At 40.8% G+C, this 101,983-nt stretch overlaps 19 protein-coding genes across 19 annotated transcripts; 5 read left to right on the top strand and 14 right to left on the bottom strand.

Annotated features, from left to right (window-relative positions):
* Window positions 1-20,079: 20,079 nt before the first annotated feature.
* LOC310927500 (histone H2B-like) lies at window positions 20,080-20,454 on the top strand (the record flags this gene model as incomplete). The annotated part of the gene is made up of 1 exon (XM_083889801.1): window positions 20,080-20,454. The coding sequence occupies one exon, from the start codon at window positions 20,080-20,082 to the stop codon at window positions 20,452-20,454; it is 375 nt and encodes a 124-aa protein (XP_083745927.1).
* A 6,840-nt stretch (window positions 20,455-27,294) lies between these two features.
* Window positions 27,295-27,669, bottom strand: LOC310927502 (histone H2B-like; the record flags this gene model as incomplete). The annotated part of the gene is made up of 1 exon (XM_083889803.1): window positions 27,295-27,669. The coding sequence occupies one exon, from the start codon at window positions 27,667-27,669 to the stop codon at window positions 27,295-27,297; it is 375 nt and encodes a 124-aa protein (XP_083745929.1).
* Window positions 27,670-29,219: 1,550 nt separating this feature from the next.
* Window positions 29,220-29,531, bottom strand: LOC310927507 (histone H4; the record flags this gene model as incomplete). The annotated part of the gene is made up of 1 exon (XM_083889808.1): window positions 29,220-29,531. The coding sequence occupies one exon, from the start codon at window positions 29,529-29,531 to the stop codon at window positions 29,220-29,222; it is 312 nt and encodes a 103-aa protein (XP_083745934.1).
* A 2,309-nt stretch (window positions 29,532-31,840) lies between these two features.
* On the bottom strand, window positions 31,841-32,251 carry LOC310927496 (histone H3.2; the record flags this gene model as incomplete). Its single annotated transcript, XM_083889797.1, has 1 exon — window positions 31,841-32,251. The coding sequence occupies one exon, from the start codon at window positions 32,249-32,251 to the stop codon at window positions 31,841-31,843; it is 411 nt and encodes a 136-aa protein (XP_083745923.1).
* A 383-nt stretch (window positions 32,252-32,634) lies between these two features.
* On the top strand, window positions 32,635-33,021 carry LOC310927498 (histone H2A; the record flags this gene model as incomplete). The annotated part of the gene is made up of 1 exon (XM_083889799.1): window positions 32,635-33,021. The coding sequence occupies one exon, from the start codon at window positions 32,635-32,637 to the stop codon at window positions 33,019-33,021; it is 387 nt and encodes a 128-aa protein (XP_083745925.1).
* A 1,898-nt stretch (window positions 33,022-34,919) lies between these two features.
* On the bottom strand, window positions 34,920-35,685 carry LOC310927493 (histone H1-like). The gene has a single exon (XM_083889794.1). It carries the CDS (start codon window positions 35,662-35,664, stop codon window positions 35,047-35,049), a length of 618 nt encoding a protein of 205 aa, XP_083745920.1. The 5' UTR covers window positions 35,665-35,685; the 3' UTR covers window positions 34,920-35,046.
* A 9,119-nt stretch (window positions 35,686-44,804) lies between these two features.
* On the bottom strand, window positions 44,805-45,179 carry LOC310927501 (histone H2B-like; the record flags this gene model as incomplete). Its single annotated transcript, XM_083889802.1, has 1 exon — window positions 44,805-45,179. One exon carries the CDS (start codon window positions 45,177-45,179, stop codon window positions 44,805-44,807), a length of 375 nt encoding a protein of 124 aa, XP_083745928.1.
* A 1,485-nt stretch (window positions 45,180-46,664) lies between these two features.
* Window positions 46,665-47,051, bottom strand: LOC310927499 (histone H2A; the record flags this gene model as incomplete). The annotated part of the gene is made up of 1 exon (XM_083889800.1): window positions 46,665-47,051. The coding sequence occupies one exon, from the start codon at window positions 47,049-47,051 to the stop codon at window positions 46,665-46,667; it is 387 nt and encodes a 128-aa protein (XP_083745926.1).
* Window positions 47,052-47,433: 382 nt separating this feature from the next.
* Window positions 47,434-47,844, top strand: LOC310927497 (histone H3.2; the record flags this gene model as incomplete). The annotated part of the gene is made up of 1 exon (XM_083889798.1): window positions 47,434-47,844. One exon carries the CDS (start codon window positions 47,434-47,436, stop codon window positions 47,842-47,844), a length of 411 nt encoding a protein of 136 aa, XP_083745924.1.
* Window positions 47,845-49,641: 1,797 nt separating this feature from the next.
* LOC310927503 (histone H2B) lies at window positions 49,642-50,016 on the bottom strand (the record flags this gene model as incomplete). Its single annotated transcript, XM_083889804.1, has 1 exon — window positions 49,642-50,016. One exon carries the CDS (start codon window positions 50,014-50,016, stop codon window positions 49,642-49,644), a length of 375 nt encoding a protein of 124 aa, XP_083745930.1.
* Window positions 50,017-53,772: 3,756 nt separating this feature from the next.
* LOC310927505 (histone H4) lies at window positions 53,773-54,084 on the bottom strand (the record flags this gene model as incomplete). The annotated part of the gene is made up of 1 exon (XM_083889806.1): window positions 53,773-54,084. One exon carries the CDS (start codon window positions 54,082-54,084, stop codon window positions 53,773-53,775), a length of 312 nt encoding a protein of 103 aa, XP_083745932.1.
* Window positions 54,085-55,364: 1,280 nt separating this feature from the next.
* On the bottom strand, window positions 55,365-55,739 carry LOC310927112 (histone H2B-like; the record flags this gene model as incomplete). The annotated part of the gene is made up of 1 exon (XM_083889378.1): window positions 55,365-55,739. One exon carries the CDS (start codon window positions 55,737-55,739, stop codon window positions 55,365-55,367), a length of 375 nt encoding a protein of 124 aa, XP_083745504.1.
* Window positions 55,740-59,396: 3,657 nt separating this feature from the next.
* Window positions 59,397-63,195, bottom strand: LOC310927956 (histone H4-like; the record flags this gene model as incomplete). Its single annotated transcript, XM_083890410.1, has 2 exons — window positions 59,397-59,513; window positions 63,001-63,195. The coding sequence occupies 2 exons, from the start codon at window positions 63,193-63,195 to the stop codon at window positions 59,397-59,399; spliced, it is 312 nt and encodes a 103-aa protein (XP_083746536.1).
* A 1,991-nt stretch (window positions 63,196-65,186) lies between these two features.
* Window positions 65,187-65,561, bottom strand: LOC310927955 (histone H2B; the record flags this gene model as incomplete). The annotated part of the gene is made up of 1 exon (XM_083890409.1): window positions 65,187-65,561. One exon carries the CDS (start codon window positions 65,559-65,561, stop codon window positions 65,187-65,189), a length of 375 nt encoding a protein of 124 aa, XP_083746535.1.
* Window positions 65,562-71,655: 6,094 nt separating this feature from the next.
* On the bottom strand, window positions 71,656-71,967 carry LOC310927638 (histone H4; the record flags this gene model as incomplete). The annotated part of the gene is made up of 1 exon (XM_083889990.1): window positions 71,656-71,967. One exon carries the CDS (start codon window positions 71,965-71,967, stop codon window positions 71,656-71,658), a length of 312 nt encoding a protein of 103 aa, XP_083746116.1.
* Window positions 71,968-72,741: 774 nt separating this feature from the next.
* Window positions 72,742-81,510, bottom strand: bpnt2 (3'(2'), 5'-bisphosphate nucleotidase 2). Its single transcript, XM_083890286.1, has 8 exons — window positions 80,991-81,510; window positions 79,426-79,498; window positions 79,130-79,276; window positions 78,365-78,524; window positions 75,971-76,066; window positions 75,710-75,871; window positions 74,800-74,934; window positions 72,742-74,668 (listed from the first exon to the last, which is right to left on the bottom strand). The coding sequence occupies exons 1-8, from the start codon at window positions 81,107-81,109 to the stop codon at window positions 74,526-74,528; spliced, it is 1,035 nt and encodes a 344-aa protein (XP_083746412.1). The 5' UTR covers window positions 81,110-81,510; the 3' UTR covers window positions 72,742-74,525.
* Window positions 81,511-82,097: 587 nt separating this feature from the next.
* dars2 (aspartyl-tRNA synthetase 2, mitochondrial) lies at window positions 82,098-89,113 on the bottom strand (the record flags this gene model as incomplete). Its single annotated transcript, XM_083888903.1, has 17 exons — window positions 82,098-82,910; window positions 83,078-83,153; window positions 83,241-83,351; window positions 83,449-83,667; window positions 83,913-84,065; window positions 84,678-84,740; window positions 84,826-84,933; window positions 85,079-85,258; window positions 85,667-85,736; window positions 85,924-86,030; window positions 86,242-86,288; window positions 86,434-86,557; window positions 86,652-86,747; window positions 87,901-88,002; window positions 88,305-88,371; window positions 88,555-88,654; window positions 88,939-89,113. 17 exons carry the CDS (start codon window positions 89,111-89,113, stop codon window positions 82,720-82,722), a joined length of 1,989 nt encoding a protein of 662 aa, XP_083745029.1. The 3' UTR covers window positions 82,098-82,719.
* Window positions 89,114-89,788: 675 nt separating this feature from the next.
* On the top strand, window positions 89,789-93,001 carry cryz (crystallin, zeta (quinone reductase)). Its single transcript, XM_083889473.1, has 8 exons — window positions 89,789-89,980; window positions 90,131-90,283; window positions 90,365-90,528; window positions 91,438-91,489; window positions 91,586-91,735; window positions 92,201-92,302; window positions 92,383-92,478; window positions 92,577-93,001. The coding sequence occupies exons 1-8, from the start codon at window positions 89,867-89,869 to the stop codon at window positions 92,736-92,738; spliced, it is 993 nt and encodes a 330-aa protein (XP_083745599.1). The 5' UTR covers window positions 89,789-89,866; the 3' UTR covers window positions 92,739-93,001.
* A 783-nt stretch (window positions 93,002-93,784) lies between these two features.
* On the top strand, window positions 93,785-98,214 carry lrrc53 (leucine rich repeat containing 53; the record flags this gene model as incomplete). The annotated part of the gene is made up of 4 exons (XM_083888904.1): window positions 93,785-93,825; window positions 94,833-94,929; window positions 95,137-95,290; window positions 96,029-98,214. 4 exons carry the CDS (start codon window positions 93,785-93,787, stop codon window positions 98,212-98,214), a joined length of 2,478 nt encoding a protein of 825 aa, XP_083745030.1.
* Between the last annotated feature and the right edge of the window lie 3,769 nt (window positions 98,215-101,983).

Here is a 101,983-nt window from a genome sequence, read left to right on the forward strand (position 1 = left end):
TCGTTTTCTGATGTAACTGGCAACCCGTGGTTGCTCGGCAGCTGAGACTCTACTGACTGCAACGATTAGTAGACGCGGTAGGTGGCGCCACATGACGCCAAAACATGATTTCAATACATAAACATGATTTGCAGTCTGCAAAATATTTTTTTTATGTAAATATTTGTCTGTACTGTTGTTGTATATTAGGAGCCTTTTATGGCCAGTTGCTTTAGATTTATTACATAATGCACCTTTAAGAATATGAATGAAAACCTTCAACCTTTCAAAATTGCAGGCAGAGAAAAAAAAAAAGAGACTAAATTTACAAAAAAGCTGATTTTCCACTACAATTTTAGTTAGTTTTAGAAACACACAATTCGGCTATTTTTTATTTCAGTTCTTTTTAGTTTTCTTCATTTCATTTACTATAATAACCTTGTTTGCATTAAGGCTCTTGTTGATATGGCCTGTATACTTCTGCACTATTATATTGTCTCCTTCTAACTTTTGTATTCTGTTGTGGCTTTTTCATCTGAAATTGTCTCGTCTATGTAACCATTTATGACCAGGACTCCCTGAAAGAAGAGATCACTTTCTGGCAAAAAAAAAAAAAAAAAGGATATAAATATAATTTTTACACAACGTAATATGTTTTCTATCCCGTTCCTAGTGTGTTTCCAGGATTCCTCTCACCCTGGACATGTTGTTCTTTTGAACGTCTGTGCCTGAGGACACTGAGAGCAAGAACAACCGGACCTAATTACACACTAAACAAAGAATAGAACCCCAAGTGTTCATGACTCGTGTGTTTGTTTGCTTAGTTTTTTACTCACAGGGTTGCTGGTGCAAAATCCTAGCTGACATATGGCCCATTTAGAACGTCCGATTTGTCTAAAAAACCCAAATCTGTTTTTTTTCTGGGGATTAGGGTTTTTTGTGTCCATTGATTTCATTGTGTAGAGCATTGATGAGGTCAGGCGATATGTTGCGAAAGTTCATTATGTCTTCTGATTGAACTTAGGTCTGGTTTTTTTAGACAATAGTACGTTTTCCTTCTTGCTGTATCTGGAAATGCACCTGGAAAATCTGACATCAGCCATTTCAGATCAACAAGTTCCACACCAAACTCAAAGTGAAACCATGTCTTTATAGTCCTTGCTTTGTGCACTGGGACGCAGTCCTGTTGGAATAGAAAACGATCTTCTTCAAACTGTTGACACAAAGTTGGAAGCATAGCATTGTCCAAATTGTCATGAAGCATTCATTGAAGATAATGGGGCCTCGAAACGCCTGAATTCCATTATACAGATCTAGATCCAGTCGACTTGGTTTGGTATCAGTCGTGTTTGATTTCCATTACTTTACAGTACGTCCTTAATGTCGCAACGTCGTTTTATCTGGATCCTCTCATCGGCCACTAGTCTGCACCATCGCCGACGATGGACCACGGTGTATTTTTGTGCACCGCAGCCGTGTACACTCGCCGCCACGGTCGTTTGACGTCACATTTAAGTATCGGCTCAGCTCGACTGGAACCTCGCCAGAGCCGGTACCAAAAAAAAGCACCAGGAACTATCAAAAAAAAAGTCAAGTGATCAGAATCAGCTCCAATTTTGACGTCTTCATGGATTCTTTATATTATGCCCAACCTTTTGATGACTTTTTGAGGAAAAAAGAAAACAACACAGACCTTTTCCTGACCTGCTGAAAAAGTTCACGGGTTCAAGGACAAATAAAACCAGTAGATTTTTACATAATCCTTTTGACAAACAGACAAAAAAACCAACGAAAAACAAGCTGCAACGTAACCTGCTCAGAGAAGGTGAAAAACAAACTTCTCTTTTTGTCTCCTCATCCACTCTTGTGGTGTTTTTTTTTGGCCAGTGAGGCTACACTGAGCAGGAAAATGGCACGTTTTTCCCAGCAGCAGCCAAAAAAATGGACCCAGATGGACGCAGTTTGGGCTTTTTAGACAGAGATGTGAGCAGTAACAGAGAAAGTTAACTTACATGTACCTGAAACCTGTCTCTTTGGGACAAATTTGTCTGTCAAAATCCACAAACGCATACAGACGTCGGCTAAACCAGTGATTCTCAAGCCCTGGGTCGGGCCATTTTTGGGTCCCCAAACACATTTTTTCAACCTTTGACTTAGGATTTATAACTATGTTTAATTAGCTTACCAAACATCACTTGGAAACGATTTGTTTACCGAGTGTAAATATAACATGTTTCTTCCCTAAGTTTTCTTCATTTTTTTTAAAGTGGGTCAACAACTTAACAGTGTACAAATACTTTGTTACTGAGCTTAAGTACAACATTCATGTACCTGTACTTTACTTTGTTGTTTATATTTCTGGAAACTTGTACTTTTACTTTTGCACATTTCCTCTAACTATCATTGTTACTCACTACCATACAATCAGAAGAACAAGAGTTTGTAAATGGTCTGTATTTATTTAGCGCTTTTCTAGTCTTGATGAGGTCAAGTGCCTTTGCTCAAGAGCACATAGGAATTGAACCCACAACCCTTCCAGTTGACATTTCGCCATACCACTGGGCCGCCATGGCTCAATCCATGGCTTTTTTTTTTTTAAGTTGACATGGAGGCATCACATTGATGTTCAACTGGGTCCGGGTACTAAAGTATAATCCGTTTTTTTCACAATACCAACAAACGAGAGAACGGAAATTTCCTTGTTTCGTATTGAACCAAAATACGAAAAAACGGAAACAGCGCCCCTATTTCCTTGTTTCGTATTCAACCCAAATATGAACAAACGGAAACAATGCTCCTTTTTCCTTTTTTCGTATTCAACCAAAATACGGAAAAACGAAAGACACAAAACAAAATAACGGCCCAAATTTGTTTTTTGCAAATTCCTTTTTTTGTTTTTCGTTTCTTAATTCTCGAGACGGCGGCTGACAGACCGGAAGCGGAAGTGAAGTGTAAAAACTTCAAAATAAAAGCGTGCTGATTTATTTTCATACAGATTATATACCATTCTCTTTATACACTGTAATGTAGTACATGTATTTTCGTGAAAAGTGAAACTATAACAGCTGGTTGTTTGGGAGAAGGACATGTAGGCTATAATTATTATTTTAGCTGAGTGTGTGAATGGATATTGTAGAAAACGTTTACCCTGCCGAAATAAGCTAGCATCTAATATCACCAGCAGAGGTCGCCATCACCCGCAGTCAAGACAGACACGGCCAATAATAGTGTTAATAATTATTTGAAAATCAAAACTTGTGATTAAGTTATGATGACTTCAGCGTCGATGTTTAGCCACAAGGTGGCGCCCGCATCCACCCAGGGATTTATTATGTTTTGTCTTATAGCCTATAACCCTGTATGATTTGGAATACAAATATGCTGCGATGGAGCTATAGTATGTAAACTGGCTCATGACAGGTCATCTGGAATACAAAGCAAACGTACCTGTCTCAAATGGATCAACATCTTTGGAAGTCTTGTATTGTCGTCCTAGGGCAAAATACAGTAATGTAATAATATATATCTTTAGATGCATAGTAATTATTGAATGTTTTTATTATTTAATTAAGGGTTTTCTTATTCACGCTCTAGTTCAGTTTTGTTCCCTCTGTTATAAACTCTTCCAATTGGTAATATTGTGTTGTGATCAGTTCAGTAATTAAGTAAGTAAGTCATTTTCATTTGACAAATACACTTTTAGACAGAAGAATGGTTTTGAGGCTATTATTGTAATTATCATACAAATCATCACCATTATTATTATTACTATTCTATAATTAAAAGTTGATATCTGTATAATTTTTATCAACAATTTATGCTCCTGCTTGTACAAATGACTGTAGTTCTATGAACATGTCATCACTGACTCTGACTGTCTTGTATACACTTATAACTATATACTATATTATATTCCTGCAGTTGTTGCATATTTGCTCCTGGTCTCTTTCTTCTGTCTCTACCTCATCTCCCTCTTGTCCTTTCTCTTTTCATCCCAACCAGTCGAGGCAGATGCTGCACATCTTTGAGTCTGGTTCTGTCAGAGATTTTTTCTTCTGTTAAAAGGGAGTGTTTTCTCTCCACTGATGCCTCTAGTGTTTGCTCATTGTGTGAATTGTTGGGTTTCTCTGCTGTCCATGATGTTGTCTGTGTACAGTGCCTTGAGATAATGTATGCTATGATTTGGCAAATTGAATAAAATGTAACTGCAGGCTATTCATGTCTGTGTGGTACGTGATTAGGTAGTAGAACTAGCACTTTAACCCAAACACACAACTCAGGAACTCAAGTACTCAGGGAACAAAACAAATTGTCATTTATTTAAAACACAATCTCAACTGAACTATATAACACACACACACTGTTAACAATATAAACTTTCCCTTTTAGAACTTTGACTAACTAACAAAAGTAACCAGTAAAGCAAACCATTAACAATCATGAACAAATACATGAAGATGTTCAAGTTAACACTAACTTACTCTCCCGCTATACTTGGTATCGCCGCGAAACAGAGATCAGCTCCATCACAGCTTCTTGGAAGGGGCGAGGCTGATGATTCACAGCACTGTCAAACAGACTCCCTAAGTCTGGGTATGCTGTGTTGAACTGTTGTTCTGCATTTTGCTGCTCCTCCAGAGACGGAAAGGGATTGGTGCCGAATGCTGACTCCCTGGTCAAGTTTGCCCCCCTCTCTTGCAGGTAAAGATCAGCAGCCTCTGCTGAACCTGGCAGAAGTTCTTCTGCCAACTTCACTTGACATCCGTCCCCGGCCAGGACATTTGGAATCCCTCTTCCTTATGAAAGACAAAGGGAATGTTGAATGAGTTAATTTTTCTCTTGGTGTTGAGACACATGCTGTTGTACTGTAACTAACTGTCAATATCACAGTAGTGTTATTGTTAAAGCCTACTTACAGTGACATAAGCTGTCTGTGTTCATGTATTTCTGATTTGGCCACCAGGCAACTGTAATTCCACAGTAGTGTGTTGTCAGCTGCCTAAGTTATGTAATATCATGATCTGATTCGTGTGAACGTGTCACAGAGAAGTAAATCATGACATCTAAAGGATATAAAGCAAAAAACAATATATCAGCTTTCTTATCAGATGTTATGTGAGTGTAATGATTACGTCTTACGTCTTACAATTATCAAATTCTCAACAAAAAAACATTTTTTTATTTCTGAGAAAAAATATTTATGCTATGCTATTTATTGAAATCAAGTCTATAACACAACAAAATGTGGAATAAATGAAGGTCTCTGAATACTTTTCAGATGCGCTGTGTTTACACATTATTTGCTGTAAATATTTTGAATTTGAAAATGCTCAGTGGGACCTGAGAAAGCAGCAGGACAAGCTGCCAGGTGTTGCCTAGGGGAAATTACTCCTCATAGCAAGCTCCCTGCTAAGTGAAATGTAGTTTTGTGTTGGGGATACAACTACTAAAACAGTTCAAATACCTGAAACTGTGTGAGAATTCCAAGCATCAACAAATCGCTGGATTCCAATGCTGGCTACCTGTCCACAAGGTGAACCAAGGCTGCCTTCAGTGGATAGCTGACCCTGTTGTTTACTTCAGGCCACACACGTTCGATCCTGTGGTTCTGTTAAAATGCAGAGCAGAAGGGAATTTAAAAAATGACAAGGTTTTTGTTGTTTTTAGGTCTACATTCAAGCCCAGTCAATAGCACACATTTAGGAAATAATAGTATTATTCCAAGATTATAATTTTAATTGTTTTTTTTACATGCTATTTAACTCTTACTAACTTAAAAGTGTGCGGAAAAAAAAGCAAATAATTTCATGACCACTGTCTGATATAATCTAGTAACATGTATAGATGTAAACACACAGGAGTTATATACAGTCAGACACTACACTGTCCAAAAAAATAAATAAAAAAATACATAACCACACACACATAATATATCGTGTAGAGAGACATAATGTTTAGAAAAACTTTTAAATACCCTTGTTGATGCTGTCTGCTGATACGGTGCCCTGTCTTGCTGAAACCTGTACCCTGACAGTTTTTCCTGCATGTATAGTGACAGATAAAATTCTCCTCCATGGTCCACCCTCAGTTGGTCCCAAAGGCCAAAGGTCACAACAGCATTCCTGCTTAATCAATGAAAAGGGAAAAGATAAAAAGAACTTCAGCAGCTCATTCTGTCATGAGGCCGTGCCTCAAATCCCACATCCTATCACAAGTTAATAAGACATATTTCATATTTTAATGGATTCATAAACTCCTTTATTTTATAAGACCAACCAAATACATTCTTTATTTAATCATTTAACCTGTGTTATACTTTGATAGAAAATGTATAAGGATTTACCACCAAAACATCTAATAAAAAGACAACAGGTAAGATACTTTCAAGTGACACTGGCTTTATTTTTTCTTACTGTATAAGAAAACTGTATCTGTATATTGTTTAAATCAGGCAGTCCATTCCAAGTTGGTTCCCATTATTTCCTACACAACTATATAAGGCCAAAGTCATACTTTCTTTAACTTTAACTTCATGCTACAATGTTGTTGTATGGTTACCATGAAGACGACTGTCATACTCCAAAGATAATTTTGAATGAAATTAGTAAAAAAAACTTTCATCAATTCAAGACAATTTCTTTCAAAAAGTACACCGCTTCGTGTGAAGGTTAACACATCAACTCACCTGTACACTTCATCATATATCACCAGATTATTTTTGACTGGCATGATGGACTTGGCCACAATCTTGCTGCTATAGCCATCTATGGCCATAACATAAGTAACTCCATACATGGCCATCTTTTCGTTTTGGTCCATGTGCAGTTTTTGACCAAAATATGCTGCTTGGTACGGCATAGGATTTAGGTTCCTTAAGCCCTAGAGATAAAACAGAGTAATACTTGGTAAATTGTTTCACTGCAATTGAAAGGTCTATTTGACTTACAAGACAGAAATGGGGTAATGGACATTGTTTTTAAGCAAGCTGTAATTGGAAGACTTTTGGATCTCTTTCAAATTGCTCTGCTTTATTTCACAGCACTAACATAAACTGGAAAAAAACACTTTCCACTGGCTGTCACACATTGTGAAATGCTGTGTGAAATGCTAATCATGTCTGATCACAGTCCGACATTTGTCATTGCTTTCTCTCTAAAAAAAATTAATTTTCAGGTGATGACATCCACCATCTCCATCACAGGCCTCACTACAACAAATCTGAACACGTTTTTTGCTTTTTCGACTTGCTTTTTCGGGGCTATACATTTGTACATTAAAGTGCATAGTTGAACAAAGTTTTAGTCTGGATTACAGGCTGGACTACACCCCAGTATGTTACTTTTGAATTCAAAGTACTAGACAAATGAGGAGTTTATGGGTATACTCACTTGGCGACGGGTGTCATGATAAGGTCGCTGAACAGTCTGTAGTGTAGCTGCAACTCTCCCTTCTGAGGCATGGATGCCTTTGCTGTGGAGGTATCCCTTCATCATCCTCCGACCATAAGTTGGTCCTGTCTAAAAGAAGTCAGAATGTAAGGTATTAGTAGTTAAAAACACTCAAATACAAAAGTAGAGGTTTGGACACATAACATGTTATAGTATCATAAAGACACATTGGCTGTGGCTAGACTGGTATCAATCAATCATCCAATGACGATTGGGATTAGGGATGTTCAACCAATAATTTCAACTTTAATTTTCAATGTAAACTTGATTAAAAAAAACTAACAAAAAGAGCTATGTGCCATAACAATGTCACTTTTTTAATTTTCAGTTTGACAAAACTGCACAATCCTTTTTTAAATTATTATTATTTTTATCATCCTGCACCATGGACATTTCATTCCATGAGTTATAGAATACAGAGTTGCAGTGAATGTATCCAGATTCAAGGTAGATGATTGTGGCAGTGGGGCTTGGTTAGAGCGACGGCTGCTGGAGAGAAGGGAGGAGTGGCTCAGCCGGTGATCAGACAGCTGGACAGAATCAGGTAATCAGTCAGCTATATAAGCACGTTTGTAACCTGGTTCTGGTCTTGCAGTAGGCTGGGTCCACACACGGACAGAGAGAGAGAGAGAGAGAGAGAGAGAGAGAGAGAGAGAGAGAGAGAGAGAGAGAGAGAGAGAGAGAGAGAGGAACAGAGGAACAGAGGAACAGAGGAACAGTGGAACAGTGAACATTTGCGGAGAAAGCGCAGCAGAGCGCGGACGCACGGCTCTGTCTACCTTTGTTTGTTTGGTTATTTCTGTTGCAATAAACTGGTCAATATACTCACTCTCAGCCATCTCGTCGTTCTTCCGGAACCCCAGTGAGTGGGAAGCTCACATTGGCACCTGAGCAGGGACTATGGAAGGACAATCTCCGCTGTCGCTGGCCCTTCAGCACCTCGCTGCGATGCAGGAGAGCACTACAACGCTGCAGCAGCAGCAGTCCCAGCCCCTCGCGGACATTGCGGCATCACAGCGGGACGATCGTGCTCTCCTGCGGGAGCTGCTGCAACGCCCGGCTACCCACAGCGCCGATCCGGAGCCCGGTCGGGGCCGATCTCCGCCCGTCGCCCTACATCGGATGACCGCGGAAGATGATCCGGAGGCATATTTGGACATTTTTGAGGGCACGGCGGAGGCGTGTGGGTGGCCGGAGGAGGAGAGAGCGGTCCGGCTTCTTCCACTGCTCACCGGCGTGGCGCAGTTGGCCGCGCACAGCCTGCCGGCGGCCGCGCACCACAACTACACACAGCTGAGGAGAGCCATCCTGGACCGGCTGGGCAGTACGTCGTGGGACACCGGCGGCGGTTCAGGGGGCTCTCGTTTGAAGAAGCCGGGCGCCCCTTTGCATATGCGCAGCAGCTCCTGGACGCAGCGAGGCGCTGGCTCCAGCCGGGGACCCACTCCGCCGAGGACGTCGTTGGACAGGTGGCACTGGAGCAGTTCATCGCGGGATTACCATCATCTACGGCCAATTGGGTCCAGTGCCACCGCCCCGCCAACATCGAGGCAGCGATCGTCCTCGCGGAGGACCATCTCTCTCTTCCCCGGCGGAGCATGAGGGAGGAAACCAGGCCAGCGACGACCCCTGCAGGCCGTCCTACCCCAGCCCCGAGGAGGAGGTTCCCAGCGGCAGCGGCAGTGGCTCCTGCACCACACCCACACCCACACACACCCACACTCACACACACACAGCCTTAGCGCATGCTCCGGGCCACTAATTACTCTCTGCCGTCTTTTCCACAGGGCCCAGCCTATGTGTCTGATCACCTGGCACCCCGGGGGGCTCCTCAGACGCCAGGGCAGGTGTGCTGGCGGTTTGGACAGCCCGTCAACATCAGAGCTGAATGCCCACTCATGGAAGTGGGGCAAGTGGTTCGGGTTGCTGGGCCGCCGGCCGCCTCCCCCGGTTCGGAAGGGACGTACCGTATACCGGTATGTATACAAGGGGGTACAAACCAAGCTCTGCTGGATTCTGGTTGTGAATAGACCTTGATCCATCAGCGCTTGGTTCGACCCAGGGCATTGTTGGAGGCATCGTGAGTTAGGGTGAGGTGTGTGCATGGGGATATTCACGATTATCCGGTGGTGGCTCTGGAAATTTATTTTAAGGGAAAAAAACATAGAGTAAAGGCTGGAGTTAGTACTCACCTCACGCACCCTCTAATTTTGGGAACAAATTGGCTGGGGTTTACGAGCTTAGCGGGGGAAACCATGAGGGTGCGGTCACGTAAGTCAGGGAAATGTGAGTTATGTGCTGTCCTTAGTGGTGAGGCGGAGGTGCCGTGTCCCGACGCTGCTGGGGGGGGGGGGGGGGGCACAGATGGCTCCCATGGAAGATTTTCCACTCGCACAGTCTCGGGATGAGACCCTCCGCCACGCCTTTGACCAAGTGATGGAAATTGATGGTTGTCCGGTTCACCCTAACGCAGCACTCACTCACCCCTACTTTGTGGTCGTTAAAGACCGATTATACAGAGTGAGTCGTGACACTCAAACAGGGGAAGAGCTCTCCCAGTTGTTAGTCCCAAAAAGCCTCCGAGAAACTATCTTCCAGGCGGCTCACCACAACCCCATGGCGGGTCACCTCGGATATGATAAGACACTGAACCGGATCATGGCCCGATTTTATTGGCCCGGGCATTCGGGCGGATGTAAGTCGGTGGTGTGCATCCTGCCGCGAATGTCAATTAGTCAACCCTCCGGCCACCCCAAAAGCGCCCTTGCGCCCATTACCGTTAATGGAGGTTCCTTTTGATAGACTTGCCATGGACCTCATCGGGCCATTAGACCTGAGCGCACGGGGATATCGCTTTGTATTAGTTCTAGTGGACTATGCAACGCGCTATCCCGAGGCAGTGCGCCTGTGCAACATCTTGGCGAAGAGTGTTGCACAGGCACTGTTTCAGGTCATCTCCCGAGTTGGGATCCCGAAAGAGATCCTGACTGACCAGGGCACATCGTTTATGTCACGTACACTACGCGAACTATACGAATTACTGGGCGTCCGCTCAATTCGGACTAGTGTGTACCATCCCCAGACTGACGGCCTGGTGGAGCGGTTTAACAAAACACTAAAGAACATGATTCGTAAGTTCGTGCACGAGGATAGTCGTAATTGGGATAAATGGTTGGACCCTCTGTTGTTTGCAGTGAGGGAGGTGCCCCAGGCCTCCACGGGTTTGGCAGAAAACCTCGGGGTGTCTTGGACCTGGTTAAGGAAAACTGGGAGGCAGGTCCAAGCACCAGTAAAAACGAGGTACAGCACGTCCTGGACCTGCGAGCAAAGCTCCATTCACTGGGTCAATTATCACGGGAGAATTTGCTCCAGGCCCAGGGACGTCAACAGCGGCTGTACAACAGAGGGGCTAAACTTAGACAGTTTTCACCGGGAGATAAAGTGCTTCTATTGCTACCATCGTCTAGCTCCAAATTACTCGCCAAGTGGCAAGGGCCCTTTGTGGTCACACGGCGAGTGGGGGATGTCGACTATGAGGTTGTGCGTTCTGACAGGGGCGGAGCAACACAGATTTACCACCTTAACCTCCTCAAAGCCTGGAGGGAGGTGGCGTCTGTTTCTCTGGCCACCACGGTGATTGAGAGAGATGAACTGGGACCGGAGGTGACTAAATCAAACAGGTCGGCACCGGTCCCCGTTGACGATCATCTCTCGCCGGGCCAGAGAGCAGACGTGGCCTCGTTGCAGCGGCAGTTTGCCGATGTGTTCTCTCCCCTACCAGGGCGCACTAACCTCATACACCACCACATAGAAACTTCCCCGGGTGTGACAGTGCGTTCACGACCCTATCGGCTGCCAGAACACAAGAGGAAAACTGTTCAGGCAGAACTTCAGGCCATGTTAGTGATGGGGGTAATAGAAGAGTCCAACAGTGACTGGTGTTGCCCCATTGTACTGGTTCGCAAGTCCGATGGGTCAATACGGTTCTGTGTGGACTACCGTAGAGTCAACGTGGTGTCCAAATTCGATGCCTATCCAATGCCCCGGGTCGACGAACTCCTGGATCGGCTGGGCACGGCTCGCTTTTTCACGACACTGGATTTGACAAAGGGCTACTGGCAGATTCCCTTGTCGCCAGAGTCCAGGGAGAAAACGGCCTTCTCCACTCCGTATGGTTTGTACCAATTTGTCACGCTTCCGTTTGGTTTGTTCGGGGCCCCAGCTACGTTCCAGCGCCTCATGGACCGGGTACTGCGGCCTCACTCTGCATATGCTGCGGCCTACTTGGATGATGTCATCATCCATAGTGAGACCTGGGAGCAGCATATGCAGCAGGTGGGAGCAGTGCTGGAGTCCCTGAGGAAGGCGGGGCTCACGGCCAATCCAAAGAAGTGTGCAGTTGGACGGAGGGAGGTACGGTATTTGGGGTACCACTTGGGGGGAGGGCAGGTGCGGCCACAGATACAAAAGACCGCAGCGGTGGCAGCCTGCCCAAGACCCAAGTCCAAAAAAGAGGTTAGGAGGTTTCTGGGGCTGGCCGGTTACTATAGGAGGTTCATCCCGGCCTTCTCGGAGCTGGTCAGCCCCCTAACCGACCTGACCCGAAAAGGTGCCTCCGATCCGGTCCAGTGGACGGAGCCGTGTCAGCTGGCGTTTGAGAGGGTAAAGCAAGCCCTCTGTGGGGAGCCACTTTTATATACACCTAACTTTTCTCTCCCTTTCATCCTGCAGACCGACGCCTCGAACAGCGGGCTGGGGGCTGTTTTGTCCCAGGAGGTGGAGGGGGTCGACCGCCCCGTACTGTACATCAGCCGAAAGCTAGCTCAGCAGGAGGTGAGCTACAGTACGGTGGAGAAAGAGTGCCTCGCCATACGGTGGGCGGTCGGTGCCCTCCGCTACTATCTCCTGGGACGCCCATTCACCCTATGGTCGGACCATGCCCCGCTCCAATGGCTCCACCGCATGAAAGATGCCAACGCGCGGATGTTACAGGCGTTACAGCCTTTCCGGTTCAAGGTGATCCATAGGCCGGGGAACCGCATGGCCGTGGCCGACTTTCTCTCCCGCTCTGCGGAGGGGGGGGGGGAGTGGGCTTGCGGCCGGCAGGGTGCCGGCCTAAGTCGGGCGGTGGGGGTATGTGGCAGTGGGGCTTGGTGAGAGCGACGGCTGCTGGAGAGAAGGGAGGAGTCGGAGAGAGGAACAGAGGAACAGTGAACATTTGCGGAGAAAGCGCAGCAGAGCGCGGACGCACGGCTCTGTCTACCTTTGTTTGTTTGGTTATTTCTGTTGCAATAAACTGGTCAATTTACTCACTCTCAGCCATCTCGTCGTTCTTCCGGAACCCCAGTGAGTGGGAAGCTCACAATGATAAACACATCATGAGTAGTCTATCATAACACTGTTCGCTCTAGTACTCTAGTATTTCTAACTAAAATTTATGAGGAATAAGTCAAATCTGGATGATATCTGACTCTGGCCATTAAAAAGGCAAAGGAGTTGTTACTTCATATTATCCTACCTCTTGAATAGCGTCCACAACTGCGCCCTCCAACTGCGACTCTGACACCAGTCCATTTGTCTTCAGGTTCCACTTTGCACAGAATTTCTTGAGATTAGGGACTGACACACCTTTCTCCAAACCCATCGAAATCAACGTATTTGACATTTCACTGAACGTTTTACCATTTGACATCATAGATGTAATTAAGTCTAGGTGTGCATCAAGAGCCATCTCTGTGTGACTGTATAGGAGTGACTTTGAATTTGCGGTTGAAGTTGACGTGATACGTATTCTGGCGGTTAGTAAGCAGCGAGCGTTGACGTTGACTTGACTCGACATCCAATACCCTCTGGAAACGTCACGACTTTGAGCGCGCAGTGGTTTCTACAAAACGGGCACTTGAAAAATTTTAGTGGTAGAAACTCATAATGGACCCTGAAAGAGTGACCCTGTGGCGCTGGACCCGAAGCGTCAATGTTCGGCACATGGACCTGAACACTGCCAACATTTCACAGATTTTTAAGGTAATTTTTTTTATGTATTATTCTCATTACAGTTGCTGTAGTTATATGACAGTGTTTTGCACGACAATGTTCTGAGTGTGCTATATGCGAATACTTTTTTTCAGTAACAGGTAATCAAACTAGTTGCTATCACCATAGTTAGCCGTTACTGACAATTACATGGTGCGCATAACGCATTATTAACTCTTACTTTTCGGGGGAAGCAGGGGTGTAGTGGTCGGGGACGCGGGGAACCGTCGTTCCTCCAGTGTTTTTGGTGAGATTTTTTTTTTATTTGTCTAATAAATATATATTAAAACATTGTTTCTGTTATCATTTTCGCAAAAGTAGAGCTTGTAATAAAGGAATAATACAAACTGCAATTCACAAATATTATGAATAAAATGTATTTATTATTGTGTCATGGCGGGCGCAATCACAGCGGCCGCGTACCAATGTAAGCGATATGCAGAAAGTTGTTGTTTACTGCAGTTGCTAGGCAGCGGATGTTTACCGGCAGTACAAGTTGAATATTTTGGTTGTACGCCCTCTGCCTTTGCGGCGAATACTGCAACGAACAACGCGCTGAACGCGCTGAGCATAAACGCCTCCGTACATAGTTGTATGGTGTCACGCCGTCTGCGGAGCCCCGGAGCCAGTACGCAGATCGAGGAGTGGATCAACATGGGTGGAGCTAAACGTTTGACTCCGCCCACGTTGAGCCACTTGCCCAATACCAGGCGGAAGAGGGAGAACGTATGTTTGAGTTCAAAATATTGCGCGCGTTTCTGCTAAGAGGGAAGTTGCCGTTCGTTGTTCGTGTAAATTATGAACTAATTTATGGTTAAACACTGCGGTCAAGCTAGCCGCAACTTCGAGTCCGCGCTACGGCACGGAGTATAAAGAAGGCTTCAGTGCGCAGGCGCGCCGATAGCTATTACCGGGAGCCACAGCATAACCTGTATTAAACCATGTCAGAGAAAACCAAATCTGAAACACATTGAACTGTACAACTAATAGCAGGACAGAACATTGAATGACGCTGAGTGTTACAGACAAATGCAATGTATAGCAGCCACCTTTCACTCCAACATGACAGTCAAAAATACCATGAGGATCTGGTGGGACAGTGATGTATTTTCTTTTTTAAAAAGTGAAGGAGAAGAAAACAAATGTGGAGGTGGGACAGTGTGCATGACAGTGTATCAAACTTTTAAAAATCATTGTCTTCCTTCCCCCTTCAGCTGATCCCATCCACAATCTACCTGGTGCAGGACAGTGGAGATGTCCTGCTGCCCAGCCCCACAGGCTACATTGATGACAATAACATGCATCGATGTGAGGTCTGTGGGGATGATGAACGGCCTGAAGGAAGACCTGGTAGGGCCAAAGCTAATGATTATTATCATTGATTAATCTGTCTGTTGTTATCTTTAATTGATTAGTTATAGGTTCTGTATTGCGTAAAATGGTGAGAAATGTTACTAAGACTTTCTCTAGAAATCAAGATAACAGTCTCACTTGTTTTGTCCACACCTACATGATATATCTAATTCTGTCTTAGTGGAACAAATACACGATATTCACTGATCAGAAGCTGGAAGAAGAGCATTTTATTGTACTTTGAAAAACCAGCTTGATCATCAAAACAGTTGTAATCTCATAAAAAAACACTGATTAATGTTTCAGTTCCTCCTGCAAGACAGCCAGCCTTCACTTTCGCCACAAGGCCGTCCACATCCACCGGACTTCCCGGGCCCCCCACCCCACGTCCTGTAAAAATGTTCAACAGGTATGAAACAAACAATCTTTTGGGTTATTGTTTACTTACAGGACATAAACATGAAATGCTTATAAAAAAGTATTTTATGAATAACATGCAAAGAAGTGCAAATCATTGCCTTTTGTCTCTCTCCCCTCTTTGTGTTTGCATTGAAAGAAACATATTACTTGGAAGGGTGGAGAGAGGCTGTCTTGTGACGGATGGTGCGTCCCTCATTGAATTTAATCAGGCTGACACCACAATAACATTGATGTCAGAGAAAGTGAGAAGGGAGCTCAAAAGCGATGCAGAAATTGTCCTCTGTGATGGACATGGGAACCAGCTGCTCGAGTCCAGTGGGACAACTGGTATGTTGTGTGACGATTTACCCTTGGCAGAATGCCTTGTACCTTAGATCCTTTGATAGAATTGAATTTTTATTCAGGCTTCAACTCTTTTTCAAGCAGGTAGTGATGTAACCTCACCTGTTGTAAGATGAGGAATCATCTATTAGACATAGCAAATATGTTATTCTTATAACAGTCATCTTGTTTAATGCTGTGTCGTATCTTTAAAGATGTTCATGTAATCAAATAAGTATGTGTAATGTTCAGACAACGCAAAATAACTCATTTAAAAATCTGGGTACGGCACTGCTTGTAGTCCAGAAATGTGTTGTTTCAAAGTTATGCATTTCAGGTAAGACATAGCTCCTGTATGTGACACATTTGTGAACCAATTGTCAGATTTTCATGTTTATTTCACAATGTGTAAATATTTGAATAGTTTAAACTTAATATACGTTTGTGGATGACCTAAACAGCTTTAAACATGCAACACTGCATTGAAAGGTAGCTGAACTCAAACTCAACTAACTAAACACAAACTAAACAAAAGATTTGCACTATGATTACAACATAATTTGTGTTGCTTGCAACATCTTTAGTAAACTGGAGATGACTGACTTACTCTCACTGATAAATCAAAGACAAATAAAAGATAAAATTAAAGATTTCCATGGTTTAGGCTCTCCTTTGCATTATTTTTTGTAGTGACTGACATTTGTAAATAGCCATATTATTAGTCACACTCATGCTGTATAAAACTAAGGGTACAGCTCTATGATGGACAAGGTGGCGTAAGAAAAACAAGTTGATGAGCCAGTTACATGTACAAATCCACCAAAATGAATAGAAATATAAATACCTCTCATAGTAACTAAACAGTAAGTGGTAACCTAGACTAAAAACGGTGTATTTTCTATTACTTAGGTTTTTTTTGAATCAACAAACACTGTAATTCATTAATGTTATTGTAATTGTTACCCTTTCTTATTGAAGTCATAAGTTAAGAGCCTCATGCTAATTAGTACTTGGAAAGTCTTATTCATAATAAACTAAAACAGTCTACTCTCGAGGCGAAAAGGGAGGTTGAAACATGCAACAAGCTTATTATTGTGGTAAAGAAAAAAATTACTGATTCGCTTCCTTCAAACAAGTAATCAACTTTGTATCTTCTCTGTAGGTCTGGCATTCTGGAAACACAATGCCAGGAAAATTGTTGCTGTCCCCAAAAATCAATTTGAGGAGCTCCAGAGGAGAAAGAAGAGGAGGAGTGGGTAAGAAGTGTTTCATTTATCCAAAACAAATAAATACCTTATGTATTTAAATACAGCAGTAACTATTTGCCTGATCGAGTGGGGAAGTTCTCACCATGTTGTAATGTAATGTGTCCACCTATGCGTGATTTTAAAGTTGACTTTTCACAAATGTAATGTAAGGTATATGGATGGCAGTGTTACAATGTTTTTTTTTCTTTACTAAAAGTAAAAGATGTTAACCTTTTAACGAGCTCACAACTAGACTACCTTTAATTAAATTGTAAGTCCAAGCAAGTAATCCTAATACAGTAGCTGCTTGCTTATCTATCCATGTCTAACTGCAGTTTCGGCAAGTTAAGATTTGAGTATCATAGGTATCTTGTCTCATTAGCTAATTTGTTTTATCACACCTTATTCCACCAGTGTCACAGATGAGCAAACCATGGCAAACATGGAAGAGCTGGTCCTGGCAGCAGAAGAGCTGCCAGCCATCACCAAAGCCCTCCAGGACCTGGGACAGTTTGCCAGGGCCAATAAAGTTAACACAATAGCCTTGACAGATGAGGAGGTGGCATCTGTCAAGGCTACGTTCAAGTGTGTCATCTGCAGAGGTGTGTAAGATAAAACATAAAAGGGATAGTTCAACATTTTGGCTAATTACTCAATTACAATGACCTCTATAGTCATATGAGTAGGTTAATTGCTTTTAATTATCAGTGTCAGTATTCACTGAGCAGCTCACATCTCTGGCCCACATATTTTAAAACAACAGACACTGATAATAAGGTAATGTACCTACTCGTATAACTATAGAGATTATGTGATGGGTGAATTTCCGATATATTTTGCGCCATCCCAGAATACATTTGTGTATTTTTTATTTGAAATATGTAATCAGGTCTGTTATGCAATAAAAAAAAAAAACATTTAAGTGAATATTGACATGAAGATATTGGTGAACAAATACTTGTTCTGATTTACGATTTTCATGAACCTTGCAGATCCAATGAAGCACACTGTGGCCAGCTCATGCTGCCGCAGCCTGGTAGGTTGCCAGGTCTGCATCCAGCAATGGGTTGCCCACGAGCCCAGCTGCCCAAAGTGCCGTGATGGGGACTTTGAGGAAAATTTTTTCATGATAACAGGGATTGAGGAGACCATTGGAATCCTCAAAGACACGATTCGTGATTAATTCACAGAAAAATATTAATTTAATTTGTTTATAATTGTTTGTTTCATTTTCTTTTATGGGTTATTTTTGTTTGTTGCAGTTCAAGAGAGGAAAGTTAATGTGCTTGTTATATAGTTCAGTTGAGATTGTGTTTTAAATAAATGACAATTTGTTTTGTTCCCTGAGTACTTGAGTTCCTGAGTTGTGTGTTTGGGTTCAAGTGCTAGTTCTACTACCTAATCACGTACCACACAGACATGAATAGCCTGCAGTTACATTTTATTCAATTTGCCAAATCATAGCATACATTATCTCAATGCACTGTACATAGACAACATCATGGACAGCAGAGAAACCCAACAATTCACACAATGAGCAAACACTAGAGGCATCAGTGGAGAGAAAACACTCCCTTTTAACAGAAGAAAAAATCTCTGACAGAACCAGACTCAAAGATGTGCAGCATCTGCCTCGACTGGTTGGGATGAAAAGAGAAAGGACAAGAGGGAGATGAGGTAGAGACAGAAGAAAGAGACCAGGAGCAAATATGCAACAACTGCAGGAATATAATATAGTATATAGTTATAAGTGTATACAAGACAGTCAGAGTCAGTGATGACATGTTCATAGAACTACAGTCATTTGTACAAGCAGGAGCATAAATTGTTGATAAAAATTATACAGATATCAACTTTTAATTATAGAATAGTAATAATAATAATGGTGATGATTTGTATGATAATTACAATAATAGCCTCAAAACCATTCTTCTGTCTAAAAGTGTATTTGTCAAATGAAAATGACTTACTTACTTAATTACTGAACTGATCACAACACAATATTACCAATTGGAAGAGTTTATAACAGAGGGAACAAAACTGAACTTGAGCGTGAATAAGAAAACCCTTAATTAAATAATAAAAACATTCAATAATTACTATGCATCTAAAGATATATATTATTACATTACTGTATTTTGCCCTAGGACGACAATACAAGACTTCCAAAGATGTTGATCCATTTGAGACAGGTACGTTTGCTTTGTATTCCAGATGATCTGTCATGAGCCAGTTTACATACTATAGCTCCATCTCAGCATATTTGTATTCCAAATCATACAGGGTTATAGGCTATAAGACAAAACATAATAAATCCCTGGGTGGATGCGGGCGCCACCTTGTGGCTAAACATCGACGCTGAAGTCATCATAACTTAATCACAAGTTTTGATTTTCAAATAATTATTAACACTATTATTGGCCGTGTCTGTCTTGACTGCGGGTGATGGCGACCTCTGCTGGTGATATTAGATGCTAGCTTATTTCGGCAGGGTAAACGTTTTCTACAATATCCATTCACACACTCAGCTAAAATAATAATTACAGCCTACCTGTCCTTCTCCCAAACAACCAGCTGTTATAGTTTCACTTTTCACGAAAATACATGTACTACATTACAGTGTATAAAGAGAATGGTATATAATCTGTATGAAAATAAATCAGCACGCTTTTATTTTGAAGTTTTTACACTTCACTTCCGCTTCCGGTCTGTCAGCCGCCGTCTCGAGAATCAAGAAACGAAAAACAAAAAAAGGAATTTGCAAAAAACAAATTTGGGCCGTTATTTTGTTTTGTGTTTTTCATTTTTCCGTATTTTGGTTGAATACGAAAAAAGGAAAAAGGAGCATTGTTTCCGTTTTTTCGTATTTTGGTTCAATACGAAACAAGGAAATTTCCGTTCTCTCGTTTGTTGGTATTGTGAAAAAAACGGATTATACTTTAGTACCCGGACCATTCAGCTTCTCAAATGTCCCAATAAATCAATTGAAAAACAAATGTTTGTCCTTCCATAAAGAGAAGATACTAAGGCAGAAACATGTTGAATGGTTTCTATCTGAAGAAATAACTAAAAGATAAAAACGATTTGTATGTTTTCTAAAATGTCTCCAGTCAGTTTCAAACAAAGACAACACAATCTCCTCCACATCAACCGCAGTGAGAGATTCAACCAATCACAGGAGGGGGATCACACAGTAGTATTTGCATGGAGCCTTTATAAGTAGAGTCTCCTCCGCTTGCAGTCACTAATTCATTTCTGTGTAGTAGTGAACTCTCAGAATGCCTGAAACCGCCAAGCCAGCGCCCAAGAAGGGCTCCAAGAAAGCCGTGACTAAGACCGCCGCTAAGGGCGGAAAGAAGAGGAGAAAGAGCAGGAAGGAGAGCTACGCCATCTACGTGTACAAGGTGTTGAAGCAGGTCCACCCCGACACTGGCATCTCGTCCAAAGCCATGGGCATCATGAACTCGTTCGTCAACGACATCTTTGAGCGCATCGCCGGTGAGGCGTCTCGTCTGGCTCACTACAACAAGCGCTCCACCATCACCTCCAGGGAGATCCAGACCGCCGTGCGCCTCCTGCTGCCCGGTGAGCTGGCCAAGCACGCCGTGTCCGAGGGAACCAAGGCCGTCACCAAGTACACCAGCTCCAAGTAAACACGGGACTCAACAACCACATCAACACAACGGCTCTTTTAAGAGCCACACACTTTGTCTAAGAGAGTCAATATGATCTTTATACTGTGTAATCTGTTTGTAAACTGCAGAGAGTAAAAACGTCACTCAGTCTGCCTCCAGTTTTAAACACAAATTTTGAGAGAAAATGAGTGAGGAATAGAGGGAAAAAAAAATTATATATATGAAGTGTCCATTCACACATTTTCCCTGCTGCAAAAGATCTTGCTTGTGTGCACATACTTTGACAATAAAGTTTCTGATTCTCATGTGCACTACCATATAGAAGATGGATTACATTTTTCCTTATAGAAAGACCTATTTCTGAAAGACAGTTTTTACTCTAGGTGACATATTGGATGAACAATCTAAATCAGATAAATAAATTAAAAAAAATAATATTTGTTATTTACACATTTTATTCACATCTCGTGCGTCCTTTATTCAGACCTCGGATGAATCAGTGTGTTAAACTAAAGAGACAAAAGTAATATTTGTTTATGACAAACAAGCTCTTGGTTTTAGGAGCAGCCTTCATGTGTTCATAATCACATCAGATTTTGAAGGATCACATGATTTATGATTAAAATAAAAAGTGTTCATGTTTACATTTGAACTAAACTACAGTAATATAGTAGAACGGATCACAGTCATCACTAAAGAAACATAAGTTATAACAGAGTTATTAATCACGTATTGAGAATGTCAATATGTTTATCATTATTAATAAACATAATTACACCTTCAGATCAACCCTATAAATATAGAAATAGGGTTACACTCATCCTCATGGAAACATTATTACTACATCATGTGTTCATAAGAACAACGAAAATAATACATATTATTTGTATGACACTTTACATTCAGCAATCTCAAAGTGCTGAAAAAAAAGTGCAGAATAGGATAAAAAGTAAAAAGAAAGATAAGTAATTAGCTAAAAGTTGAAAGGAGATCATATTGTGGACATTTAACAACAAGCCTTGGAGAACAGGTAGATTTTTAGGTCTTTTTAAAAAACATAACTTTCACCGCTAGAGCAAGAAAAAAAAGAGTAAATGTTAGAATTTAGTATTTGTTGTTCTTTTGACAGTGTTCACAAAACACTTTCTCTCTTTTTTATATAAACACTGACTTTTTAATTAATATTTTATTTTTGACAGACTTCTCAGACATGCTGTCCCTGACTCTCTTCTCCTCTTGGGGGCGCTGATGCGCCATGAAAACCCAAAGAGTTAGAATATGGTGCCTCTGTCTTCAAACAGGTCCTCAAAGAGACTTTGAATAGCCGTGAATCTCAGCATAATGCGTCACATCTTTGAGTGAACTCTATCAATAATAAGCCAAAATGAGTGGACGAGGAAAAGGCGGAAAAGGTCTCGGTAAAGGCGGCGCTAAGCGTCACCGCAAAGTTCTCCGTGATAACAGCCGTGTCCGAGGGAACCAAGGCCGTTACCAAGTACACCAGCTCCAAGTAAACACGGGACTCCACGACAACAAGAACAACACAACGGCTCTTTTAAGAGCCACACACTTCATCTAAGAGAGTGAAATAATCCTTTATACTGTGTGAAAATCATCTGTTTGTAAACTGTAGCAACTAAAAATCTCACTAAATCAACATGAGTGCAAGTCTTTACCAAGAAAAGAACATGCACCAGGAAACGTGAAACTGGTTAGATTCATAAACCACATTATATCACACTGCAGCTACAAACATACAGATAAACACTTGCGTGATGTCAACCAAATATTGCCACACAAAAATATATCCAAAGATGTTCAGGGAATATTTATTTTTTATTGCATCTGTCATTTGACCTACAAGAATCAACGACATCTGATTCCAGGTGAGTCTTGTTGTCGAACAGACGAATTAGCCCCAGTTATGACAACATCTGGTATTAAAAAACAAAACAAAACCCATTCTTATAATCACACTATACAAACAAAATAAATGTAGACAATATTGGAATGCTGCATCTCAACTTACACTTTGCGAGATGGACAATAGGAAAATCTTGTTGACTTTGTTTCATAAACGCCACACCTGGATCTACATATTCCAGGTCTTCTGCAAGCCTCAGTCTCTGCAACTGTCATAAAAAAATTATAAAAAATTGGATTTGTGTGCACAAAAAAATCCTTTAATTTATACAATTTGTTCTCTGTTAATCTCACCGTAAAGCAGCAGGAGAGCGATGAGAACCACGAAGGCCACACGATAAAAAGACATTCTTGCTTCTGGAAAGTGTGTTGATCCAGAGTGATGATGAGACATAAGAGTTCATCTTATTTAACAGCTCGACTCAGGACGAGAGGAGGAGTTAAACAGGGAGGAACTTTGTGTCCAATGTAGTCATAGTCATGGCCTCCAACTATTTTTTTTTTTATAATTACTTTGAACATCTGTCAATTATTTGCAATTTACTGCATGTATCAACAATTTCAAATGAAGAGAAGTAAAACATTAAAACTGATTATAGAGGAGACGACGCTGATTCGACGGCTTCCTGAAATTACCGTAATAACCACACGTTTGGCTTTCACATGCAACTTCTCAGCATTCAGAAACTGTTGGATTTTTTTATTTTTTTTCTGAGAGCACAAACCGTCGCATATTACAGAAATGCAAAGTGTGCTTATGCAAACACTCGGTGTATTGCCAATGACAAATAAAGGTTAAAAAAAAGTAAACATACTTTTGTCGGTAATAACTAAAGAGAGACAAAGACACAATCAATCAATATACTAGAGCTGAATCGATTATTAATCGATTACTAAATTAATCGCCAACTATTTTGATAATCAATAATCAGTTTGAAGCTTTTTTCATGATTAAAACAAGATGTCTGATTGTTTTAACTTGTTAAATGTGAATATTTTCTTTGTTTCTTTGCTCCACATGACATAGAAATCATTAAAACTGAATCATTTTGGTTTGTGGACAAAACAAGACATTCGAGAACATCGTCATTTCCAGCTTTTACAAACACTGATCAACGTTTTTTAACATTTACTGACATTTTATGGACCAAACGATTCATCGATTAATCAAGAAAATAATAGACAGATCAATCTATTACGAAAATAATCATTAGTTGCAGCTCTACAATATATTGTTCATTATCACTAGTGCAACAAGCTATAAGAAGTTATAACACAATATATATCATAACGAACCTGAGAATCATAACAATGTTAAAAAAAAACTGCAAATCTAATAATTTGTCAAATAAATACAATAAATACATAATATGTAGTGAAAGACTGAAAATACAGATTATTTACAGTAAACTATAAAAGTCAAACAGTCCTCACTGACTGAGGTTTGTTATCATTTCAGTTAGCATTTTCCATCTGATTTGCTGAACTTTTTTTCCCTGAGTTGAGAGAGCATTTCAAACAATAAAGGCAATCATTCCTTTAAAGCTCGATTTAATCAAAACAAGATGGTTTAATTTAATTTAATTTAATCACGTTTTACTTGTTTAAGACACTGGGAGATAATCCAGTCTTTCATTACTAATGTTTATTAAATGACTCAACACTTTAGCTAAAGCTGTTAACAACTAAATAGAGTTTAGCCAAATTAAACTTGTCGTGTCAATACTGCACTTTACGCCAGCAGCCATGGTCACCGTCCTCATCAGATACGATTATTTACCAGATAAACAAATTAATTACGGCTGGTTTTATTAGCTTACAAGGCTCCCACGCTGTGCTACTACAGTTAGCATGCTAGCGCAACGCTACTACAGCTAGCATGCTAGCGCGGCATGTTGGCACACAGCCACAACTCATCGGGATATCATTCAGAATTGTGAGTGGTGAATGGGTTTCACGGTTTATTTTTATCACATATTTTTTAAGTATTTTGTCCTGTTCTGTCAAGCTCAAGTCTGACCGATTTTACTGTTCACGTAACACAGCAGCGAGTGAGAGGTAAACAAAGATCCATTCTAAAGGTGAGATGACCACTCCGCACACCTCTTTTGGACACTGAAGAATAAAAGCCTGATAGATATTGTTATTACAATCAACATCTCTAAAATAAAGACTTGGGAGCAGGTTTATTGTTTTGCTGTGTGAATGAGGGGGAGATTGTTTTTGTTGTTTTTATTGACTTTCTAACTGCTTTCTGACTGCTAAATTCCAAATCCCCCCCCCCACACACACTGTGCAATATTTTAACTGTTTTTCCTCCATTTTCATATTGTTTACATTTGTTTTTCATTTTCATATGCACCTTAAGCCAATGTTTTTTATCTTTTGCACTACTTATACAAACTGCACTACTTTTATATATATTTATATATTTATATTTACAAAAAACTTATGTATGTATATACTGTTGTTTACAAACACAATGCTGCCTCTTATTTTATTTTCCTTAACAGTTGCCAAGCAACGACATTTCGTTGCCAGTTTTTCACTGTTGTGTTCTCTGTTTAATAACAATATAAAGGAAGTCTAAGTCTCCTTTAGTAAACAAATGTCTTGTATTGAAACAGTGACATAAATAAAGTGTGTGTTTGTAACTGTGTCCAATAATAACCTCTGCATAAAAGGAAGTGTGTGTGAGCTTCACCATCATAAAGTGTGTGTTTGCTGCTGCACAAAAAGTGCACTTTATTACACAGTGATCATCAGCAGCTGCTTGTTTGGACTCGGACTCTGTGAACAAACGAGTGCAGCAGCAGAGAAACAGGTTTGTGTGAAGTTCTGGTGAAACTTTAGACTTTACCTGCTCATCTCCTCCAACTCATCAGGCGCAAAAAGGAAGCTGCGACGAGATTTCATCAGGTTCGGATCACCCCAAATCGAAACGGAATCAAACAGACTGCAGAGCACTATTAAAACACAACTCACCCTCCAGAAAACATGAAACGTATTCTGCAGAAAACTCGACCAATACACAAAATAAGCCTTCTCGGCTACATAGGGAAACTATTTGAAAGAATACTCACTTCACGTCTCAGGAGGAGTTACTTTGTTTCTGATCTGAATGATGAATATATCTGGACGTATTTAAAGTCACCTTTAACTAAAACACATTGACATTTATGCGTGTATGTCTCTTTATCATGTGGCCGTCGCGGCTCTCTTTGCTTCTAAGTTTAACAGGTTTGCACGTATTCCTGGTAAATAATAGCTAGTGCTGCTAACGGTGCAGATAGCTAACAGGAGCAGCGACACATGTTATATCATCATAACATCCTGGTAACATTCACTGTATTTGCTTTTCTCTAATGTTTTAAACATCGTCTTAGACCTGGAAGGCAGAGTGTGTTTGTGTATCGGGGTGTGAAAGTTAAACAGTGGCATAGAATATGAGATATTTTGAATTTTAACCAAATGTTTAAAATACATATTTATTTTGGCTAAGACTCTTAGTCACGCAAGTCGTGCTCAGATCTAATCAAATTCAGCGTCGGGCCCCATGAATGCGTGGGTAGAAATTCGCCTAAATTGCAATGGTTGCCTTGGCCATTATTAAATGTACCATACACAACATTCAATTACATATATAAATACACTTGTTAGGGCCCCGAGCCAAGAATGGCAGTGGCCGAAACGGCTCCTGGTACAAATGTTCATTACAGTTGTCCACACTGTTTATTTATGTAATTTAAAATAAAGCTCTGTTTTTGATATTAATATATTAATTTTGCATCATCAATAGTATTGTTAAGTATACGTGTGCTATCTAGGCCGCCCCCCTATTGACCACAATAGATGCGCATTGGCCTCCAGGTCATTTGAGTTTGAGACCCCTGATTTAGAGCGACCAATTCACCTAATCCCCATATTGCATGTGGGAGAATATGCAAACTCCTTGCAGAAAGGCCCTTGTTCCAACTGGGGCTCGAACCCCGGAACCTGGGTCTTCTTGCTGCAAAGGCCGTTTTCTACCATGTTCCCACCAACGTGCAGAAGACTTCCAGATTCTACAAAAGTAAACAATCATGACTTCATTGAATAATAACCAATTCTGCTTCCAGTGACAATACCTGGCAGTGACACAAGTTGACTTTGGCGCCTAAACGATTATACAACAGCCTGAGGATCATCAAAAATAATATTATTCTGCCCACGCCCTTCACTTCTATTTGTTGTTCTCTTTTAAACTTCATCATTGTACAAGAATGAAGACATAAAACCAACCAACCATGAAATTGAGAATAATGCTGTATAAATGATCATTCCCTCTCATATCGTTCAGCCATAGTGAGAAACCAAAACTGGATTTTCAGCTTAAAAAATGTAACGAGCAAAAACGCTGATAAATAAAGTCTGTGAGTTTTTACCACTATTTTTCATGAATAAAAAGGGACTTTTTGTTCTTGACGTTTTTGAATAAAGGGAAAAGACTTTATTCGATTACGAACTCAGTCAAAGAACAGAAGTTGAGTTGGGACTCATTTAAAAAGTACATGCAAGTATAAAAAAAAAAACGACTGGAAAGATCTGCGTTCCTGGTCAAGCACCCTGTATTAGCACGTGTAGCCCAGCAAGGGGCGTCGAAGTATTTGTATAATTATTAAACGTTTCGATATTGAAAACAATGAAGGTCCTTCTTCTCTAATGTGCACCATGACATTAGATTTACAGATTAATTGAGCAAATGAAACCAAATTCTAAACATGTTCTTATGACATTCAGCTTAATTTATACTTAATCCTAATCACCGAAATTCTGAGAGACAACATGAAGGACATTACATTAGAGTTCCACAGTACAAAGGATTATATTGACTCTCTTAGATAAAGTGCGTGGCTCTTAAAAGAGCCGTTGTGTTGATGTTGTTGAGTCCCGTGTTTACTTGGAGCTGGTGTACTTGGTGACGGCCTTGGTTCCCTCGGACACGGCGTGCTTGGCCAGCTCACCGGGCAGCAGGAGGCGCACGGCGGTCTGGATCTCCCTGGAGGTGATGGTGGAGCGCTTGTTGTAGTGAGCCAGACGAGACGCCTCACCGGCGATGCGCTCAAAGATGTCGTTGACGAACGAGTTCATGATGCCCATGGCTTTGGACGAGATGCCAGTGTCGGGGTGGACCTGCTTCAACACCTTGTACACGTAGATGGCGTAGCTCTCCTTCCTGCTCTTTCTCCTCTTCTTTCCGCCCTTAGCGGCGGTCTTAGTCACGGCTTTCTTGGAGCCCTTCTTGGGCGCTGGCTTGGCGGTTTCAGGCATTCTGAGAGTTCACTACTACACAGAAATGAATTAGTGACTGCAGGCGGAGGAGACTCTACTTATAAAGGCTCCATGCAAATACTACTGTGTGATCCCCCTCCTGTGATTGGTTGACTCTCTCACTGTGATTGGACGAGGAGGAGACAGCGTTGTCTTTGTTTAACATTACTCTGCTTCCGTATCTTGTAACTAACATTAGGTCAAACAAAAGAGAAATACATTCGGAATAAACAACAAAGAAAACAATTTATGCAAAATTAATGTATACTTTTCAAAAGCCAGCAAAGTTCAGTATTCAGCTCTAGAGTAAGAGATAATGTGGACATTTTAAAAAGAGACCAAAACAAACAAACATAAATTAGATAAATGGTAAATTCTCACTTTAAAGGTGCATTATGTAATAAATCTAAAGCAACTGGCCATAAATTCCTCCTAATATGTCACAGAGACTCAGGAATAATGTTCATATAACAAACTGAACTCACCAACAACAACAGTACAGACAAAATATTTGCATTCAAAAAAATATTTTGCAGACTGCAAATCATGTTTATGTTTTGAAATCATGTTTTGGCATGTGGCGCCACCTACCGCCGTCTACCAATCATTGCAGTTAATAGAGTCTCTGCTGCCAAGCAACCACGGGTTGCTAGTTTCATCTCGGTATTTGGAATTTGAATGTAGTAAGCGTTTTTGGCCACATTCTTACATATAACACCTTTAAGAACCATGGGTCCAGACAGACTATGACGTGAGAGCAAAACAACTCAGCAGACGTTAACCTTATTGTCCTCCAGATTAAGACATTTAAAAAAGTCTCCCAACTGCTCACGAACTACAACAGGGGAAAAAAATCAATTGCATAAATAGAAGGATAAAGAATGGCAGGAACCAGGGACCATGCTACTCCACGTCTACAGACAGCATGAGGCTCAAAGTATTTGGTTAAGAAGCAGGGGTTTTCCCACAATCAGAGCAACCCGTGAGAACGGGGGTCAAGATGGAAGAAACCTAATAAATAACCAAGAATACAAAACTAAACATAAGCATTAACGAAAGGAATAAGGAATTCACATCAAACCCTACAGCTTAAACGTATTTGATCACCAAATACGATGAAACATAGATTTACTCGGTCTCCATAAGATTCATGTCCGAAACATTTCATATATTTGTTTTGTTTTTTCATATTAAGTGATGCTTAAACATTCCTACTTACGGCTAAAGGAGCTTCAAAAAGTTAATCTTCCTTTGTTCTCTTAACTTTATATCGCTCGTTCGACGTCTTTTCTTCTCCAGCTAGTTTATGTAGCGCTACATTTTGACGAGTGCGTTCACCGATTTGGTCCAGTCGGGGTAATTAGTTCCGCATCTATAGTTTAGGAGCCTAAGATAAACGCTTAAAATGCTGAGAAAAAATGTGGGTCAGTTACAAGTGCATTGATATTGTGAATTGGGTGATGTATATTTAGGACTGTAATCTCTCAGAGACAAAGTGGTTGGCTCTTAAAAGAGCCGTTGTTGTTGTTTTGTTTGAGGCCAAAGTGAGTTTAACCGCCGAAGCCGTACAGAGTTCTTCCCTGTCTCTTCAGAGCATAAACCACGTCCATGGCGGTCACAGTCTTCCTCTTGGCGTGCTCGGTGTAGGTGACGGCGTCACGGATCACGTTCTCCAGGAAAACCTTGAGCACACCGCGAGTCTCCTCGTAGATCAGGCCAGAGATTCGCTTCACTCCGCCGCGGCGAGCCAGACGGCGGATGGCGGGCTTGGTGATTCCCTGGATGTTATCACGGAGAACTTTCCGGTGACGCTTAGCGCCGCCTTTACCGAGACCTTTTCCGCCCTTTCCTCGACCACTCATTTTTGCTTATTATTGATAGAGTTCACAAAGAGATGTGATCCATTATGCTGAGATTCACGGCTATTCAAAGGCTGATTGAGGACCTGTTTGAAGACAGAGGCGCCATATTCTTCCTCTGTGGGTTTACATGGCAGATAAAGTAGTTTGTGGTGCATCAGCGCCCCCAACAGGAGAAGACAGTCAGTGACAGCATGTCTGAAAAGTCTGCCAAAATTAAAAAAAAAAAAAAAAAAAAAAATGCATATATTATTATATATTAATACTTTTTTTAATTCAGTTGTTCAAACTATGTGTCAGGCAACAGAAAGTATATGAATACCACATTTGCCACAATTGAAGAAAAATAAATTAGTGAACAGTAAATATATACATTTAATAATCAATAAGGAAAGTGAGGATTAGATCATGTGTATGAATAATTATGCACATTTATTAAAAACCATTCACACTTTTCAAACACCAGTTTTTTTCTGATTGATTCATTTTCAGATTTATGTATTTTTTTTGCATTTAGAATGGTGTTTCAGTACAATACTACAGTTTTTGTGTGTGTACATATACTATACATATGTGTGTTTGTGTGTATATGTATATATGTGTGTGGACTGGAGCTGAGACTTTTGAGTGCATTGAAAATGAAACAAAAAAATCTCAATGTATTCAATAATAATAATAATCAGATTCACCTTATCTCTCGCTCCATCTTTAACGAATATCACTATACCAGTGTGTGAAGCATATGTGAGAAAGAGGAGGATGATGAGAGAGGAAAATTATATCTTATTGGCAAAAAATCGGCCTCCTGTGAAAAGTCCAAAATTATTTTAGATAATAAAATAAAATAAAAAAATCAGGCAACAGGCAGGAAGTATTCTGTTTTAACGCATACATGCAAAGTCATTTATTGTCAGTGTACGGAAGACACATTAACAAAAACGTGTTAAACAATAAAAACATGTATTTATATATAATGTTTTAAATAAATATGCAAGTACCTTTTTTCTGTTAGGTTTTTATTTCAAACCTAGAGAAGTTAGCCGTAGCTTGTAAAACTATGCTATGCTAACTCTCTCTCACAAATAAACACTTATAACAGTGTTTCTGCAGGATTAGTCTAGCATTTCACAACCATCTGTCATCATTTAAGACGCATTATTAGTTTGACTTACTAAAAACACAAAGCGGGCCCACGGTTGGTGTAGTGGTTAGCACTTTTGCCTTTGCAGCAAGAACCAGGTTCCTGGGTTCGAGCCCTGTTTGGAACATCTTCGGAACAAGGGCCTTTCTGCAAAGAGTTTGCATGTTCCCCCCGAGTGTGAGTGGGTTTCCTCTGGGTTCTCCTGCTTCCTCCCACAGTCCAAAAACATGCAAATTGGGAATTAGGTGAATTGGTCACTCTAAATTGAGTGAGTGAATGGTTGTTTGTATCTGTATGTGGCCCTGTGATGGACTGGCAAAATGTCCAGGGTGTACCCCACCTATCGCTCAATGTTAGCTGAGATAGGCACAGCACCCCCCCGCGACCCTCTGGTGGAGGTTAAAGCGGTAGATAATGGATGGATGGATGGAAAAGAACACAAAGCTTGTCTCAATGAAACCCAGTGAGTTTCTGTAAAACACAAAAAATAATAATAAAAACCACAGAACCAAAAGAAAGAGACAGAACCACAGCAGCAGATAGCAGATAGCTGTGACCTCGTTGTTGAGATTTAACAAACGTAGATGATTCATGGTCATTAACAAATGCTTCGCTGTTGACTTCCACAAAAGAACCAGATGAATTTCTCATTTAAAATCTCAATGATGATGATACACTGTATCAATCACAATTCTCAGCTAGAAATAGAAGGTTTTTTGTATACTTTTTATGTATGTTTTAAATGAGTCCCAGCTCAACTTCTGTTCTTTTTGACTGAGTTTGTAATGGAACAAAGTCTTTTCTCTACATTCAAAAACTTCAAGAACAAAATGTCCCTTTTCTTCTTCATGAAAAATAGTAGATGTGGTTAAACTAAAAAAGTTGTATTACTTCTGTAATGACTAATGATGAATGATAATGAATTATTACATTATACATATGGCGTTATCACCATATAACATTATATTAAATGATCGCCATTTTATTGATGATTTTCTTGAAAGTATGAATGATGAAAGTAATAACCACTTTTTTATTTATTCATAAGGGAAAATGTAATTGTAAAGTAACTTGTATTTAACAGTTTAAATGAAGAATCAGCAGGTTTGTTGTCTATAGTTCAGAGTGAGGTGGCTCTTAAAAGAGCCTTTTGTTTAGTTTGTTTTTGACTTTAAGCTCTCTCTCCACGGATGCGTCGGGCTAGCTGGATGTCCTTGGGCATTATGGTGACCCTCTTGGCGTGGATGGCGCACAGGTTGGTGTCCTCGAACAGGCCGACCAGGTAAGCCTCGCTGGACTCCTGCAGAGCCATGACAGCGGAGCTCTGGAAGCGCAGGTCGGTCTTGAAGTCCTGAGCGATCTCTCTGACCAGGCGCTGGAAGGGCAGCTTTCGGATCAGCAGCTCCGTGGATTTCTGGTAGCGACGGATCTCTCTCAGAGCCACGGTACCGGGCCTGTAACGGTGAGGCTTCTTCACGCCGCCGGTGGCAGGCGCGCTTTTACGCGCAGCCTTGGTGGCCAACTGCTTCCTGGGAGCTTTACCCCCGGTAGATTTACGAGCGGTTTGCTTGGTTCTTGCCATGATTTTCTGCTTCTAATTTCTTGCAACAGAAGAAAAAGTGAAGCAGACACGAGCGACTCTCTGCTCTTAAACTGTGGGAGCAGCTGTGAGACGGTGACGCTGCTTCAGTCCTCCGGCTCCTGATTGGTGGTGAGCGGCTCTTCCTGGAGCGCAGCGCCGCCCAGAGGAGCCTGAAGCCCCGCTGCTTATTGGACAAAAGTCCCTGTGAAAAGCACAGGGTGAACCCCCCCTCTGCTGCTCTGCTCTGGTTGGTCTGGCAGGAGTCTCCCCCTCTTTCTTGGACATATAAAGGAGGCTTTGAGCTGTTTGAGACACAGACAAGCGCAGACTTTAATTTAGTCACAGTTTCTCTGATTCTTCCGAAAAATCCCGTTAAAGTCACGATGTCCGGAAGAGGGAAAACCGGCGGAAAGGCCCGCGCTAAGGCAAAGACCCGCTCCTCTCGTGCTGGACTCCAGTTCCCGGTCGGTCGTGTTCACAGACTGCTGCGCAAAGGCAACTACGCTCAGCGTGTGGGAGCCGGCGCCCCCGTCTACCTGGCGGCTGTGCTCGAGTACCTGACCGCTGAGATCCTGGAGCTGGCTGGAAACGCCGCCCGCGACAACAAGAAGACCCGCATCATCCCCCGCCACCTGCAGCTGGCCGTCCGCAACGACGAGGAGCTCAACAAACTCCTGGGCGGAGTGACCATCGCTCAGGGCGGCGTGCTGCCCAACATCCAGGCTGTTCTTCTGCCCAAGAAGACCGAGAAGGCCGCCAAGTCCAAGTAAACGACAACACGTCAATAAACAAACAAAAGGCTCTTTTAAGAGCCACACACTCACTCTGAGAAACTGCTCATCCTCATGTGTTTATGAACTTGAATGAATATCACTAACATATTATTAGCATTAACCATTTTAAGAAATTGCTCATCCTTCTCTTTAAAATACAACTGTCTTCAGAATTTGAGCTTAACATAAACATCATATATTTTCCTTATATGCAACAAAAATAAATACAAAATATCCTGTTCCAGTAATTGAAAACGGTAAATGATGACACCCTAACAATGTATGAAGTTATAACAATTGTAATTAAACACAATCACCACGACATTTTGTAGTTCAGATTTTCTGTATATTTGTTTTTTTACACTTTTATTCCACGTTGGAAATCATACTGTACATGCAGCAAATGACAAATGTCTGACATTATGAACAAATAAATCATTATGTTATTTTCACTGTTCATTTGCAGGTTTATTTGTGTGGGTGTTTGTTAGTAATGATATGTAGTACATAAAACAACATATTCTGTTTCTTTAGTTATGACCATTATTTAAGTGATTGACGTCATACAACATTTTATATACATCAAATACTTTTTCCACTGTATTACTGTAGTTTAGTGAAAATGTAAACACATACATATAAACCCTGTAATAAGCGAATATATTACATGAGTATCTCTTTTTGGTTATCGTTTATTAATATTGATGAGGAGCATCTTTATTTTAATAAGCAATAATTACTTTGTAGTCTAAAACGTGTAATTAATATTAAGATTGTCTATATATACATATATATATACATATACATATATATATATATACATATATATATACATATATATATATATATATACATATATATATACATATATATATACATATATATATACATATATATATACATATATATATATATATATATATATATATATATATGTATATATATATATACATATATATATATACATATATATATACATATATATATATATATATGTATATATATATATATATATATATATATACATATATATATACATATATATATATACATATATATATACATATATATATACATATGTGTGTAACAGCTTTAGTCTGGTTGCTTTCGAAATGAAGAACACCACTCAGAACTGGGATCAGGATCTGCACATTTATTCATGCAACACACCTATAAAAGAAGCGAAGGAATATTGAATAGAAGCTAACAAAACATTACACACTCATCAAGTGACTAATACAGGAATAATCTCTTTATAAAATAAAATAAAAAATCAACTACACATCTAATATCTGACTTATCTTAACTATGCAGTCTTTCATAAAAACGCACCAAAATTCAGATTAATAGTTTCATACGGTAACATACCTATAAAAGTCTCGAGGACCGTCAGTACACACATAGGTCTTAAAAAACGCAAATGAGGGCAAAATCGCCGTCAAAACAATCGTAAATATATTCAGCAGTGTATTAGCAATGATGTTTATGTTTAAATTCAGTATAAGACGTTAGCATAAGTTAGCATAGTTTATTCTAAACTATGCTAACTTAGCTAACAGACAGAGAGCATCATAATACTTCTTACCAGTTATGTCGCTATCACTGTGTTGTGTGTTGAGTTATCTAGTTTCCTTTAACATATCACAACATTGTGTACCGTTCATTTAAATCCCCCACTACCACAGGTTTTTTTACAGAAACCTAAAGAACATTATAACACTATAACACACAGGTTTTGAGAATGTTCAAAAAAATTAGATTAGAATTAAAAATTAATTATAATATATGCAACATGTCACTACATACGTATATATACATATATACACACACACACACATGAATATAAACTAACAGCTAGTATATTGACAAATAGCACTAGTTGTTGTAATTAATCATTACATTATGATATATTATTAACTATTACTAAAATAATAGAGAAGATGGTTGAGCTCTTTGAGGACAAGTGTGTGGCTCTTAAAAGAGCCTTTGAACAGGATGGACATGTCTCACAGTGAGGACAGCTCACTTCTTCTTGGCTGCTGTCTTCTTCACTTTGGGTTTGACGACCTTCTTAGCGGGAGATTTCTTGGCTGCTGGAGCCTTCTTCACCACCTTCTTGGCCGCCACCTTCTTGGGACTCTTTGCTACTTTCTTGGGGCTCTTGGCTACTTTCTTGGCCGCTACAGGTTTCTTCACCTTCTTAGGAGACTTTTTAGCAACTACTGGCTTCTTAGCTACCGCTACCTTGGTCTTTTTAGCCGCTGCGGGTTTCTTAGCTGCGGGCTTCTTGGCTTTAGGAGCGACCTTCGCTGCTGGCTTCTTGGCTTCCACCTTCTTGCTCATCTTGAAAGAGCCGGAGGCTCCGGTTCCCTTGGTCTGGACCAAAGTTCCGCTGACCAACAGGCTCTTGATGGCGGTCTTGACGCGGGCCTTGTTATTGTCCACATCGTAGCCTCCGGCAGCCAGAGCCTTCTTGACAGCGGCCGCTGACACGCCGCCCCGCTCGTTGGACGCGGCCACGGCTTGAACGATGAGTTCCTTGACGCTGGGGCCGACCTTCTTCGGCTTGGAAGCCGCCTTCTTCTTGGCTGCTTTAGCCGGAGCGGCGGCTGGAGCTGGAGCTGGAGCTACTTCTGCCATGTTTGGTGGTTTCTAAGTTGAGCTCAGACTGAGAGAGAGCGGATTATAGGAGATATCAGAGAGAGGAGGCGGTACTTGAAGGCACCATGAGAACCGTGGAGACTCAGTGCAGCCGCGGCTCCTGTGTGCAGCGTGAACACCGGGACATTTGTGTTTTCTCTTCACTCTCAAAAGAGTCCAGATGAGCGTGTGAGAGGAGCTGGAGGCTCACAGTGAACGGAGTCTATAGAGGACTCGTCTGTCTTCATATTCAAGTCATGAAGAGTTCTGATGTTCTCTGTGTTTTCTCTGTGGAGCGAACAAACCTCAGCTGTTCACCGCGGTGAGCAGCGCTGCTCGGCGGCTTTTCTCACTCGTTTGTCTCCTAAAAGCAGGTGAAAAACAGCACAACTTGACACAAACGTTTTTCTCTGCTGCTGCACTCGTTTGTTCACAGAGTCCGAGTCCAAACAAGCAGCTGCTGATGATCACTGTGTAATAAAGTGCACTTATTGTGCAGCAGCAAACACACACTGATGATGGTGAAGCTCACACACACTTCTGTCACAGTTGAACACTGAAATCACAACAAACCTCAGTCAGTGATGACCCTCCCAACACTTTTATATTGTTTATAGTTTACTTTAAATAATATTTAGTCTTTTTACTTAATATACATGTGTATTACTATTTTATGAAATACTTCTACAGCAGGACTATTCAATTACAAACTCAGTTAGGCCACATTTTAAATTTGTCACAGGTGGTGACACATTTAACGAATCATAAAGTTAAAAAATCATTTGTAATTAGTAATATAATTATTCTGGATTTAACACACCTCAAAGTGCGTTAAATAGTGCCCGATATTAGCTGTAACTATTTAAAAAATAAACATGGTCTCAGGTGCAACTCAAAGTGCATAAAATCAAAGAAGTTGCACGATAGTAGCATTTGTTTCTCTTTGAAATAAGATAAACATGTCAAACAACTGTTTATGGTGTTTGAATACTCTGCTTTTTAAACATCGAAAAATAATAATAATAATCATGTGCTGCTCTGTGGTCTTTTGGGTGTTTAAATAATGTAATGATTTAAAGAATTCCTCCAAGATTTATTCATATTTTCAGCTCCAGTGTGGTATTTATTTCATAATCAGTGAGTGATTAGTGAAGTCAGATAATTCAGGCAAACCCTCATTCACATGTAGAAAATCAAGTGTTTGGTGCACATTCATTTCAAAATATTGTCCTTCCATTATAAATGCAACATAAGAGCATTTTCACAAATACTAAGTAATGATTGGGTTTTCTTTGTGTTGTACGGAAGCGTATTGCATTCACTTGAAAAAAAAAAAAATCCAGTTTTTCTCACTAATTAATTTTCGGTTTGATTTTTTGAATAATCTTTTTTTCTGTTTTTCTGAGTAATATTTTTTTCCCCTTTTTTTCTGTCTAATTATTTTCCTGTTTTTCGGAGTAATTTTTTTTCTGTTTTTCGGAGTATTTTTTTTCTGTTTTTCGGAGTAATTTTTTTTTCTGTTTTTCGTGCAAATCTTTTTTCCCTGTTTTTCAGAGTCATTTTTTTCTGAATTATCGAGAACTCTCGCGAGAACCTCCAACCTGCAAGTGACTCCCATACACCCATGGATATACATCCATGCATACACATATGGTGACTCCTTCCCGCACATACATGCCTCATAAATGATCTACCATAGCGGGTCAATTAAGGTAAGGCGTGTTATTAGTTACACACAGGCTATGATACTCTAGTTAGTTATGTTTTGGACTGTTTCCTTCTATCGTAAGCCTATCGCTCAATGTAGCAGGTAAGGTGTTTATGACGAACGTGTTTATGACGAACGTGTTTATGGGCATGATTTCAGTTGTCAGGTAAGCTAACAGTTTCCATCATGCTGGCCGTTGTTTCTCATCAAAAGGATAGCTTTTCTTTATATTGGCTTGGCACAAGTAGAACGAGCCATTTGTTATATGCTAAGTATACACTAACACTATAGAGACATAATGTGACAATTATAACGTAGAAGTTGTTTAACATGGGGCACGTTAGCATGTAAACAAACAGAACTTTGTCAATAGACGACTCGCTATATATTGACACCATTGACGCACCATGACGAGTGTTTTGAGTTGCTGAGGTTGTTGTGGTTTGCTTACGGGCTCCCTTTCCATTGCTATTTCCTATGTAGGCTATGTATTACATACATGCATGCATGCATACCTGATACACAGTGAGGAAGGATCCTACATGAAACGTCCATACACATCATTATTTTTTATAGGCCCATATGTTGAATAAAATAATTTAAACCATAAAACCTTATGTTGCAAAGCCCAATTTAGATTTTATTGACTGAATAGTAATAGTAATAATAACAACAACAACAATACTACTAGTAAAAGACCACTCTGGGCTGCTCAGTTTCGTCTTCTGTTCTATAAGAGTAATTTTGTTGTTTATGAATAACCAGGGAAGGCTTTCATCACAAAAGGACACAGCTCAAATCAGTTTTGGTGTGTGAGTGAGAACATTAAAATGTTTAATGACAGGTTGACTTTCAAATGATTATACATATAGATAGAGTATTTATAAGTCAACAGTCAAGACAGGAAACAAAATAATTGTATTCTTCCATATAAGTCGACAATATCACGACACAATTGGTCTTGACAGTTTTAAATGTGTTAATTGTTGGTGCAACAAATATTTATCTAGACTTTGCCTTTTTCCTACATTTTTTGCAGTGCCAGCAATGGCTACATCCTCAGCCCCCAGCCTCCCACAAGATAATGGTCTGTGGATATTTCTTCGCAACCGAGGTGTTCCTGAGGAGAGTATTAAGAAAATGCAGCAGGATCATGTAAGTCACAGGAAAGTTGTCCCTGCAGGGCTATATTCGTTTTAAAAATGGTTTACATTGTAACATTGTAACATTGAATTATTTGTGTCATAATATGATATCGAGAATATGGAGTAGAAATGATAAGTAATCCCATATGACTGCATTTGAAAGCAACTGCATGACTAAAGTAATAGTTGCACATGATTAAGTACCCTTTCAAGTTACTGTTGATGTATTATAAACTTAGCAGAAGGAATAAATGTCTGATGTTTATATCGGTGCACTACATTATTACCAGCTTCAAAAGCTGTTTGTCATGGAATTTAGCACAGCAGTAAATAGTCTTAGAGATAATATAGTTTAAGCTGTGTCATGTCTAATGTATACTTTTTGTTTTATTGCAGATTGACAGCTCAATAATTGGAGAAATAGATGATGCCACCATGGCCTCTTACATTCCAGCCTATGGTGACAGGATTGCCACAAGGCGTTTCTGTATGGAAAAACAGAGAAGAGGTGGAGATGATACAAAAAGACTGTCCTTATTCAAAAAACTTCAAAAAAAAATGGGCACAGTGAGTAACAAAGACAGTAATCGAGGTTTTGAGGAGGAGAATACAGGGCAACCAACAAAAATGCGTCTTAATAATAGGAGAGCCTTGAAGACAACCAGAAAAATAGAAATAGGGTGGATACATGACAATAGACAAGTCAGAAAACGCAGCGGTGGAGGAATGAGAGTTCTTGATATTAACAAGAATGCCACGAAAACTGAGATTCTGTCACAAGCTAAAAAACTGTTTTTCCCTCATGAAAAGTCAGTGATGGGAAAGTCGGAAGAGTTCAGTCAAGATATAGTTGACTTTCAGGAAGCACAAATTGATGAGGATGTTAGTGTGGGAGACTACTATGAGACACACAAATTGGGGTTGTTAAGATTTTATTTGTTCACAAAGACCCTGACCAGTGGAGATGACCCAGAGGAAGGAGCTGATATAGGGACAGATAAGCAACATGAAAAAAATCAAACACACACAGCCGAAGATGATGAGCTTAGCCCTGACACAATGTCAGCTCTTGAAATTGGCCATTTAGGGTCTAAACATGTGCTGTGTGTGTTAAGATGTGACGTATTTATAGTTCGGCAGCGGCGTTATCGGCGGGGATCAGCTCCGCCTCTGTCAGGACACCCAGAGCGCACTGAGAGCCGGCACAGAGCAGCTTCGCTCAGCATGTCCTGAGGACCAATCGCAGCTCTTGCCGTCTCCGTAGTCCCTTGACGGAGTTACGGACACTTAAAAAATATTTTGTGTACCCGCAGACGACGCAGAGGCTCTTCGACAGTCTCTGCGTCGACGCAGAGTCTCTACGTAGCCTACGCAGAGCACTTTACGCAGAAGTATAAATTGGGCTTTATGCAGCTGTTCAGATTATTGATCTTACAACTTTGTATAATATATCAGAGGTCATCTTTGGTCCCTTGACAGGTGGGCCGTTTTTAGGTGAACTTGATGATACACTCATACATGAACCAATCCTTGCAATAGAAGCAGAACAAATAAACACCCCCACCTACACCTCAACTCTTATTGATGCTGAGACAGCTTCTGCTAGACCACCAAGTCCTGCCAATGAACTTTTGCATGTGACTGTGAAACTTCAAAGAGTGACTCTCTTAGATGAACTGATTGCCCAATTCAAGGATGAAGCAATGATGACCTACTCTGTGAAATACAGCTTCATTGATGAAATGGGGGCAGATGCTGATGGTGTGTCCAGGGAGGTATATGCTGCCTTCTGGACAGAATTCCTAGACTGTGCAGCAGAAGGTGCAGATGTGAGGGTGCCATCACTCTCCCCAAAATGGCAAGAGGAGGAATGGAAGTCTGTTGGCAGGATATTGGCCAAAGGACTGAAGGACCATGGGTATTTTCCATTTCGGCTGGCACAAGCCTTCACAGCAGCAGTCATATTTGGTGAACACTCCGTTTCACCGTATTTACTGTTTGACTCCCTGATGTTGTATCTTGGTCAGTCTGAGCGTGATCTCTTGTCCACTGCTTTGCAAGAGGCTGTTGTCGGCGACGATGAGGAAGAGCTTCTTGATCTAATGGATCGCATGGGAGTAAGAACAGTACCAACACAAGATAACTTGAGAGCCATGCTCGTCCAGGTCGCCCACAAGCAAATGATCCAGCACCCAAAATATGCATTGGATAATATTGCAGAGGTTGCAGGACCAATACTCAGGAAGTTTTTCCCCAATGTACAGGATATGACAAAGCTGTATGAGGACATTAAACCAACAACACGAAAGGTAAATAAGATGATAACAGCTTTTCCAGCTACTTCAGCAGAGAACCAAAGTTTGCGATTTTTACATCAGTACATAAGGGGATTGGATGAAATAGGTCTCCGGAAGCTGATGAGATTTCTGACTGGGTCTGATGTCATATGTGTAAAAGAAATTCAGGTCACATTCACCTCTTTGGAAGGGCTAGCACGGCGGCCAATTGCCCATACTTGTGGCCCAACTGTGGAGCTGCCATCAACTTACAACAGCTATCCTGAGCTTCGAGTTGAAATGGAGGCTATACTGTCCAGCAACACTTATGCAATGGACATTGCTTAAGTGTGGACAAGTGAGTGTGAGATGGAGCATGTAAGGAGAAATGTGATTAGCCCAGGGGCTGTGTGATAAGCACAGATGGATATTTTTATTTTATTTTAGATATTTTATTTCTATCACATCAAGAAAATGTTAACAATTACTTTGAGTTAAGACACTTTTGTTACTAGTCTAGGATGAGAATGGGCAGTAGAAATACGTTTGTCATATTTTCTCTGTTAAATAATAATAGAATTTGAACCTCTACCTCATGTTAGATGTAAATACTGACAGTGTTTGTGAATCTGCTTGTTACGTTAAAAGGTACTTTGAGGTGGGTGTTTTTTGTTTGTTTTTTTACAAATAGAATCACAGGTTGCTGTTGCTATTTTTTTACAAATGTCTTCAAACAGATTGTGTCTTTACTGTTGAATCATGTAGTTCAGGAGTCCTGCACTGTGAGACATGTGTTTCCACCCACAATTTTTAAAATTGGATACGGTCCTTTTGTTATGGGGTGCTTGCATTTTGAAATGTTAAAGTTAACAAATGTTTGTAAACACAAGGAAAGATGCATCTCCAAATAAAAGATCATTATCTGAAAGTTTAATGACAACTGCATTTCAACATAAATGTATAGAGTGACATTTCTTTCAAATACATAAGAATAGTTGATCTGATCTGTTTATATGTTTGAGAGATGACAATCACCAACTGATTGTAGATACATATATATTCACCACATTTTGTTACATGTTTGTTTGGCTGCAAATGACAGACAGTAAATTCCTGAGCGAAACAAAAACAGGAAGGTGTATTTCCTAAATGCTACAATAAACAATAACTTAATATCCAAAGAGAAAAAGGTTTCACTGCTCAGTATTAACATGTATTTATAATTTATAATGACCATCCTTTTTGTAGGCTGCTATTTTTTACAATGCACCAAAGATTTTTAATTTTTTCACAGCATGGGTGATACGATATTTCATATGCAGCTTAGACTGCCAGCACTTATTTTGATGTCTAATTTACAAAGCACAAAGGGGAGATTTTTACTGTTAGAACACAATACCCTTTACACAGTTAAAATCATGGTCCACAACATTTTCTACCCTTATGTGGAGGCTTACATACAGTAATTTGGTCCAGTAGATCAGGTTGTGATAATTAAATTTGAGCTCGTATGTTAGCACGTAAGAACATGTAAAGCTAAATGGCTTCCTCTGGAGAGGTGGGTGGATGAAGACTGTTTTCTGCCATGGCATGGCAGCAAATGTCAAACACTGTAGCATCACAGGGATACGGTCCTCTCTGAAGGCATTCCTTTCTGCAGGCTTCTATCTTTTGTTGGGATACCTCTTTCAGGTACTCTATGGCACCAAAAAGTTGGGGTAGTGTGTACATCATCACTGGGCGCCCACCTGGAGACACAGCATTTCTGCATGGGCGAATTCTGTGAGTGTTCGAGAGGTGAACAACGTCTTGCAGTTCTCTCTAAATATAAATAAAAATAGAAAGTGAGAAAATCGGTTCACACATTTGCTATACAAACTGTAGTAGATATTACGATGCATTAAACTAGCCAGTAATATAGTTCAGCTCCTAATCAGCTCCAACTTAAACATCTGCAATCGTTAACTGTATCATGCAATTAAAAACATCAAAACACTGACAGGAAACATTTTATTGCATTTTATACTTTTCATACTTTGAATATATACTGCTGATAGTACTGTCATTTTTATTTTACTTTAGCATTTGAATATAGCCTACATGGAGTGAGCTCTTTTCACTAATATCAGTAGATCTATGATATTAGTACCACACAAAAACTAACCCACTACACAGGGTGGTAATGCTTTTGGTGATATAAAATATTTGAATACTTCAACCACAAAGCAGGTGTCACAGTATTATTCTGACATAATATAGCACTATGGGAAAAAAACAACAAACATATTGCAGTTCTTACCTCTATTATTTCAAGACATGTGAACTGAATGAGACTTTTGTCCAGGAAGTCACCAGAAAAGGAGTCAGAGTCTTTTAAATCTTGGAACAGGTTCATCCAGAACTGTGCGTGTTGCCTCCTCAAAAAGCCCCACCAGTTCTCTATTCTTTGGTTGTGATTGCTTGATCCATACAGATAACATCTGTGCGAAAAAGTGTCCAGATGATCGTGCCTCAAGAACATCTGCATCTGTTCAACGTAACAGTTCTCAGTTCTGAGGTCTGAACGAATTCGGGCAGCAGTTCCATTCCTTGATGACACCTCATCAATGAAGTATTGAGCGATTATCTTGGGATCACTGTTTGTAAAGTAAGCATGTAGCCATATTATATGAAATATATATATGAAAACCCATCTATTGCACCATTGATGCAGATCCCGTACGGTTTGAGTTTATCATACGAATCTAAGTGCCATAAAAAGTTTGGGCCTGGATTATGGTACATACGCCGCCGAAGGCGATTCCGGCGCCTCAGCTGCACACCGTGTGGGTCCAATATTTTCAGCAGTCTCCTGATCGTCTCTTGAGTCACCACGTAGCCAGCCTGAATGCATTTCAAATGCATCATCTTGTATCCATGGAGCATGCCATATCTGTCCAACTGATCCTGGAGAAAGATTGCCATGTATAGCAGATCTGAATGGGCTTTCCTTCTGAACAACCGCAAAGTCCTCAGGTGCCTGCGTAAAGTCGACAAACTAATGATAATACCATCTATCTGACTTAAAGACAGGACTATCTCCCAGTGTCTTAAACCCAGATCTAAGTAAAACTTGATTAAACTAAACAAGCCATCCATGTTGTTATAAATCGGACTCTCAATAAAGGAGTGAATGTGTTTATTATTTCAAAAGCTCTCTAAACTCAGAAAAAAATTACTCCGTAAAACAGAAAAAAAATTACTCCGGAAAACAGAAAAAAAATTACTCCGAAAAACAGGAAAATAATTAGACAGAAAAACAGGGGAAAAAAATATTACTCAGAAAAACAGAAAAAAGATTATTCAAAAAATCAAACCAAAAATTAATTAGTGAGAAAAACAGGATTTTTTATTTTTTTTTTCAAGTGAATGCAATACGCTTCCGTAGTGTTGTAATAATAACATTTTGTTATCATTTGTGTAGAAATCGTCACATATCTATTGCGCGCCCCACTCTCAGTCTGGCAGCAGATGGTGATGCGCACACATGCTAGTGAACTCAAAAAGACCGACATAAAATGCGTGATGTGTTCATTTAGGTGAACCATAAATTAACCAGAAGTGACGTTTTTACTCGTTAATGTTAAAGATACACACAGTCAAAGGAGTTCGTCAGTGAAACATGTAGAGAATAGAGCCTTGTGCTTTTAGTCTCCATTTTCTCCTTGGGCAACTTATGAAATCACTTCACTTTTACATGCAACTCATATAAAAAGTGACTGATGTACCATTTGTGTACGTTTTTACTTGATTGCAACAAGTGACATGAAGCGTGCAGAACTGCAGTCATGTAATTAATTAAATGTCACCTTAATACCAATATACGAGTTCTCATTCAATCACCTGAAATTGAAATTTACACACGTATATGCATTTCAATATATAAATAAAGATCATATTGACTCTCTTAGATGAAGTGTGTGGCTCTTAAAAGAGCCGTTGTGTTGATGTGGTTGTTGTGGAATCAAGTGTTTACTTGGAGCTGGTGTACTTGGTGACGGCCTTGGTTCCCTCGGACACGGCGTGCTTGGCCAGCTCACCGGGCAGCAGGAGGCGCACGGCGGTCTGGATCTCCCTGGAGGTGATGGTGGAGCGCTTGTTGTAGTGAGCCAGACGAGACGCCTCACCGGCGATGCGCTCAAAGATGTCGTTGACGAACGAGTTCATGATGCCCATGGCTTTGGACGAGATGCCAGTGTCGGGGTGGACCTGCTTCAACACCTTGTACACGTAGATGGCGTAGCTCTCCTTCCTGCTCTTTCTCCTCTTCTTTCCGCCCTTAGCGGCGGTCTTAGTCACGGCTTTCTTGGAGCCCTTCTTGGGCGCTGGCTTTGCGGCTTCAGGCATTATGAGAGTTCACTAATACACATAAATGAATGAGTGACTACCGTCGGAGGAGACTCTTCTTATTCAGGCTCCATGCAAATACTACTGTGTGATCCCCCTACTGTGATTGGCTGAATCTCTTACTGGGGGCTGGATGAGGAGTAGACTGTTGTCTTTGTTTGAAACAGACTGGAGACATTTTAGAAAACATACATGATACTAGAGCTACGATTATTTTCTTAATGATTACTCCGTCGATTATTTCTCTCGATTAATCGTAGAAAACTACTGCAACCACATCAACCCACACACTTTATCCAAGAGAGCCAATATGCTCTTTATACTGTGTGAAAATGACAAGTGATATTTGTTATATTTTGAGTCTGGATCATATATATGTGTATATTTACGATCCTTATGAATTTAATATATATGATCCAAGTACTGCAGATATGATGACTGTCCTGTTTTAATAGAGCAAATGCTGGCTCAGAGGTCTATTAATGATAATAATAACGCCATCAGTCTCAGTCACTAACAACATAGTATAACGTGTTAATATATAGTCTATTTATATTGATTGAATATGTTGCAAAAAGTATTTTGATATATCATGTTTTGATTCATACAAAGTTGCTTTATTGTACATTATCAATCGCAAGAAGCTCACTACATTATATACAATAATAATAACTACAATAATAATAATAATAATAACTGTAACAACATTGTAATTACGGGTTAAGGGTTAAATAGACACTTCTGTGTTATACCTGAGGAACCCCCTTTCACATCTTTTGTCTATTGTCGACCCCCCAGTTGGTGTGTTTTACATGTGAAGTATCCTGCAGGATCTTGTATTTAGGTGCAAATTCGAGTCTGGACATCACACTTTAAATACACAAAAGGACCTGGTATCTTGGTGTTAGGTTGGGAGATGTTGGGCTTTTCTAGTGGCTGAAACAAAAACATTACATTTACCAGTACAATGAACTAAAGAGAGACAGAGTTACAAATAATCCATGTATATTTCCTGTGTCATTATGAATACACATCAAACAGCATTATATCAACAGGGAATGAACAAACATGGTACAGACAAACCACAGATGTGAAACACTGGTAACACTATTACATTGTGTTTATGGTTTTATAATTTTTTATTTTGATGCTGTCAATTAGGAGGGCTAAAAAACATAATTAATCTGTATATTCAGATTAATTATGTTGTGTTCGTTAGCAAAAAAACTTTCAAATGTCAGTATTTGCCTTCAATTAGTCTCAGGATCTATCTGTATTTTACATATTAGAACTTATATTAGAAATGAGTGTTATATTAGTACTAAAAACAGACGTTTAGTTTCTACCTCCATAAGAATTTATGTTATTAATATGTTAGTCATATTCATTCGGGTTGATGAACACATGAGGAGGATGAGCAGTTTCTCAGAGTGAGTGTGTGGCTCTTAAAAGAGCCTTTTGTTTTGTTTGTTGACGTGTTGTTGTTTACTTGGACTTGGCGGCCTTCTCGGTCTTCTTGGGCAGAAGAACAGCCTGGATGTTGGGCAGCACGCCGCCCTGAGCGATGGTCACTCCGCCCAGGAGTTTGTTGAGCTCCTCGTCGTTGCGGACGGCCAGCTGCAGGTGGCGGGGGATGATGCGGGTCTTCTTGTTGTCGCGGGCGGCGTTTCCAGCCAGCTCCAGGATCTCAGCGGTCAGGTACTCGAGCACAGCCGCCAGGTAGACGGGGGCGCCGGCTCCCACACGCTGAGCGTAGTTGCCTTTGCGCAGCAGTCTGTGAACACGACCGACCGGGAACTGGAGTCCAGCACGAGAGGAGCGGGTCTTTGCCTTAGCGCGGGCCTTTCCGCCGGTTTTCCCTCTTCCGGACATCGTGACTTTAACGGGATTTTTCGGAAGTATCAGAGAAACTGTGACTAAATCAAAGTCTGCGCTTGTCTGTGACTCAAACAGCTCAAAGCCTCCTTTATATGTCCAAGAAAGAGGGGGAGACTCCTGCCAGACCAACCAGAGCAGAGCAGAAGAGGGGGGTTCACCCTGTGCTTTTCACAGGGACTTTTGTCCAATAAGCAGCGGGGCTTCAGGCTCCTCTGGGCGGCGCTGCGCTCCAGGAAGAGCCGCTCACCACCAATCAGGAGCCGGAGGACTGAAGCAGCGTCACCGTCTCACAGCTGCTCCCACAGTTTAAGAGCAGAGAGTCGCTCGTGTCTGCTTCACTTTTTCTTCTGTTGCAAGAAATTAGAAGCAGAAAATCATGGCAAGAACCAAGCAAACCGCTCGTAAATCTACCGGGGGTAAAGCTCCCAGGAAGCAGTTGGCCACCAAGGCTGCGCGTAAAAGCGCGCCTGCCACCGGCGGCGTGAAGAAGCCTCACCGTTACAGGCCCGGTACCGTGGCTCTGAGAGAGATCCGTCGCTACCAGAAATCCACGGAGCTGCTGATCCGAAAGCTGCCCTTCCAGCGCCTGGTCAGAGAGATCGCTCAGGACTTCAAGACCGACCTGCGCTTCCAGAGCTCCGCTGTCATGGCTCTGCAGGAGTCCAGCGAGGCTTACCTGGTCGGCCTGTTCGAGGACACCAACCTGTGCGCCATCCACGCCAAGAGGGTCACCATAATGCCCAAGGACATCCAGCTGGCCCGACGCATCCGTGGAGAGAGAGCTTAAAGTCAAAAACAAACAAACTAAACAAAAGGTTCTTTTAAGAGCCACCTCACTCTGAACTATAGACAACAGACCTCTGCTGATTCAAACAATATTGAATACATTAAACGTTTATTTACTATTATATTGTTCATTATGAATAATCAAGCATAATCTCGTAAGAACCCACACTAACTGACCAATCAGACCACAATTATCACAATTTTGTTGTTGTGTGAGCATGTGTGCAAGGTAAACCGCACATTTGATTTGGAAATATCATCCTGAATATCTACATTATATCATTTGTTTCATCTTGACACTCCCATGTCATTTGAATTTAATTTCCCTGATTTAAACATAGGATGTGATGATAATATTACTGATGTATTTTTAGAATGTCACATTTTATCAATCGACATCAATTCTCACAATCTCAAATCACAAAGTAATATATGGTCATGTACTGCAGTCAGAACAGTCACAGACGTGTATGGCCGATGTAAAAGACATTGTGTCAGAAACCAAATATAGTTTCTGACAAATAATCCAGAATAATATGGGAATAAAATAAAATACAAAGAAGAATGAATAGACATTAGAACAATAGACTACTATATTTACACAGGTTATACTATGCTGCTATATATATTATATTGAATAAGATTAATGGTATTATTATTAAAAATAATAATAATAGTGTTTGGCTATAGTGTGGAGTTTAAATCATTATCAGAGAGTGATGTAGAGAATTCTTCCTGTAACTAAGATGAGGGAAAACTGTCATTTCAAAAAATATTCTCTTTCCACAAGGGAACTTCTATTCATTTCATTTTCCCAAATGCTTAAGTGTAATCTAGTTTGATCAAGGGATTAGACAAACGAAATAAATATATACACATTAGTTATATACATATATATATATATACACATTTGAAATTATCAGAAATACAACAAGGTATTTCACAGTAGAGAAATATGTGATATTCAAATATTTTCCAAACGTAGTAATGTTTTTAAGGTTGGCAGTGATGATTTGATTTAGGTTAACTATAAATGATAAAAGGGATCTTTTTACTTGTTCATGTTTACATTCAAATTAATGAGAATGGTTTTGGAGAATATCTATAGATAGATGGATAGATTTATGAAGAGGGAACAGATCAGAGTATATGTGATTCACACTCTCTTTCTTAGTGAGCAGCGATCGTGGCTGCCCAGAGTGGAACTGCCGCGTTCTGTGATTCACTCTTGAAGTCGTTCGCCGACGCCGTCACTCACTCGTGAATCTTCGGCAAACGACGCCAGCCAACGTGTGCTGAGCGTGGAGGGAGCGACTAGTATGAAGAACTGTTGTGTCTGCTGTGATTCGTTCGCGCTGTCAGTACACTGACTCATTCATCATTCGCGAACAAACTGCGACACAGAGAACTGAACTGTGGACGTGACTCTCACGAACTTACTGACACACAGATAACTGGAGAACTGTGGCTGAGGATATGAATCTCGTTCGCGCTGTCACTCACTCAATGACTTGCGGTGCCTACTGCACACAGGGAGGACGCGAGTCCCATAGAACAGCACTGGGCTCCTGCTGAGCACTGAACAATTCGGTGAACGCTTATTTTTCAGGAATCATTTTAATGAATAGATTGTAGTAATTCCGTATACTCAAATGAACTGCCGATCCCATCACTAATGTGTATAAAATATATTACTTTTGTTTTCACACAGTATAAAGGATCATATTGGTTCTCTTAGATGAAGTGTGTGGCTCTTAAAAGAGCCGTTGTGTTGATGTGGTTGTTGAGGAGTCACCGTTTACTTGGAGCTGGTGTACTTGGTAACGGCCTTGGTTCCCTCGGACACGGCGTGCTTGGCCAGCTCACCGGGCAGCAGGAGGCGCACGGCGGTCTGGATCTCCCTGGAGGTGATGGTGGAGCGCTTGTTGTAGTGAGCCAGACGAGACGCCTCACCGGCGATGCGCTCAAAGATGTCGTTGACGAACGAGTTCATGATGCCCATGGCTTTGGACGAGATGCCAGTGTCGGGGTGGACCTGCTTCAACACCTTGTACACGTAGATGGCGTAGCTCTCCTTCCTGCTCTTTCTCCTCTTCTTTCCACCCTTAGCGGCGGTCTTAGTCACGGCTTTCTTGGAGCCCTTCTTGGGCGCTGACTTTGCGGGTTCAGGCATTCTGAGAGTTCACTACTACTCCGAAATGTATGAATAAGTGCAGGCGGGGGAGACTCTTCTTATAAAGGCTCCATGCAAATAGTACTGTGTGATCCCCCTCCTGTGATTGGCTGAATCTCTGACTGGGGGTTGGATGAGGAGGAGACTGTTTAGACATTTTAGAAAACACACATGATAGGAGAGCTACAATTATTTTCTTAATGATTAATCTGTCTATTATTTTTCCCGATTAATCGAGAAATAGTTTGGTCCAATAAAATGTCAGAAAATGTTGATCAGTGATCTAAAATCCAACCCCCAGCGAGAGATTCTCCCCATGCACTTTATCTAAGAGAGCCATAATTTATGCTTTATTTATGGTTTAAATCAACACATCAAGCAGTTTTTGTGTCTTTTGAGTTACCATTGTTTTATTACACATTAGGCAATTTGCCAAACTTAAACATTGGAAACAAATGTTTCCTCAATCATCATCAAATATTCTATTAATGATAATAATAATGCCATCTGTCTCATTCATGTGATTGTAATATATACATATAATAGCATTTTAACAACATAGTATAACGTGTAAATATATAGCCTATTAATATTGGTTGAATATGTTGCAAACAGTATTTTAATATGTTTTTATTAATCCAAAGTTGCTTTATTGTACTTCACCAATCACAGGACGCTCACTACATTATTATTATTGTTATTGTTATTAGTGTCTTTATTAATAACAATAATAATTATATATATGTATATTTACTGTATCTATTATTACACATCAAACACGATTATACCTGCAGATCAACAGTGAAAGAACAAACATAGTACAGACAAATCACAGCTATGAAACACTAGCATCATAATCGTTTTCAGTTACAAAATAAACAAGTAAATTCAATAAAACAATGAAGATACAAAATATTTACAGTAAACTGGAAAAATATTGATTAAATAATAATTATTATTATTCAACATTAGCATTAGAACATCAAAATACACTAAGCAAAGGAATTAGTGCAATTACTTTGTTTCTACTTCTATAAGACTTAATGTTAATATGTTAAGGCATATTCAACGTTTTCCCCACTTGTGCTTATTTTATGAGACAATGAATATGTTGAGGGACATTTTTTCTTATCTGTGGAATGAAGAGAAATCCTCACCATCTAATACACATTTTCTAAATTACAAGTACATATGAAAAACACTTTCCAAATGTTTCACAAGGACATGATTTCTCATGTATGAACTTCATAAAACTGTTTGACTGTAAATCAATTTCGTTTCACGTGTGTGAATCCTCATGTGCTTCGCCACAGCCGGAACATACCCAAAAGTCTTTCCACATATTTTACAGGAATAGGGCTTCTCACCTGTGTGAGTTCTTTGGTGGTCTGTCAAAGTACATTTTTTTCTAAAGCTCTTTCCACACGTTTTACACGAATATGGCCTCTCACCTGTGTGAATTTTTTCATGGCTCGTCAAAGTCGATCTATTTTTAAAACTATATCCACACGTTTTACAGGGGTACGGCCTCTCACCTGTGTGAACTCTCATATGTGCAACGAGAAATGATTTACGAAGAAACTTTTTTCCACAAGTGTCACATTTTGAAGTATTTTTAACGGTTTTACCCATCTTTGAGGTGTCACAGTTGTCTATTTTGTTCCCGTCACTTCTTTTCTGTGGATTTGCCTCTGCATTTCTATTAGACACAGAGTCAACGTGGTTACTTCCTTTGTGACCTCGACTCTCAGCTATAGGAGAACTGTGACAGAGGAGGTCACTGTCCGGTTCTGGTTCTGGTTCTGGTTCCGGTTCCATGTGGTCACTTTCTTCATTATCAGCATTAAGCATTAAAGTATCAGCCTCCTGATTCACTTCCAGCTGTTCTCCCTCATGACTGGTGCAGATTTCCTCCTGCTCCTCTTTAATCTGTCCTGACTCTGGTTCCTCTTGGTCCAGACTGGAGTTCCCCTCTTGGTCCAGACCAGAGTTCCTCTCCCGGTTCCAGAGCTGCTGCTCAGTGAGATCCCCCTCCTCTTTACAGACATGCTGCTGTGGATGCTCTATTCGCTGTAACTTTACTTGAGGTTTGCAAAAGATCTCCAACAGTTTGCGCTGACTATTCACCTCCTCCTCGAACTCGATTATGTTTTTTTCAAAGACTGAGAATATTTCTTCAGCAACAGCAGTTAGTCGCTCTGTGATTATTTGTTTCAAATACTGACGTGAAGACATCACTGCTTCTTTAAACATACCCCTGTAACCCAAAAAGCAAGGGGGTGGGGGAGAGACGCTTCTTATAAAGGCTCCATGCAAACACCACTCTGTGATCCCCCTCCTGTGATAGGTTAAATATCTCACTGCCGCTGGATGAGGAGGAGACTGTTGTCTTTGATTGAAACTGACTGGAGCAGTTTTAGAAAACATACATGATACGTTTTATTAAAGAAAGAAAACCACTAATGCCAATTAGTGCAAAAAAAAAAAAAAAAGAATAAGAAAGAAATAATATTTTAAATAACATTTTTCTGCTTTTGTATCAAGTCTAAATTCAGAGAATCATGACCATCAAATGTCTTACAGTCATTTTATCCTTCGTACAAAAGATACATTGTAGATTTATGTCATTTTACATTACATACGTACATTTTATTAAAGAAATGCATCAATATTGTCCTTCAGTAATTTCCTCAGACAGAAACCATTTAACATTAACCTGCCTCATCTCTATCTTCATGACGATTAGTTCTCTTTATCAAAGGAAGAAAAGGTGTTTTTCAATCTATTTAATGGAACATTTGAGAAGCTGAAACAAGAGACACTAAAATGTATTACTTCCCAGCACTAATTTTGTTATTACATTAAAAAATATCATGCCTATTTTTAAGTCATCCCGTTAATGTAGAGAAGAAAATAGTCTGTATTTATTTATACAATGTCAACTATTCAGTCGTTCGCACATTGATTCATTCATTCATACAGCACTGTATAGGAAGTGTTTATATTAATATTAGGCTGATCATTTTATCTTTGTATTTACCAAACCTACCTTTTATGAAATTGTTACCATACAATAACTAAAGTATTATGTAAAAAAAAAATGAGGGGATTTACCTCAATCTACAAATACCTAAACTTGTATTCAAAGTATTAAACCTTACATTACCTATAGCCGACGGTTCCCACTTAACTTAAACCCCATTTATAAAGTTGTGTATCGTTTTAATTACTATGGTCTGTGTTAAAAAAAAATGTTTCATCTATGTCTTTTTGTTTAGAGATTCATTATGCATCATAATCATTAAATACATTTCATTTCTAACCAATAAACGGCAAATCTTTCCCGAGCTATTAGGACTTTTTACACTGAACAGTAAATCATTATAGGAACTTTTCGCTCATTAAATTATGCTTAAACATAACTCTCTCGTTCAACGACTTTTCCTCGCCAGCTAGCTCGTCTGGCGCTACGTTTTACCGAGTGCGTCGACTAATTTGGTCCGGGCCACAATAAACATTTCCGCATGTATAAAAATAAATCAGTCCTGGCAACTAGGAACCTAAAACATTATAGAAAAACCAACCGACAATGTAGGGAAATTATAAATGCATCGGCATAATTTATAATAACAATGAATTAGGTTATGTAAAAACATATATTTATATACATTAGGATTGCGAGCTCTCAGAGACAAAGTGGTTGGCTCTTAAAAGAGCCGTTGTTGTCGTTTTGTTTGAGGCCAAAGTGAAGGGAGTTTAACCGCCGAAGCCGTACAGAGTTCTTCCCTGTCTCTTCAGAGCATAAACCACGTCCATGGCGGTCACAGTCTTCCTCTTGGCGTGCTCGGTGTAGGTGACGGCGTCACGGATCACGTTCTCCAGGAAAACCTTGAGCACACCGCGAGTCTCCTCGTAGATCAGACCAGAGATTCGCTTCACTCCGCCGCGGCGAGCCAGACGGCGGATGGCGGGCTTGGTGATTCCCTGGATGTTATCACGGAGAACTTTGCGGTGACGCTTAGCGCCGCCTTTGCCGAGACCTTTTCCACCTTTTCCTCGTCCACTCATTTTTGCTTGTTGTTGATAGAGTTCACAAAGAGATGTGATGCATTATGCTGAGATTCACGGCTATTCAAAGGCTGATTGAGGACCTGTTTGAAGACAGAGGCGCCATATTCTTCCTCTGTGGGTTTTCATGGTGGAAAAAGGAATCTATGTTGCATCAGCGCCCCCAACAGGAGAAGACAGTCAGTGACGCCACCGTTTGAGCTCCAAATGACCTAATTACTGTCCACACTTCTCATGAATTATGTATTTACAGGATGAGTTTTTCAAAGCAACAAATAAAAAAATGCTGTATTGTATGTGTTCTTTTTTTAAGTAGTTCTGTCTGGTTTCAAGTCTGCTCAGTGTTAATGTTTATCATAATCCAGAGAAACAGCCAGAGACAAATGGTTTCATCTGCACAAAAGTCCCTCATTCATCAGATGGGGAAAAAAGTGTGTTTCCTACAGGATGTTTTTCCTAATAGGAACTCAGACTTTATCCGGGACCAAAGCCTGTTGTTAAAAAAAGTTGGGCAATAGTGTGGAGTTTTTATCATTATCAGAGAGTGATTTAGATCATTGTTCCTATAACTAAGATGAGGGAAAACTGTCCTCATTTAAAAAAAATATATATATATTTCCACGAGGACCTTCTTAATTTTCCCAAATGCTAAAGTGTCATCAAGTTTGATCAAGTTTGTGCACACAAACAAGGAATTAGACAAATGAAATAAATATATACATAGAGGATATATATACACGTTTGAAGTTATTGAAAATACAACATGGTCCTCATCAGTAGAGAAATATGTGATATTTAAATGCTTCCAAACGTCATAATGTTGGTAACAATGGCAGTGATTTGTTGTTTTAGGTAAACTATAAATTACAAAAGGGATTCGTTTACTCATTTTAATACTTACTTGCAATGAGAATGGGAATGGGTTCGGAGAACATCCATCTATGGATTTATCCAGAGGGAACAGATCAGATGATATGTGATTCACACTCTCTGCTCAAAGCAGTTTGTCAATGGTCAAATCGTCAAAACTACTCATTATACAAGCAACTTGTGTAATCACTTATGATGAGAGATATGATGCGATGCAGTTTTTGTACAATTTGTAAGACGTACATAGTATCTACAGTATTTCCTAGAATTCACTTCGAGGATTGAAATGTACACGTGCATAAATACTACTTTTGATTTTCACACAGTATAAAGATCATATTGACTCTCTTAGACAAAGTGTGTGGCTCTTAAAAGAGCCGTTGTGTTGATGTGGTTGTTGAGTCCCGTGTTTACTTGGAGCTGGTGTACTTGGTGACGGCCTTGGTTCCCTCGGACACGGCGTGCTTGGCCAGCTCACCGGGCAGCAGGAGGCGCACGGCGGTCTGGATCTCCCTGGAGGTGATGGTGGAGCGCTTGTTGTAGTGAGCCAGACGAGACGCCTCACCGGCGATGCGCTCAAAGATGTCGTTGACGAACGAGTTCATGATGCCCATGGCTTTGGACGAGATGCCAGTGTCGGGGTGGACCTGCTTCAACACCTTGTACACGTAGATGGCGTAGCTCTCCTTCCTGCTCTTTCTCCTCTTCTTTCCGCCCTTAGCGGCGGTCTTAGTCACGGCTTTCTTGGAGCCCTTCTTGGGCGCTGGTTTGGCGGCTTCAGGCATCCTGAGAGTTCACTACTACACAGAAATGAATGAGTGACTGCCGTCGGAGGAGACTCTTCTTATTCAGGCTCCATGCAAATACTACTGTGTGATCCCCCTCCTGTGATTGGCTGAATCTCTGACTGGGGGCTGGATGAGGAGGAGACTGTTGTTTTTGTTTGAAACAGACTGGAGACGTTTTAGAAAACACACACGATACTAGAGCTACGATTATTTTCTTAATGATTAATCCGTCGATTATTTTTCTCGAGTAATCGCTCGGTCCAATAAAATACCAGAAAATGTCGATCAGTGTTCTGAAATCCAACCCCCAGTGAGAGATTCACCACTCCATCGTCACCTCCAAGTACACAAGCTCCAAGTAAGCACACACGAGAACTACAACAACCACATGCACTTCATCTAAGAGAGCCATCATTTATGCTTTACTTATGGTTTAAATCAACACATCAAGCAGTTTTTGTGTCTTTTGAGTTACCATTGTTTTATTACACATTAGGACGTTTGGCAGGATTTAAACATCATCATCAAATATTCTATCAATGATAATATTGCCATCGGTCTTTGGAAGCACATTTGTGCCATTATCCAAATTAAAATGCAAAAGAAGTGCTTTTTCATTTTCAAAAAGGAGCTGCATTTTGTGACTCCTAAATAAAATTAACAATCAATACTTCAATATGCATTTACATTTTCAAATTTAAGACTGCTCATTCTGTGACTTTATTTAGATGATAAAGAAAATGTCATTTAAGATTTCATTTTCAAAACATCCTCCAGCAAAAGGGTAACAAAATCCAATTTGAAATGTCAAATTTGAAAATGAAAATGCATTAACAGAAATGCTTTTTCATTTTCAAAAAGCAGCTCCATTTTAATCACAGAAAAGCAGAAATGCTGCCGTTTTATTATGATTATAGTTGTTATTGTGCTTTTTAAAATTAAATCTCCCGTCCTTCATCTTTTCTGAATATACACTCATGGTAATGGTAACATTACTACATTGTGTTTATGAACTTTATTCATTCTTTATTATTTTCACACTGTTAATTAGACAGGATAAACACTGAAGTAATCTGCTACTTAGAAAAATTCTATGGAATATTCTAATGTTTGTGTCCGTTAGCAAAAAGCTTGGTATATTTATAGTACGTGTTCAATTAATCTCTAGATATCTGTTGTTTTGATATTAGAAATTAGCATTAGAACATCAAAATACACTAAAACAAAGGAATTAGTGTAATTACTGTTTCTACTTCTATAAGACTTAATGTTAATATGTTAAGGCATATACGTTTTTTCCCCACTTGTGTTTACTTTATTAGACAATGAATATGTTGAGAGACATTTTTACTCATCTAAGTGAAGAGAAATCCTCACCATCTTATACACATTTTCTAAATCTAGGTACAAATGAAAAACATTTTGCAAATGTTTCACAAGGACATGGGTTCTCGTGTATGAACTTCATAAAACTGTTTTACTGTAAAACACTTTACACATGTTTCTAAGAGGTCTTTTATTGACTATCAAAGGCAAACTATAACACTTTCATTTCACATGTGAATACATCAAACCCGAATAATGAGCAAAACTCTTTCCCCTTTTTTTTTTTACAGGAATACAGCTACTCACCTGTGTGAGTTCTTTCGTGGTCTGTCAAAGTTCTTTTTCTTTGGAAACTCTTTCCACAAGTTTTACAGGAATATGGCCTCTCACCTGTATGAACTCTTTCATGGGTGGTCAAATTCGATCTTTGTATAAAACTCTTTCCACATGTTTTACATGAATATGGCTTCTCATTTGTGTGGGTCATTTCATGGATGGCCATAGACGATCTGGCTACAAAACTCTTTCCACATGTCTTACAGGAATATGGCATCTCACCTGTATGAACTCTTTCATGGCGAGTCAAATACGATCTTTGTTTAAAACTCTTTCCACATGTTTTACATGAATATGGCTTCTCATCTGTGTGGGTCATTTCATGGGTGGTCAAATTCGATCTTTGTCTAAAACTCTTTCCACATGTTTTACATGAATATGGCTTCTCATCTGTGTGGGTCATTTCATGGGTGGTCAATCGCGATCTGTGTTCAAAACACTTTCCACATGTCTTACAGGAATATGGCCTCACACCTGCGTGAACTCTTTCATGGCAAGCCAAATTCGATCTATGTTTAAATCTCTTTCCACACGGTTTACAGGAATACGGCATCTCATCTGTGTGAACTCTTATATGTGCAATAAGCCATGACTTACAAGAAAACTCTTTTCCACAAGTGTCACATTTGAAAGTATTTTTAACAGTTTTACCCGCCTTTGAGGTGTCACAGTTGTCTATTTTGTTCCCATCACTTATCTTCTGTGGATTTGCCTCTGCATTTCTATCAGTCACAGAGTCAACGTTGTTACTTCCTGTGTGACCTCGACTCTCAGCTACAGGAGAGTTGTGACAGAGAAGCTGATGATCACTGCCTGGTTCTGGTTCCATGTGGTCACTTTCCTCATTATCAGGAGTCAACATTAAAGTATCAGCCTCCTGATTCACTTCAAGCTGTTCTCCCTCATGACTGGTGCAGATTTCTTCCTGCTCCTCTTTAATCTGTCCTGACTCTGGTTCCTCTTGGTCCAGACCAGAGTTCCTATCCTGGTTCCAGAGCTGCTGCTCAGTGAGATCCTCCTCCTCTTTACAGACATGCTGCTGTGGAAGCTCTATTCGCTGTAACTTCACTTGAGGTTTGCAAAAGATCTCCAACAGTTTGCGCTGACGATTCACCTCCTCCTCGAACTCGATGATGTTTTGTTCAAAGACTGAGAATATTTCTTCAGCAACAGCAGTTAGTCGCTCTGTGATTATCTGTTTCAAAGACTGACGTGAAGCCATCACTGCTTCGTCAAACATGCCTCTGTAACCCAAACCGCAGGCGGGGGAGACACACCTATAAAGGCTCCATGCAAACACCACTGTGTGATCCCCCTCCTGTGATTGGTTAAATCTCTCACTGCCGCTGGATGAGGAGGAGATTGTTGTCTTCGTTTGAACCAGACTGGAGACATTTTAGAAAGCTACTACTTTTTATTAAAGAAACAAATCACTAATGCAAAATAAAAGAAGAAATAAATGTTGTGTAGCGTTTTGTCTACTATCGTCTGTGTTCTATGTTTCTATTTATGTCCGTTTTTGTTGTTTAGAGATTCATTATGCATCATAAACATTAAATACATTTCATTTCTAACCACGAAGCAGCAAGTATTTCCCGAGCCGTTAGGACTTTTTACACTTAACACAGTAAATATTTATAAGAAATGTTTGCACATCAAATGATGCTTGAACATATCCCTCTTTCGACGTCTTCTCTTCTCCAGCTAGCTCGTCTGGCGCTAAGTTTGTTGATTAATTTGGCCCGGGCCGCGATAAACAGTTCCGCATTTATAGAAAAAAAAAATCAGTCGGTGCAACTCGGAACCTAAAACATTAGAGAAAAAAAACCAACCGACAATTTGGGGCAATTATAAATGCATTGATATTATGAATTAAGTTATGTATAAACATATTTTTTAGATGCATTAGGATTGCGAGCTCTTAGAGACAACGTGGTTGGCTCTTAAAAGAGCCGTTGTTGTGGTTTTGTTTGAGGCCAAAGTGAAGTGAGTTTAACCACCGAAGCCGTACAGAGTTCTTCCCTGTCTCTTCAGAGCATAAACCACGTCCATGGCGGTCACAGTCTTCCTCTTGGCGTGCTCGGTGTAGGTGACGGCGTCAAGCACAGTCTGTAGGTGACAGACAAGCACAGACTTCTATTTAGTCACAGTTTCTCTGATTTTGTCCGAAAAATCCTATAAAAGTCACGATGTCCGGTAGAGGGAAAACCGGCGGACATCGTCGGTTTTGAGATAAAAGAGAGGCTTTGGTGAGCGAGAGTCACAGTTTGTCTGAATTTGTCCCAAAAATCCAGTCAAAGTTACGATGTCCGGAAGAGGCAAAACCGGCGGAAAGGCCGTATAAATATATATATATTGAAAAAAAACCAACAAACAAAATCGACTTTGAGAGTAAACTCTCTGAACTGTGGGTTTTTCCCTAACCACGTTGCGCCCGGCTGGGCAGCAGCAGCCATCATGACTGCACCAACTTACTCATCAAAGTTTGGACAATTCTGGGTGAGATTAAAATACACGGGAGAAGGCGAACCTCCTGATCGAGATCACATCGGTGAGGTTCTCCTGTTCGATTCATCCTGGATCAGCCCGGTAGATGTATACTCCTTTATAGCCCTTCCAAACAAAAAGGACTATGAGTTGTGCTTCTACAGTGAAGCTTCTCTTAGGAGATTCATGGAGGTACAGGCAAGGGATTCTGCGGATCCTAAATGGAGTGGATGGACGGTGGAGTCGTCCATTCAAACAGACGTACTAAATGTGGTGGTAAAATTCTGGACGGGCAGAATCCCTGACCAGGACATTGAATTATATATCCGCAGATATGGGGATATAATTGCCCCGATTTACAAACCTACGGATAAGTTCGGGATCTGGTACGGTGTGCGGAAGTACAAAGTGCGTTTGAAGAGAGACGCGGACGGCAACCTAATCCAGATCCCGAATTCTATCTCCCTCGGTCCATATAATGGACGAATAATATACCCCGGACAGACAAACTCCTGCTTCATCTGTGGTTCTCTCGACCATCAGGTCAAGCAGTGCTCCACCACAAAATGCTGGAGATGCGGTTGCCTCGGCCACAAATCCAAGGACTGTTCCGCAGAGGGTAACTGTAGCCTTTGTGGAGAAAAAGGCCACATTTTTTTCACCTGCCCGGTATCATACGTCAATAAAACCAAGACCACCACCCAGAGGGGAAATCCTGCTGAGCCGACACAACAGCAACGGCAGCAGCAGGAAACTCTGTCAGATGTGCAGCTACAGCGAGACCAGCAGCAGCAGAAGCAGCAGCAGCAGCGAGACCAGCAGACGCAGCAGCAGCGAGACCAGCAGAAGCAGCAGCAGCAACGAGACCAGCAGCAGAAGTGGCAGCGAGACCAGCAGACGCAGCAGCAGCAAAGAGACCAGCAGACGCAGCAGCAGCAGCAGCGAGACCAGCAGACGCATCGGCAGCGAGACCAGCAGCAGCGAGACCAGCAGACGCAGCAGCAGCAGCAGCAGCATGATCAGCAGCAGCAGCAGCATCAGAAGCAAGACCTGCAGGCGCAACAGCAGCAGCAGAAGCAGCAACAGCAGAGAGACCACCAGCAGCGGCAGCGACAGCAGCAGCAGCAATCTTCTGGTGTCCCACCACAACAAGAAGATCAGCAGCAGCATGGTCCATATGGAGACCCCCAGCAGGCCCACGTCTCTACTGACCGTCAACCTGAAGACATCCCTCTGGAGGGATCCAGCTTCTCAGGTGAAGGTAGTTTTAACAATCTCAGCGGATCTGAAAGTGAATTTTCAAACAGTGACAGTTATGAAAGTGCAAGTGAGAGATCCAGTGAGGACATCAGTCCCTCCGGTCTGACTCCTGGTCAGCGAGCCAGCAGATCCCCACTGCGCCCTCAGACTGACGCTGAGAACATCCCTTATAATAACAACCCCCCTGAGTCTGATGAGGATGATGAAACACCTCTTGAAGAGGCTAAGAAAAACAAAAGAAAAGCGCACATAAAATATAAGTTTAACAAAAAACGTTTAGAAGATGGTCCCACACCATAGCCTTCCCCCTAAAATTACATGACCTTTCTAAAAATTGCATCTTGGAATGCCTGCGGCATCCAATCAAATGCATTTAGAGCCCAAAAAATGGCATATTTATTGAAAACGGACTTTGACATAGTGTGTTGTCAAGAACTGAGGCTGAAAACGAGTAAAGATGTAGCAGAGGTGTCCAACATGTGGACGAAAGGTCTATCAATAATATCTATAGGGGAAAATAGTGCGGATGGTGTGGGTATCTTTTTTAAATCCATGGACGTTACTGTTATTAGGAGACGTGACTTTATCCCGGGCAGATTGATAATGGTTGATTGTTTTTATAAAGGAGAAAAATGTAGGATTATTAACGTGTATACTGCCCCTGAAAGAACCAAAAAGGTTCAACTTTTTAAGAGACTCAGGGAAGTATATGGGGGTTGGTTATAAAATAATATTGTGTGGCGATTTTAATACAGTAACAGAGCCAAACGATAAAGTAAGCTCAAGAGCTTTTAAACTCGGCACAGAGGGCAGATTGTTAATGGATATTTGTAAAGAAGCCGAGCTGACGGATGTCTGCAGACGCATAGATCCTGTCGGTATTCAGTTCACACGTTTTGACTCTCAAACAAAAACACGTATCGACAGGATTTATGTGTCCAAACATTTTAAAGTGGTTCAGTACAACACCATTTTAAACAGTCTCTCTGATCACCTGTTGGTTAAAACCTCTTTATCTTCAGGATCCTCTGAAACCAGAGGATTTTGGAAACTCAACACTCATTGTCTCACAGATAAGAATTTATTAGTAGAGTTAGAAGAAGAAATTCATAAAATAACACAACTAAAATTATTAACTAAATCTAATATCATATTATGGGAACTGTTAAAACATAGAATTAAAGATTTTTTCAAATTTAAATGTAGAAAAATAAATAAATTAAAAAACATTAAATATAACAGATTAATGGAACGATATATAGATTTCAAACAAATGAAAAAAAGATCAAACTCTGAGGACGAAATCATGTCAAAAATAAAAACAGAAATAGATCAATTAAATCATGAAATATTATATAACATGTATAAACAAACCAATATTGATAATAGAGGAAATCTGATCCATACCCTTAAGGCGAAACAGAAACAAACTCAGAGTAAATTCATCAAATCAATTAAAAACCGTGACGGCGATGAAGTTTACGAAGAGAAAGAGAAAAGACAAGTGATCAGAGAACTCTGTGCTGAAGATTATAAGAAAATTGAAATAGACACTGAATGTACAGATATTTTACTAGAAGAGATTCCATCCTACAATTCTCTGGACTTCTCACAACTCGTGGGAAAAATAAAAAATGACGAAGTAAAACTAGCGATTCAACAACTGAACGTGGGTAAAAGTCCCGGCCCTGACGGTCTGCCCACTGAATTCTACCAATTATACATGGATGACGTCATTGACCTGCTCACGTCCATGTATAATGAAGGTTTGACCAGAGGCTGTATGGGGGAACTTTTTATATGGGAATAATGAATTTAATGTATAAAAAAGGTGGGCGTCACGGATCACGTTCTCCAGGAAAACCTTGAGCACACCGCGAGTCTCCTCGTAGATCAGACCAGAGATTCGCTTCACTCCGCCGCGGCGAGCCAGACGGCGGATGGCGGGCTTGGTGATTCCCTGGATGTTATCACGGAGAACTTTGCGGTGACGTTTAGCGCCGCCTTTACCGAGACCTTTTCCACCCTTTCCTCGTCCACTCATTTTTGCCAATTTTTGATAGAGTTCACAAAGAGATGTGATGCATTATGCTGAGATTCACGGCTATTCAAAGGCTGATTGAGGACCTGTTTGAAGACAGAGGCGCCATATTCTTCCTCTGTGGGTTTACATGGTGGAAAAAGGAGTTTATGGTGCAGCAGCGCACCCAACAGGAGAAGACAGTCAGTGACGCCAATGTTTGAGCTCCAAATGACCTAATTACTGTCCACACTTAACATGAATTATGTATTTACAGGATGAGTTTTTCAAAGCAACAAATAAAAAAAGCTGTGTTTTATGTGGTTTTTTTTTTTGTAGTTCTGTCTGGTTTCAAGTCTTTATCATAATCCAGAGAAACAGCCAGAGTCAAATGATTTAATCTGAACAAAAGTCCCTCATTCATCAGATGGGGAAAATAGTATGTTTTATACAGGATGTTTTTCCTAATATGAACTCAGACCTTATCCGGGACCAAAGCCTGGTCCTAAAGATTTCCGACAGCTGTGACCAGAATTTCGTCAGTTTGGTGGGAATAACTGGATGACAAAAAACACAAACGTTACCAGTTAATTAATTAATTTAAGTAAATGCCCTCTTTATTACGACTACCATAATAAACGGTGATTTCCTGTTGTCAGAGGCGACAAAGTCAAAGTTTAGTGCTTAGTGCTTCAGCAGAAACAGACAAAGCACTCGCCCGATTATTACAAATATACAAAGGAATGAATGATGGTATGATGGTAAAATGAAGACCTCACTTTAGATGAAGACAAGAAATATTACTTGCACTTTTCCTTCACATCTTTAAGCTTTTAATTGTACCGTGAATATTCCCTTCATTTTTTTGAAAAAACAATTTTTTTTAATGCTAGAAGAGAGAGCTTTAACTCTACAACAAACAAACAAAAGGCTCTTTTAAGAGCCACCTCACTCTGAACTCTAGACAACAAACCTCTGCTGATTCAAAATTGTTCAAACAATATTAAATAAATTAAAAGTTCCTTTACTATTATATCGTACATTATAAATAATAAAATATTATTTGTTACAGTATTCTGAAGATCAAAGCTGTCAACTTCATTAGAAAGTCGTGTTACCTTTATTAACTAAAAGCCAACTGTTTATGTAGGGTGTTTTACTCCTAAGTAAATGAGTGTCATCTCGTAAGAACACACGCTCATTTGTCCTTGAATTCTATTCAATTAATAGACACAGGCTACTATATTTACACAGGTTATACTTTGTTGTTAAAATAAAATTGGGCTATAGTGTGGAGTTTATATCATTATCAGAGAGTGATTTAGATCATTGTTCCTATAACTAAGATGTCTTCATTTCAAAGATATTGAGCTATTTTCCCAAATGCTAAAGTGTCATCAAGTTTGAGCACACAAACAAGGAATTAGACAAATGAAATAAATATATACATAGAAGATATATATACACGTTTGAAGTTATTGAAAATACAACATGGTCCTCATCAGTAGAGAAATATGTGATATTTAAATGCTTCCAAACGTCATAATGTTGGTAACGATGGCAGTGATTTGTTGTTTTAGGTAAACTATAAATCTAAAAAGGGATCTGTTTACTGGTTAATTTTAATACTTACTAGCAATGAGAATGGGAATGGGTTCGGAGAACATCCATCTATGGATTTATCCAGAGGGAACAGATCAGATGATATGTGATTCACACTCTCTGCTCAAAGCAGTTTGTCAATGGTCAAATCGTCTAAACTACTCATTATATAAGCAACTTGTGTAATCACTTATGATGAGAGATATGATGCGATGCAGTTTTTGTACAATTTGTAAGACGTACATAGTATCTACAGTATTTCCTAGAATTCACTTCGAGGATTGAAATGTACACGTGCATAAATACTACTTTTGATTTTCACACAGTATAAAGATCATATTGACTCTCTTAAACAAAGTGTGTGGCTCTTAAAAGAGCCGTTGTGTTGATGTGGTTGTTGTGGAGTCCCGTGTTTACTTGGAGCTGGTGTACTTGGTGACGGCCTTGGTTCCCTCGGACACGGCGTGCTTGGCCAGCTCACCGGGCAGCAGGAGGCGCACGGCGGTCTGGATCTCCCTGGAGGTGATGGTGGAGCGCTTGTTGTAGTGAGCCAGACGAGACGCCTCACCGGCGATGCGCTCAAAGATGTCGTTGACGAACGAGTTCATGATGCCCATGGCCTTGGACGAGATGCCAGTGTCGGGGTGGACCTGCTTCAACACCTTGTACACGTAGATGGCGTAGCTCTCCTTCCTGCTCTTTCTCCTCTTCTTTCCGCCCTTTGCGGCGGTCTTAGTCACGGCTTTCTTGGAGCCCTTCTTGGGCGCTGACTTTGCGGGTTCAGGCATCCTGAGAGTTCACTACTACACAGAAATGAATGAGTGCCTGCCGTCGGAGGAGACTCTTCTTATTCAGGCTCCATGCAAATACTACTGTGTGATCCCCCTCCTGTGATTGGCTGAATCTCTGACTGGGGGCTGGATGAGGAGGAGATTGTTGTCTTGGTTTGAAACAGATTGGAGACGTTTTAGAAAACACACACGATACTAGAGCTACGATTATTTTCTTAATGATTAATCCGTCAATTATTTTTCTCGAGTAATAGTTTGGTCCAATAAAATGCCAGAAAATGTCGATCAGTGTTCTAAAATCCAACCCCCAGTGAGAGATTCACCACTCCACCGTCACCTCCAAGTACACAAGCTCCAAGTAAGCACACGAGAACTACAACAACCACATGCACTTCATCTAAGAGAGCCATCATTTATGCTTTACTTATGGTTTAAATCAACACATCAAGCAGTTTTTGTGTCTTTTGAGTTACCATTGTTTTATTACACATTAGGACGTTTGGCAGGATTTAAACATCATCATCAAATATTCTATCAATGATAATATTGCCATCGGTCTTTGGAAGCACATTTGTGCCATTATCCAAATTAAAATGCAAAAGAAATGCTTTTTCATTTTCAAAAGGAGCTGCATTTTGTGACTCATAAATAAAATTAACAATCAATACTTCAATATGCATTTTCATTTTCAAATTCAAGACTGCTCATTCTGTGACTTTATTAAGATGATAAAGAAAATGTCATTTAAGATTTCATTTTCAAAACATCCTCCAGCAAAAGGGTAACAAAATCCAATTTGAAATGTCAAATTTGAAAATGAAAATGCATTAACAGAAATGCTTTTTCATTTTCAAAAAGCAGCTCCATTTTAATCACAGAAAAGCAGAAATGCTGCTGTTTTATTATTATTATTATAGTTGTTATTGTGCTTTTTAAAATTAAATCTCCCGTCCTTCATCTTTTCCGAGTTTTAAACTCATGGTAATGGTAACATTACTACATTGTGTTTATGAACTTTATTCATTCTTAATTATTTTCACACTGTTAATTAGACAGGATAAACACTGAAGTAATCTGCTACTTAGAAAAATTCTATGGAATATTCTAATGTTTGTGTCCGTTAGCAAAAAGCTTGGTATATTTGTGTGTTCAATTAATCTCTAGATATCTGTTGTTTTGATATTCGAAATTAGCATTAGAACATCAAAATACACTAAAACAAAGGAATTAGTGTAATTACTGTTTCTACTTCTATAAGACTTAATGTTAATATGTTAAGGCATATACGTTTTTTCCCCACTTGTGTTTACTTTATTAGACAATGAATATGTTGAGGGACATTTTTACTCATCTAAGTGAAGAGAAATCCTCACCATCTTATACACATTTTCTAAATTACAGGTACAAATGAAAAACACTTTGCAAATGTTTCACAAGGACATGGGTTCTCGTGTATGAACTTCATAAAACTGTTTTACTGTAAGAGGTCTTTTATTGACTATCAAAGGCAAACTATAACACTTTAATTTCACATGTGAATACACCAAACCCAAATAATGAGCAAAAATCTTTCCCTTTTTTTACAGAAATACAGCTACTCACCTGTATGAGTTCTTTCGTGGTCCGTCAAAATTCCTTTTCTTTGAAAACTCTTTCCACACGTTTTACAGGAATATGGCCTCTCACCTGTATGAACTCTTTCATGGCGAGTCAAATTCGATCTTTGTTTAAAACTCTTTTCACATGTTTTACATGAATATGGCTTCTCACCTGTGTGAACTCTTTCATGGCAAGCCAAATTCGATCTTTGTCTAAAACTCTTTCCACATGTTTTACATGAATATGGCCTCACACCTGCGTGAACTCTTTCATGGCGAGCCAAATTCGATCCTCGTCTAAAACTCTTTCCACATGTTTTACATGAATATGGCCTCACACCTGCGTGAACTCTTTCATGGCAAGCCAAATTCGATCTATGTTTAAATCTCTTTCCACACGGTTTACAGGAATACGGCATCTCATCTGTGTGAACTCTTATATGTGCAATAAGCCATGACTTACAAGAAAACCCTTTTCCACAAGTGTCACATTCGAAAGTATTTTTAACAGTTTTACCCGCCTTTGAGGTGTCACAGTTGTCTATTTTGTTCCCATCACTTATCTTCTGTGGATTTGCCTCTGCATTTCTATCAGTCACAGAGTCAACGTGGTTACTTCCTGTGTGACCTCGACTCTCAGCTACAGGAGAGTTGTGACAGAGAAGCTGATGATCACTGCCTGGTTCTGGTTCCATGTGGTCACTTTCCTCATTATCAGGAGTCAATATTAAAGTATCAGCCTCCTGATTCACTTCAAGCTGTTCTCCCTCATGACTGGTACAGATTTCTTCCTGCTCCTCTTTAATCTGTCCTGACTCTGGTTCCTCTTGGTCCAGACCAGAGTTCCTCTCCTGGTTCCAGAGCTGCTGCTCAGTGAGATCCTCCTCCTCTTTACAGACATGCTGCTGTGGAAGCTCTATTCGCTGTAACTTTACTTGAGGTTTGCAAAAGATCTCCAACAGTTTGCGCTGACGATTCACCTCCTCCTCAAACTTGATGATGTTTTGTTCATAGACTGAGAATATTTCTTCAGCAACAGCAGTTAGTCGCTCTGTGATAAACTGTTTCAAAGACTGACGTGAAGCCATCACTGCTTCGTTAAACATGCCTCTGTAACCCAAAAAGGGGGCGGGGGAGACACACCTATAAAGGCTCCATGCAAACACTACTGTGTGATCCCACTCCTGTGATTGGTTGAATCTCTCACTGCCGCTGGATGAGGAGGAGACTGTTGTCTTTGACTGAAACAGATTGGAGACTTTATTTATTTATTAAAGAAACAAATCACTAATGTCAATTAATGCAAAATAAAAGAAGAAATAAATATTGTGTAGTGTTTTAATTACTATTGTCTATGTGTTCTATTTTTTCCAGCTAGCTTGTCTGGCGCTACCATGGATGTATAATATGAACTGGATAGAGCTCTGCCTTGAAGACAATTTTTGCATGGTGGCCACTGTGGGTACTGCAACAAAAAATCCCATGGAGCCCAAAAAGCAATTTTCCCATTGATCACAATAGTAAAAGAGACGCGTGTAAAAGTGTCCACAGGACACCTCGAGACATGGACACGGGCTTTTATAAATCTTTACATTATATTTTTTTAATTTATGGAGTTTCATGTTTGAAAAATATTCCTAAAGGTCATAAAAAGTCCAGACAAATCTTATTTCTCAGTGACGTCACAGCTGTGTACGAGCACAGCCAAGCGCGGTCATGTGGCGTCTCGGGAACAGCGCTGCTGTCAGTGAACCGTACGATATGAAAACTTCATGAGAAATGTGAATAAATGAAGACAATGCGGGGTTTTCCGTTTACATTTTTAAAATATTATGACAAAGCAAGTTTTAGTTGTTTATTCGGCGCTCATTAACATTTATTTTAAAACGTATTATCGATGTATTAACGAGCTGCTGTGTGGATTCATTGAGGAGAGGAGACTGACATGCTGCACTTTATCACTGTGTTCAGTCCCGGACATCGTGACACTGATGATGGTGTGAACTGTGGAGCTGTGACCGTGTGATGCACTGAGACCTGCGGTCACTTCACCACTGATTCCCGGGGAGGATGTTTGTCTTATCGTCACTATCGGTTCATAAAGGTACTGGGGAGTTATAAAACTACTTTAACACGTTGTTATTGTTCATAATAATAATTATACAATTATATAAGGGAAATCAGACAAAGACAACATGATTCCTGTAACACATATAAAGTAATAGTCACGGTCCTAACCCAAATAAACCAATTTTATTGATCGTTTAATCTTTAACTCCGTCATTGTACTTTTCAGCTTCACTATATTCACTTCGATATCGTTGGTTTTGCATTTATTTACAAATCCATGGTTAAAAGCCGAAGTTAACGTGACGGCGATATTCATTAAATCCGCTAGCTCACGTTATTAGCATACTCCCATCATGCCTTTCGCTGTTCATGTACGCGCCGAGCAAGTCGATAACGCGGACGGCTCGTTCACATAGCCGAGAGGAATTATGGTAGGGACACTACTGCGCATGCTCTATGGGCCCCATAACCCGGAAATAAACGCGGAAGTCAAAAACTTTTTTGGCATATGCGCTGGGTGAGCAGCTTCATAGGAATGAAGGGAAGCGAAGGGGCGGAGCTCTATCCAGTTCATATTATTAGGGCCCTATGATTTCTGTGTTAACGGAATCGCGGACGGAATCGCGGAATTGGCCAATAAAAACGGAATCTAATGTTAAATGCGGAATATTGCGGAAATTGACATAATGTGACTGAAATGCTGTCATCGTGAGGAGAAGGAACGTTTGTCTGGAGAAATGTTCCGGGGCAGGATCATTCGTGGCACCACCCGTGCATCTCCTCACAAACACTTACCCGGTCAGGGTTTCCCCCAGTGCGTGTTGCTTGTTTATTTACTTTATATACACTTTTTTTTCTAAACCGCGAAACAAGTGCGCTGCGCCCGCATGTAACCGGCGAGCGTCCCCTTGTCCAGGTGCCGATTGAAACTCAAGTCACACCATCAAATACGCGATTATTATGTTATATTTTTATTGTCAATAAAGATGTTATATTTAGGAATGCACCGATAATTCGGCGGCCGAACCACGGCGAGTAAACTGTGGAACATCACCTGTTAAATGCTGGAAAGTCTCTGCGCAAAAGTGAAACTTATGAACTCCCCGCAACTTTCACTTCACAGCAGAGAACATTCTCTCTCTTTGAACAGTTAACTAAAGACATCGGCTCATCTGATGCATCTGTTATTCCCTTAATTGCAGAGTTATAGGGATAATAATGCGTGTAGAGAAATGATCCAGACGGATACGGAGAAGCGGACGGCGCAGGAGAGGGAGAAGAGTACAGCGCAGGGGCGGTGCGCAGAAATCCGTCTGCACCAGATGAGGGGGCACTACCACTTTTTTATTTATGTTAATTATTTTAATTTTAAATGTGACCAGCATTGCATGGCTTGTTTTAAGATTCACTGGCATTTACTTTAGTGAAAACAATTGAACAATTGAGAAGTCAGTGGACATTTTATACACCGACACAAAAAGCACACATTATATGGTGGTAAAGTAAGTATAAAAGGTAATAAAAAAAAACAGAATAAAAAAAAATTTCAACGGAAAAAACAGAATAAAAAAAAATTAAAGCGGAAAAAACGGAATTTGGAAAAAAATAAAACGGATTTCATAGGGCCCTATATTATACATCCATGGCATGGAAATAAATGTTAATGAGCGCCGAATAAACAACTAAAACCTGCTTTGTCATAATATTTTAAAAATGTAAACAAAACCCCCTCATTGTCTTCATTTATTCACATTTCTCATGAAGTTTTCATATCGTACGGTTCACTGACAGCAGCGCTGTTCCCGAGACGCCACATGACCGCGCTTGGCTGTGCTCGTGCAAAGCTGTGACGTCACTGAGAAATAAGATTTGTCTGGACTTTTTATGGCCTTTAGGAATGTTTTTCAAACATGAAACTCCATAATTAAAAATATAGAATATAAAGATGTATAAAAGCTCGTGTCCATGTCTCGAGGTGTCCTGTGGACACTTTTACACGCGTCTCTTTTACTATTGCGGTCAATGGGAAAATTGCTTTCTGGCCTCCATGGGATTTTTTGTTGCAGTACCCACAGTGGCCACCATGCACAAATTGTCTTCAAGGCAAAGGGGGCGGAGCTCTATCCAGTTCATACTATACATCCTTGGGCGCTACGTTTAAACGAGTGCGCCGATTAATTGGGTCCGGGCCACGATAAACAGTTCCGCATTTATAAAACTAAATTAGTCCGTGCATCTAGGAACCTAGATGCATTAAAGAAAAAACCAACCGTCAATGTGGAACAATTTATAAATGCATTGTTGTTATGAATCTGGTCATGTATAAACATATTTATAAACATTAGGATTGCGAATTCTAAGAGACAAAGTGGTTGGCTCTTAAAAGAGCCGTTGTTGTTGTTTTGTTTGAGGCCAAAGTGAGTTTAACCGCCGAAGCCGTACAGAGTTCTTCCCTGTCTCTTCAGAGCATAAACCACGTCCATGGCGGTCACAGTCTTCCTCTTGGCGTGCTCGGTGTAGGTAACGGCGTCGCGGATCACGTTCTCCAGGAAAACCTTGAGCACACCGCGAGTCTCCTCGTAGATCAGACCAGAGATTCGCTTCACTCCGCCGCGGCGAGCCAGACGGCGGATGGCGGGCTTGGTGATTCCCTGGATGTTATCACGGAGAACTTTGCGGTGACGCTTAGCGCCGCCTTTGCCGAGACCTTTTCCACCTTTTCCTCGTCCACTCATTTTTGCTTGTTGTTGATAGAGTTCACAAAGAGATGTGATGCATTATGCTGAGATTCACGGCTATTCAAAGGCTGATTGAGGACCTGTTTGAAGACAGAGGCGCCATATTCTTCTTCTGTGGGTTAACATGGTGGAAAAAGGAGTCTATGGTGCAGCAGCGCCCCCAACAGGAGAAGACAGTCAGTGACGCCACTGTTTGAGCTCCAAATGACCTAATTACTGCACTTCTCATGAATTATGTATTTACAGGATGAGTCAAAGCAACAAATAAAAAAAAAGCTGTGTTTTATGTGTTTCTTGAAGTAGTTCTGTCTGGTTTCAAGTCTGCTCAGTGTTAATGTTTATCATAATCCAGAGAAACAGACAGATACAAATGGTTTAATCTGCACAAAAGTCCCTGATGGGGAAAAATGTATGTGTTTTATACAGGATGTTTTTCCTAATATGAACTCAGACCTCATCTGGGACCAAAGCCTGGTCCTAAAGAGTCAGGACCTGATTTCCGACAGCTGTGACCAGAATCTCGTCAGTTTGGTGAGGATAACTGGTCTCTTAAGTCTGTATTCATGGAATGAAATGAAAGATAATTGCATGCATCTATGCATGTGTGTGTTCTCCACTGTCACTTATTATTTGTGTAGTTTTCATAACAGAAATCGAACCTTGGTATTAAACATCAGGGCTGTTTTGGTTTGCCTGTAAAAAGAAAAACGTAAATGGGACAAGGAATCAGCTTCTCCCAAAAGCAACAAAAACACAAACGTTACAAGTTAATGAATTAATTTAAGTAAATTACATCTTTATTATGACCAACTTAATAAACAGTGATTTCATGTCGTCAGAGGCGACAAACTCAAAGTTTAAGTGTTTTCACTTTGTGCTTCAGCAGAAACAGACAAAGCACTCGCCAGATTATTACAAATATACAAAGGAATTAATGATGGGAGACTGGTAAAATGAAGACATTACTTAAGATGAAGACAAGAAATATTACTTGCACTTTGCAGTTTTCTTTCAAATCTTTAAGCTTTTTCCTTTTCCCTTTTTAAAGGTCCCATATTATACCCTATTAACCCAAGTTAAACTAGGTCCTGGTGCCCTAATGAACATGTCTGTGTCATGCTTTAGTCAAAATATCAATCACCAATCATTTTAATGCTAAAAGCAGCCATTTGCCTACAACTTGGTGAACCTACTCCTCTCTGGACCTTGTGAAATAATATTTGTAATAATTATTGTTGTTTTATATACACTATATGGACACAAGTATTGCGACGCCTGACTATAACACCAGCAGGACTGTAATGACGTATTAAAATACATATACAGTACTTGAACGTGGACTTGGTCCCTCCCTCCCGCTAGAACAGCTTTTACACTTCTTGGAAGACTTTCCTGTCAGATTTTCAAGTGTTTCTACATGTGAATGTGTGTCCATTCATTCTGTAGAGCATTCATGAGGTTCAGGCACCAACTGTTGGACGTGAAGTTCCGGTTCACAACCTCTGTGTCCCGGTTCACCCCAAAGGCGCTCGATCGAGACAAGTCAAGCAGTCGAGTTCTTCCACACTGAACTCAAAGTCAAACCGTGTCTTCGTAGTCCTGTATACGTCTTCCTCAAACTGTTGCCACAAAGTTGAAAGCAAAGCATTGTCCAAAATGTCCGTCTTGGTATGCTGAAGTTTTAAGATTGTCCCATCCTTTGGAGATTAGGGGCCTAAAGACCAAACACCTGAAGTCAATACTTCAAATACTTGTGTCCATATAATGAAGGTGGAGTTTTCTCTTCGTGCTTTGAAGCAGCAGAACATTTAAGCTTAAAATAAATTGCTTTTGTTGGTGGTTTCACTAACTGACCTGAGTTAATGCTATGAATAATAGACCTGGGCCACACTGGACGCACACACCTGTTTACACAGTGAGTGTCTGCTGTTTGCCTTAAATGGCCATAAATAATCATTCTTAATACGTCCATGTACTTGACTGAATGCAGGGTTCTTCACGAATGAAGCAATTATTTCACAATAAAAGCCTTGTACACACACACGCACACAACAAAACATAAGAGTATTCAGGTAATAGAAATGGTGCTTTTACTCTGAAAAATGTACTGTAGAGAGACACGGACATCATCATGTGACACGTGGAGTGAAGGAGAGTTCAGGCTCGTTCTGAAGACGTTCTGCTGGAGTGTGGCCAAAGTCTTACGTGTTTAAGATGAAATCACACAAAGAAAGCATCTGTAATGTTCAATATTGTGCTTCTCGGGATAATATTTCACATTTTTTGTTCGACTGTCCTGTCACGGTGAAGGAAAACAGATTGTGGGGACGACGTCTGTTGTTTCGTGTTCACTGTGTGTGTGTGTGTGTGTGCGCGAGTCACTGCAGTAGTTTCCAGTTCCTCAGTTCTGCTCAAAGACCAGTAACCGTGAATCCAAAGCCATATGACTGGTAGATGTTTTGGGGTGACGAAGCCGTGCAGCCTGGTAATATTAGCAAGACAGATTGTAGTTTTTGTTTTGCCCTCTTCACGACCTGACGACCTTACAGTCTTTTTCAGTTCTTCGCTGGGTCCCAGTTTGGTAGTTTCTCCAGAACGGCCTTGTGGTCAACACTAACACTGGCTGCCAGGCCTTCTTTGTTGAGTTCGGATCCACTGTAGTCGATGAAGTCGCCCTTTAGAGTCGTCATGTGGCCTCCTACAGGTCAGAAACATGAGCTGTTTTTAGTGCAGTCAACTTTTTGGTCCGGCAATCATTTTGTTGAGAAGCAAATCAGCGAACGCGACAAAGGAAACAAACAAAGAGGAAATAACGGCTGTTGTATTTACCCAGTTCAGTCAGCAGAGCTGCACCAGCACAGATGTCCCACTTCTTAATGAAGGTGATGTGGATGTAAACGTCTGCCTGCTCTATAGGAGCTTTTTCACTCGCAGGCATCTCTAGGAGTGCCAGAACCTTGTAACCTGAGAGAGAGAGAGCGACACACAAAGAGAGAACGCGTGGTCGTCATTTATGTCTGCAATTTTAACGTCAACTCCGTTTCAACAACTTCCAGCCGCAATATAAATGAAACGCTCCACCATAAGAAAAGAGCTGCAAATCTGTGACTTAGTGACGCAACACGAGAACATAGAACATGTGTTATATCACTCGGCTTAGCAGAGGGTTAACAAAGAGAGGTTATTAAGAGTGGAACAGATATCCCTGAACCATTTTCAAATTTAACCGGCATATCAGTGTGTGTAAAACACAAAAATAAAGCAAAAATCTTTTTTGTTTTTCTGCATATTCAGTTCTATTTGAGTGTTTCTTTTAGTTATAGTAGTTAAATAAAAGTAGTTTTTTTTAAATATCAAGGTGCAAAAAACAGGTTGGGTAGCACTTTCCATTACATTACATGGATATTTATTAGGAAATAACATGGTGGTGTTAGAGTACAATTATCTCCTAATTACTATCTTTAACTATCGGGTTAGAAATAAGATATTATTCCTATAATATTACCTTCCAATTCCCAAAAAATTACCATGGTGTAAGACTGTAATTTAAAATGTTGACAGTGTTTTCATAATTGTTTAAAGCATGTAATGAATGAATGATATGTGTATATATATGGGGTAGGGTTATATATATATATGTGTGTGTGTATATATATATATATATAAATATGTGTGTGTATGTATATATATATATATATATATATATATATATAATATAGAGAAATCATTCTTTACTCACCAGCTCCACCTGCTGGTGTAATTTTTGTGTCGTTTCCAAAAGCGTTGTGAATATAATTGGTCACTTTTCCAGAGTGGGAACGCGACACGATCACACTCGGTGGGTCGATCTTATAAGACGAGCGTGGACGCACATTTGCCCCCTGACCCACGATCGCCCAGGCTGGAGGAGGAGATTTAACAGACTGGGTAATTCAAAGGTTACAACAGACAAAAGTAAAATACAATAACTCCAAAATCTGTCTGAGAGAAGAGAACCTACCAGTGAAGCCAGTGAACGGCTGATGGATGACGCCAATGACTGGTTTACCGTCGACGGCCACGCAAACCATGGTGGTCACATACTGAACAAGGTTCTCTGTGGAGAGAGTTCTGTGTTTACATGACGTTTAGCCGCTTCTTGGACAGGCGGGTGTGATATGTTGTTGTCCATTCAGCTTTGTTTGACAAAGGAGGTGGAGATAAAACATTATATTGCTGTGGATTCTTTATCATCCCTGAGTCAACTATTGCTGTTTGTGTTGTCATCTGCTGGTAATTATCACAACAACAACAACCACACAGTGTCAAGTAAAGTGCCGAAGGATCCCAAGTACAGAATAATTGCAACTTTGGGGAAAAAAATAATGTGATCTCAACCAAACGTGCCACTTTTGAAATACCAGGACAATGTGTGAATAAAATATAGAATATTATTGACATCTGATGTCTAATTTACAGGACTGACTTAACTGGAACAATTCACTATTCTCAGATATTTGGTCGCAGACACAAACTGGACAGACCAGTTCGGCTGCATCTCCTCAGCTTTTATTTCTTTTAGCCATCAAACAGGTTTGCTGTGACTATGAAACACGCTGGATGTGGGAGGCTGCGAGGCAAGCAGGACTAAAAATACTGCTGCAGTTCACACCTGTTTAAAGTCGACATATTATAGCCTATTTCTACAGGTTAACCTAGTTCCCTGGTGTCCTAATGAACATGTCTGTGACATGCTTTGGTCCAAAGACCTTAAGGATTAAGCACCACAGCAGTTCAATCACTCTTCCAAAACAGCCCTGTTCAGAACTCTCGCTTTTGAGTGCCTGTCTCTTTAAATATGCAAATGAGACACAGGAAACTACATCAGCGTCACTGAGGCTAACGGCAGCTAACAGGAGTTAGCATTTGGAAAAGCCATAATTTGCCGACTCTAGCCGGCACATTGCCGTCATATATAAAATGTAAATCCTCTGAGGCTGGCAGTTTGTGTAGAACTCTGTGCTGCACTGTGCAGCCAAGATTTTTAGGGACAAAGCGGAGCTCCGCGAGACAATAATTCCAGGAATGTCTTATTGTGGCGTAGCAATGAGTGCGGAAGTCAACACCGCGTGTTTTATCTGTGTTTATCAGTGTTTTTCACACTTTGCCGACTCATAGGGCCTCCAGAGTCCCAAATATAAGGATTAAAATGATTTAAAAAAAAGTTTATTATATGTCTCCTTTCACACACATCTAGAATAATGAAAACATCAACATCTTAATCCACGAGTAAACTTGACACTAGAGCTGAAACAATGAATAAATCGTTCTCTACTATTTTCTGGATTCTTTGCTCTATAAGAAAATCATTCAAACTGAATCATTTTGGTTTGTGGACAAAACCAGACATTTGAGAAACACTGATCAACATTCTTGGACATTTTACGGAATCAACATCCATCCTCATGTATGACTGTTCACACCTGACATTTAAATGTCCTGGCAGTCACCTGTGACCACATCAGATCCTCGCCCTTCATTCAAACGCGCACTAATGTCACGACTGATTGCAAGACGAAATTAACACTGAAAAATTGTTTGGACCAGTAGAAAAAGAAAGTCAAAACAGTTGTGGTGGAGGTTATGTCAGTTCACAGGACATTGACAGTAAAGGAGGAGGTTGCAGAGTGTGTTCATTCATTGGCTTTAAGAACACAGCACACAGCTTTTCTTTAACAATGTTCCATCACTATACACAGCTGCACCAACACCAGTTGGAAAAACTGGTGTACAGTTAGAAAAATGCAAAAACAAACATGACGTCAATGTGTGTTTGAATAAAGAGCAAGGGCAACAACGCCGCATCACATCAAAGGGGAAGCATCCAGGATGTGTTTTTAAATACAGTGTCAATATAATGGGTGGAGTGTTGGACTGTTGTGTGTGAACTGAGGACGTCGTCAGTCTATGTTTATCCGGTGAGAGTGGTTAGTAATTTACGAGCCTGAGAATAACATCCATCCGTCCTTTATCTACCGCTTTATCCTCCACCGGAGGGTCACGGGGCCGCTGTGCCTATCTCAGCTGACATAGAGCGATAGGCGGGGTCACACCCTGGACAGTTCGCCAGTCCATCACAGGGACACATGGAGCCAAAAAGGTTCCAACCGTGGATTGAGAATATTCACATTTAAGCTAAATCAATCAGAAATCTTGTTTTAATCATGAAAAAAGCTTCAAACCCATTAATCGATTATCAAAATAGCTGATGATTAATTGTTTCAGCTCTACACTACACCAACCGTGTGGCCTCAGAACCTTGTTCTAGTGAAGTTCTTATAGAGTCTTAGATTACAAGTTGTACAGCATTTACAGCTGGGACATTATTATACACAACACATGTTCCTGTTCTCACCTGTATACTCCTGTGTGGCGTCTAGAGGGTCGATCCACACCGTGACGCTGTCAGCGGGAACCTCCTTGCCTTTTTTGATCTTTTCTAAAATATCAGCTGGAACGTTACGGCTCCAGGCTGCTTCTGTATCCACCACGTTGTCATGTTCCTCGCTGTACACCTGACAACAAACACATGCAGACAGAATTATGATCATGTCTCCCCCCCCCCCCCCCCCGTTTTCTCTGTATGTGAATAAAAATGAGAAACGCCCATCCTTCAGGGCTCGATTTGGAAATTCAAACACCCATAAGCCAGAGGTGTTTGTTTCTGGGTCTGGGTATGAAAAAACATTTTCCATTTCATAATCAAAATTTATTTGGATCTGATATCAACTTGTAAAATCCTCAGATTGATCTTTTAATATATAACATTTCCTATTAGATTATTAGACTATTAGGAGACAATAAGAGTGGACTTGATAGTGTCACGCTGTGCATTTTAATGATGTACCAGGTTAGTAATATTTGAGTTTTGCACAATTTGCAGCGCAAACTGTGTGAAAATCTCTTTCATGGCCAAAAGGACCTTGTGAATCTGAATACCCAGGCCTAATGAGAACAGAGGGCCACAGTCAGATCATTCTCCAGTGCTGAAACTGCCTGGTTAGGTCAGACACGGGTCGGGCAGTTGGATCAGGGGTCAGAAGTTGGTTTGGACACAACACAGTTTAACGGGTTGTATTTCATCTTGCATATAAAAAGCAACACAGTGTTTGTGGCTCACCGTGACGTCAGGGAAAGTGTTGTGGATGAGGTTATACATCTTCCTGTGAGACTGCAGGTCGCCCATAGTCAGAGGGTCATTGGCTCCTTCCTTCGTCTTGCCCTTTGACTGCTCCTGCAGACTATTGTCACTGCGCACCTTCTTCACCTGCAGAGGAGAAAACACGGTGCCACAGGTACAGTTTAACCACCTTTGATTTAGTTTGTGTTGTCTTTAAAGATATTTGAAAATCCTGTGTGCAGACAAACACAGAGAACCCGCTTAACCTGACCTGTCCGAGATAAAAGCGGTTTTACCTCTTTGCCACCGAGTACTGCCGCCTCCACTGAGACAGCCAGCAGGTCCCTCAGATCCACATTTCTCTTCTGACTGCAGAGACAAGCGTACAAGAAAGGAATGCGTGACACCACAGAACAGCAGCCAAGAGGAAAAATAACTTTCCTCACACACAAACACAAGTAAACCGCGCATCTGCTAGAAGGCATGCAAGGCGCTGAACAATGACACCGCGTCAAAGGACGCAAATAAAATTACTCATAATATTTACTAATTTACAACCAAATAATTGCAACATATGACATTTGTATAGTTTGTGTGGACGAAAACATACAATTTCCCATTTATATTTAATAAAACGTACATTTTCCCTGAAGACAAAGCGGAAGAAACCATTAAACAGTCACCAGGTGGCGACTCCACTGGTTGCAAAGACAAATGAATGTCTATGGAAAATTAGCCTACTTCCAATTTGCCATTTGATTTAAAGGAGATATTTTTTTCTGAGAAAATGGTCTCAATTTCAAATATTGTGAATGTTTGAAATTGGGAATTGGGAGAATGTCTCCCATGGAGTTAGCATGTTCTGCCTGTGTGAGCGTGGGTTTTCTCCAGGTTCTCCAGCGTTCTTCCACAGTCCAAAAACATGCAATATGTGGATAATTTATATTGGACACTTTAAATCATTGGTTCTCAAAGTGCGGCCCGGGGGCCAATGGCGGCCCGCAGAAACATTTCTGGCGGCCCCGCAATGAATTACAGTTGATAGTTTCAATCCAGAAGCTACTAAGCTTGTTAAATGTTTATTGGACATTACTGGATACAGACCAATAAGTGTAAACAAAAATACTGGGTATTTACCTGGTTTCTATATGGTGAATTTTAGTGTACTATTGGGTTATAAGCTGGTAATAAGCAGATAGCTACAGCCCCCAATTACTAGCTATTTACCCAGTAAATATATGGTAACAGAAATGTGTTACTTGGTATTAACCTGTAATTAGAAGGTAAGAACAATGGCCAAAATACTGGGTAATTACCCAGTAAATTATAAACATTATTATATTAATGCTTAACTGCAATCTGGTTATTAAAATTATTACAAATGGGATTTCTTTCTGGGGCTTTTTCCTCTGGTGGCCCTCAGTCCAATGTTGGGTTCCTAAATTGGCCCTCAGGTATCAAAACTCTGAGAACCCCTGCTTTAAATTGACCATAGGTGTGAGAGTGGATGGTTGTGATGAACTGGTGAAATGTCCAGGGTTGTACCCCACCTATCGCCCTATGACCCTCATGTGTTGGATAAAGCAGTAGAAAAAATAGTTGGATGGATGTTCCCATTTGTAGAATATATGATAAAGCACATCTGTGTGCGTGAGTGAGTAATCCATTGCTTTCCAACTCTGGTTAACACTGACAAAAACGTTATATATAAGGATACTTGGCAGCTGGAGGTTTTAGCTGTGGCCGTTCATTAAAGTAGAAATGAAAACACGATTTTAATCACAATTTGATTTTCAGCAATTCGATGTAATAGGACTGTACACGACCATGTCAGCAGGTTACACGGAGAGAAGACACTGACCTGAAAGCAGCCAGGCGGCTGGTGATCACCCCGGCATACAGGTGGTAGATGATGCCGACGGCGAGAAGGCAAAACACCCCGACGCCGAGCGGTGACAGCCGGACACCCATCGGAGCCATGTCCGCAGTACGAGCGTCTGAAGTTTTAACCTAGTAGCGTGAGCTGTGGGTGACGTGGCTGACACACACACACACACACGCACACACACACAGATAAAGTCCGTCACACAGTGACAACTGTCTCAACCTGTCAAACAACCACCACACTCTCACACACACACATACACACACACACACACACACACACAGGCTAATTCCGAGTGGTTGCTAGCATCGCGCTACGTCCTCGCGCTCTACAACAGACGGCCGTGACAGAGTTTGCGGTGACATGCCGTTTCTGACGCCGCGTGTGGCCGCTCCGTAATGTCGTGGCGGTTCACGGACAGGGGGTTTGGGCCGAGTGTTCCGTGTTTCTGGAGGCAGCAGTGAGACAACAGTCACCCCTCTGTTCAATCATCTTCTTCCCCCCTCTCTCGTCTACGCTGCCGTAACCGTACGCTACGTACGCTACGTACGCAGCAGCGTCAGGTCACACTTCACTTCCGGGTCACCAAAAAAAATGTATGTATGGAAGCCTGTTTACGCCACTTGAAAATTACAACTTTATATTGGTACGTCATTCAATATTCATAATAATATACTATTTAATAATAATTTAATATTAACTCAAAATTATGAGATGCTAAATCTTAATAATGAGATTCAACTCAATTCAATTTTATTTGTAAATAATCACAACATACATCATCTCAAGGCATTGTACCTTATGCAGAGCAGAGAAGCCCAACAAATCACACAATGAACAAGCAAAAAACTCCCTTTTAACAGGAAGAAATCTCAGAAACAGACTCAAAGATCAGCCATATAATGCATTATTATTATTATTATTATTATTATTATTATCTGCCTCAGCCAGTTGGTGGTGCCATCATTATAATGACTTGGCGTCTAAGCAAGTAATGATCATTTTTATTGTTATAATATATCAAACACTGATTATCACATTTTTAAATTGCATAAAATCCACTCATACTGTGGAGGAAAGAAAGGTACAAAGATGACAAATAATCACATGATACAGTAGTTGTTAAAAATGTTCAGCTCTACTCAGTAAATGGAGTTATGAGATGTTACAGAGCCGATCCTTACATACACTCCACGGGCAACATATGTCCTCATCTTACGTGATGTCATTTTGTAAAGCAGCTGTATACATAACAAACAATATCTTGGATTTGGAGTCTGATACAACTCCTATAGTAGAAATGATCTCTAATACATTCTGCATTCTGTTGGCATGAATATGAACATGGCATGATATCTGGTGTGTTTTTCTCTGGATGTCATTCCGTCAGTTTGGATCAGCTCAAAACAGTCATGAAAGTATTGTTTAAATGAAGGGAATGCTCACAGCAATTGTCGTGACAGGAAACGCCATCATCACTGAGACTGGCTGTAATCTGTTTCGCTGAGCTCTGTGTTCATGTCATGGCTTCAATTTCAAAACCAGCTCCTCCCACACGGTCACCTCCTCGAGGAAGCAGAGTTCATCAGCGACTCAGCGTTGTCAGCTCGTCCCCGGCTCCTCGCCATCGTCCTCTTTCCTCTATTGTTACAGAGATTCTCCTTATCCTCTCTAGATTTGTTTGTTTTTTTCTTAAAAAATATGCTCACTTCCCCTCATCTTCTCCTCCTCGATCCGTCGGCCATCTCACAGAGATGTGATAGGACTTCAGCTCCTCCTCGGACACAAAGTCAGGGGCGTGGCTCATGAGGTCATGACCCCGGAATGACTTTGGGAAAGCAATGACGTCACGGATGCTGGCGGCCCCGACCATGATGGAGAGCAGTCGATCCAGACCTAGGAAAGTACGGATGAGTGAGCAAACCATGAAGGAGAATATGAACATTTTTACTTCATTAAATATACAGTTGTAGTTCATGAGCTCATGTCACAGCTGCCTCTTTAATGGAAGAAACAGAGCACATCTTTGATTCTCAGGATACACAATATAGGGATAGCCTCACCCAAAGCAATGCCTCCATGTGGTGGCGCTCCCGAGTCCAGAGCCTCCAGCAGGTGAGAGAGGAGACTGGGATCCTCCTGCAGCAGACACATGTCAAAACTAGTAATGATTTCAAATCTGTAGTTAAAAAAGACCGACCACTGGTTCAGCACACAGCGACTCACATTGAGGATATTCTTCAGGACATAAAGCTGCTCTGAAGCTTTGTGTATACGGATGGATCCTCCTCCAATCTCACAGCCATTCAGTACCAGGTCATAGTGCTGGCCAAGTACCTAGGGTTGTGTCAATGAAGACTATGTTAATTATTTCCATATTTAATTGAACAAAGTTGACATGAAACCATACTTTTGAAAGGTTCTACATGCTTACCTTCTGTGGCTCGGTGTAGAGGAGCTGTGCATGCTCGGGCACTGGAGCAGTAAATGGATGATGGGCTGATTCCAGCTGCTCTGGCTCATCCTCTTTAGGCAAGAAGAGAGGGAAGTCCACGACCCAGAGGAAGTGGAAGGCGGAGAGGTCTCGTGGTGAAGAGCCATGAGACTCCAGGAGCTCTGCACACTGTACGCGAAGGTTACCCAGCAATGGACGCTGTGAGCCGAGAAAGAGCGTAAGAGAAGAACAGGAGATGGAATTAAGTGACAGAAGGAGAAACATGAACATCATGTACTATTCTGTCTGTTTACATGAGCTGCAAATAGGTATTAGATATAGATATTAGATTCATATTCCTGATTCATATACTCTAGATGCCTTTATTTGATTATTGCTTATGTAGAAATGCATTATGTCTGGTTAAAATTGGAATATTAAACACATTTCAGTGATTTTTTTACCACAGTGTGGATGGACGCGGCTGTAATCAGCAGCAGGTCTCCAGGTTTGGCTGCAGTCTGGTTCAGCAGCTCCTCTGTGACAGAGTCAGACAGCAGTTTTCTCAGAGGAGACTTTAACGCTCCATCTGCTCTGACCTGCACCACACTCAGCTCCTTTAGTGGTTAAAAGAAAAGGATGAGAAAGGGAGAAACAAAAATTTAAAAAAAGATTTGAGTCGTTTTTTTTTTTATTCTATAATGAAAGGGAAAAACATTATTCGGCCTTCTCTAAAGTTATCAGCCCCCATTCCTAAGCACAAGCCTAAACAATTCAGGACGGCGCCTGCCGCAACTGTTGTAATCACAGCAAACTTATAGCACTGGCTGTCCAGTCTGTTGTCTGCAGAATTCGTCTCTTCATATTTTCGCTGAGCCTGACCGGAAAGGGGCAGACGACTGATGACGCTGATGCACAGTCCACCCCAAGGTCAGCTCCATGTATCAGCAGAGAAAGCACCTTTAAATATCCTCTGGGACTCACAGGCAGACTGACAGAGGATGCCCAACTGTTAACATACTTGTTTTATGTTCGGCATTGTCTCAGTTCTCCTCAGATCTGACTTGCTTCCAATAAAGCTTTTCAACTTAACTCATCTCTGACTCCAGGAAACTCCATCTTCATCTTCGGTCGACTCACTAAATAATCAAATCTCCGCAACATATAATTTGTTCATTATTGTGTTTTTATTTCTACGTGTGTGCTTTGAAAAGTGAAGATACAGTTACCTGTCCAAACAAAGTCTTGGCTGTTTGTTTCAGTCCGTCCAAGTCTTTCCCCGTGAAAAGTTTCTGTGTTCAGAGAATAAATATATCCCATATGAGCAAACATGTTTTTGTTAGTTTATATTAGCGAAACCTTCTTCTCTCCTCTTACCGCTCCACTGGGGACACAAATTGCTTGAACGGAGCCTCTTGGACGACTGAGAGCTGATCTGAGGAACTCGATGTCTGTGGATAAGAAAAGCTCACTGAGGTCGATGAGCTGGACAAACAGACACGATTCAGTCAGAGAGACAGATACTGTACAGAAAAAAACAGCTTCAGTGGACTCCTGAGCTCATTTTATTCTTCCCTGTTTCATTTTGAGAAAACCGAGTCCTTCAGTCATTTAGGAGACATTTCCTCACCTTCATACTGAATCTAGTGTCAGGCTTGTCCACACCATAGTCCCTCATGGCCTCTTCATATGTCATGGTTTGGAAAGGAACCTCAATCGGACCCGTCTCTGCGGGCCAGGAGTGCTGTAACATGCCCTCCACGAGGGACATGATACCCGCCTGGTCCACGAAAGACATCTCAATGTCCACCTGGGAGATATGATGACAAGATGAATAACTCAGATGACTTTGACTGGGTCTCAAAACACCCAGAGCCATTATCGCATTAAATAATGCCAAAAAACTAGATACTGAGGACTAAATAAAAGTGCAATACTGTCTGTTTTAAAAAAATTATCTTTCATATACAGTTGTTATCTTCTTTAATTTATACTGTGCCTGTTGTCTATTTTCTACCTCAATTTTGTTGTACTTTGCAAATACAATTAAAGATATTCTATTCTATTCTTTATCTATATTCTTATTATGCATTTATTATTATGGCAGCTCAGGTTTCAATCACCATACTGGAAATACTCAATTCTGAGACTAAACTGGAAAATTTCATCATAAACGTGTGTGAGGCGTGTGGGTTCAGTGGTCACGTCTTCATCTTACCTGGGTGAACTCCGGCTGTCGGTCTGGTTTGGAGCCTTCGTCTCTGTAGCACCGAGCCATCTGGAAATACCTGTTGCAGTAACGTTAGAGGGAAATTGTAAGCGTCTCACAATTTAACAATGGATGAAATGAAAACCAACAGCCAAGAACACCCTGTGGATGTTTGATTACATGGAGCAAAGGGAGCCTGACTCTCAGGCTCATTTTCAGTTGCTATACAGACCTTAAACATCCACTGTGCCACGGCCTGTACCCACCTGTCTATACCAGCCACCATCAGCAGCTGTTTAAACTGCTGTGGACTCTGCGGTAGGGAGAAGAACCGGCCCGGCTCTCTGGAAGGAACCAAAAACTCTTTGGCTCCCTGAAACACAGGAGAAAACACTGATAACCTGAGCTCCGACTACAAATAACATGTCACAGTTGTGTTTAAAACTTGAGAGTAAGTAACCAATGTCATCATCTGAGAAATTAGGGGCAAGGAAACTGAGTTTTAAAAGACATCATAGTCAAGTTATTTTTAAGTTTACACTATGAATTTGTAGAAATGAAATAATAATTCAGTAGCTTCTTACCCCTGGTGTTCTTTTAAACAGAGTTGGAGTTTCCACGTCAACAAAACCTACAAAGTAGAGACAAAACACAGTGGTAAAAAAAAACTAAGAGGGGCAAATAAATGCGGGGAACTGCATCACAGTTTTATAATCACATGTGATCAGGGCCTATTGTTTCCAAGCTCCAAAATGATGAAATGTCACTGTTCATACCATGTGCGTTACTGAGGTATTCCCTCATCTTCATCACCATCTGAGATCTCAGTCTCAGGTTCCTCTGCATCTGAGAAGACCTCAGGTCCAGGTAGCGATACTGCATCCTCAAAGACTCGGATTTCTGCTCCGTCAAAAACACCATTAATTATCGACAATAAAACATTATTTGTTTCAGGGGGAAAAAAAGAAGCTGCACTGTAATGTGAGACACTTACTTTGACAAAGTCTTTAATCTCAAAAGGCAGTTGGCAGCACACATTGAAAACCTCCACGTTCTCAGCATGGATTTCTATTTCTCCTGTTGGCATCGTCTGCAGGTGTGAGGACACAAAGAACTCTGTCATTATAAAGTAAGAAATTATTTATTTAAAAAAAAAGCTGTGAAATCAGGACTAAGAAACATCCAGACTGTGAGATGTGGGGAAACTAAGAACTACACCGACATTTCTCTGCATCTTTATGGATGAACAACATGAACTCCTGTTTTCAAGCATTGGGATTTATGATTTAACCAGCACCAAGTTCCACAAATTCATAATTCATTACCTGGAACAAGGCTGCTATTACTTGCTGTCAATAACACTGATGTCCACTCATATGTGCAATATCTTGTATTTTCATCATGTGCTATTGAAGAAGAGTTGAAACAAGTGAAATGTTGAGAAGCAGTTGCTCGTTTCCACAAACCAAGATATGATGTTATATAATATAATAATAATAATCTGACCTGCTTCAGACAAACAGTCAATGTCTACCATCATAGAGACAGTGTGCTACTCTCATCTACAGTCCAACATCAACAATGAGTCTATTGTCAAGCGTGGGCGACAGAGAATCCACTCGATGACGGAGATGAACTCTTTCAACGTCAGCGCTAGAAATTATAAGTAATTTTTATTGTTCATTTAACAAAAGCCATTTAATGGCGTCTTTTATCTCTTGGTTCAGTTCAATGTTTAATCCATTAAAGATAAGAAGAGACTTTATAGCATCGTCAAAGCAGGAAATGCATGGTGATGTCTTCAAGAGAAACAGCATATGTTCAAAATCCTTCCGCTATCAGGTTACTAAACTCTGAAAGTGCTCATTTTGTCTATCTGTCCATTATTTATTTATTTGAATAGATTACCTTATATATCTGTATTAGCAGTATCCATAACCAGTTAATGCCCATTAACCTATAACCTTAATCTAACCACGTTTCAAATCTTAGCCCTAAGCTAGTTCCTCGTAAATGAGTTTCCTCATTTGGTCTCCAGTAGAACGACTGGTCCTGAAAAGGTCACAGCATAGACACAAGGTGAGGACACCGAGCCCCTTTCACTAACCATAGCCGTCACAGCCAAGTGCCTAACCCTAACCCTAACCCTAAAACCAGATCTCAACTCTGAAAAAGCACCTTAAAGTTGTTTGGCTCAGACAAAAATGTCCTCACATAGATGAGTGTTTTTTGGACAGACTCACCTTGTTCTCCTGTCCTGCTGGTCGTCTTCTGACGGTCCCTGTAACCTTGATAACAGACTCAGCTGTGAGATCACACAGCACTGCTTTCACGTGACTCGCAGACTTAAATAAAGAGGAGAGGGGGAGAAAAGAAGGTAGAATTACTGTCATATACATATTTATCTATTTGTTATAGATGTATTGATACAATCATTTGTGTAGGAAATAGTTAAATATGTGTGCAGAGTGAGAGTGTTTAAGGATTGTAGCCAGGGCGTGGAGAGGTGCATTTTTATTATTATTATTATTATTATTATTATTATTAGAGCAGAGTGACAACTGATGAGAGCAGGTAGACACAGAGAAATTCTCATCGCTCAGCTCAACATAAATGCCACAGTGGTATTCGTTTGTCCTGTTCTTACATCTTCTTGAGGAATCAAAATTTGCGTCAGGCCGCAGAAATCTCGCAGGATGACAAAGAGGTCCTGTCTGTTGAAGGCAGGAGAACAAAGATAAAACACGACAGCCTTAAAACAAACATAACGAGCTTACACCTTAAAAAGTACCGACAGCATCACATAGCTGCGGTCTCGTGATCCTCTTAGATCTCAGCTGTCTCTGCCATCGTTTCAAAATGACTAACTCAAGTCTCAGTAGTATTTGCTGTGATACCTGAGATACTGCACCCAACCACACAGAGTGACTGTGTCGCCCACATGATGTGACCTCAGCTCTCCACAGGTGTGACTCCTGAACGACCAGCTACTCGAACCTGAGAATATAATAATGGTGGAAATAAAAAGAAAAAATGTACAACACAAAAACAAAACTGTAATCCACAGTATTTGTGCACAGTATATTTGGACCACACATCCAGCATCCGGACATATTCTGGATGTTTGTTTGAGGACCCCAAAAAAGTATCCCTTGACCCATCTGTAGGTCCAGAGCCAGTGTTTGGGAATCACTAATGTAGCAGACTAAACTAATCATAACTTATAATAACTATTAGAACATAACGATGTCTGTTGTTATGTTTTGTTGTTGTTGTTGTACCTGAGGTAGAAGTAGACTGCGGTCTGCAAACAGAGTATGAGCCGCTCACGTGTCTGACACCAGCTCGTCCTTGACCCGAGGCGGAAGCAGAGCTGCTGCGGCAGCAGACGGCGTGAGTTCCTCTGAGGCCAATATTCAACAGCCTCTGGACAAACAGCCTGCTCTTTGTAGACATCGTTTAATCACACACACGCAGGGCTGAGGTTTGAAGCTCACGCCGTCATGAATGAACGGTGCCAGGAAGAGGCGTGCCCCGCTGCTCACGCCGGGTCGCGACGACACTAGCCGACACTCATAAACACATGTAAACACACCGGTAAGAGTGACAGAAAGCTCCGCTGTCACGTCATGTTGCCAAACTCCGTCACTTGTGTGCGATAAATGTCTCCCACGACTCTACTCATGTACACGGACTGTCTTTACATCACACATTAGCTCAATGCTACTGCTCTCATTTTCTTCGAGTCATCCTGTTAGCGGTTGGCAAACGATGTGATCGCGCACCAGCGCCACCAAACGGTTAGGAATGTAAGTGCAATTCATTTCTCTACAGCGGTCTGTTCTGTTATCTTCACACACAAGCTCACATCGCCCCCTGCTGCTCAATGAGTGTCACTGTTTTGCTAATGTCACTTTAATACTAGTTATTAGTGTTATGAGTTTTTAGATCAGCGAGTGACCTTATGTGACTATATTTTTGTCCATCTATATAACTAGCTAGCTAGCTAGATATCGCTAGCTAGCTAGATAACTAGCTAACCTTTAATGTCCTGTTCGGGGTAAGGTTGTTACGCCCCCGGTCCACTTGGTGTCGCTGTCGCACTTGTGAACAGACTGCGTGGCGCTCAGACGGAGGTTGGTTGGTTTTCGATGTTTACGTGACGTGAGGCTCGTCCAAGTAGCATTAAAAGCGGGAACTAACTGACTCATGTTATTTAGCAGCAGGTTAATGATGAGAGCCATCCGAGTGAGTGAGTATGGACCCCCGTCAGTCCTCAAACTGTGTGCCGATGTCCCTGTCCCGCAGCCTGGACCGCGACAGGTGAGAGAAGAAGAAGAAGAAGTTTTGACAGCTGCTACTTGTAAAACATGGATAAAACAAGATATATGTGTGGTTGGATATGAGTTAAACAGGTGTGTTCCTCATATAAAGTGGCATTGAAGTGTGTGTCTGTGCTGTGCTGTCCTGTAGGTGTTGATCCGCGTCCACGCCTGCGGTGTGAACCCTGTGGAGACTTACATCCGTGCAGGGACGTACAGTCGCACGGCTCCGCTGCCGTACACACCGGGCACAGATGTAGCCGGGGTGGTGGAGACTGTTGGAGAAGGAGTGACTGCAGTCAAGGTTTGAAGAAGAAAAACAACATGACAGAATGAATTGTTGTGTATATACAGTGAGTGTGATGTTTTATTTTTGTCTTTCCAGGCAGGAGACCGTGTCTTCGCCACAGGCTCAGAGTCTGGTGGTTACGCGGAGTTCACTGTAGCAGCGGGCGACTGTGTTCACAAACTGCCGGACACCTTAGATTACGCACAGGGTGCAGCCATCGGGATCCCCTACTTTACTGCCTACAGAGCTCTGATTCACAAGTGAGTTTGGTGATGTATGAACAGGCAGTGGTTAAAGCCCAATTTAAACTCCTGCGTAGTGCTTTACGTAGGTTACGTAGGTTACGGAGACCCCTCTACGTCGCTGGAGAGTCTGTCGGAGAGCCCCTGCGTCGTCTCCGGCTGCACGAAATATGTCTGTCACTCCATGCAAAACTATATGTCATATCTTAATACACTAACCACATGTTTAGACTCTAAATGGCTAATTTCTCGCCTCAAATTATCTTTCGGGGGACAGAAAAATATGTATTTCAGGTGAGAAACGGCCACTGTTACAATGTTATTCAGCTACAACAACGACAGTCTTTTCTCTCGGACGCCATTGCTCAATGTAGCCCGAAGCACAACGACTTTTGCGTACGCATTGCCGTTGTGCTTCAGGCTACATTGAGCAATGTTGTCCGAGAGAGAACTTGTTTCAGCGGAAATTAGCCATTTGGAGTCTAGACATGTGATGTGTGTATTAAGATATGACGTATTTATAGTTTGCCAGCGACGTTGCGCCTCCGTTGTCCCTTGACGGATTGCCGGACACTAAAAAAACATCTCGTGCAGCCGGAGACGACGGAGAGGGGTCTCCAGCGACGTAGACGGGTCTCCGTAACCTACGTAGGGCACTTTACGCAGGAGTATACTGTGGCCTTAACGTGGCCTCAAAATGCACACAAAATGTGGACAATATACTATATCAGTCTTGTATATGAAGGGATACTTGAGTAAAAGTACAAGTGTCTTACCAGAAAATGACTTTGGTAGAAGTTGAAGTCACTTTTTTATAATATTACTTATGTAAAAGTGTTAAAGTATATTACATTTACTGTACTTTTCTATCTGATATAAAATGTACTTAAGTTTTAGAAGTAAACGTCTATGAATGTTGGATTACAGAGCTCATTCCAAGGCTGGAGAAACTGTCCTCATACATGGAGCCAGTGGAGGGGTAAAGAAAAAAAAATCTGATTTAACCACCTAAAAATATTAACGTAATCTACTTAATCTAAACTACAGTACATTCTAATTCCGTGTGTGTGTGTAGGTGGGTGTGGCAGTGTGCCAGTTGTCCCGTGCTCTCGGTCTCCGGGTGTTGGGGACAGCGGGGACGCCTGAGGGCATGAAGCTGGTCCTGGACAACGGCGCTCACATGGCCTTTAATCACAGAGAGGAGGGATACACTGATAAAATCATGGTAAAACACACACACACACACACAGTCTGTAAACAACGGGAACATTTATGGAAACACTTGGGTTTAAATTTAAAGGTGCCATACGTAAGAATGTGGTCAAAAACAGTTACTACATTCAAAATACCGAGGTCTTTTAGGTTTCGTTTTCTGGCGTAACTGGCAACCCGTGGTTGCTCGGCACCTGAGACACTACTGACTGCAATGATTGCTAGACGGCGGTCGGTGGCGCCACATGACGCCAAAACATGATTTCAAAACATAAACATGATTTGCAGCCTGCAAATTATTTTTTTTTATGCAAATATTTTGTATGTACTTTTGTTGTTGGTTTGTTATATGAACATTATTCCTGAGTCTCTGTGACATATTAGGAGGATTTTATGGCCAGTTGCTTTAGATTTATTACATAATGCACCTTTATGTTATCAGTCTTTACTGTGTACTATCTGTGTGTGTGTGTTTCAGGAGGCCACAGAGGGCAAAGGTGTAGACGTGATCGTGGAGATGCTGTCAAATGTCAATCTGAGCAAAGATCTCCAGATGCTGGCCTTTGGCGGGCGTGTCATGGTCAGTTCCACTGCAGCTTTCCATCATCTGCGTGCACATCTGGACAGTTTCTCCACACACTTTCATCTCTTCCTCTTCAGGTCGTTGGCTGCCGAGGCAACATTGAGATCAACCCCAGGGACACCATGGCTAAAGAGAGCAGCATCGTGGGAGTGGTTCTTTTCTTTGCTACGCCGGTAAACAACACATCGTCACGTTTCTGAGATTAATTCGATGTATCAATCTGCAGGGAAAATCTGTATTAATTCAACATTTCCCTGTGTAAATGCCTCAGGAGGAGAAGAAGGAGTGCGCAGCGTTTCTCTACGCAGGAATGGAGGCCGGGTGGCTGCGTCCAGTCGTCGGGCCCCGGTATGCGCTCGCCGAGGCCGCCCAGGCTCACCATGACATCATCGAGTCACGCGGAGCTTCTGGGAAGATCGTCCTGACCATGTGACGCCGCGGCGCGTCGGGAGGATTTGCATGAGATTTTATCAAAATATCAAAGATAATGTGAGGTGACGGGGTCAGCGTTGCCTGGGATGGATCTGATCACTTTTTTTTTTCACGCCAAAATAAATCCATATACAGTATATTATGTGTCTTGGGCAGCGACTTATTAATAAAGCAGTCCTTTGCTGCATATCCTCACTTCTCTCTCATCTCTTGTCTTTTGCTAAAAATATGTCCTGTCAATAAAGACTTCATTTTAAAAAATCATTTCAATATACAATATATTTTTATTAAAAAGGCAATATTATTCTTATATGCTGGGAGAAGATGTGAAAAAGCAGTGTTGGGCAAAAGGAATTTGAGCAGGGCCGTAAATAAGGATTTGTAAGTTACAAAAAATGGTTACAAATGTCTTATTTTGTCCCACAAACCAAAAATATTGTTTCTCAAAAAGAGGAAGTGGTTTTCACCACAGCTGTAAAACAATCCACAATACTGATTATTTGCTTTAATTGTGAAAATAGTAATACAATTTGTAATAAAAATGGACTTCTCATCGCAGGCCTGTCTGTTTGTTGTTGTTTTCTCGTTACCACGTGTGATAAAAGATTCAGTCTGTTGCTAATTACAGGTTTTTGTTTGTGTAGCTTAGCGTCAAAGATGAGTCACTGTAATTATTCAATAATAAAGGCTCCATCCTAATGTTGTATTTTAGTGTTTTTACAACAATCTTTTCAGGGTGGGAGCTACACACACCATACATTCAAAGTAAATACACAATTTTTTAGCTTTTATTTTGATTTTAAAGTGTTGAAATAATACTGAATATAAAGGAGTTCATTTAAGTGTGTGTGTGTGTGTGTGTCTCAGGTGACACACACCTGCACTGAGCATGCTCCAAACATGACCCGGTAACCTAAGCCTGAGTTAAATATCCACAGCACCTGCTACGACGCTAGAGCAACCAGTGAAATGATGTGAGTTTGAACTCCTCTAACATCGAGACAAAACTAACATTCATATGGATTAATAACCAGGGTGGAGTGTACCATGTCCCTCGTGGGGGTGGACCTTTGGGCGAGGAGCAACGGGTGAGCAATGGGTTTTCCTCTCAGTGATCTGTTTAGTTCAGAAGTGAGAGTGTGGAGGATCAGAAAACAGACCATAGTTACCATAGGAACCGTGACATGTGGATTAATTTCATATGGAGGGAAAAGTTAGTGAAGGTAAAGGAGATTTTAATCCAGCTAAACAAAGCCTGTAGAGCATTGGTTCTCAACGTGCGGCCCGGGGGCCAATGGCGGCCCGCATAAGCATTTCTGGCGGCCCGCAATGCATTACAGTTGATGGTTTTAATCCAGGAGCGACTAAGCTTGTAAAATGTTTATTGGACATTACTGGATACAGACCAATAAGTGTAAACAGTACAACTGTATTTACTATGTCATCAAATTTTGGATGACATAGTGACACAGTATAGTATGACGTTTTTGTCAAATTTTGGCATTTAAATTTTTTCCCAAAAAAAATTCACATTTTGCACGATATAGTTTAGTATGACGTTATTGTCAAATTTTGGACGCAATTTCTTTATTTTTTTTTTAAATGTTAAATTTGGGACAGCATATTATGTCATTTTTGTCAAATTTTGGACCAAATTTTTCTTTGAAAAAAATTGTCAAATTTGCGACGACATAGTATTGTACAATGTTTTTGTAAAATTTTGGACCAAAAACTTTTTTCCCAAAAAATTGTCACATTTTGGACAACATAGTATAGTATGACGTTTTTGTCAAATTTTGGACCGAATTTTGTTTTGTTTAAAAAAAAAAGATTTTTTTTGAAAAAAAATGTCAAATTGGGACGACATAGTATTGTACAACGTTTTTGTCAAATTTTGGACCAAAAAATGTTTTCAAAAAAATGGTCACATTTTGGACAACGTAGTATAGTATGTTGGTTTTGTCAAATTTTGGACACCATAGTTATTACAAATGGGATTTCTTTCAGGTTTTTTTTCCCTTTGGTGGCCCTCAGTCCAATGTTGGGTTCCTAAATTGGCCCTCAGGTATCAAAACTTTGAGAACCCCTGCTTTAGAGTAAATAATGAAAAGCTGAGCATCAGAAAACAGACAGAGAACAAACCAACACTGACTGAAGCAGAGACTAAATACAGCAGGGACAATCAGACACAGGTGAGACACATCAGGGTGGGGCAGACAATCAACAGCAAAGACAGGACAGGAAGCAAAACTGCACAACTGGACTGCAAAATAAAACTGGAAGCAACCGGAAACAAATCTTGTGTGAATCATGTGTCTCAGAAACCATATTATAGGTTACATTTGGAATAACTGCCTGGTCTTTCATGACACAGGTTCCTCTGACATCTTTGATCGCAGCTCGGTCGTAACCATGACGCAGGAACTGACCGAGACAAACCCCGTCCCACCCAATCTGGACACCGAGCTGCAGACGGCGACTGTGTGACGCAGTGTGTGATGCCACGGTCGTACGTCCGCGACCTGGCCATCGCTGCAGTCATCTGCTTTACTGGTGAGAACGATTTCAAGATTTGTTGAAGAAACAACACTCTTTGGTCAGTCACTTTTTGTCTTGAATCGATTTGTTCTCAGCCACAGACACAAACCTAACCCTAAACCTAATGCCCTTTGTGACCCTCCCAGTTATCTGGGCTTGGGTCTGACACAAGGAGTACACTGGATAAGGCCCCTCCCTGTGGCTGGGGAAACATCCAAATAACTAGTTTGTGCCAAACTGACCTAAAATAAAACCAAAACAACATCATTTTGGCAGGAACTGCACTGTTCTAATCCATGTAGCCACCAGCATAGATTACACAATCTCTGCGGCAATATTTTAAGACAATTGACGATTTTGGAATCCTGCAGACCTGCGATAATGTCTGCATTATGTGTCAGATATAATCTACCTGTCAAGTTCTGTTTCGCAGATTTGTTTCCTGCCACCATGATGGTGTAAACACACTGAGAAATGCTTTGCTAGTTTAGATGGGGACCATAAATATGTTCCACAAAGTGGGGAACATAGGACCTTTTTTGGGAAAAACGGGGAACATAGGTACGACCCCGTTTAGATGTTAGCGTTTACAGTTTTACAAGCTAACTAGCTTGTACATCAATGTATGTAAGTCAAGGAAACCTAACTTTCACTCTGGTGTTACTTTTGCGGTTTTGATTTCATGCTAAAACTGTGGATAAGTGTGCATGTCCAACCAGTATTTGAAGCCATTCCTCTCTTGTTGGCCTCCAGGTGGCGTTGGCTTAACTTTGCTGGCAGTCCTGATTTACTATCGGGTGTCCCAAAGGAAGAAACAAAGAGAACGAGAACGACTGAAGGAGGAAGACGAAAGAAGCGCTGCAGTAATCGGGAACCACGTCGGCCACCTCGATCCTCGTGCGAAGAGGGACGTTTTTTTGCAAACGAGTGGCAAGCAACAATTTGAAGGCAAAGCCGTGATGATGGACACGAGGGTGGAGAACCACGGTGGCCATTTTAGGCCCAGAACGGAGGAGGACGGCAGCCATTTTAGGTGCTCGGAGTGTGCGGTCAAACAACAGAGAGGGGAGGGGCCTAATCAGATGAGATGGAGCAACGGGATAAACAGAGCGATGGAGGTAGAGGAGGAAATGGAGAGGAGGAGAATGAGGATTGTGACAGAGGAAGAGAAGAGGAAACCAAGGACTCACAAAGGAATCCTCAGCATGGACGTTCCTGACAGGTTTCTTACTCCTGGCAACTCCAACTCTGTCTCTTATCCGGGGAGAGAAGCCTTCAACGAGAGACCAGAGATTCAACCGGCTTTTAAAACGGACGCTTCAGACACCGTCAGGACTGAACATAAGACATTCCACTGTGAGAGCTGCCACAGGACCTACAGAGCACCAGAGCAGACCATGAGACCAGGGAGGAATCACACCTACATGAGAGACTCTGAACACAGAATGACTGACAGGGAGAGAAGCATTTACCACAAACAGCTCGACATGATGATGACGGCGAACAGAGACTTCAGAAGAGAATCAAGAAAAAATGTAACATTTGATCTGGAAGGTCTGAGAAACCTCGAACAAGGACATGTGCAAGGCGAGGACCACGGGGAGGAGAAGACGAGGAGCTCCAGACACAAGGAGAAAGGGAGAAAGAAGAAGCAACTGAAGGCGAAACTAAACTTGAGTCCTCTGCGGAAAAACAAAGTCCACCCGAAAAGGAAACACGAGCAGGGACACGGCACGAAGAAAAGTAAGGAGAATCGACGGGATGGAGAAGAAAGAGAAGCAAAGGAAGGGAGAACAAAGTCCAGCAAGAAAACAAAGGAAAGCAGTGAGAAAACTAAGAAATCGACAGACTCAAAAAAAGAGGATAAAGATGGAAACGAGCAGGAAACGACTTCAAAAAGTGAGCGAGGTGCGCAAGAAGAAACGGCACCTGCCCAGGAAGAGAACACAAATCCAGGTAACACCAACAGTGCCGAGCAGCAGACCCTTTCTTCTGCCACCGGACAAGGACACACTGTGCAGGCTGGGACTATTCAGTATCAGGGCGCTGGAATGGTTCTGAGGAACCACGCGGCCAACCTTTCTCTGCTGGGCTCAAACGCCTCGCGGTTGACCGGCAGCAGCCTCTCACTTCAAGGCGGTAACATGCTACTCAACAGCGTGGCTTCAGGATCCAGATCAGTTGCCCCTGGCATAGCAATCAGTGGACCCAACCTGGCCTCAAGTGGTGTCCTGGGTGGTTTTGGTAGACAACCTGGCGCTGGCATCATCTCCCCTGCTTCATCTCTTCTGGCTAATGTGGCGCATGCTAACTCACTACAACCAAGTGGCATGCAAGTTGGGGGGCTTTCCACAGCCTTAGCTGCAAACCCAGGTATTATTCCTTCACCCAGCAACCAAAGCCAGCTGACTCCAGACAGTTCTGCTGTTGTAGCTCCACAAATGAATGGTCCAGCACAGGGATCAGGCCTTCAGAAAGGGGAAGGTCCACATCAAACACCTGCAGAATCCCAAGCCCCCCAGACCAAGAACAGCCTCCCCATGCAGACTCAGGCACCTCAAAGTAAAGAGGGTTCGTCTGGGGTAACCAATCAGGTGCTGGGTTTGGTGACTCCAGTGGAAAATTTGTCGGCCAACAATGGCCAAACTGGGACTGGGAAGGTACCAGATGGTTCTTCCCTAAATGGGGGCAATGGGGGACCAGTTGTGGGAGCGTTTGGAGACAGTATGGAGGTAGCAAATCAGATATCAGGATCAGGTGTTTCTGTATCTGCACAGAGTGGACCTTCAACAGGTGGCGCCGATGGAACGACTGCACTCCTGCAGCAGGAGTACGTGTCAGAGGAGGGAGCCTCCTCGCCAAGGAGAAAACTGAGGCTGGTCCTTCCTGAGAAAACATCCAGTCGAGAACCGACAGCACTGGAGAGGAAAATCCGTTAGCATCTCACGCTACTAAGTTGTGCTCTCGCAGGTTAAAATCAATTAAAATCTATATGTTACACTGTAACTAAATGTATTTGTAATATTTGGGGTGTTTTACATACATTTGATGTGATTTTACTTTTATAATTTAAAGACTTTTTTTTTTTAAAGATGTGTGACCTCATTTCTTATTGAATGAACCAATTATCTTGCACAATTCGCACTTTGTGTCGTAGCTTGACCTCTGGTTCCCTTTAACAGCCTCGTCTGAAGTGCATTAGTCAGTCGCTGCTGGGTTGGATTTCAGATTTGACTCAGAGACGGCAGTTCTCAGTGTGTTGAGTTTCACTGGTTACACTGATGACCTCTAAGTGATGACGACAGCCGGTTAAGTTTACCTAGTAACAAAAAATACAAGACAGGAAGACGATAACAAATTCATATTCAAAACCAAGGATGAAATAAAGGCCAATTCTTATTTCTTTTAGACCCAATAAGACACAGAGCCTAATCCACACCAATCACTAACCAAACAAAAACGGAATGAGTAACTGACCGAGCCACTGATAAGAAGCTAGAGTTAGCGTCTGTTAATCACGAGGTACAAACACATTAGCCGGAGGTTTAAGTTAACCATTAAACTTACAAGCTGCTCATTATCAAACCACAGTCGCTGACGGTCCAATCAGGGATGACGTAGTATGACAACTGAACTATACCCTCACTGTTGGTTACCGAATCTAAATATCTATAAATAAGGTTTTAAAAGACTCATAGATATATATTTAATGCATCTTTTGGTTGATTATCATACATGTATTTGCCATTTACAGTTTTAATTTCAATCTCAAATCTCACTGTTTAATAACACACTACTCTTGCACTGCCCCCTAGTGGGCATTAGTGATATTGCAGACGGGTCTCAAACAGGTACACACAAATCAATTAAATTTGCCATTTTATTAACAAAAAAACTGTATTACTAAGTCTACAAGACTTGCTGCTTATAAATATGACATATGGATGCTACATGGTGGTCTCAGTTAGAGCCAAAATGGCGACCGTGATTATTTTTAACTTAATGTTACGTTATATTTAATAAGCTAAAATGCAGATTTACAGTGTAGATGTACCCTCTGAAGATGTGGAAGCTCTGACAACAGTGGACCTTCAAGTGAAGACAAAAACAAGCACGAGCTGCAGGTCCTTGTTATTGCCACCAGGGGGCAGTGTGCATCCACTGATCCAGAGTGGATACACAGGCAGGTTTTTTTTGTGTTTTTTTTTTTTTGAAGCAAGCTGTAGTGGAGATTCATGGGATATAAAATGAATGGCTCTTTGTTGAGATGAGGTGTAATTAAAGAGGAGAAATACGCAATCTGTCTCATACAACTGTGCTGTGTGTGTGTGTGTGTGTGTGTGTGTGTGTGTGTGTGTGTGTGTGTGTGTGTGTGTGTGTGTGTGTGTGTGTGTGTGTGTGTGTGTGTGTGTGTGTGTGTGTGTGTGTGAGGGAAAGAAGAAATGATAAATATTACATTCTCTACAGAGACTTATTGAAAATCAAAGGTAAATGTCGTTACTGAGGTAAACGCTCACAGATTTACAGTGTGGATTAACACAAATTAAGTGTCTTGCTCATATATTTGACTGTAACAAAACACAATCCCACCGTTGTTGTTGTTGTTGTTTTTTAACCACACAATCCAACGCTGAGCCACAGACATCCAATAACCTGAACACCGCACACGTTTGCCTCATGGTCTTTAAGTGGCTTTGGTTAAACATGTTTGTAAAACTACTCTACTTTGAACTCTGGTTTTGGTCTCCACCACTTCTCAAGGAAAATATGAATAATTACAAGCGTTCATATGCAAAAACAACCACAGTGTATATGGATAAAAAGCTGTTGAGATATCGACGGGATGTTTTCTGACAACAGGAATAGCCGCTAAGTGACATGATGAGATGGTGCAGTAACGGTCACAGAAGGTCAGAGGTCACAGAGGTGGTGGTCATTAAATAGTGTGATCTGGGATTTTCTACATTTAAATATGCATACATATCATGTGACCTCTGGCGCCCCCCTGAGGTTGGTAACTAGAAGACGGATGTTTATTAGGGCTGAACGATTTTTTAAAATAAACCTCTTATTGTGTTTTTTTTTTTTGCTAAATGAGAGCGAATGAATGGTCATTTTAACATAATTCTCTTATATTTCAACTGAATCACATATTTGTTCAGTCTGTCGGGACAATATTTTATCTAGAATGAATATAGCAGTATAGCTGTATTGCGATGACTCTCGTGACTGTAGTTTATACACATTTGCGCGAGGACGTATCCGGTTCTATTTGCAGGTTGTTTGCAGCGATGTTACAAACACTTTCTCCTTGAGCAGACGTGACGTGAACTCCCGCAAAAAACAACAACAACAACAACATATTTTCCCCACACATCAAAGGCATTTGTTTTTGCAATTACAGCTGAACCAACACGACTTAAACGCAAAGGGCCGAGGCCGAGGCACGCGGCGAACTCGCCGGCGTAAAGGTGACGCTGATTAAAGCAGGCTCCTCTGAAATAAACAACATAGATAAATAGATAAATAAATAAAGGAGTGGGAGAGGCGTTGGGAGTAATGACTGCACATCAGTGCAGCACCGACTTTATTCTCAAACACATTATTAGAATCTAAAAATAATAATTAAAAAAAACAAAACATTTTTTTGTGTTGTTGTTGTTTGATGGTCGTCGTTGCCCAGAAAAGTCCTTTTCATCTGCCGATGGGAAAAAAAAAAAAACAGCAATACAAAGAGATGCAGAGCGAGAGCTGCCTCTCGTAAATCATCGTTAACACTAAACAAAAACTTGAATTGAATTTTTTTTTCCTTTTTTAAAAAAAAAACAACAAAAAAACAACAACATTAAAAAGAGTCAGCCCAGCAACAATAGTTATAGTTTCTTAAATAGCCTCTGAGCACAAGAGGAACAGAGATGGTAAAAGAGACCATGAAGCCCAATCAACCACTCTCTCTCTCTCTCTCATTAACACTTCACACACTCACACATGCAGTTTGGATCCAAATCAATATTATCAACAGACATATGCCAGGAGGAGGAGCTGTCATCGTACAAAGGACTTGTTCTGTTTTCTTTTTCTTTACACAAAAGAAATTCATTATGTCAAAGACTAAATTACACTGGATTTCTAAGCCCCCTCGCAGCCAGAGAACAATAAAAAAAAGAAAGGTACACAATTCGTCTTCCCTGCTCCTGCTACTTCAGAATCACATTACATCATTATTACATTATTATTATTATTATTATCATTATTTCTCTTCTTTTTTTTGTCTCTGCAGACAATGTATTGGTACCTCGATCCATACTGCGACAAACCAAAAGGTTTTGAATTTATATAGTTGGTACGGAGCGAGCGGGGGGGGGGGGGGGATAATGGGTTACGCCATTAACCCCTTTTCGTTTGTTTGTCTGTGTATTGTCGTGTTCCTTTGGTCGAACAATATTACCGCAATAATTATGAGGTAAAAAGAAGAAAAGAGAAAAATCTGTTGGTTTTAAAATGGACAACTCACGGAAATTATGTTACAGCAATTTACAGTGTTTGCTCTTCGGAGCCATTATGGAGCTGATGGTACACGTCATTTTTACAAAATGAATGAGACACTCAATGTGTGTGTGTGTGTGGGGAAATGTAGGGCCGGGGCAGAAAATGGGACTTTTTGAAGTAGTAGTAGTAGTAGTATATACATTTACAGCAGAGTAGCTG

This window comes from Microchirus variegatus (assembly GCF_963457635.1).
Source record: "Microchirus variegatus genome assembly, chromosome: 5".
NCBI lineage: Eukaryota > Metazoa > Chordata > Actinopteri > Pleuronectiformes > Soleidae > Microchirus > Microchirus variegatus.

What these genes read in the sequence shown, in the direction of transcription:
- LOC310927493 (XM_083889794.1), bottom strand. Translation starts at nt 35,664, where the DNA reads ATGGCAGAAGTAGCTCCAGCTCCAGCTCCAGCCGCCGCTCCGGCTAAA.
- bpnt2 (XM_083890286.1), bottom strand. Translation starts at nt 81,109, where the DNA reads ATGGCTCCGATGGGTGTCCGGCTGTCACCGCTCGGCGTCGGGGTGTTT. An exon ending in CGCCACACAGGAGTATACAG is followed by an intron (nt 76,067 to 78,364) that starts GTGAGAACAGGA and finishes CTCTCTCCACAG; the next exon opens with AGAACCTTGTTCAGTATGTG. An exon ending in TACACCAGCAGGTGGAGCTG is followed by an intron (nt 74,935 to 75,709) that starts GTGAGTAAAGAA and finishes TCTCTCTCTCAG; the next exon opens with GTTACAAGGTTCTGGCACTC.
- cryz (XM_083889473.1), top strand. Translation starts at nt 89,867, where the DNA reads ATGTTATTTAGCAGCAGGTTAATGATGAGAGCCATCCGAGTGAGTGAG. An exon ending in TACAGAGCTCTGATTCACAA is followed by an intron (nt 90,529 to 91,437) that starts GTGAGTTTGGTG and finishes GTTGGATTACAG; the next exon opens with AGCTCATTCCAAGGCTGGAG. An exon ending in CCTTTGGCGGGCGTGTCATG is followed by an intron (nt 92,303 to 92,382) that starts GTCAGTTCCACT and finishes CTTCCTCTTCAG; the next exon opens with GTCGTTGGCTGCCGAGGCAA.